Source organism: Ambystoma mexicanum, chromosome 2q (genome assembly GCF_040938575.1).
Source record: "Ambystoma mexicanum isolate Mex_15411 chromosome 2q, UKY_AmexF1_1, whole genome shotgun sequence".
NCBI lineage: Eukaryota > Metazoa > Chordata > Amphibia > Caudata > Ambystomatidae > Ambystoma > Ambystoma mexicanum.
Genome location: NC_090924.1, coordinates 559049239 through 559193417, shown reverse-complemented (window position 1 = coordinate 559193417; position 144179 = coordinate 559049239).

Genomic DNA, 144179 nt, shown 5'->3' with positions numbered 1-144179 from the left:
GATTTGCCCCCAGCTCAGAGCTGGGGGCAAATCTGGCAAGCCCATGATCTAGCGGACCCTTAAATGCAGCAGTAATAGCGCTACCAGCGCATTTAAGGATTACTGCTGGGTAAATAGTGCACAGGCCGAATGGGGGGCATGGATTCACAATGTTATAGCTTCTTAAAGCATCTATCAATGAAAAAAGTGCATAATAAGTATATATACCATCAAATATGCTTATAAAGTTCTGAGCTATAAATTGGTCCGTGTGTCTGTGTACAAAATGTACCATTTAGGTGAAAAGCAACAATCAATGGTCAAGTCTTGGAAACGTCAGCAGCTTCAAACAACATCCACGGGAAGGATCCCCAGGCACGAATGGCACTCTGTTGCACTACGTGTGTACGCGCAGCATGCTGGGTAAATAGTGCACAAGATGAATGGGGACGTGGCTTCACAACATTATAGCTTCTTAAAGCATTGTTTAGGTGAGAAGCAACAATCAATGTCCGAGTCCTTGAAATGTCAGCAGCTTCAAACAGCATCGATGGGCAGAGTCCTCAGGCACCCTGCTGGGTGAATAGTGCACGGCCTGCATGGGGGGCTACATTTTGGATCCCTTGCAATGTAAGCGGCTAAGCCCGATGGGCAATATGGGCAATATGAAGTGAGATAGAAAGGGGGGGTCAAAGATCACTAAAACATTATAGTTTGGCATAGATCAAGGAAGGTAGGTGTGAGAAAATATAGCAAAAAGGGATGGGAGGTTGGGAGAAGAGGCAGAAACAAAATGAAATTCGGTTTTCAAATGGTTAAGATGAAGAGAGTGAGTACGCATCCATGTCTAGATAGCGGAAAGACAAGAAGAGAGGTTCAAATCAAGTAAAGGCAGATAAGATAAAGAGAACATACATTGAGAATCATTAGCATTAAACTGACAGTGCAAGTTAAAATGTGCAATTTTTCAGAGATAAGTGTAGTACAAGAGTGAAGAGTAAAATGACCTACAGCAGAATCTTGAGGAATGCCATGCTGAAGATAATAGGAAGAAGAATATTGACTAGTCCAAGATACAGAATATGTCTGACTAGACAGCTAAGAAGAAAACCAGTAAAGATGAGGAACCAAAAGTCTCATAAAGGGTAATATAGACAGAATTATAGGGTAGTCCACTGTGTCAAAATCTACAGAATGATCTAAGACAATAAGTAGTTATAAGTAGTTATGAATGCTTAACATGATGAGAAGAAGGAAGAGAGTTATCAACATGAAGGTGGGCAGTTTAAGTGTAGTGAAAAGGTTGAAACCTGATTGAAAAGTATGAAGGAGAGCACTTGTGTAAAGAAAATACAAAAGTTGTGAATTAGTCACATATTCAGTTCATTGTGCCTCTCATCTGAACAATGTTTCATAATTATCTGTGGGTATATGTGTGGTAGTATTTGCAATTGCATTACACATTATGGACTAATGTTCTCATTACTTACTGATAATCTTCATTACACCTAGTCACACTCTTCCTCATCACATTCCCCAATCATTCTCCTAAAAGTTCTTCTATTTCCACCCACCAAAAGACTTTAGAAAGGGCAGACCTACCAACAATCCTGTTGTTTAATTCAAGAGAAATCAGAGTGATCCAATACACTCAGATGGGTGAGGAGGCTGTCAAGACTGTGATGGGGAAGCAAGTGACTAGGCGTTGCTCTCTTCCTTGTCCCATTTAAGATTACCAGTAAGTAATCAGTGATTTGCCACTATGTTCCCTCTTTCTTGTCCCATCAATTCTCCATTCCCTGAATGAGACGCCACTGCAGAGGGGGAGAAATATGCACAAATACCTACGTAAGCAGCAACAACAATACGACTGAATGTAGAGTATTTGCAAAGGGTCATTGAAAAGGGAATGACAATCAAGAAAGGGGGACGAAGAGCAGGGCTCCCAGCCTATTTAAGCTCATGGCAGAGGAGAAAGACCAGGAAGAGGTGCCTCATGTAAGGTTTAAAGGTCTGACAAGATAAAACAGAAATGTGGTCCTGTAGGGACCCAAGAAGAGAGAGACTTAAACCTAGAAGTGAAAGTTGCCCAAGGAATGTGTCCCTGGAATAGTAATCAGGGCCAAATTCCAATCAGGGAAACAAGAAGCCTTGAAGACTACCCATTGAACCCAGAAGGGTAGATGGGCCAGACCAATATTGAAACACCATGGGGAAACTGGGAAGCAGATAGGGAATCATAATTCAATAGTGAGATGTGGTGATACAAAATGCCAACAGAGCCAAGAGCATGACTTTACTGATGGGGGCCTTCTCCATCTTTGAAATGAAAGAGAAAGAGGGAACCTCAGGTACTCTGTTATGAAGATCCACAATCTAAATATTAAGTCTACTGCAGGTTCCATTGTGACCTAGGGTCCCTCTCAGAATAGCCTGAGAAGGGAACCTGTGGACAGAAAGAGGGGTATTGGACAGTTGTAACAACAAAGGAGGAACCAAAATGATTGAAATTACATCCACCCCTTTCATACTACATGAGAGAGAGTGCTGTCCTCTAAAAAACAAATGATGACATTTTGGGAGTACGACTGCTGGTAGACAGATTTCCTTCATAAGTATGAACTAGGACAAGGAAGTGGTGGTAAACCTTTAATACTAATGGAAAAGTCATAATTGGAGCCTTTTTTCCTTTGTTTTGGTATGATTTTCTGCACACCATAGGTCGCATAGGATTTACTGGCTCATTTTGTGACAGGACAACATGTAGGTGTTTCTCTTAATCAATTCAGATATCCTTTTGTCTCAGCCATGCAAAGTGGTGCTCACCTGTTGATTGCTATGGCAGATGTATGGTCCACTAATGGGGATCTCATATGCAGATGCAATTATTAATTATAAATATAGAAATACTATATAGGTAGAGCTTAGAGACCTTCAATTCAAAGGGGAGACTGTGTCTATCCTCAAGGATATGCACGACTGAATAGAAAACTATAAGAGTGAATTAGAACAAAAGCATCTAGTGAAGTTTAAACATGACTCTAATGACTGTTTAAAGGAAGATGTTTTTGCATGAATAGAGAAGTTAAAACCAGAAGTAAACAAAAAGGCAGTGGTTCATCCAGTATATCCAGTTTAGATGCTGAGATTGACCTCGAAGTAAGTCATCTCATACACAAACAAACACACATTGGCCTTATAAATCAAAAATATATTCCCTCAACATCATCTCAGGGAACACTTGGTACTCTGGCTCCTACAGCTTTGCCCTTTATCTCTTTAGACAAAAGAAGCACAGGCAGAGAACACGTAAGGGGCATAGAAAGCTGGTACTACTCAAGAGTTTGGATCTCAGTGCAACAGTTATTATATGACAGACCACTCAATTCAAGTGAAGTGTACACATTTAAAAGAGGAGACCATTTTGTTCCTATGCTAAGTACTACATTATATGACACAAAGATAGATCTTTTTCAACTTATTAGCAAACTTGAGTTATGCATGGTTTTGCAGAGAACCCCCTGGATACTGAGATATCTTCATCTCAGGAAGATAAAGACTATATAGAATTTAAACCAACCAGTAAATGGATATCACATTTCAGTGTTCCTTTGACTGACATTTTCTAAAAAGCAGTTTTGAAAGACCTCACTATTATTGTCTATAAAAAAACGAACTATAGTAATCTATAGTAATCTTAATTCATGTTTTTTTATTAAATCCTTATATAGTGACTGGAAAATTGATAATGTGTTTGGGAACTGGAAAGGCACCACAGAGTCTTTACATGATTATATGAACTGCATCAATGACCTAAATCCCAAAATGCAATAATTCAAAAGAGAAATAGGTATATCAGGGATACATTTCTTGGGCACTGAAGTTACTCTCATGTTAGGGGACTTAAAAACTAACATTTTTAGGGAAACAACCGATAAGAACAATTCTGTGTTACAATTGAGTTTTCACCTACCTGGCCTAATAAAGAATTTACCATACAGCCAACTGCTAAGGGTCAAAATAAGTATTATTGACATGACTCAATGTGCATAAGAATTTGACTGTATGATAAAGACATGTATTGCACATGGTTATTCAAGGGAATAATTGTGATTCCGTGGATAAAGCGCTAAACCGTGTACAAAAATAAATAATTAATACTAAAAAGGCATGTCAACAACCATCATTGGTTCATGTATCAATTCACACAGAGCACGAAGATCAGAAACATTGACACATTCTCACATGTGACTCTAGGTTGGAGAGATTGTTTTATGATATGACTATTTTCTCGTACAAATGCAGTAAGAATTTTAGAGATTGTTTAATCCACACTGAAAAGATTAGTAGCCCCAGTATTACACAAACTAACTAACAGAAAAGGTACATTTCCTTGCATGCATCGCACTAATTGCAATAATGTATTAAAGGCAACATAGTGTTTTATCCCAGATCTGGTGCACTGATTCTTCTGAGAAATGATGGGACCTGTGCTACAGGAATTATGATCTACTCAGTTGACGTGCTTGTGGCATATACCACATGGGACGATCTAGTCATACAGCAGCAAATGTGGAGATGGAATAAACACAAATCTAATATATGCACAAACAATCCCAATTCCACAATTCCCTGACATTTTAATGATCAGAATCATCAAATATCCCAAAATTCAGATTTTGGAAGCAGCAATGACCAGAGAACATGGAGGCATACGACACATATAATAACTTCGACTGACGGGGAGCCTTATGAATTGACAGATTAGACGCTGTATATAAATCACACGTGTCAGTTCCTATGTATTCATCTTTTGTTCAACACAGAATATTTCCCATTTCTTGATCTAGACACTTATTCATTTTTGATCAGTTCAAAACCAAGGTATACAATCAATTTTCAGCTTAATATACTCCCCCCACTCATAAAAATTATTCATCACTTAATTCAAAATTCGAGACTGTTTTGATTGAATTGTTGTGTTATCAGCTGGTGTATAGGATTATCTTGCATTTTATATAATAAAAAAACAATGTTCTGTTCTGATGATTTAGTTTGAAATTAAGTAGCTCCCAACTCAAGTCAATTACTAATATTTGACATCAAGTTGGAAAGACCTACAATGATTCCCCAAAAGCCGTTGTCTAATTTACTAAGCCAAGATAGTTTGCATTATTTTCTGTTTCTATCCCATACAATATTCCTGGCACAAGGGTTAGTGTATATACTTTCCCAAGACCCAACCTGCAGTATCCAGAGTGATTTGAACAAAATGTTTAATTGCTCCTATCTTACTACTTGTCTTGATCATACAGTGCTCTCTTTTTTGCTAGTTAACATGACCCTAAATATATATATATATGAGTCAACTATTTTTAAGATCCAAGTTAAATGATATCATTGTCCTTTCTCAAAACACATGGGGCATCTTTCTGACCCCGCCGGTCCGGAAACAAGTGTGCAGGTAAGCTTTCCGGCACATTTGTTTCCAGACAGGCCTATAAAAAGGTCTGCCTTCCGGAGCCGCTGTGCCGGACAGGTCTGACCCTGCCAGGCACAGCGCCCACGGTGGGCAGATCGTCAAGGAAGCACCAGCACTGTTAACAACGGTGCCGTTGAATCATGTCCACATTCCCATAGAGTCCTATTGGACTCTATGGGAATGGGGAACAACATTTTACCGACGCTTGACTTTCCAGGGAAGTCACCGGGAAGTCAGGTGCCGGTAAATATTTACAGGTCCGGCAGCAACCCACTGGTAGTACCGGCACGTTTACTGCCAGACCCGTAGTAAGGCACATGGTCTTAATTTTTATGATCTTTATACTCAGATGATTAGATTTAGAATAGTGAGACACAGCACTCAAGGCCTGCTGAAGGCCTATGGTTGTATGATAAAATGTTCTCAGCGTATCCCATTCACAGATATATTTGTTCTCAATTTTGGGTGGAAATATGCAAACCTTTTGCAAAGCAGAGGGCATGTCAGCAATGTACAAGTTGAAAAGAAGCAGCACCAGTACACAGCCTTGTTTCAGACCTACATTGGTGTTTATTGGCTGTGACATGCTACCCATGCTGTCTAGTCTGATTTAAACGAGTGCCTTTGTATACAAAGTAATTATATCATATTCAATAGTTCTAGTGGTATTTGCCTTTTAGCATTTTATTCCAAAGATTGTCTCTATTAATGCTATCAAAAGCTGTACTGGAATTGATGTATGCAACATAGAGGGTGCGATTCAAACCATTTTCCATTTTCAGCTTTGGTGGAAATTAAGTTTAGTAACAAAATGTTATGAGCTGTAAAACAACATGTGATAACACACCTCGAAAGTATTCAAGCAATATAATTCCTTTAATAGTATTGCCACAAATACTTTAATAGACACATCGAATAAGGCTAAGAGATGGTAATTAGAAGGATTATCCATACAACCCTTTTTGTGTACTGGAATTAGAATGGAACTTTTCTAAGAAGAAGACACCTTATTTTGATTCAACAATTTGCATGTAAAGCTTGTGAAATAAATATGACCAAAAGGATTTGTTTCGTCGATTAACAGCATTGGGCTGTCAAACGATTTGGTCTTGAACAGTGACCAGAACCACGACTGCGATGAGGACTGTGGTGAGGAAAACTATAGGATGATCATCTGGACTACTAATATAACTAGAACTTTCACCAGAAATGGGAAAGAGACTAGGACTGCCAGTGTGAGGAGGACTGTTAAGAAGATGACAAGGACTGTCACAAGGACTAGGACTGTGACTAGGAAGAGGAATGTGATGAGTGCTAGGACTAGGACTGTGATAAAGACTCAGACTAGGACTGAGAAGGACTAAAATGAGGCAAAGCACTGTGCAAATGACCAGGACTGTGGTGCGAACTGTGATGATGACTAGGACTGCAAAGAGAACTAGGAGTTTGGCAAAAGATAGGAATGACACAAGGACTAGGACTATGATTAGGACTAGGACTGTGATGAGCCCTATTAGTGACTAGGACTGTGACAAGGACAATGATTATGATGAGGACTAGGACTGAGGCAAGAACTATGACTGTGTTAATGTACAGATATTAATGTGGAATAGGAATGCAGCAAGGACAAAGACAAAAGCTACACATTAAAAGTCTTAGTGAGAAGGATCTTGGATCCCATGTCTCAGTTGCAGTAGGCCTTAGCCAGCTACCTGGCCATCCCAAATAGGTCCTTGGAATGGTTAGGGAGAGGAGGAAAGCTCTGGTAGCGGACTTTTGATTATGCTAAACTCCCAATCAGTTTCCAACGAATTCTTCTTTAAGCAGTGTCAAAATATGAATCCACTAAGAGGCGGGTGTCCGCCTTTATATAGCCAAAATGCAATAGTGAATTGGTCCACAGCAAGTGTGTTGTAGCTGCTGTAACAAATATTATTTGCCTGCTCTTGTCATACCCAGCATGTCTTTTCTGCGGGTAGTGGGCTGGGAGACTGGAAGTTTGGGAATCCTAGCAAAAGCCAAGATGGTGAGACCCCTCTGATGACTGAAGATCTATCATGGGCTATTCTAATTCTGCCCCTACCTCTGCTTGCCTACTTCAAAAGGTCTCTGGTAATCAGCACCCTGGTGAGAGATGGCCATTACAATGACATTGCTGTCTCTGAAGCACCAGTTCCCAGGAAATACCCCCCAAAAAGGAGTTCCTGTTCCTGGCACACCCAGCTCAGGCAGTTCAATACACACCACAGCCTGCCATGAATAGGTTACTGTCCACCAAGTGGACAATAAAATGATAGCAGATACTCAATCTCAGATCATGTGAAAACTAGACATGGCTTATATATAGTTTTTAAGAACTGCTGCTAGACATCTGAGTTACACATTTATAAGGTTTTGAAACAGAGGTGTACTCACTTAAAAAAGCCATTTAATTTTTTACGACTTTGATTTGAAAATGTTGTCATGCCCCCCCCCCCAGAAAAAGAGCATTTGATGGCATGATATTTAAAAATACAATTCACAATACAATAACTAATACATCATATTAAACTACTTCTAATGATATCATACTATGCAGAGAGTGAGTAAAATACAAGCAACTCTAAAACCAGCTAAAACCTTTTGCCTCAGTACATACTGCATATTTGACGCCAGCCTTTTGCAAAAATGTGCAAATAGTGCAAAGAAAAGTGCCTCCTGAATATGTTAGCAGCATCATGAGCATACAAAGACCACAATAAAGTGCATACAGAATTGCATAAGTACGTATCTAAGGTCGGGCATAATGATCGCGTCAATAATGAATGTTACAAGATCATTTTATCGCAGTTTACAATAACAATGTTCTAGATCTCAAATCGCCATGCATGATGGATATAACTTGCAACAAAGAACACTACATTTATGTCGCTACTATGCCTAAAAAGCAAGAGGGCATTTTTTGTTCGACGCATGCCGGTGGTTACATATTGTCTTTAGGTACCTGCACCTGGCCACATGGTAACCCAGACAAAAGAACAAAAAATGCCTTATAAATTTCCTAGCTGAACCACATACTAAACATAAGTCATTACATGCAGGCTCCCATTTTAGAGTAGGATACACCCGATTCAGCTGGTAAAACCTGTTCCTCAGCTATAAGGTGTGAGGGGGTTTAACCAGGTCTAAGTATTTTTCAAACCCCAGGGCCAGTTTGCCGGACTGGTATGTAACTCCCTTAGACAGCCCATTGCAAGCTTTAACCAGTTCAGCCTCAGTTATCACCCGTGAGGTTGCCTTGACTTTGCCTGCATCTCCCAAAGTAATTCCTTGAGGATTATACCACAGATCTTCCAGGTTCATTACCAACAAAGATTTTTTGACATGCATTAACCATGTTAAAGATCTGCCGCCCTCAGAATTAAGTATGTTTGTTAGTGCCTTGCGGTATAAGTTCCGGAGTTGACCATACTCTAATCCAGGGATCCCCAACGTGTAGCTCGGGAGCAACATGTTGCTCGCGGCACCCTAAATTGTTGCTCGCCAGTTGCTCTGGGCCATTGTGTGGAGGCCTAGAAGGAGGTGCTGAATGGATGAGACCTCAGTAGCACTGTAGTCAGTACAGAGTCCCGGACTGTGCAAGAAATTTGGCCAATTAGCCGCTGTGTTTCCAGCTGGCTTATTTTTATACATGCAAGATTTGTGTTTGGTGCCACCATGCACATAAGTTTACAGTAGATGTCCTTACTAGTTATGGTAGTCTCATTGCTAAAACCCTGTCATCTCCAGTTACTTTGTCCAGCTGATGAATGTATTAATGAGTACATTATTTGAACCATGTTTGTGTCATGGAGAAAATTGGCCTATTCCGTTCCTTGGTACAGCTAGTATGAGCATAGTGGACAAGGAGGTGGTATGCATACCCAACTTTCCTTTATTAAATAATGTGCATGCACACTTTCTGTACAAGTGAGGTTTGTGTTTGATGCCACCATATTTATCGACAACATTCATTTTGGTGTCACCTGTATTTATATTACATAGTGTCCTAGTGGAAAAATGGTAATCGTTTGATACTGTGCCCATCTGGCACATGGTTAATGGGCAGATATGGTAAATGTATTCCCACATTTTTCATAATTAATTTTCCCTGTATTCCAATCCAATTAAGTTATTGTTAACTTAAGGCAATTTTTTGTGCCATTTTGAAACTATAAATCTGACCAGCAGTGTACACACCCCTCATTAAATCATGGTTCAGTTTTCTTTTTGAGATTCTACATTCTGCATCGAACCATGGTGCATCCCTTTCTATAACCTGGAGCTCCTGAACTTGGGGGCATGTTTTGCCAATAGCTCTGTCCTGGATAGTTTCTCCTAAAGACTCAAACAAACGCACGCTTTCCTTTGTGGCCTCTGAACTGTTCAACAGTTTTAAGAGAATATCTTTATTTCTTGTGAATTAGTAATTCCTTCCAATGCCTCCTTTTCGAGCGTAGGCATCGCCAACCAGCCGCTCTGGCTGTCAGATATCTTCTTCGTGGTGCCTACCCTGGCCATTGGAAAATGAACTCCAGAGGATTGTGTTTACTCTTTGTTCAATAAGAAATGCAACATTTCATAACATTCCTGAAGAAAAACAACATCCACAATACAGTCATCAATGACTGTGGAACAGTATTGCTGCTCTTGTATGCTTAGGAATGCACCATTTGCCATTAAAGATCCCATAATTTCCTAGGCAGAATCTCAGTAGACCTGAAAAATCAGTGCCCCGTTTGTGGCCCTTTTTACTGTCCATAAATTTGCACTAATATTTTGCTCAGGAACCTGAAACCCCTGGTAATGTTTACTTACTCCTACTCTATTTTTGAACAGTTGGACTGGTCCTATATGTCTAAAAATGTACTACTGACCACTCAATCTCCTCAACATTTCTTGTAAATCAGTAAACGTCAAATGAAGTTAAAGGCCTTCCACATTTCCTTGACTAGAATAACACGTGGTCTAGATAACTATTAAGTACTGCAAATTAAATGTTCGATACACAGTTTTAACTTTGTTACATTTCTAATTTGTGTTGCAAACAATTTGTCCGCCAACTGTGCGCCGATATGTTCTGTCGAAAAATTGATGTTGCTCACCATTTAATTTGATATGCCAATTTTGCTCATTGCACACAAAAGGTTGGGGACCCCTGCTCTAATCCAATAGAGTACCAGTCCAAGGATGACATCACTCTGAATTTGCCTTAAGCCCAGCTCAAGATAGACTGGGCTAACCAGGCATGTTGATAGTAACCCAAGTAGCCTTTTCACAATAGCTCTTTCTGCCAGCCCCAATTTGTGGCTAGTTGAATTACCCCAAATCTCTGCCCCATATACGGTTGTGCTGGATTTGAGCAGTTGGAATGTCCAACTACCTTGGTTATTGAACCTTATCCCTAGAGAATCGTAACGTCGCACTTGTTCAAAGGAGCATCTATTGATGTTTAAATTGAGGTTCATATATTTTTAAATTTTGAGCAGAAAACCAATATTTTTGTTTTCTCTGTGTTAATATCAAGATGTAACTCTGAGCATTTCTCAACAAAGGCATCAAGAGTGATCGCCAATCCCCTCGCAGATGTAGATACACAGCATCATCTGCGAAAAGGAGATTTGGAACTGCCTCGTGGTCTAGCTTTGGTTGGTCCAGATATTTCGGTCTCACATTTTGATTTAATTCATCATTGTATAACAGAAACAGTAGAGGGGTGAGGACACACCCTTGCCTCACCCCAATAGTCACCTCAAATGGTTATGATATGATATTTTATTTGTATTGCGCTCGTACACAAGGGTTTCTGTTTCCTCCTCCAGACCTCAGCGCACTGATACATTGTTATTGGAGTAAAGTACTGTTATAATACGTAGAATATCCACTGGTACACCCCTCTTTATCAAAATCGACCACAGCAGCCCCTGGAGGCGCTCATAGATCACTCTGGTGAATACTTTACCCACTCCATCCAATATGGAGATTGGCCTATAATTTCCTGCATCCTCCCTCCCCCCTTTTTTATTAATGGGATTATTGTTACATTTTGTCAAGATTTAGGTACCTTGTTGATTTTAGGAATTGTATTAAACAAATTCCATAGCGCCGGTGTCCATTTGGTTGGTTCATCCTTAGCTAAGTCAATCGGTACAAGGTCCGGTCCTGGTGCTTTTTCCCCCACTTCTGTGAGAAAATGGCATTATGGACTTCCCTTATTTGTAATTGAATTCAATCTGGGGTGTTTGCCTATTCCAGTCCTGCATTACGGTACCCTAGATACCTAATCACACTTCATGTCCGTAGAGTTTCTGGAAGTGTTGTCTCCAGGTACTAGGGTTTATGTTAATGGCTATGTCATTATCAAGCCCTTCTTTGTTACCACTGACTAATTTCCAAAAATTGGAAACATCCCCGGACTGTGAGGCTTCTTGCTTTTTGTTCCATTCTTGGCAAACATAATTTTATTTTTTAGTCTTTATCAGGGATTTGTACTTTGCCCTCAGGGACCTCAACTCTGTTCTGGCTGGGGCCTGCAATTCTTTTAAACAATTCATGATATCAAGTGCTTTGCTATCTGACAGTCCTCCTCAAACCAGGTGTTATGATTTAGTCAGGTTGTCATATACAGACTGCATTTCTCCGTTGCTAAAATCCGTTGATAAGAGCCACTCCAGATCAGGCAGGATCGACTCATAAATATTGGTTTTAATGACTCTAGGTCATGATCAAGCCATTTGATTCTCTGTTTAGATTGCCCTTGGGTTTCGATGGAATAACTGGGAGTGCTTTGACAATTACTCTCATATTTGCCCAAATAAGTCAGCTTTAGGGACAGAGGCTTTTGATCACGTCCTTTTTTTCCTAGAACCTCAAATTCCCTTGCACTAGTCCACAGCCACTTCTGTTTGTTGGAACTTCGGGTTCCAGCAGCTGTGTTCAGGAATGCATGTGTCCTTTAAACATGCCCTGCTGCCACTGTGGACAGCTGCTGAGAATGTAAGTAGACGGTCAGAGCAAGGTACATGTGTGCATTATGCTTTTTGGCATGGAGCATTATAAAAGTGGGCAAAGATTCAAATATTTCATTTTTAGAAACAGAATTACCCATATCATTGTCTAACATTTTGTCATAGTGCTTAAAGGTAGCCATATTGAGGATATGACTACCTGGAGTGTTTTGAGCTATGTTTAAATATGGTAGATGTAGGAAAGCTGTAGATTAGTGGTGTTTTGGCTTGTGTTGTGTTAGAGTGCTGAAAGGAAAAATAACCAGGAATTTGTCTTCCTTACCACATTTTTAGCTGGCTTTGCTCTCTGTTTTTTTCTGCATTGAATGATGATTATCTTTACCAGCACCTTCCATTTTAGATTCTTGTTTTCCACATGTTGTATTTTATATTTACACCATCCTATATTTACTGTGAGAAGTGCCTGCTTTTAGTCATATGGTAAACATCTGATAACAATGCTACATCTTGTAAAATTATTATTCCTGTTAGGGGTTACAAAAGAAAAACCTTTCCCCAATTGCCAATTAAATCCAATATAAAAGGACAACATTTAACAAAATTCAACATCGTAGTTAACTTACACAATAATTATAAATTCAATACTATTAAAACCATTCTTAGAGAACAATCCATTTGGAAGGTATTTCAATTAAATTAATTAAATTGCTTTTGTATATTGCACTTCATACCAGAGTCCGGCCTCTAAGAGAGATACTGGGTACTGACCTTGTGCTGTTCTGTCTGTCTTGTTTCCAAGCAAAACATGCGTTGCACCTGAGCTATCGTGGTATCTGGTCATTGCATCAAATCCATAGCATTGACAGACTAATTCATCTAAAAAATAGCATCGAAAGAAAATGCATCGAATGCATGTTTTTGGAAGGTTAAGGGTTTATTTTTATTTGAATGGGTTTTAAAGAGTAAAAAAAAGGTGGGATGGACGACCATTAAAAAAAAATACATACAAAAATGCATTTGAGGCACTTTTTTTCAATGCACTTTTTTTTAGATGGATTGGTCTGTCGATGCTATGGATGTTGATGGAATGAATAGGAACCAGCTAGAGTCCCAGCCTGGGCTATATAGAAGAAGTGAAAATCTATTACCCAAATCTAAAATACTATCCCAAAACCCCAATACTGCTAAAATTAGCAATAGCTGCTTGCCAGTCATCCCATTACTAAAGAAATACTTTTTTTTAACTAGTGTTAGGAAGGCATGGTATCAAAGTAAGACAGTCACAAGTGATCACAGTTCAAGAGTGTTTATTAAAGTGTAAAATGGGTGAGATAAACACATAATCTAAACCTAAATCTAAGATGGGAGCAAGCTATGATCACCAAATCATAATAACACAATCATAGTGGAGTCTAGTTAAATAAACAGGGCCTATACTAAGTAAACCTATTGCAAATCCTTACCGCTATGCTACAAAATAGTGTTGGATAATGTTCACTAGAAAAGAAAGAAGTGCTCACAAAATGATTAAGTCAGGATGTTATGGCTGGGGTCTCCATTCCCACGTTTTTAGCACGGGACAAGGTGGGACTATTGAGCACAGCACACTCCTGGGCTTCTATGACATGAGGTACAGTTCCTTTTCTCAATATCAGGGCCTTCTGTGCCCAACTCTCTTTCATGCAAAGTCTCTTGCTTCAGAGGGCCTGATATGCCATTAACAACAAAACAACAGTTCCCTCTGCTAATTCTCATGTCGGGTGATTACTCTTCACCCTTGGATCCCCCTCAGCCAGGCTCTGATCCTTCTTTCAACGTTAGCCTCCCTCAGTCAGGCTCAGACCAACCACTCACTGTAAATATCCCATAATCAGGGTTTTCACTTGTCGTCACAATGTTCACAGGTGTATTACTGCTCAGCCTAATTCGCAGGCATCTCTCAGCCGGGTCCACATTGGCCCAAATAATAGTTCAATTAGCGTTACCACATTGCGGGGTTCACTTATCTTAGCTGTCTTCTGACATTCCTCCATCAAGTTCACATATGCATTTTAATATAGTTCAAAAGAAAGTCATTCTAGACCCCTTAGCTTCTTCCCTTACCAAAGTTTGGGTCCCCGCCCCAGCAAAGGTTCCCCTTAAGCCCCCAATCAGGCTTTCCCTAAAGCCTCCAGGTAGGCTTCACACATTCTCTCACCACAATGTTCTCAGATGTGTTACTGTTTACCCTAATTTGCAGGCATCCCTCAGTCTATTTCACGTTTGCCTCCACTACGTGCCAAAGAGTTTTGACTGTGCAAGGGGTTGACTTCACCCTCGTATGACCACTTTGGCACCTCATGCCGGCCTCCCCTACGGCCTCTTGGTACTTGTAGTTTCTCCAACAACCAAAGACTTTTGACTATGCACGGGATTCAATATAACCCACTGCAGGACCACTTCAATTTCCTAGGTCAACACATTCTCCTGGTTCAGGACCAGGGCACCAGTCAGGCTCCTTCAAATGAGTGCAGACACGGCATTGGGACCACTGTACCTCTGATATCAATTTTGCTTACAAAAGACCTTTGTACTTTAGTCTTCTTTCTTCATACAATGTTTCTCTTCGCAACCTAAAGCCCAACACATTCCGGTCTATTATCACCTATTTCCAACTCAACGGCTATGCCAAACTCTGTTGGCGTCTCCTGCCCCTAGAGTCAAGGACGGTACCAGGATGGCAACCTCTTCTCCCCATCCTGGCTATCAGTGCGGGAGGGTCCCATGTAGAGCTGACATCCTTCGCACCATTTGCCAGCTGTGATTCCCGGTCTTACGTTTCCCTTTTCAGAGGCTTTTCAGAGGCTCAGCACGTCTGGGTTTAAAAGGGCAAGAGCCTTGTGCTCCACCTTTTATCCCTATGGGGAAGCGGAAGGGAATTCAGGTGTGTGTTGTTATCGGCAATTGCCTGACTCTGCCTGACCCTTTTGTTGGGAGATGTTAGGTATAAGGCTCTGGTATTAGTCTGTTGTCTTTCATGGTAATCTGTCTGTGTGAAAGTGTCAAGAAAGGGGGGATTGAGTTTCTAGATATCCTACGTGGTAGGATGGGTAAAAGGTGTCATAAGATAGGGGGTACCACATTTCATCCTTCAGTGTCCCACTTCCTCTCCCCCAAGACCCCTCATCCACGTGATCCACCCGCACTAGTCCACCCACAGGAACTGGATCCAATAGCGATGGTGGTGTCCTGGTCACCTTGATGACAGATCCCTGGGAATTTGTGAGTGAGACACCTTCAGTTTTCTCACACTAGACATGATCAGGTGTTTCAATGTCTCTAAATGTTTAAGTGATTTAAACAATCTACAGGTCCTGAAGCTTAAAGACATTTTCTTCTTGCACCCATTCCCAGATTAATGGACATGCAGTTGAATCCAAACAACATGTATTGCTGTCTTAAGGTAATGTTGGAAAATGAATATACTTATGGCTACTCAATACCAGGAAGAACACTTTTATAAATTCTGAGGCCAACACATATGATTCAAGATAAAGCACATTTCCCATCCAATCAAATCAATAAACTTGTATTTTTGCTTCTTTCATCAACAACAATTTAGGCAAAACCCAATCTGATTTCATATCTAGTTCTCCCAATGGATGCTCTTTCCTAAACATATTGAGGACTTTGTTATTACGTAATTAGCTCAATAACAAAAGAATGCCCAATAAACTATTGTCATTTGCATTCATAGGGCCTAATTCACATATAATGGGAAACCCCATTGGAAAACGCTGGGTGAATTAGGCAATAAGTTCAAATCGAGGACCAGCTTTCACACTTTTATTCAAGAGAAGGTTATTTATTTATTTTTCACTTTTGTAAAGCACACTAAGTCCTCAGGCATCAAAGCGTTGATTACAGACATTAATTAGTTTAACATATTTCTTAATGGTATTATGGTCTTACAAGGGTCATGTTAGGTGAATGCGAGGTGTCCGGCTGTTTGGGTTTCTTCAGAAAAGTGTAGTGTTTTGAGCTGCTTACAGAAGGCCCAATTGGAGTGTTCCAGTCTCAAGGCTGGTGGTAATTCATTCCAAATATTGACTGCGATTGTCGGGAAACTGGCCCCGCCTGATCTTTTCAGTCAAAATCTGGGGATGATGAGGCGATTCGTGTGGGACGATCGCATGAGCCTGGTGGCAGGGTTTTGGTGAATTTGGCCACAAGATATCGGGTAGCAGAGTTTGAGATGCATTTATGGGTTATGGCTAATGTTCTGAAGTGGATACACTCTCGGATTGGCAGTCAATGTGCATCTATTCTACCTTGGGAGATATATTCTTTTTTTGCTATGTTTAGAGCGGGTCTTAGAGCATTGTTTTGTATAATTTGAAGTTTGTTTATGTTACCATTAGAGGTGCCTGCAAAGAGGGTGCTGCAGTAATCCAGCCTTAAGCCTATCAGGGCTCTTGCAATAGTGAGACAACTGTTTGTATAGAGGAACGATCTGCAGTCATAAACACATTTTGTAGTGTAAGCCACTGAAGAGGCAATGGCGTTGACTTGCCTGGCGAGGCAGAGGGTAGAGTCAAGATACACCCCAAGGGTTTTGACGTTGCTGGAGACGTGGATGGCGATACCGTCAATGTTGAAGGATTTGTATGCTGGGTCTAGTTTGTTTAGAGGGGTTTGAGAGCCAATCAAGAGCAGCTCGGTTTTCACATTGTTGAGGCATAGCATGTGAGTCGCCATCCAAGCTTGGATACTTTGGTACACTGAAGTCATTGCATCAGCGTCACTGGGGTACTCCCCTGTTATGGGAATGAGTAACTGAGTATCATCACCATAGTTTGTGTCAGAGATTCCTTGCGCATTGAGTAGATCAAATAGTGGTTTGGTAAAAATGTTATATAATGTGGGGGACATGTATGAACCTTGGGGACGTTGTAAGTAAGAGGGGTAGGAGAAGCAGAGGCAGAGGGGAAAAGACTCATAGATCCTGTGGAGCTGAAGGAGGATATGCAGCCTCAGGGGAGAAATGGGCTGACAAGTGGAGATGCTGGCTGAGTATTTGGTGATCTGCCAAATCAAAGGCGGCTGAGAGATCTAGCAGAAAGAGGAGGGCTAGTTTACAAGCATCTTTGGATTCGTTGAGTTTGAGGGTTTTTTAGATTGAGAAGGGCTGCTTTAGTGCTGTGGCCTGGTCTCAAGCCGGATTGGCGCAGGCCTAGAAGGTTGTAGTATTCAAGTTGCTGTTGGATTTGCAGATATGCTGCTCTGTCCAGTTTTTTTTAGCAGGAAAGGAACCGTAGCAATGGGATAATAATTGGTGGGGATGTCTGTGTCTAGCATGGGCTTTTTTAGAAGCGGTAGTACCCAGGCATCTTTTAGATTAGTTACCACAATGCCTGACCCAAAGGATGCATTGATCAGCGAGGATATAAATGGTGCTAAGGCTTCGGCACAGTCTTTGATGATTGGGGTGGAGCAGATTTCCCCTTGATGGCTTGAGACCCTTCAGGATTGCGATGACATCGCTGTTGCAGACAGGCTTGAATTTAAAGAGAGGGCCATTGGGCCCCTTGATTTTCTGGATTTCGGCTTGCTGATGTTAATGTATGTTGGTAATTTAATTTAATTTTGCACAATCTTTTCTTGGAGCATGGCTATTTTGCTCACTATTGAGTGTTGTATGATAATGAACTAGGTGATATCTTTGGTGCAGTTAGAGTTGGGTGGGAATAGGGATTCTAGTTCTCAGTATGGAGAAGAGCTCACATGTACTGGGTCTGGGTATATGGAAGGTGACAATATTGTGGTGACCAAGGGCATGGTGCGTTGGATAGGATTGTGATAGCACAGTTCAGTTCGGCAAGGCAGTCTAGGATCTGGCCTTTGTTATGAGTGGGAGTTGTAAGGCGTTGTGTGAAACGTGGGATCGCAAGTGCCTTGGCTAAGGCACAGGCATTGGCATCCGTGTGATCATTAAATCCTAGATTTAAACAGCCAAGTATTATGATTTTAGACATGGGCTTAGCGTTAACAGAGAGGATAGGTGCAATGTCATCCTCGAAGGAGTGAGAGGAGCCTTGGGGCCAGTAGATCGCTGTGGCTGCATGCAATAACATGAGTTTGATAGTTAATATTTCTCCTGAGAGAAGGTTTGGGTGTTAACTTCTCTAATAATAAGGTAGTCTTTGGCTATGATGTCAACTCGCTCCCCTCTTCCATCGGGTCTATCTCTACGGAAGATGGAGTAGTGTTGGGGCAACGCTAACGAGAGAGCTGGACCTGAGGCTGCATGCAGCCAGCAGCCAAGTTTCAGATATGGCCAGGACATCTAGGTCGTTGGCAGTGAGCAGATTTGCAATGTTGAGAGCATGGGCAGCCACAGATCTTGCATTCATTAGTGCTTGTCATATGCTGTGAGAATCTGGGATTTGATTTACAGGTTGTGGATCAGTGTTGTTGGTCTCCATTTGGTAGGGGGTGTGTCAATCTGGAAAAGTGAATACCCTTCATTTGAATGACAGACGTAACTTGATGGCCGAAGGCCAACCATCTTATGCACCGAATTATAGAAATACAGACTGCTATGCTTGACCAACAAGCGGCCATTTTAAACGTAGCAAGAATCGCCATTTTGCTTGTTAACCATTGCTCATTGCTTTCTGTCTAAAACTGCTTTGCAGCTTGCAATTCTTGTGAATTCTGCTTACTCTGCTCAACTGTTAACATTGTTGTCTGAATATGAAAGGGACTGAGGAGTTCGTTGAAACTCCTCATGAGTAGCCCAGAAAGGAATGCCCACGCTCCCTCTCTGTAGCCTTGAGGGAGAGCTACAGGGCATTTAATCATTTCACAGCTGCCAGCCAGTCTCGTACTGTGGTAGAATATGTTAGAATAAAGCACCTAAAGGCTTGAATTATGCTCTTCTTACGGCCCCCCTTCGCAAAACCCTTTAGAACGTGTCGGCTCCCAGGGCACGAATAGTACCTCATAGATAGCAAAGCTTGGAATGTGACTCTTCCCCCGTGTGCAGCTTGCTTCCAAGAACAGAACCACCATTTTCTGTTCAACAACTAGAAGATGCCTCTGCACTTTCTAATTGTACATTGTTACTAGAATAGACATCGAAAGTGTCATAATTGTCATACCCATCAGAAATGTCCATCGTCATCCCGAGTTCAAAGAAACTTAATAAAGGGGGGTGTTAAATATGACATAGCTGATTGTATGATATGCATTTTGTATATATGTAACTGATGTATGTAATTCGCTCTCTTGCGTCCCTCGAGGTCTAGGAAACACACGTCGCGGGGCGTGAGACCACAGTTGGCCAATTGGGACTATTTTTGCTTGCAATAAACCCTAGCATTGGGAATTTGAACCTCGTGTCTGGCGCATCCTTTCGTGTATGGTTATTGCCTTGTTTTCATATCACGAGGGACCCCTAGGGGCCCCTTTGAAGATGGCACCCAAATAGGGACCCTCCCCCACTTGCCCCATCGTATAAGTTATAACGGAGTAAAGGCGGAAGAACAGCGAGGATGGGACGATCGAGCCGGGATCAAGAGGTGTACGGTGCGCCCTGTAGAAGTGAGGAGAGATTCCTTCTCAGATCTGCACACATCTGATCCCTGATCGACGTACCGGGCCAGAGGGCAAAGGAGGCGAGGGTCCCGAAACGAGGCAGAGGCCAGAGAAGCGCAGACACGATGTTGGGAGAGGTTGCATCAGGACAGGCGACTTGTTTTATCAGGTGAGTCATTCCCCGATTCAAATGAAAACCTGATTGTTGTGTTGATTTTGCAAATTCTAACGTCCAGGTAAAGGTTAGTTAACCAAAGGGGAAGGTTAAAACAACATGCCTGGAGTACTGTCCACTTTAGCAGGGCTTTTCCGCTGCGGTAGACAGTCCTTGGAATATGGCCAAAGTGCACCGCCTGGGGGAACGCCGGCTTATGACATGTATGCAAAATATGGTGTGGGTGCGACAATATTTTGTTAAATTTGGCATAGGCAAACTAGAAAGCAACACGACCATCAGTGGCCGATTAATGGTAGCTTTGAGATTGTGAGGATAGATAACCTGGAAAGGGTGTTGATAAGGAAAAAAGCGCGACCCACAGCTTTTGAGACTATCAAAGATTGGAGGAGGGAAGCACTGCTCCGACTTAGGAGTAGAGAGAAGCATGCGCGTAGGCACAAATCGAAGCTTGAGGTAGCAGAAGAAAAGGAGGAGGAGGAGTGGACCGCAAGTCTAAGACGGGAAGGGAGATGTGAGCAAAATGAACATAGAAGGAATATACCCGCAGCAGGAACTACACATAGCAGACGAATTAATGGAACATTTGCTAACTAATACGGGTCGAGGCCCAAAACCAGAATCGAAACCAAACACGCCAGTAGTAATTGCGCAGGCAAAACCAGTAGCTCTCATATCCCCTCCCAAAGCCCAAGCACTTCCCCTCACGCAAGCATTAACCCACGCCCCAACCACAGCTCGAACCCTCCCACAAGCGCAGACCGCAGACGAACAATTTCCCAGCACCCAGGAAGGCCCTTCACAGATGCCACTTATGTCACTTGTCCCATCTGCACCTCCCGCTCTAGAAACAGATTCAGCACCATCCGCCCCTCCCGAAGTCGAAATTGAGACCAGGGAGGCGAGGGGTGGGGCTGAAGGAACAGGACTTGGACGGGTAACTCGCAGCGCGATCAGCAAAGAAAGAAAGATTGAATTACAGCAAGAGGCAGAAATGTACATAGAAGGAAATTATGGGACGGCAGCATTGGCCTCATTGTATGGGTACCGAAAAAGCAACGAGAGACAGGTAGTGTTGGAATGCATGGGGAAATTTTTGGTGGGAGAATGGAAAAAGTTACTTGAGAAATTACCGCCACAACGATTGTTAGATTTGAACCAATTAGCATGTTGTAGAATAAAAGATGAAGAAGTAAAGGAACATGTGAATGGACTTTTTGATCTTAAAAATGAGTTGGATAATGAGTATGCTGAAATGTTTGCTGCACCTGGATACAGGGGTTGGGATATTAGAAGAGATGGGAGAGGGACGGTAGAACCATACATACAGCGGAGACATTCAATGTCATCTGTACAGAGGGGCGACAAGCTGAAAGTATGTATACGAGAAGCGATAAAGTGGGTGATGAATCCTAGTATCCCAACAATGGTCATACATGACATATTTGACGAATATTCCATTCCAATGAAAAGGAAGGCACTGCAATCGATGCCTGAACATTTGATAGAGAAGGATATAAAAAATAATAAGGCCAGCCCACCTGAGATACTAGCGGTATACAAGAGAGCATTCGAGCGAAGTACCAGAGAAACGGGCCTATCACTGGACTTAGGAATACTATTGAACCTAAGAGAAGGGGGAGGGATCGTGAGTGGGGCATTTCCAATGAGAGAGGTTCCGCCCACGTTTATACCAAAAGTAGAGGTCCCTGCGACGGGAACAGTAGGGGTGCAGGTAACACCAGCCCACTTCACCGCCCAGTATGTGCATGTCCCCTTTTCCAGGCAAAAGGTGAATACTATAAAACAAACGATTCCCGATATAAGAAAGAATCCAGCAGGTTTCTACAAGGAAGTAGAGTTAACCCTGAGATCAGCAGTGCTTACTATGAGCGATATAGATTTGATTTTCCCAGTCATTTTGCCAGCAGATATATGGAAACAGATAAGGATGGTAGATGACGTGGGGGCTTTTGGCGCCACATGGGCGGAGTTACTATTGGAGGACAAAAAATAGAAAAGTAGGGGAAAATCCGGGAACCTGCATGGCAGATCTACCAGAACGGATAATGCAGAGATTGAGGGAAATAATTCCAGAAAAAAGAATTCAGTGGGACAAATTAACTACATGTGTACAGGGCAAGGATGAGCCAGTAACAGATTATTTCAATAGATTTGAAGGAGTATTCACAGACTTCAGTGGGCAGGATGTGAGCACAGAGTCGGGGAAAAGGCTATTTGTTGATAAATATGTGAGGGGACTAATATTACCAATAGGTGGACCGAAGTCTTGCAGGGTGTGCCAGGCCTGGTGGTAGGTATGGGGAACTCAGGTGAAGTGTGGGTTCCTTGTGGTTTGGGTAGGCTAAGTTTGTTTTGAGCCAGGTGGTGAGGTGTGGCATAGTTGTGACATTGTTATGAGTCTGCCATGCAGCAGTGGGCCTGGAAGAGTTAATTGCCTCGGATGAGCTTTGCAACGTTAAGGGTAGTTGGATGGTGGAATGTGCCATGCTATTTGTGAAGGCGGGTTTGGACAGGAGTGAGCTACTGCCACCAGTGCTGCTGGGCTCAGACAAGTTGTGGGCGAGGCGCAGTGTAGTAGTGTGAATGTGTTGCTTTGTGAGGGGTTTATTTTGCAGTCGCTTGAAATGCGAGAGAGCAGGAGGAACAGGCAGGCAGCTGCGCTTGTGAGATTGTGTGTCTGCCGGAGTGGAATTGTTTTACGGTAACTGGGTCGGTACATGGGCAGGGTAAATTGTTGCATTTGAGCCAAGACGGAATGCAGTAAGTCGGTGCAGAAAGGCAGAGGCGCCTGTTGGTGCCAATACATGGGGTGGTCAGCATGTTTAGGGGGTGTGGCTGCTTATGGCTGGCAGACATTTTTCCTTGGGATTGGGATAGGAGGCGGCTAGTAGATTAGAGCATTGACCTGTAGAGCAGGAATGTTTACATTCAAGGTGCTTGCCAACCCGATGGGCCTGAATGGGCAGTGGATGTATTGGGGCGTGGCTTCGGGACGTGCCTTGATGTTACTGCCTGGAGACAGTAGCACAAGGTGATTGCTGTTTGTGGGTGGGGTTTTGTTTTGAGGAGGGGGCTTTTTCAGCAGGGTGGGATGCAAGGTTACTATCTGTTTTGTAGCTAGTTTTGGAAGGACCGGAGTATGCATAAATCATTTCCCTTCCTTTTTGGGTTGTGTGAGCTGGTGTGCCGATGCCATTGTCAGAACCAAATGAGCATGGCTGTGTTTTTGCGAGGCAAATGTTACGCCTTCAGGCAGAAAGGGGTCAGAGAGGGCATTACTAGGAGGGATGGGCAGTACAATCTCACATACTGTTCTGGTTTAGGTACACACATGCCGGTTGTATAGTAGAATACATCTGGCTTACCTTGGATGTATTTAATGCTGCTACGGGTGGGGGTCTTCATTTGCATCGGCCATTAGGGCAAGCAGCAGAGAGATGCAGAGAGCAATGAAGGGCTTTTGTCTCAGCCTTCGGTGCCGGCCGGCTTCGCCAATATCTATTTTGATTATCTGACTAAGGATAGAATATGGAAATCTAAAAGCAGATGGCCACTATTTTCCTCTAACTGAGCCAATCAGCTCAAAGACAGTCCCAGACTGCATTCCAAGCCATAAAGTAAGGCAGGAACACTTTTGGACCTCTAGACCTTAATGAGGAGTTTTTTGTGACAATGCAAAAAGCTACTTCCAACCCCAATTTTAGCAATTTTCTTTTTCACATAAGTTTAAAAAACACATCCCTCTAATAATATACATCCCTAAATAGTAAACATGTTCCACTAAGTCAACGACAATAGCCTCCAGCTTTCAATAAAGTTCCAAAAGGGTTCATGCTGCAGAAAAGTACATAATTTTTGTTTTTCTCATATTTATCTATAGAGTTAGCTTTCCAGACGGTTTTGAGTCTCCACTGAAGACCAACATCCCATGGCTGCTTTGATGTCAGTGGTGCATAGACTGAAAAGTAAAGCTGTTAACATCCTGCCTTGCTTTAGGCTCCTATTTGTTTTTATCAAGTCTGATTGTTGCCCTTCTTTAATTAGGCTCACCCTCACTAGAGTCTTCTGATGGAATAAAATTATAATATTTGATAACCATTGGTCAACATACCAGCACAAACAACTATATAGGCAACTTTCAAGATATCAATGCTGTTTTTGCAAGCAGGTTATGACAGATTACATTATTAATATTAGACATATTTCTCCTGAAGCCCAAATACTAAATGAACTTCGCCGTCACCCAAGTCTCTCAAAAGTACAGATGCAAATACCTTACTATTTGTAGCCAGTAGTGCAATTCCGTGATATTTACAAAGGCCTTGCCAGTACTCTTTTTTTTATAAATGGGAAATATAATGGTATCTATCCAGTATGTAGGTAAGATCCGATTTTTGTTTCAATTCTGTAAATAGGTAATTCAGGAATATAACCCATAAGCAGTGGCGGCTGGTGAATTTTTTAAGTGGAGGGGCGTAAATGTTTTCCACTAATGGGAGTGACCGAGTGTAGCGAGGAAGCCTGAAGCAACCAATGGATTGCTTGTGGAGACAGAGGTGGGGGTTCTCCCCTCTCACCCAGGGAACATATTAAAAAGAAATGGATTTAAATGGTGTAACTTACAGCAAACTTCTTGTGAAAAATTGTGTATAAAGCAACTCTGTGTGCAATTTTGGGGCCGATTCATGAAATTAATGTGCGCTGAAATTTTCAGCGCAAGCGTGCGAAAGCATGCAAAAGCACGCGATTCGCAGTGCCAGTGCGAAAATCGCAGTGAAACCCATGCACAGCGATTTATGGAAGTCCGTGCGCGTGTAAATCCCAGGATGTGCGCCAAAATTCTGCATGGCGCACGCTGGCGCACACGTCTCCAAACAGCGTGCGCTACGCGCACAGTGAAATCGCACATAGCGCGGCGCACACAACAAAAGTAGGAGGAACAGAGTGTGTGACACTCAGAATGGGGAACAACGTGTGAAAATGCGGGCGTCACGGGGGAAGTACAGGAGGCAAATGCGTGGAACGCCCACACGCACATTCAAAACACGTATTCATGGATTCGAACGGGGCTAACGCGTGCGCCAAAAAAGACGCGCTAATCCAGGAACACGTATGCCAGCAGGAAGCAGGCGTACGTGGACCCGCGCAGCATAAATGTGCACGCAAACAACAAACAAGCTCAGACGCCAGGATGAACATACCGTTCCTAGCAGCAGTGGTCGTGGGATACCGCAGGAGGAGGAGGAGGAGGATAGTCAGGCCCAGACTTTTCACACCCAGAACCAGCCTTTTTGGGATGCCTGATGACCAGGTGTATGGGAGGTACAGGTTTCCACCTCACATAATACTCAACCTGGTCAGTGAGTGGGAGGATGACCTCACATCACCCACCCTGTGCTCCCAAGCACTCAGCCCCCTGGAGAAGGTCCTCAATGTACTGCACTTCTTGGCCACTGGATCATTTCAGCGGACAAATGCTATAGTGGGGGGGGTGTCACAGGCCACACAGTCACGCTGCCTACACCAGGTCTAGGCCATCATGACTGCACGCCCATCCATCCGCAGGCACATATACCTGCCCAGAACACCTGCAGAAAGGCAGGCTGCCGTTCAGGATTTCTACCGGGTGGCACAATTCCCCAAAGTCTTAGGTGCCATTGATTGCACCCATGTGGCTCTACATCCCCCTAGGGCATCAGAGCATATCTATAGAAACCGCAATCACTGGCATTCCATCAACGTCCAGGTAGTATGTGATGCCAAGGGAATCATCTCCTCAGTACATGCGAACTATCCAGGGTCCACCCACGACAGTTTTATTTACAGAATGTCAACCCTAAACTGGGACCTAGAAGCTGGGCAGCATGGCGATACATGGCTGCTCGGTGAGTATAAATGCCACAGCACATGCATGCATGTCAGATACTGAGTAATGTCACAACCCCACTAATGATACCCATCACCACCTCCCCAGGGGACAGTGCCTACCCTCTGAGCACCCACATGATGACGCCAATTCGGAACCCCATCACGCCACCCGAGGTAAGATACAACACAGCCCACATTGCAACCCGGGACATAGTGGAGCGCACATTCGGAGTGCTGAAGTCACGCTTTCGCTCCCTTGACCATTCTGGCGGGCAGCTGTTATACGCTCCCCCAGTAGTGTGCAGGATCATAGTGGCCGCATGTGTCCTACACAACATTGCAACACGCCGGGGCCTGCCCATGGACATGGTGGTGCCCGCACATCCCCAACCACATGCACGCCCACTGCACATGGGAGGGAAAAGGGCACGGGGTGAGGCAGCCCGTACGCAGCTGGTGGCTAATTACTTCACCGAAAATCACACCCCTGTGGAGTGCACAGAGCCCTGGCACATACCATCTTACAATCAATGATGATGACATAGGGACAGTCAACTGTCACAACCATACTAGCCTGAGATTGGTCACCTGGAAGTGTTACATTGTGTGCATCCCTACCTACACAAACACCACCAATGCTGTGTCATCAAAAGACACACTTCTATGCTGCTAAATTCATTACCCCCTTGCAAAATACAACATGACAACAGTGCCATGTCACCCAACCCCTCCCCAGCACCGCCACCCAACACACCATGGCATGTCATGCTATGTGAGAGCAAACAAAGCAATCCCCAAAACATGACACAAGTGTCACAAAGTACAGTGTCCCTAATGGAAACTGGCCACACATAAAATGCTCCCAGTAATGTAGAACTAACAACACACATGACCAAATACTTACAACAATACAATGAAGCTACACAACCTCAAACATAGCATAAACATGACAGTACTAAGTTAAAGTAGTGGTAGTCTTACAACCTGATTATGCCAGCACATCGAACACTTCCAACTGTACAGTGTTGCTGCCACCTGAATGTGTAAGTGCACTGCTTAGAACATGAACTCCATCTCCAAAGTAGATGGCCTTGTGAAGACATGAGGAATGAATCTGCAAATTAGGAGGAAGACATGGATGCACAAGCACATATCAATACACCATGCAGTGTACAATACAACAACAATATCCACTAGGAATGTATACACAGTATTGACTAGAGACTGCCCACGCAGCTCATGGGAGTCCAACGTCACTGTGTAAGTCACTGTCACTTGGGCACACCCTTAGCAAGCCCATGGAAATGGGAAGCAGGAGGGGTGTGTGTCTCACGAACCCAAGCATCTAACCCAAACTCAGGACAAGCCTGCATGTGCCCAGCCGGAATACAGTGGATGCCCACGGGAGCCACATAAGCCAACACACTGTAAAAAAAAATCAAAAATCAAAAATCAAAAATCAAAAATGACCATGTGGGGGCCAGGGGGGGGCACCCAGGAGGTCAGAGGACAGGGTGCGCACCAACAGCCACCTGTGTGGATGTTGGGAAAAAAAAACACCTCCATGGGCTCATGGCCTGCACAGCTATGCCAATGTGGGAGAACTGCTGCTGTCGCTCTCATCACCCTCTGCTGCTGCCACAGGAGGTGGTAATGCTATGGGAGGCAGCCCATGCAAAGCCCTGGTATGGTCCTCCATGGCAGCAAGCATGCAGGTGTGGAAGGTCTCGTTCTGGTGGATTATAGTGCGGAGATCCCCATGCACCACCTGACGTGATGCCCGTATCTCCTCCCGAGTTGCCTGCATCTCAGCTGAGAGCGAACGTGTGAGCCGCTCCAGCTGCTGTTCTGTCCTCAAGTTAGTGGAAGCCTCAAGGTCAACAAGAGTCTCCCTGAGGTGATGGAGTTCTACCCTCAGGGCTTCCCTGTGGCTGTGGGACTCTATTGATATCGATTGGCGTAGAGTTTCCACTGCCGCCCGTCTGTCCCTGTTGGATGCCAACATGTCCTCCCTGTGTGATTAGCAAATAGAGTCTGTTGCCTGCTGTAGTTGCTCCATCTGCCTTTCAGGGGTGACAATGGAAGTGGCCACCCTCTCCATTGCTTGAGCCATCATCTCAACTGATTCTGCCTGTTGGGTTGCCAAACCGAACATGGATTGTTCCCATGCGGTATTGCCTGGTGGCGTATGGCCACCGCGTCAGAGGGCACCACACCTGTTTGGGGCAAGGCGATCTGCGCCTTGCTGTACCGGCACTGCCCGAGGCTGCAGGACTGCATTCCCCCTCTAATTTGCTGGCCCAGGAACAGGATCAGATGTTGTGGAGTGTGTAGGATTATTTAGCGTGTTTTTGGAGTGCAGCGCCACTACATTGGATCAATATATAGCGTGTTTTTGGAGTGCAGCACCACTGCATCGGATCAATGTATTGCTATAATGCGGTACAGCAAGCGATGTGTTGCCGGTGTAACATATGGATATGTAAATGAAGACAGGCTACTCAGTCAAAAACACATCATTTTTTTTCACATTTAAAAACGCACCATTTTTTTTTCTCACCTGAAATGCCTCTGCTGCAGGAGACACATTAGAGGATTAATGAACTAATATAATTAACAGTACTAACATGATTCTAACTTATTAATATCATAATGTGCTCTCCAAGTGCAAAATGAGGCAGGCTGAAACTCATTTTAAATGAACATTCAGAATTTTTTTTTTCCTTTCGCTTTCTCTGTGCTTTTCACAGTCCTTGCTAAGGAAACAAAACTCGAATAAGCAGGAAATTAGTGGATACAGTTTCTTACTGAAAAGTGAGCTATTGTTTGAAGAAGGAGGGTATGACATGATAGACTTTTATTGGATGCACGTCAGGTTAGGGGCTGTAACAGAAGTCTCTTGGTGCATCTCGGGGAGGAAGAAAGGCAGTGGACATTTTGCACAGCTTCGGTGAGGACTTGGCGGGAGTTGCTGTGGGGTTGCCTGATTGAGGGGCGTCGTTCCAGTGCACTGCTGACCTTCACAGGCTGGAGATTCCAGTCAATTAGCACCGGCTTGAGGACCAAAGAGTGCAGATTGGAACTGCATGTCCTCGCCGGGTGCTCTAAAAGGAAGCCCTGAGCCATGTTTACAAAAAGCGACCAGCCCAGAGAGTTCGCGCGCTGAACAGATACAATTTGCTGGTAATTATCTTACACAAAGGGAGAGTGCGGTGTGTGAATGAAATCTATTTCAGTCAGGCAGCGTAGCGATAGCTGCATTCTAATGTTGCCATTTAGAAATGCAAGTCAACTGATGTACTGTTCTTTTTATTGTTACAAATAATCTAATGAAATGCCATGATTTTTGCAATTGTTTCTCTTATGTTTATTCTAGAAAAGACTGCCTCGCAAAACTGGTAATGTATGATTTTTTTAATGAAACTGATGTAAATCACAATCTGTGTAAAGGCTTCTATTTGCTTCTGTTTTTCTCTGGTGCAGTTAGCCCATCTCACCTGATAAAATGGGAGGTTATTAGGTAATATATGCCAAGCATCCCATGTGGAAAAAGTTATGTTATGAGTAATTATAAATAGCTGTGTGCGTGGTTCCACTCAGTGTATATGTGTGTGTGACTTCTGAGTGGAACACAATCTGATAGTCTGCTGGACATACATGAGTCAGCAGAGAGTGAGGCCTCTGGAAATAGTTTCACTAATGTAAATAAATTAGTGATTATACCACATGTTATTGTGAATACTTTATGGAAGCATAGCTCACTGGTGTAGATATATCCGTGATAACAGCCATAAGTGGCACTCCATATGAAAATGTGGTATTGTTGAATAATGTAGAAGCCTGAGGCCTCTAGAGATCACAAGAACAGTCTAAACAAAAGAAAGGGGTTTTGTATGTTGGGGCCACAGATAAAATTAGGCTCTTCACTATACCACAATAAAATGCATACCAACTAAATGTATCTGTGTACTGAAATAATGCATAGCCACGATACCACAATAATACCAAACCCAATCTGAATGCACGGAGTGATTATTGCTAAATTACTTTATTTTTGGTGGTAAGAAAATACCGCTAGGCCCCAAATCTACACAAAATACCCTACATATTTATGGTGCGTTGCAGGCAGGGAAAGTGATCGTAGAGCTCCTACTGGGCGTGGCAAGTGTGTCTCACACCGCCATCTGTACATTAAAGGGAACCCATTTCATAATAGCAGTGTGTCACTAAAAACGAATTTCAGAATGCCGCAAAAGGAAACTACATTCTCAGACCTAGTGCAATATTTAGAGGCAAAGTTATGTGCACATGGAACGTGGTCATCGAATAGTACCTCAGAATGGCATGACCGCATTCACGGTGAGGTGCAGAAAGAAAAACTAGACAATATTTTTGCAGAAGGCAGCATAATTCAGGTCTGCCTTCTAAGGTTATTAAATAGAAAGACTGTTTGATAAGCTATGCACCAAAATCTGGTTTATTTTGAATAGGACCCTGCAAATGCAAGAAAATGACACCCAGCTAATTAACAGGTTAAAGACTGACTTAGTTGGGGCAAGTAAAAAAGAGGAAATATTAAGAGCAGAATTGGATGTATGCCAACAAGGCATGCAGTTAAAATGCAGAGATTTTGATGTTCAATTGTCCAAAAGCAAGAGACAGTTTGAGGACAGTGAACACATTAGACAAGATAAAGATGAGGTTGTGTCAGAGATGCAGATTTTACAAAAAGAACATAAAGGAATAAAGGATTTAATGAGTGCCAAATGCAAATGTGCGACATGCAGGAGGTAATTAATAAAATGAGTGATGAAAACAAAACAATTTGCAAAATGAAGCAAACAGGCTCCTTAAAAGGTGCAAGAACTTAGAACAGCAAATGTGCATTCCCATGTCCCAAGAGAGGCGGCAGGGTACCACATTCAATGGAGTTGAGGTGAATTCTATTTCTACCCAAAATGCTAGTGCACCAGTGACTGGGCCGGTGACTGAACTTGGTAGCAGTGCCCTTGGGGGATTTGATACTCCCATTGGGGGCCGCCACCAATCCCATACACTTGGAACCAGGGTTGAGTCACCAAGTAGTGCAATTCCATGCATTGCAACAAGTAGCCCCATAAAGATAATGAAATCCATTAAAGCCCTGATCAAACCATTTAAAAAAGGAGGGGAATGCTGCATAGAGGATCACTTAGAAGCGGTTCATGACATTTCTAAAGCCCTCCAGGTACCTAAGGAACAGTACAGGCAATATTTTCATTTAACTTTAGATGCCCCGACGGCCAGTATTATAAGAGGATTGAATGAACAGCAGAATATGACATGGGCGGAGATCGAAAAAGAGATTAGGCATCATTTTTCTCCTTTCCAGTCATTGCAGGAGGCAAAGAAAGTCGCTTACACAATCACTGCTGGGCCTAATATATCCCCTCACCAGTTTTTACAAGACTTAAAAAGAGCATTTTCACGCTTTGATGTATCTTTTGACCCCAATTCCAATGAGTTTAAAAATGCCTACTTCTATGGGCTGCAGAAAGACATCTTATCCCAATTGGTCCGTGAATTTGGCAATGACAAGTCCCTGGAATGGATTATACACCAAAGCACAAAACTATATGAGGTACTCTATTGTCAGGGTAGAGAAAGTGATGAAATGAAAGATACTAGGCCTAAATCTAAAGAACCCTCAGCAACAGTGATGGAAATCAGGTCAACCAAATTGTCCCTTGAGTCTGCTCAAAATCCAAGTAATAATTATTTGGCACCTGAACAGATGTTCCAATCACATGATCCTAGTAATAGGGAGAGCTACATCAGCCCCAGGTACTTATCTCCTATCGACCTGATATGTCAGGCATGAACAATAACCAGAGACAAAATCAGGATCAAATAAATGATGGTCCTTATCAAACATTGGGGACACAAAGCAGATTTGATCCCAATACCATGATATATGGTAATCAGGATAGACCCTGATATGTGGATCAATTTGCTGATAATGGGAATCAACATAGGGGCCAGTACCCATAACCTGAGAGACAAGACATGAGGCAGAACATGAACTACACTTCACGTCAGTATAATGATTCCCCACCAGGGCACTACAACCACCCTGCTCCCCTCCGCAAATGAATCAAGAGTTCAGGAACCATCCCAATAGAAATCATTCTCCTGAGAGGTATCAGAATAGATCCAATCAGGGAGAAAACAACCAATATCGATCTAGGCCACAGAGAGAGGATTCTAGAGAGATGGGAAGATTCCAGTGCCTCGGGGCCCAAGTGGAAATGTTGGCTGAGCAAATAGGAAAGCTCTGTACAACACAAAAACAGTCATCAAAGGAGGGGGCAGAAGGCCATAGCAATGATCGTGGGGTTTCTGAAAAGTGACTAAGTACTTATGATACCTGCAGCGCCAAAAAGACAGTTTGCTCTGATGCAATTTTGCATAATGACTCTGAGATGCCTAATGATTTAAAAGTGAAAATACCAGTACATGAACATGTAACAGAAAATGCAAATACTTCTAAAAGAGAGGTACGGTTTAACCTAGAACTAAATCAAACATTGGTGATATGTACAAATGAAATAGGAAAACCTGAAAATCCAAAAGAACAAAGAGAGAGGTTTAAGAAACATGACTCATGCATGGGGAATACCAGTGAACCGGGAGTAAGTGGCAATGCTATAACTCCTTCCCTGGGCAATCCAAGCAATGACCAAACACAGGCAGGAAAAAGAAATGCTCAAAAGGAGGGTACAGGTCAATCACCTGAAGAATTATTTGAACCACATATTTTTGAAGAGGTTAAAAGGGCTGGTATCATACTGAATAATCACAAATGCACAGAATTAGACAATGACAAATTGCCAGGTGATGTTGTTACACATGTTCAGTTGGAGGGTTGTAGTGTGACCTCTGATGATACCTGGATGGATGGGCGAACGGTGGCCACACTCCAAAAAAACTCTGAACTTGGGGAAATGAATAAAGTCTCTCAAACAAGAATGAGCAAAAAGGAGGGAAAAATGTCTATCCATTTACCATTTACCAATGTGCTTAGCCAAAAGTGAAGAAGGCCTGGGAAAGGTGAGCCCCGAAATCAGTAAGAATTCACACTTCTTATGTGTGTTAGAGGAAGTTGAAGACGGGTATTATGCTCCCATCACTGTAGAAGAAAAATGCCAAACATTTGCAATGATTGACACTGGCGCACTGGCCACAATTATGTCTAAAGAACTGGTAAAGAGTATCAATGAAGGGAGATCCCCGCAGAATCAGATCACAGTGAAGGAAAATCAAGGTCCAGTGCATAATTTTAACAGGGAGGAGGTGCCTATTATAGGCGTCACCTAGGTTGACATAAAGATAGGTAAATACAGAATGAAACAGGAGGTATTGGTCACATCCATTTGTGATATTCCATTTCTGATGAGAACAGATTGCCTGAAACGATTATCTCCGCTCATAGATGGGGTGAATGGAGCACTGTGGTCCTTAACTAAAAAACCATGGAGACCTAAGAAACTAAAATCACAAAACAGCAATATAAATGAATGTCACACCATTGCAAAAACAAATGATGCAGTGGAGGTGTATCGCCAGAATAGTTGCTTACCTAGCGTCACTGTTATATTAATGTGTCAATACAAAATGCAGAGTGAAAATGAAAAATTACCTGTACAAATATACTTAGACCCAAGGAAAGAATGGCAAACTGCCATAGATGAGCACACCTTACGTTTTTATTTAAAAGAGAAGACATGCAAACAGAATACTGCTCCTAGGGCAGGTTCAGAAAAACACATTACCAGTCTTGCTGAAATACACATGGAAGATGAACAACCATGGGTTCATGTTGGGATAAATGACTATTCTAAAACAATAAAAGCCACTTTAGCGCTTGAACAGGAAAGGAGCTTCACTAATGAGAAATTGTTGCAAAAAATAATGGAAAGAGAGGAGATCCCGAAATGTAGGATTAAAAACCAGTATTTCTCTGGTTTGGACGGTCCAGACTTTGAAACCGAATTGCAGGTAGATGCATGCTGAAAATTAGCATTGGACAAAAAACAATTTACCATAATGTTTGGATAGTGTGTTGAACACAAAATGACTTTTACATGGGCAATGACATCATGCACAGAATGTGTATGGTGCTACATTTCCTTAATCAAAATATATGGTCACGCATAGGTGGGCCGGCACCTGAATTTGAAGACAAAAGAAGGGCTTATCATTGCGCACAGCTGGTCCCTTATGCAATTGAACTACAAATGAGGAAAGATACTGCTATCCCTGCATTCACAAAGCAGTTTGCAATAACGCTGAAATGGAAAAATGGACAGTAGATGAAAGATTCTGATGCATTTGTGTGTCTGAATAAATCCATAAAACAGCAAGGCCTGGATTATGAATACATTCCATTGGAGATGTGGGTGAAGGGTCTGTAAAAATTATGGTAAATAATAAAGGTTGTCAGAATATTCATTTAGAGGAAAACTCCCCAGTGGGAATGGCCATACAAAAATCACATTACACAGCAGATCTAAATAACATGGTGATTGGAAATATCCCTGAAAAGTATGTAGATGCCAAGGGTGAGTTGCCAGAATATCCGGACTCACAGCCCAAAGGAATGTTTAAAATTAATTCTTTGTACCCTTATGATTCAAACGAGACAGTGTGCTGTCATCAAGAGGATTACATAACATTTAACTTAAATGAAAATGAAACAGAAAATCAGCCCACTGAACAGGGAGCTGATATGTCAAAACATTTAAAAGTGGCAGCTTTACAAAGAGACACAGCCACACAATTAGAGGAAAGCACCAAGATTCCCATGCCAGAACATTTTCCAGAATTCTCCAAAATGGTAGAGGAGCAGATTTTGTTAGCGGATGCATGTGACAACGAGGAGGATAGAAATGAATCGAGGAAGATATTTATGGAGTTTAAAGATGTATTTGCAAAAGATGCTTATGATTGCGGGCTAACTAATTTACATGTGGCCACACTCCAGGAAGGGTGTAGCAGAAGCCCAGTATTTGTGCGTCAGTATAGACTACCGCTGGCATGTTTAGAATCATTGGCAGAGAATATTAAAAATTTGGAGTCACAGGGAATCATCTGGCCCATTCATAGCACATCCAATACACCTATTTTAGGTGTGTTAAAACCAAACAGTCAATGGCGATTGTGTGCAGATTTGATAGAGTTAAATAAAAGAGTGCCAGTATCCAGATGGCCCTTGCCATTCATTGATCAGGGATTAGCTCAGGTACATGGTTCAAAAGTGTTCACCACATTAGATCTCACCTCTGGATATTGGTGTGTGCCATTGGCAGAGGAGATACAGAATTTATTTTCCTTTTCATTTGATAAGACTCAATACGCATGGGTTAGAACTCCATTCGGGTACATCAATAGTAGGAGTGAATTTGGCATATTTCTGAGGAAGGCTATGCCTGATGCAGCAGAAAGAGGAACCATAATTTATGTGGATGATGTCCTGATAAAAAATGATAGCTTGAAAAGCCATTTTGATGAAATAAGACATGTTCTTGGCCAATTGCAAAAAGCATGCGCCAAAGTATCTGTACAAAAAGCACAATGGTGCAAGAAAAAGGTGAATTTTCTAGGCCACGAAGTGACTGAACATGGGCTAAATCCACAAAAGAAGAAAAAAGAGGCCATACAGAAACTAAAAGATCCTAAAAAATGTGAAAGGGGTAAAAAGTTTATTAGGAATGACAGGCTATAACAGAAAGTTTATGCTGAAATCACTCAACCATTGACTAAACTACTAAAACTGAATAATAATAACAATTTGTCATTTATATAGCGCTACGAACCCTCAGGTATCTGAGCACTGCTTATTATTACCCACGGTGTGTGGCGCTCATTTATCGACCTCGGAAGGTTGAAAGGCTGAGTTTGGCCCCGCTGGGATTCAAACCTGCGTTAGCAGACTCTGCACTGATGTCAAAGCGAGGGGTTCTACTCGCTGTGCCACTTAACCGAATACACCCTGGAAATGGGAAAAAGAGCAGTCTGAGGCAGTGCTAAAGTAAAGGAATGTCTTGTAAAGGCACCATGTTTAGCATACCCCATCGAGGATAGGGATTTCTTTATAGAAATAGGTTTCTCTGAACATTGTATGTCAGCAGTGTTATCACAAAAACATGCTTTGAATCACAAAACCATTGCATATGCAAGCAAGGCATTTTCCCAGTTGAAATTAAATTCAATGAATGTGAAAAGGCCCTATTAACTACTGTGTGGGCGCTACAACATTTCCGCCCCATTGTTCAGGGAGAAAAGGTGATTATTGAGACAAATCAACAACCTTTACAAGTTTTAGAGAGTAAAAGAATTAGGTCAGGTAATTTAGCGCAATCCAGAATCACTTCATGGACGCTGGCATTACAGGGTTTTCCTGTAGAAGTGAGATATGGCCAAAATGAAAAAAGCCCAATTGCTCAAGGTTTAGCAGATTTACATGATTGTGCAGCTGAACCAGTATCAAATAAAATATAAGTGGAACCTAATTTGCAGGAAGTTGAACAATCACCACACAAAGCTTTTGATGAAAAAACATGCAAGGACTTGCCAACTGTATATGTTGATGGTTGTGCCTTTCACATTGAAAATGACAGTGATAAACAATTGAGAATTGGTGCTAGGAGCAGTCAGGTAGCAGAATTGGCAGCCATTTATAAAGCAGGTGTTACTGCAGTTGATAATAAATTCAGTGAAATTGCCCTGGTGACTGATTCTGATTACACACGAAATAGCTTTGTGGAATATTTACCTTGCTGGAAAGCGAGAGGCATGATTACATACAACAAAAAGCCACTTAAACATGGAAAAATGATACAAGCCATAGACAAATTGGTGTCAGAAAATGATTTAACAATATACTGGAGGAAAATTTGTGGGCATTTAAAAACTCCAGGAGAGGATAAGGAGGGAAATGATAAGGCAGCTCACCTGGCTAAAATTGGGGCTGTGATGGGAGAATTGCTACCTCTTGAACATTTACTGGGTGAAATACAAATTTATGCAGTAACACGTTCTAAAGCACCAAAGGAGACAGATCAACCAGTGGTACAGTGGAGTTATGATACAACAGACCAAGATCTGATTGAGATTTTGGGAATCTATTATAATCATTTGATAGATCCTGAACAAAACCCTTTAACAGAAAATTATTGTATGGGAAAAGAAGAGTTGAGGGTGCTATTAAAGAATAAGAAAATGAATAAGACTACAAGATGGACTCATGATTAGAGAGTCCATAACAGGACAGATACAGTGGGTACCCCTTTCATTCAGAGGGTTAATGCTACACCATGCACATGCTGCTATAACTGCAGGCCACAGAGGCTCACAGAAAACAATGGAAATACTAAAAAAGTATGCTTATTGGCCACATATGTCCCAAGATATATACTAGAGGATGTTTAGTATGTGCCCAATTTAAACCTGCTTCACCAATGCATAGAACTCCTTTAATGAAAAGAGGCCTAACTCTTCCATGGTCAGATTTGCAAATAGACTATGTAGGGCCTGTAAAGAGGTCGAGCAGGGGGAACCGTTATATTTTAAGTGTGGTGTGTTTGATGTCGAAGATTGTAGTGCTCAATCAGCAGCCACATTGCTGGCGAATCATGTGTTTTCAAGGTTTGGGTTGCCACAAAGAATAGAATCAGACAGAGGAAGTCATTTTACAAGTGCTCTAATGAGTAAGGTATGACAAATACTGGGTGTGAAGAGAAAGCTACATATCGCATATCGGGCGGCTTCTTCGGGTGGAATTGAACGCACCAATAGGTCTGTTGTGGACATTTTAAAGAAATTTGTGGCAGAACCAGGTTCCAGCTGGGATTTACGCTTACCTTTGGTTTTGATGGCAATCAGATCAACTCCTGCCAAAGCAACAGGTATTAGCCCTCATGAAGTTTTAACATGTAGGAAAATGGTGTTACCACAACACCTGCTATACAGGACACATGAGCAAACACTTGTGAGCGCATCCACAGTTCATGAATACATTGATGAACTGAGGAAGCATTTACAAATGCATTTGCTTTTGTACAGAAAAATTTAGAAAGAGCTGCTGACAGTGCAAAGTCATATTATAATAAAAAGACGTCAGTAAAGGAATATTGTGTGGGCGATCAGGTGTATAAATTTCATTTTGGAAAAGGAAAACATAAAAATTCCAAATTTCTATCAGCCTGGCAGGGGCCATTTCGAATTATAGATAAGGTCTCTCCTGTGGTCTATAAAATTTTGAAGACTGAAGGTGAAACAGCAACAGAACAGCTTGTTCATGTGAATCAAATTAAACCATGTCACCCCAGACATGAGATTAAACAACTTGAGCATGTAGAAACAGATAAAGTCCCTTAAACATAAAAAGTAGAGTAAATGGGTCTAGTCAGAAAGTAGTGGCAGAGAAGTTAAATAAAGATGGCTGATTATAATAATGGCACATAAACACTGTAATATATGTAAATATATATATTAAAACAAAATGTATGGAGTTGGTGTGCAAAATGAAAATGTATTATATATTGAATGTTGTTTTATGTAAGTTTCTTTTCTCTAACCTTTGCTTGATTTCAGAAGGTGAGAGAAAAGGGTGAAGTTATTATTGTGCTATGTACTTAATTTGTTTATTTTCTATTTGATTTAGAATATTAACGTACATTTAATTGCTATTTCCGGGATTGGAGGCCACGGGAGACAATGACGTCCTGGAGCCCATGTGAACGGATTCCGGAGAAGCCCCGGAACGTGGCGAAGACCAAGGCTGCAAAAGCGATCAGCATTGAAGATGACGCTGACAATATGAATAATTATGTTGATATTCGGAGGGAACTTCAAAAATTCAGAAGCACAGGTTGTCATTGAACCTGGACCAGCATCTGGTATTGCGGTAGAAGATGCACCAGGATTCATCATGAGTGATAGAAGAATGATTTTCCAGAACATTTATATACCATTGAATCCTCATATTTTGATAAAAAAACATTTTAACAACACTGGAATTAAAGCTGAGCAGACTAAAGAGTGGCTGGAAATAAGAAAAGAGGAGGCTAAGCAGTCAATAAGAGATATATTGATGCAATTGGAGAAAACATTTGTGAATTCAGCAGACATTAAGAAGAGGAGAGGAAAAAGAGGAGCAGTGATGCTTGCGATCTCATTGGTAATGTCTATAGTTGGAGCCATAATAGGTACCACGATATCAACAGCCAATGCCATTTCAGTAGGGACGCTGAGTACTAAAGCACAACAACTGAGTGTTGACCTAGAAATAATACAAAAAACATTAGATGGGATTAGAGGGGGATTGGATGAACACGTAAGGTTCATAAATGAAACTGCGATCATATTGAATGAACAAGCGGATGTGATGCAACGGGCAACTAAGCTGATTATTAAGCATGACAGAACACTTAGTGAGATTCTGAATATAATGAGTCGTGTTGATAGACTATTAACGAATTATATGAGAGAAGTTCAAACTGCAATTTCACAATTGATTCAAGGACATATACCATTGTACTTTGTTTCACAGGATATTATTAATCAAATGATAGAAAGGTTGACTAGGAGGGAGATTGATGTGGTACAGGTAAAAATTGCATTTGAAATGGGTAATGCAATGCCATTATATGTGGACTTGGAAAGGTTGGAAATTGGATTCTTACTATGCATCCCATATGTAGCTCCTGAACTTATTTATCAAACCAAGTGGGTACACAATGTGGGGTTTTGGCAAGAGGACAGATTTATTAAGATTAAGACTCCAGAAGTGGTGGCATTTCAGTCATGGGAGCCTGACGTTTACTTGATACCAAACTTGGAAACGTGTGTCATATTTAAAGAACAAAATTATATGTGCCCAGGTAAACCGTTTGTTCCTGATGCTACAGACGCTGTTTGTGGTTTGAAATCTGACCCAAGTATATCAGAAGGATGTGAAGTAATCATTAGCAATATGGGGAGTGAAGAATTGGCACAGGCTAAGATGGTCAAAGGTAAATGGTTGATCAGCACCTGTTTAAAAAACCTGACAGTAGTACACTTAAATCATGGAACATATGTGGTTAAATAGGTGAAATATAATGTCTTTTACTTACAGGTTCCAAAGGATACAATTGTGTTGATTGGAGGGTTAACATTATTTCATGTTACGAATGACATTTGAGAAAGCCAAGTAGAAAATATTGAATTTTTTCAAAGGGATGCATTTCCAATAGACCCGGACCTAGAATTCTTATTGAATCATAAAGAGAAACACGTAGTGAAAATGAATCTAAGAAAGAACAACATTACGGTTAGTAACCTGGGTATAATAGAAGTGGAAAGATTTAATTGGGGAACCTGGGGGGAACGCTCTATAGTGGGTTTAGCTGTCCTGCTGCTAATAATGGGAGGATGGTTGATTGTTTTATCAGGAAAAATGAAGATGTTACTCATGATAGTGGCTACAACGGGGAGAGAAAGATATCCCAACACGCATACATTTTAAAAAGAAGAAAGGGAGCAAGTTGGATTTCTTCCAATTGTGGCTTGGACCATGGCCAAAATTCTCAGAAAAAGGAGGGGATATGTAGGATTATTTAGCGTGTTTTTGGAGTGCAGCACCACTACATGTGATCAATTTATAGCGTGTTTTTGGAGTGCAGCACCACTGCATGGGATCAATGTATTGCTATAATGCGGAACAGCAAGCCATGTGTTGCCAGTGTAACATATGGATATGTAAATGAAGACAGGCTACTCAGTCAAAAACACATCATTTTTTTTCACATTTAAAAATGCACCATTTTTTTTTCTCGGCTGAAATGCGTCTGTTGAAGGAGACACATTAGAGAATTAATGAACTAATATAATTAACAGTACTAACATGATTCTAACTTATTAATATCATAATGTATTCTCCAAGTGCAAAATGAGGCAGGCTGAAACACATTTTAAACGGACATTCAGAATTTTCTTTTCCTTTCGCTTTCTCTGTGCTTTTCACGGTCCTTGCTAAGGAAACAAAACTCGAATAAGCAGGAAATTAGTGGATGCAGTTTCTTACTGAAAAGTGAGCTATTGTTTGAAGAAGGAGGGTATGACATGATAGACTTTTATTGGATGCACGTCACATTAGGGGCTGTAACAGAGGTCTCTTCGTGCATCTCGGGGAGGAAGAAAGGCAGTGGACATTTTGCACAGCTTCGGTGAGGACTTGGTGGGAGTTGCTGTGGGGTTGCCTCATTGAGGGGCGTCATTCCATTGCACTGCTGACCTTCACAGGCTGGAGATTCCAGTCAATTAGCACCGGCTTGAGGACCAAAGAGTGCAGATTGGAACTGCATGTCCTCGCCGAGTGCTCTAAAAGGAAGCCTGAGCCATTTTTAAGAAAGCGACCAGCCCCGAGAGTTTGCGTGCTGAACAGCTACAATTAGCTGGTAATTATCTTACACAAAGGGAGAGTGCGGTGTGTGAATGAAATCTATTTCAGTCAGGCAGCGTAGCGATAGCTGCATTCTAATGTTGCCATTCAGAAATGCAAGTCAACTGATGCACTGTTCTTTTTATTGTTGCAAAGAATCTAATGAAATGCCATGTATTTTGCAATTGTTTTTCTTATGTTTATTCTAGAAAAGACTGCCTTGCAAAACTGCAAATGTATGATTTTTTAAATGAAACTGATGTAAATCACAATCTGTGTAAAGGCTTCTATTTGATTCTGTTTTTCTCTGGTGCAGTCAGCCCATACCACCTGATAAAAGGGGAGGTTATTAGGTAATATATGCCAAGCATCCCATGTGGAAAAAGTTATGTTATGAGTAATTATAAATAGCTGTGTGCGTGGTTCCACTCAGTGTATATGTGTGTGTGACTTCTGCATGGAACACAATCTGATAGTCTGCTGGACGTACATGAGTCAGCAGAGAGAGAGGCCTCTGGAAATAGTTTCACTAATGTAAATAAATTAGTGATTATACCACATGTTATTGTGAATACTTTATGGAAGCATAGCTCACTGGTGTAGATAAATCAGTGATAACAGCCATAAGTGGCACTCCATATGAAAAGGTGGTGTTATTGAATAATGTAGAAGCCTGAGGCCTCTAGAGATCACAAGAACAGTCTAAACAAAAGAAAGGGGTTTTGTATGTTGGGGCCACAAATAAAACAAAGAAATTATGCTCATCGCTATACCACAACAAAATGCATACCAACTAAATGTATCTGTGTACTGAAATAATGAATAGCCACGATACCACTACAATACCAAACCCAATCTGAATGCAAGGAGTGATTATTGCTAAATTACTTTATTTTTGGTGGTAGGAAAATACTGCTAGGCCCCAAATCTACACAAAATACCCTACAAGTGTGACCCTGCATCCGTAACTGCCAAAGACGGACTTACCAACACTGACATCCCCATAGAGGGTTTTACCCCTGGTGCAGGTGGGTTGGACAAAACAGAATCCCTGCCAGAAACACTTACCTGCGACGGCACATAGGTCTCATCATCCGAATCAGCACCTGAATAGAGGTCTGGGGAGGTGCACCCAGAGGCACCCCTGGACAGAATGGTCTGCAGCAAGATTGGGTTCTCACCCACCACCACACCACGTGCCGGTTGTGCCTGAGATCCCTCCTGGGTCTGCACCATCTCCTCAAACTCAACAGCATCAAGTGCGTCATCCCCTGCAAAAACATGAAAGACAAAAAATGGAAACAGGCATTAGCACCATAGCACCCAAATAAGCCTGACAAGCTACAGAACCAGTACATGATTTACACATGTCCCACACGACCCTCCCATGCATGCACTGTCACTGAGTTGGAAGGGGAGGCCAAAGGTAGACACTGATGACACCAAGATGGAAGAGCAACACATTTGCTGCATGCTGGGTAGCACTGCATCACAGATTGGCCTGTGAGTGGCATGTCCAATACACATACATGACACATGCCATCACACAGATGGCATGTACCATAGCCATGGTACATTCCACAAGTACATCTATATGTCAGTGAATGAATACTGTCAGCCATCCATGTGAGATGGACATGATAAGATGAAAAATGCTACATAGTGTGACAAAATAGGCATGTGCCTCACACTGCTACACATCCAGTGTACACAATTACAGTGATTGCAGGCCGATGTACACATCAATGGTTGTGCACTTCAACATGACAGGAAACAACTATCATGTTCCACATTCAAACAGTCCCCAAAAATGATGTGATCAGGCCAATACTCAATCAGCCTGAATGGTCAAATCATTCACCTAACAAGGTAACACATGTGGGCCAATGTGGGGTTCATCAATGACAGAAGCATGTCACAAATGTGACAATAGGGCTGAGGAATGCGTAGCAAAAGTGGGAGAATTGAAACAATCAGCCTGAACAAACACTGAAAAATACAAACAATGCTGTTGCAAGATGCCACTTCAAGGGCAACTGCCATAATGTTCCGCTAAATTACTACTGTGGGCAGAAGGGATACTGCACACCAAAATCCAAGGCCACTGAATGTTTTGGATGAAGCACATGACCCATACCACTCAGGCACACACACCCTGACCTGGCACTCAATCAGAACCCGTCACCCAAACAACATACACATGCATTACACACACATGCATGGGCACTCACCGGACAATGCATCACAATCAGGTAGTTCTCCCACACCTTGGATCTGTTCCTCTGTGACGAAGGCCCCAGCAACAGACTCATGTTCAATGAGTTTGTTGTCCTCTTGTGGAGACCCACTGCCAGTCACCAGAGTAGCAGCATGATTTGAGGCCAGCTTGTTCTTTGCTCTGCGTTTCAGGTCATTCCACCGCTTGTAGCAATCATCAGCTGTGTGGCCTCACAAATCCAAGGGCACTTATGCGGTCGGCAATGATCTGCCAGTGTGCCTTACGTTGACCAGTTGTGGTCTTGGACCTTGCAGTCACCAGCATTACGTAGCTATGTGCTGACACATAGGATACAAGTGCATCAAATTCCGGATCATTAAAGCAAGGCTTCCTTGAGGTACCGGAGTGTGTAGCCATGTCTGGGGTCTCAGCCTGTCGTGCCAGAGCACCCTCTTCCTCTTCTTTAAAGGTGGAGCAGAGCCAGAGTGGCTTACGCCGCTCTGGTCAGTAGGGGCAGAATCACTGGTGGACTGGGTAGTAGGAGTGTGGGAATGCACAATGACCATAGGTCTTGATGCAGGCATTGGTTGCAGGGTCATGTTGGCAGGGGGAACGTCAGTTTGACGGACCTGTACTGAGACTGTCCTGGCTAGGAGAGTCAGAGCTGGGGCGGATGGAGCTGCAGCTGCCCCTGCAGCCTCCCCACACTGCATGACATAGCTGCCCCAGATCCACGTGGCTTGGTGACAACAACTTGCACCGCAACACGTGGCCTAGACTTGCTGACCTGGAAGTCAGCCAGGGAGTCATCCTGTGCCAGGTCAGGTGCCACAATGGGCTAGTGCAAAAGGGGCTAAGCTGGGATGGTGTCAGCCACGTTTCCCTCAACCATGGGGGGGGGATGGGTGTCCCTGATTGTTCCTCCACACATGGGGGTTTAGGGGCACCCTGCAAATCACGGCCACGTCCCCTACCGCGCCCACCAAGCCCACCTTTTGAAGGTCGGCCACCTTTGCCTCCCTTACCGCTTGGTCGCCTCCCAACCATGGCACTGATGCTGTTGTGCGTATGGGAGTTGCAGTAAACTATTGTCCTGGGCAATTGGGGGTCAAAGGGGTAGGATACCAGATGGAATTCATACCCTAGTGCTCTAACAAGGCTGTCTGTGACCCCTGGGGGAAGATGACGGGTCACGCAACGCACAGGCAGCCCAAAATCAAAAATTAACGTGCACGCAACCCCTCGTAGACCACGTGCGTGATATACACACAGCCTACAATGACCTCTGAAGGGGAACGCGACACACGGGGCAAGCACAGTTGCTAAGTACGTGCGGAACTCACCGTCTGCCTGGAAAAAGAACGTGAAAAATACGCGCATGTGCGCGTTGGCAACACCCCTGCCAAAAGAAGAATTGTACGCTGTCTGAGGAGACAGGACAAAAGGAGAAGTGAACTCTGTTTGAGGAAACAGGCCCAACAAAAATTCAGAAAAGAGCTGTCAGAGGTAACAAGGAGTACGAACTAGAAACGCTGTGAAATAATCACGTGTGAACCGACAAGAAGTACAGATTTCACCCACTCGCTCTCCACGAAAAGCACGTACAAGGAAATGGCATCCTACACGTAGCTTTTAAACCGACCCACACGTACACATCAGATACGCATGTACGCGGACGCTTTCCTCCAATTACTCGCGATGACACTCAGACGTGCAGTTTTTCCACGTGTGCTCTGTCATCACGTGCTATGAGGGAAACGCCCGCGCGCGTAATGTAACTTACACATTTACGTGCTAAGGGCCTTTGGTCCAATGGAATCACGTGTGTGTGCTGACACACTTACGTGCTAAAGCCCTTTTCCTCGAATTACACGCTGACGCGCAATTTTTTCCACATGCCAAATCACTCCGTATCAAGCTGGCCACGTAAAAACACACGGAAGACCACGCTCCTGCCCAGAAGGCCGAATTACTGCCCCCCAGAGCCCCAAGCACGCTCCCACCTGCCATCTGCTGCTGCCTGACTGCCTGCTACCCACGTGCCCTGCCATTTGCTGCCTGCACGTCAGCCAGGGGTGTAGTTGCTGTGACCACCCCTGTGACCACCCCTGCTGGAACCGAAGACTCCCGACTGGGATTCCATTGCTCCACAGCCCAGCCCCAGGACCCTGTTGCCCTGGTTGTCCTCTGCCATCCTTGCCCTGACTTCTTCATCATAACGCACCCACGCAAAACCCCCATAACTCGTGAATGCCTTTCTAATCACATCCATGTACTTCAACAATGCCACACATCTCTCTGGGAATTTCTCACAATCAACACTTGCATAGATAATAAAAGCCAATGTCCAATTCTCGATCATCACCGGAACCCTTAGACGCGAGGCCAACTCCCTCTCCTCCTCCTTAGAACCCTCCTTGGCTCTCACCTCCCTATGTAGAAGCTTCAACACGTCCACAAAGTCCCCTCGCCATATCTTATCCTTTGTTGATGTTATCAAATGTGCTCCCAACGGTTTTGTATGACCATGTATGGCAGCTTTTTCTCCTTTCCCTTTCCCTCTGTATCCTTCTCTTTTGAAACCTGTACCTTGGGTTCCAAGGGCTCAATCGCCCTGTCTGTCTGCACTTCCACTGAAGAAACCTTCTTCTCCACAACCAAGGCCCCCATAGCATGCAAGCCAATCTCTCTCCTCACCCCTTGAACCCCTGCCCCTTCCCTCCTTGCCCCCAACCTTGTGTCCCCCCTCCGCCATACCGCTGACCATTCCCCTTCCCACTCACCTCTTTCTGCCCTGCCATCACCCGTCTGCAGCCTGGGCTCCACTACAACGCTCCTCATCTCCTTCCTTACTGGGCTCCTGCTGCAGGGACAAAACATGTCAACATTCTCACCCAGCCAGTTTCCACCCGACCTCTTGCCCCCAAACCCTTTGCTCCTGCCTTTCCCCTTCCCACCCTAAACCCCTTCTTGCCCTATCCCTCCTCCTTACAACAGTGTACCCTTAATCCTCCCACTGCCCCATATATTCTTCCACCCCTTCATCATCCCCCATGTAATACCATGGCTGTTGCGAGCACCTGCTCGGGCTGGGCAGATACTCATCCTGTGAGCACGGGGCGTCCGCCCCACCACTCCTACGGTGTCTTCTCAGCGGGGCCATGTAAACCGCCACCTGGTCCTCTTCTCTCGGGCGAGGGGTCCTCTCCTCCACCCTTTGGTCCTCCGTGCTAGGGGCCATAATGCACCCTCTAGTCTGTCCTTGTAACTCCTGCTGAGGGGCCGTTCTTAAACCCTCTCCCAACTCAGCCTCTGGAACAGCGGGGGCCACACTATGCCCACCATCCGAAATCCTCCTAGCCGGGGAGGCCATTCCACACCTCTCCCTTTCCTCACTAATCGAGAAGAACCGCTCTCTCCTCCCACCTCCACTTTTGTGCAGGTATTTTCCTCCCATACCCCTCCGCCCTGTCACTACTCTCTGCACCCTGGCATCCCCAACCTCACCCGCAACCTGCCCTACACCTCTTTGCACCCTCCTACAATCCACTTCCTCCACCGCGTTCTTATCCCCAAGCACCCCTTCTCAACCATTCCCCTACCTCTCCTATTCTCTTGGACCCTCTCCTGGGCATCTCCCTCCTGCTCCTCCTGCCCCCTGTCTCCCAAACCTCTCCTCTACCTGCAGCAGGTGTGCATGCCACCACTGCCGCCAGAGCCCCATCTGCTGCTGCTCTCCGCTGTGGTCTCCCCCCAACATCCTCCTTCTCACCTGCGACCTCCCCCACCGCCCCTTCAAGCTGTGCTCTGTTGCCCTGCTGATAATTGCCAAGGCTTCCCTCAATGCCTGTGCATCAATCAACCCCTTCTCCTTTGCCCCCTGCCCCACCATCCTGCTGCGGCAGCTTTTCTTCAAGCTTGCACCCACCCCGTCACACCACTTAACAGCAAGCCCCCAAGCCAACTGCTCCCTTTGAGTGTTGGCCGCCCAGGGGGAAAGAAGTTTCTTTATCTGAAGCCCAGTAAAATCCCCTGAGTAAGCCCACTAAAACTAGACCTCAACAACAGCCCCCACCCTGTTACTGAATGACAGCAACTTGCTGCCCACTTAATTATTATCTGATTATCTCTATCTGTTTTTATTTAAATCCTATGAACAACCTTTTTTTAATTTCTTTTTTAATGTATTTAATATTCCCCTCAACTGCCCTAAAAAAAAAAACACGCTAAATGCCTCTTATTGCGGGAGGCAATAACGCACCAAGAAGGGAGGGCCAAGCCGTGGTACTTCCCTTCACTAAAACACGTGTGCGGCCCTTTAAGGGCTCTGCACTGCCACCTTCAGCCCTACGTACTCCTATACAGCCATCACACAGAGGTCCCTCCTTCCTCCCTCAACGCTCTCCCAAACCGCCCAAATGTCCCCTACTGGGACACCTACCCTCTGCTTTGACCCTGCAATGCGGGGCCGCCCAGCCAACGGGACCGACAGCGCCATGCTGCCAAATAAAACCTAGGGCTGCCTAACTCCCCGCAAGGACGCCACACTACATGAGCACCAAACCCTGATGGGACTGCCTCTATCCCTTCTGAGCCGCGACGCAGCCTGTTGGGTGTTCTGACCCACGTTTGGACTATTATGCTACAACATTTGGTGCTGTGGGCTTAGGAAATCGAAGATGGCCGAAAAAGCCCACATGTGCGCCAGAATCTATGAAAACCGTGCAGTTTGTGCGCACACCAAAATGGTCGCCTGACTTGACACCCCCCGGTGCGGGTGTGCTGGGTCAGAAGAGCCATGAGTGAAATGGGGTGCCAAAGAGAAAAACAGCAGTGCCTGTTCGCTAGAAAGCACTTTAAAAATCACCCTTTGTTTCTCTGAAGGCAAGCTCAGAATGCCCATTTCAAACATTGCAGAATATCCAACAATCTCACTGAACACCAGCAGACATTTGACAGAATAAAGTCTTGTGGGCATACAAAATCTGGAAAGAGGATGAGCCTAAAATAATGTTCATAGCAAAACTGGCTGAGCTGTGGATTTCAGCAGTTTAAGTAAATCTGGACTGAAAGACACTAAAAATCTAAATGTTTAAAAGAAATGAGTGACCTACTTTTGAGTGTCACATAGGTTGCAATTGTTTAAATGTCATAGTTTTAAACTTAGAATCAGCATTCTAGCTGCATGTGTAAAAATTGGAAGTTTGATTTGGACAGGAAAACTGGCAGCCAAAGAGACATTTAGCTGAGGCCTGGCTTAAAAAGAGAGGGAATTTTTCCCACCAGCTACCCCCGACAGGAGTTGAGACTTGCACAACAGCTGTGTTCCCAGGCCTACCTGCCTTTTGCTGTTCCCACCAAAAGGGATATGACACTTCTCTGATTGAATTACCTGGGCGCTTCAGGAAATTGAACAAAGCCCTGTCCTGACTCAGGCAAATGTTTTATTGGGGGGGTCGTAAAAGTGGCTTCCTCCTGGAAGGAAAGGGGAGGAGCACTGCCTGTGAGAGCAAGCTAGCTTGGCAGAACTGGAAAAAACAGAATTTCAACCTTGTGCTGGGGGGAAACCACACCCCTTTGGGGCCAGAACATAAATCTAAAAAGATGGATCATTCATAGAGCGGACTTGTGAAAATTTTATAAGTGATATCATTATTCTTGTGATTTTTCTGTGCACATTTGAAGACGTGTTAGGACCCGGTGGTATGTTCAGGGGGGGTTTTAGCGGAAAAGAGGATATTACTCAAAATGTATGTATGTTAAAAATCTGACACTCCACCACCTAATGCCCACATGCTTTGCGAACATTTGTGTAAATGCGGGGACAAATCCAATATTGGTAACCCGACCAAAAAGTGAAATATGTTGCCTTATTTGAACCCAAGCTCCTAGAAACGACAGAATTGGAACAGGGGCTACCATCAGTAAATGCATGATGTGTGTATGCAATGCCAAACAACTGTCTATCGGGGAAGTATGTATTTGGATCAGATATAGATTGTGTGTAAAGTTGACAGGGGTGGGTTCTCTGTATCATAAACCGACCTCATCATGATGACACTTCATTTCATTCCCCCAATCAAGGGGAAGAGGAGGAAGTGGCCAATGACAAGTGGAGAGGGGTATGGCCTAGAAAGCTAGCCTCTCCACCCACTTTCAAAACACATAAAAGCAGACAGTCAGGACAGATAGAGACATTCTATTCCATCTGCTGCGGGACGCTCTGCCGGGAAAATCCATACTTTACCTCCATCAACCTCCAGAGAGCCAAAACAGAGACTTCAATCTATCCACCTTCAGAGACCAAGACTTTACTTCAGAATTTGTAGCAGAGAGGTCAACTACAAGCTAAATCCCTCTTTAGCAGGCCTCAAATCATTGCAACTATTCACAGCCAGGCGAGCTGTTTGAATTCTTTGCAAGAACTCTTGCCATTTGCCAGAAAGCAGTGTTGTATGCAGAGAGAGACCAGCTGAACCGGAGACCGCTGTATCCGGACCAACAGACCTGATCAGATCCATAGTGACCCAGACCGCTGTTAGCAGAACCAGAGAGCTGACCCAGATCACTGTGAAGTGCCGAGACCAGACCGGAGTCCAGTCCAAAACCTGACCAGATCCGTGGCGAGGCCTATTTCTAAATATATTGTGAGTACCTAGCAGAACTGTGCATAACCAATCTCTTAGTTAAAATAATATAATTCAATCTATTTTAATCTAACCAGAACTGCCTCCTAATTGTCACGTGTCATTTGCAAAGCTGTCACCTGTCATTTTCTATCTGCAAGCTGTAACCTGTTGCTTTGAACTTTTAAAATTTCAAATCCGAAAAACTACCTTTATTTAATCGTCCGTATCTCTGGAACCGTTTGGGCTAGGAACTTGGTTTAACTTTCCTCTGAAAGCTTAGAATCTCAGCCTTCCAACATACCACGATTTGCGATTTTGTTATAAATCCAGCCACGTGTAACCATCAGCAGTCATCTCTTTCCTTGCTAAAAAATCATTTGCCTCTTAAGAACCATCCCTGAATCATTGCTAGAGTGAGCCTGGACTAATATTAACTAGATACCACTCACCCTGAACCTCCTGAAGGGAATTAAAAGCATTTTCAGCATATTTCTCACTGCATTGTCACCATATTCCAAGCACTTGGGTCTGTGTTTCAAAACTCCTATTGTTGTATAAGCTGCTGAGGGGGAATTGAACTGAATTCTATTTGATTGCATTCCTAAGAACTGAGTCCCATTCTATTCATCTCCTTGCATTGCATTAAGGGGGGGGGGGGGTGAATTGTCTTTTGCTGAAATCCTATCAAGTTATTTTCTGTACTGCATTTCATTCCACATTGCATCCATTTGAAACCATAAAAGTATTGTTGCTATTGTATCCATCCTATAACCACTCATCATTGATTATAAAGAAGTGTGCTAGTGCCAGACTATCCATTATTGATTACTGCTCAGATTAAGTGTGATATTCAATTATTAATTTATTATAAAGTGTGATATATATATATATATATATATATATATATATATATATATATTATTTAAATTCTCAAATAAACCTTTTAACTTGCAAAACAGAACTACTTCTTGGCTCATTGGGGTCAGGGGGATTCCAAGAGAGGGGTGTTATATAGGGGTAGTCATCCAGAACTCATGAACTGGACATAAATATATATCAATAAGGGTTTCCATTCAGTATCCCAGACTAGGCATTGACTTAGCTGTAGTATTGAATTGAATCCTCTTACAAATTGGGGGCTCGAGCCGGACGTTTGGGTTAGATCTATCACTTGTGCAGATTAATACAGCGTGCCAGCTGACCAGATACACATATCCGGTCGGATCACAACGCTGTGTTACGCTGTGAAGCACTCCTCAAAGGAACGCTCTAAGGAAAAGGTCTGTTTTGCAAAAATAAAATACAAACTTCTGTAAGTCAGGACAGAGACCAATCTCTAGAATGACGACCTTAGTAGACATGAAAATAGCCAGAGAGCACTTCTTACATAAGTTATTTGTGAGAGGTGAGTGAACTCACCAGGACCGCATGGTCTAGTTGCAGGCCATCACGCAACAGGTCACTGAAACAGGGTCAGATACATGGAGAGATCAGGGTCCCTTACATGTGGCCCTGAGTGAACTATACATGGCTCCTAAAGATAAGGATGAACAAGACAAGATGGTTAGGATAGCGGCATACCTGTACCTATATATGGGAGACATGCAGGATAAATGTACTGAAAGCCAAGATCTGGCGAATAAGCGACAGATGGCGTTAGAGAAGGTCCAATCTGACCTGGTCCCTTCTGAGCAGAGGCTGCAGGGGAGCCAGGAGTCAGAAAATGATAGTAGGCAGTATATCATTAAAATAAAAGAGGACATGGATATACTGCAGCAGGAAAAGACAGACCAGGATACCAGAATTCTGGCTTTGCAGAAGGAACGCCAAGACAGTTTGGACTCCCTACTGCAGAGCCAGAAAAAGCTGGAGCAACAGATCAATTTCAACAGGGCATGCACAGAGCAGGTAGCCACCTTGCAAATCCAACTAGACAGAGAGAAAGAGGAGAGCAATAAACTGATCCTGAAAGACCTGGATACCCAGGCAGAGTTTGATCAGGAGCGCCAGAAAGCTGGTGCCTTCCAAAGGCAAAGGGACGACCTGGCGTCACAAATTCAAGCTCTTGGTCAGGAAAGGGACACCTTAGGCAAGGAAGTCTGCCACTTAAAAAGGAAAATGGAAGAAAATCACCTGGTCCTCCTGGGACTGGGTGACCTACAAAAAGAACACCAGAACTTGTTAGAGCACACCAGGAGGGTGGAGGAGGCTCTGGCAAGAAAGGAGCAGGCCAATAGGGACACAGCTCAGGAGGTAACCCTCCTGCAGCAGAGACTGGGCCAGTACTCCAGGACCAATCAGGAGGCACAGAGAGAAAATAAGGCTCTCTGTCAGCACAATGATAGGCTCCAACAACAGGTAGCGATGCAGGAGCGACTGATAGAGTCTAGTAAGGCCTTAACTGAGGAACTAAAAGTGCAGGCTCTTGCATTGCAACAGGGAGCAGAGGCGGATAGAGACCAGGTACGCTGGGAAAGGGAAACTCCTGAGCATAACCTCAGGAGCCCTAGTACCAGAGGCCTTTATCTCTCTCAGTCCCTGGACTCTGCCACCCCCATGTCTCCTGGCGCACATGAGCACCGGGCCACAGGGATGGCAGATTACTATCCAGCCAGAAGCATGGGGCTCATAGGCCAGTACCACCCAGGTATGGAGGGGCGGGCATCTGGGTATGGGCACCCAAGCACAGTGCAATTTAGTGGGAAACCCCAGGAGAGTAGGCCCATTAAGGGCATCCTGAAAACCTCTGCCCAGTTAGGTCAGTGGGGGGGGTACCCATCAAATCCTGGCAGCGAGGAGGGATCTGAAGACTCCTCTGAGCGGTAAAGGACACAGGAGACCAGGTCCCCACATTCTGCCAGCCACTCCCAGGCTCACAGAATCCGGGAAAACCTGGAAGATCAGACAGGAACCTCTGGGAGCAGTGCCTCTGAGACAGAGAATGAATGGACCAGGGTTACCCGAACCAAAAAGGCCAAAAAGGGCCTTGCTTAAGGACCCATTGAAACAGATTAAGGCAATCAGGAGTGTCATCACGCCTTATCATAAGAACACCAAGTACTCTGTTTCGGAACACTTGGAGCTCTACGAGCAAATGATGGAGACTTTCCATTTGAAGGACAGTCAAAGCTGTATTCAATATGTAAAGTGGACCTTCTCACCAGAATACTCCAGTTTCTTTGCGGGGCTGGAGGACCAAAATCATTTAAGATGGTCCACCTATAAGGCGGACATCTTGAAACATTTTTCTGTTCACAGAAATCCTCAAGAGGTTCGCAAGGCAGCCTACAATTTGCAATGTGGGGAGGATCAGGCCCCACAAGAATTCGTGCAAGAACTGAAACGTGCCTTTGCGCAGACCACCAGAAGGGTGCGCACAGACAGCAGAGAATTTGTCAATACATTTTTCCATGCCTTGCCCAAATATATAATGACCCAGCTTGTGAGAGATTTTCAAGAGAAAAAGATCTTTAGACTGGGTCATTGAACAGGCTACCCGGATCTATGAGGTGCAGAAGCCCATAGAAAATAAAAGCAATACCCAGAAAAATCCCAAAACCAACAGCACCCCTGCTGCTGCCAAGGTGGCAGAGGTAAAGGTCACCCCCATTTTGGATTTGGAGATGGGGGGGCCTAAAAACCTACCTGCACCTAATAATTCACAGCCCAGAAGGCCCTTGGGCCAGTCACAGACAGGGAGTCGAGGCGGTAGTCCCACAAATGGGGTCCCCCGCTCCCCTGACTATGTAAGTCCCCGCTATAAGGGAAACCGACCAATCCTGGGTTATGTTTGGACTCCTCCAGCCCAAGGGGGGGATCCGGCCAAGCACCTAACCCAGGGAACTTCCCTCCCAACTTCCCACAGGAGGGCAGAAATTCTGCAAATCCTGGGCAGAACTTTTTCCCCAGGTATCCACCCAATTTCCAGCCCCAAAATCATCCATCCTTCTTTCCCCAATTCCCTGAGCCCAGACAACCTAATCCGGGAGAGGGGAGGCCAAGGGTGGAGGGGTACCAAAATCTTCCCAACCAGGGGTACTACCAGAGAAGGGATAGCTACCCTTCCCGGGATCAGGGGAGAAAATAGAGCCCCGTATCAGCCTGAGCGGGTTTCTCAGTTAGAGCGCCAGGTCCAAAATATGGCACGGGATCTGGGCCACATACTGAGGGCTCAACAGAACCCTCAGATAAGTGTGCCACCGCAGAATGCCCCAAACTCTGGACCTGGTGCTCCAGAACAATGACGGGGGCAGCACCCCGATAAAACACCAGTTCCCAGGGAGGAGGCACAAGGGGAAGGGGGGTGTAAAGCCTTGGAGGAAGCTTCCTTCCCAACTTGTAAACAGCCCCTCGAAAACCAGGAACCGGAAACAAAATCTCCAGCCCCTGAAAGCCTGCCTCCCAAGGAGCAGAGGGGGGGTAGGAGAAACAAAAAACAAAGGACCCAAACAGACCCACTTTGTGGAGGAAGTACGGGTCTTCCAATTTGAGGGAGAGGGATCCTCAGAAGATCCTGGGAAAAGGATCTTCTCCTTCAGAGATGGGGGAACTCCTCCCAAAGAAAAATGGGTCCCAAGGGATGTCAATTCAGACTGGGGAGATATGGAAACTGAGCTACCGCCGCCCATCATCTCATCCCAGAACCCACAATACTGAAATCCCCTGGTTCCAACCCGTCCTGATGACTGCCTCCAAAAAGGGCGGGCGGCCCAGAACCGGAACCAGGCGAACCCACAATGGCTCTGATCTCCAGTTGCCAACTTTTTCTTTCAGATTCCCAAGGTCCTCCACAGAATTCTGCCTAAATCTCTTCGCTAGCAATGTCCAAAACCAGAAAGTTAGCCCACCAGTTGTCCAAAAATGTGCATTATCTGTGCCCCCTTGAGGAGAAGGATGGAAGATACTATGCCCCGGTACAAGTACAGGGTCAGGGTACAATTTTGGCACTGGTGGACACTGGATCCCAAGCTACCCTTCTGTCCAAAAGGGCCTTTGAGGAACTAAACGCAGGAAGGGGGGAGAATTACCGAATTCCTCTCACCTCTCTTCCTGGACAACTGCAGAACTTTGATGGGAAGGAAATTCCCGTTGAGGGGACTGCAGACTTGGACATTAAAATTGGGCGACACAAGTTGAAACACCCGGTCATAGTAGTGATTCCAGAGGGCACCCCTTGTTTACTAGGGAATGACCTCCTGAGAAGGTTGTCACCTCTAATAGATTGTGTAAACAAGGTCCTCTGGACCCAGACTAGCCGACCAATAAAATTAAAACAGAGTGTCAACCATGTTAGTTTAAAGGGCACCTGCCACATGGTTGAACAAAAATCTGACCAAGTAGAATTTCACTTCCAGAACAACCAGATTCCAGACGTGACAGTAATAGCAGTAGGACAACAAACTGGTGATGGGGGGTCCTCTCTATTTCTGAAAATCAACCTTCCTTCCAGTTTAAGGTGGTATTCCACACTGGAAGGAAACACCCTGTAATTCTTTACTAATCCACAATCAGAAACTCTCACTCCTGTAGTCCAGAGGTGAAATCAGCTCAGAGCCTGGCTGATATTCAGCAGATTGGAGAGCAGTTGTTCATCCCTGTTCAGTTAAATGATGGGAAGGACTCTGTTCTCTCTTGAGTGTGTGTGAACAACGGTAAGAGCTTTATCAGCGAAGCCATGTTCCGCCAACTCCCAAAAGATCCAGCCATTCCACATTCAAACTGATAGACAAATGGGAAATGGTCCTGGAAGCACCTAATTCCAAACAGTTCCTGCCAAGCAGGTGTATGCTCAAAATCTACATTGGCAACAAGAGCATAGTCCATAATTGTTGGGTCGTGCGAGACGTCACTCCCGCTTTTTACTTAGGCAGTGACATTCTCAATCGCTTTGCCATTAGTTTGGACCTAATAAACTTCAAAGCTTGGTCCCAATTAGCGGATAATCCCATGGGCTTTGATGATCCAGAAAAAGCATTTAGGTCAGCTCAATTGCTACCTTATGCAGTTGAAATTCAGATCAAAGAGGAAGTCACCATCCCAGAAAGGACCCGACAATTCTCCCTGGAAGTGAAAGCTAAAAGAGGACAACATTTGAAAAACCCTAATGCTTACATACATCTAAACGCTTCTCTCCAACAGCAAGGGTTGGGGGTAAACCCAACTCCATTAGTCAACATAGAACATGACACCATTCTAATAGAGGTGGATAACAGCGACTTAAAGAGCATTACTCTAGCCGCAGGCACCATTATTGGAATGGCGGTTGATGACCAACATTTTTCCATCGATTTAGGAAATGAACTGTTAGGACCAATCCCCAAGGACTGTTTTGACAGTGACAGTGATGACAATACAACACCAGACAGGATTTTTACCCGGCATGGGGGGAACTTCCTGGTGTACACTTCCTGCCCCTATGGTAAGGAAGATGTGACTTGTGACTTCAGGAGGGATGAGGTGATTTTCCAGGTCCATGAGGGTTGCCTTTCCCACCTGAGGCCTCCAGTCCAAATCAGCACTCTGACCAGGAACTTCTCCACCCAGCTGGAGGAGGCCGCTGAGATAGCCAAACCAGAAGTCTTTCCAGGCTTCAGGCAGATGGTGGAAGAGAGAGTCAACCTAGCTGATGCCTGTGTGACTCTGGAACAGAAGCAACAGTTGAAACAAGTCTTCTTGGATTTCCAAGATCTCTTTGCGGTAGACGCATATGACTGTGGTCGCACCGAAATCCACACAACAACAATTCCCACGGACCCTGGCATGACTCCAGTGTTTGTGAAGCAATATCGCTTGCCTCTCGCATCCATGGAGTCCCTTACTGAAATAATTAAGAACCTTGAGTCCAGGGGAATAATCCGTCCAGTCCACAGCACCTTCAATAATCCGGTGCTGGGAATATTAAAGCCAAAAGGCCAGTGGAGACTCTGCGCTGACCTTAGGGAGCTCAACAAACGGGTTCATACTTCCCAATGGCCTCTTCCCTACATTGACCAAGGGCTGGCCCAGATTCAGGGGTCACAGGTATTCACTGCAATAGGCCTGACCAATGGATACTGGACCGTGCCTGTCAGCAGGGAGGACCAATACAAACTGGCTTTTACCTTTGGGGGCCAGCAGTACACATGGACCCGGACTCCCTTTGGATACCTTAACTCCGGTAATGAGTTCAATATTTTCCTACATAAGGCCATGCCCAACCTGGGTGCGAGGGGTAACCTGGCTTATGTAGATGATGTCCTCATCAAAAGTTCATCTGTGGAGGAACACATAGCGGAGATCCGTTATGTTCTGACACAGTTGAGGGCCGCTGGATCAAAACTTTCCTTTCAGAAAGCACAGTGGTGTCGAACCCGTGTTAATTTCTTGGGGCATGAGATTACTCCTCAGGGTCTCTGTCCCCAGGAAAAGAAAGTGGAAGCCCTCCAAAAACTGAAAGACCCCACAACTCTGCGGGAACTAAGGAGCCTCCTTGGACTGACTAATTACAGCAGAAAGTTCATTGAGGGCTACGCAGAGATCACCCGACCCCTGATTCATCTCTTGAAGGGCGGGGTCAAGTGGGAATGGGGTCCAGAACAATCCGAGGCAGTAAGGCAGCTCAAAAGAAGCCTCTCACAAACGCCTTGCCTAGCTTACCCTGTCAGAAACAAGAAGTTCTTCCTGGAGACAGGGTTCTCTAATACGTGCTTGACGGCAGTATTATACCAAAAGCATGACAAGGTCAATAAAGTAATCTCCTATGCGAGCAAAACTTTATCCTCTGTGGAGGAAAAATTCAACAATTGTGAGAAGGCACTCCTGGCAACGGTGTGGGCATTGAAGAATTACCGCCCGTTCATCCAGGGGGAACACATCATAGTGGAGACTCCACACCAGCCTCTGCAATATCTCCAAAGTGACAGAATCCGGGCCGGAAATGTGAGTAATTCCTGAATTACTTCCTGGATTCTGTCAATGCAAGGCTTTCCTGTGGAGGTCAGATATGGCCAAAACAAGAAGACTGACTTGCATGATTGTGCAAGAGAAAACTGTTTCGAGGACGAAAGTCTAAAAATCAAGGACAACATGGAGGCATACCTTAATTCCCCCTACAAAGTCTTTGAAGAAGACAAGTGTGAGGGAATGCCCACTGTGTATGTGGATGGATGCTCTTACCATGTTAACAACAACGGGGAAAAATAACTGGTGGCCGGCGTAGGGAATGCATGGGTGAAGGAGTTCCCAGAACCCTCTGCTGGGTACAAAATTGGTCCCCGAAGTAGTCAGGTGGCAGAGTTGATGGCTGTGCATCAAGCCATCCTCACCGCTGTCCAACATCAACTCCACGAACTGGTCATAATCACAGAATCGGATTATGTCCGGAACGGGTTCGTGGAGCACCTGGTTAATTGGAAAACCAGAGGCATGTTATGTGCTAATAACAAACCCTTGAAACATGGGAAGTTGATCCAAAACATTGATGAGCTGGTCACCTTGAATGGGATGACCATCTATTGGAAAAAGATCAAAGGTCATTCCAAAGTAGAGGGACCAGACAAAAATGGGAATGACTTAGCTGATCAGCTGGCCAAAACCGGGGCCATCCAAGGGGATCTAATAGAAATAGAGTCCCTGTTGGGGGAAATCCAGGTCACTGCTATCACTAGGTCCCAGACAAATGCTCACAGTGATCTTTCAACTGCCCAATGGAGCAAGGAGACCCCTGATGCTGATTTGATTACAGCTCAGAAGGGGGATCCAATTATTGGTAAGTTTTACCAACTCCTTGAGGACCCTGAGAACTTTCCCCTGATGGATACCGATTACATCGGGAAAGAGGACCTAAGAGTGTTGATGAAATGTCCAAAAATGTTCCGGATCCAAGACGGTTTGCTGGTAAGGAAATCCAAAGCTGGCCACGATCAGTGGGTGGTTCCTACCTTATTCCGAAGCCTGATGTTAAATCACGCCCATGATGCGGCCACCGCCGGTCATAGGGGGTTTCACACAACACTGGAGATCTTAAGAGAGGTTGCCTACTGGCCACACATGGGCCAGGACCTCAACCAATATTTGAAGGGTTGTCTTGTGTGTGCACAATTTCAGCCAACATCCCTCACACACCGGGCGCCTCTCCAAAAGAGGGGAATGACACTCCCATGGTCAGATTTACAAATCGTCTTTGTAGGCCCCGTGATTCGCTCCGCTAAAGGAAACAAGTACACGTTGACCGTTACATGCTTGTTTACCAAGTGGGTGGAATGTCTCCCAGCCCCAAATTGCAAGGCAGAAACAGCAGCTGCCCTGATGATTAACCACATCTTTTCCCGTTTCGGTCTACCTCAAAGAATTGAGTCAGACAGGGGTAGCCACTTCACCAGTGAAGTAATGACAAAGATGTGGGAGATACTTGGGGTTAAAAGGAAGCTACACATTGCTTACAGGCCAGCTTCTTCTGGAGCAGTGGAGAGATACAACCGAACCATTGTGAGCATATTAAAGAAGTTTGTGGCAGATTCTGGGCCAAGTTGGGATATCCGATTACCTCTGGTCCTAATGGCCATCAGATCTACCCCTTCATCTGCAACCAAAATGTCACCATTTGAGTTGATGACTGGATGCAAGATGGTGCTTCTGCAGCATTTGCTCTACAGGACCCAAGAGCAGACACTAATAAATGCTTCCACAACTCATGAGTATGTGGAGAATTTAAGGAAACACCTTCAACATGCTTTTGCCTATGCTCAGCTGAATCTAGAAAGATCAGCTGAGAGTATGAAGACCCACTATGACCTGAAAACTTCCAGGAAGGAATATCAGGTGGGGACCGGGTCTATTTATACAATTTCCAAAGGAACCAGGCCAAACAGCGAAAATGTTTGCCTACATGGAAGGGGCCGTTTGAGATTATAGACAAGATCTCCCCTGTGGCCTACAAGATCCGCATCCCGAAAGGCGGTTTGGCAGAGGGGGAAGACAAGTGGGTCCATATAAACCAGTTGAAGTGCTGCCATCCCAGGCACACTTTGCAGCAACTGGAGGAGTCCGCGGTAATCCCAGAGGGTACCGCTCCAGAGTAATCAATTCCAACCCTAAAAGGTCCTACATATAGCCTATCAAAATCTGTGTTTCTCAAGTTTATGTGTTCCTGTCTCTTAATTTAAAAAAAAAAGTGCATGTTCATATCTGTTGAGTTCTAAAATATATATGCCACCCCATTATATCAATGGTGGGGGAGAAATGTCCATGTATAGGTATTGCCGCTCTTCCTTTGTCGTCCTAGGAGAAAGAAAACCTGGAGACTGGCCAAGGAGGACGATCCGGAGACCGGGAGCAGAGACGCAAGGGGCCCAGTGTACCGCCCAATACCTCCATCAGGAGCGGCGAGGAGAACCGACTGATCCACCCCTGATGGAGGAAAGGATGCTGAACTTTGTCATCTGCGGAATTGGAAGAAGATGATGCGGACCTCCCAGCACGTGGGTCAACATCCTTAGCAGCCGACATCCCCTCGACTCAATCCAAGTGCAGTCGAGCGGGGGGGTTTGTTGGGTGTTCTGACCCACGTTTGGACTATTATGCTACAACATTTGGTGCTGTGGGCTTAGGAAATCCAAGATGGCCGAAAAAGCCCACATGTTCGCCAGAATCTATGAAAACCGCGCAGTTTGTGCGCACACCAAAATGGTCACCTGACTTGCCACCCCCCGGTGCGGGTGTGCTGGGTCAGAAGAGCCATGAGTGAAATGGGGTGCCAAAGAGAAAAACAGCAGTGCCTGTTCGCTAGAAAGCACTTTAAAAATCACCCTTTGTTTCTCTGAAGGCAAGCTCAGAATGCCCATTTCAAACATTGCAGAATATCCAACAATCTCACTGAACACCAGCAGACATTTGACAGAATAAAGTCTTGTGGGCATACAAAATCTGGAAAGAGGATGAGCCTAAAATAATGTTCATAGCAAAACTGGCTGAGCTGTGGATTTCAGCAGTTTAAGTAAATTTGGACTGAAAGACACTAAAAATGTAAATGTTTAAAAGAAATCAGTGACCTACTTTTGAGTGTCACATAGGTTGCAATTGTTTAAATGTCATAGTTTTAAACTTAGAATCAGCATTCTAGCTGCATGCGTAAAAATTGGAAGTTTGATTTGGAGAGGAAAACTGGCAGCCAAAGAGACATTTAGCTGAGGCCTGGCTCAAAAAGAGAGGGAATTTTGCCCACCAGCTACCCCCGACAGGAGTTGAGACTTGCACAACAGCTGTGTTCCCAGGCCTACCTGCCTTTTGCTGTTCCCACCAAAAGGGATATGACACTTCTCTTATTGAATTACCTGGGCTCTGCAGGAAATTGAACAAAGCCCTATCCTGACTCAGGCAAATGTTTTATTGGGGGGGTCGTAAAAGTGGCTTCCTCCTGGAAGGAAAGGGGAGGAGCACTGCCTGTGAGAGCAAGCTGGCTTGGCAGAACTGGAAAAACCAGAAATTCAACTTTTTGCTGGGGGGAAACCACACCCCTTTGGGGCCAGAACATAAATCTAAAAATATGGATCATTCATAGAGCGGACTTGTGAAAATTGTATAAGTGATATCATTATTCTTGTGATTTTTCTGTGCACATTTGAAGACGCGTTAGGACCCGGTAGTATGTTCAGGGGGGTTTTTAGCGGAAAAGAGGATATTACTCAAAATGTATGTATGTTAAAAATCTGACACTCCACCACCTAATGCCCACATGCTTTGCGAACATGTGTGTAAATGCGGGGACAAATCCAATATTGGTAACCCGACCAGCACTTTAAAAATCACCCTTTGTTTCTCTGAAGGCAAGCTCAGAATGCCCATTTCAAACATTGCAGAATATCCAACAATCTCACTGAACACCAGCAGACATTTGACAGAATAAAGTCTTGTGGGCATACAAAATCTGGAAAGAGGATGAGCCTAAAATAATGTTCATAGCAAAACTGGCTGAGCTGTGGGTTTCAGCAGTTTAAGTAAATTTGGACTGAAAGACACTAAAAATCTAAATGTTTAAAAGAAATGAGTGACCTACTTTTGAGTGTCACATAGGTTGCAATTGTTTAAATGTCATAGTTTTAAACTTAGAATCAGCATTCTAGCTGCATGCGTAAAAATTGGAAGTTTGATTTGGAGAGGAAAACTGGCAGCCAAAGAGACATTTAACTGAGGCCTGGCTTAAAAAGAGAGGGAATTTTGACCGCCAGCTACCCCCGACAGGAGTTGAGACTTGCACAACAGCTGTGTTCCCAGGTCTAGCTGCCTTTTGCTGTTCCCACCAAAAGGGATATGACACTTCTCTGATTGAATTACCTGGGCTCTGCAGGAAATTGAACAAAGCCCTGTCCTGACTCAGGCAAATGTTTTATTGGGGGGGGGGGGGGTCGTAAAAGTGGCTTCCTCCTGGAAGGAAAGGGGAGGAGCACTGCCTGTGAGAGCAAGCTGGCTTAGCATAACTGGAAAAAACAGAAATTCAACCTTGTGCTGGGGGGAAACCACATTTGTGTAAATGCGGGACAAATCCAATATTGGTAACCTGACCAAAAAGTGAAATATGTTGCCATGTTTTAACCCAAGCTCTTAGAAACGACAGAATTGGAACAGGGGCTACCATCAGTAAATGCATGATGTGTGTATGCAATGCCAAACAACTGTCTATCGGGGAAGTATGTATTTGGATCAGATATAGATTGTGTGTAAAGTTGACAGGGGTGGGTTCTCTGTATCATAAACAGACCTCATCATGATGACACTTCATTTCATTCCCCCAATCAAGGGGAAGAGGAGGAAGTGGCCAATGACAAGTGGAGAGGGGTAGGGCCTAGAAAGCTAGCCTCTCCACCCACTTTCAAAACACATAAAAGCAGACAGTCAGGACAGATACATTCTATTCCATCTGCTGCGGGACGCTCTGCCGGGAAAATCCATACTTTACCTCCATCAACCTCAGAGAGCCAACACAGAGACTTCAATCTATCCACCTTCAGAGACCAAGACTTTACTTCAGAATTTGTAGCAGAGAGGTCAACTACAAGCTAAATCCCTCTTTAGCAGGCCTCAAAGCATTGCAACTATTCACAGCCAGGCGAGCTGTTTGAATTCTTTGCAAGAACTCTTGCCATTTGCCAGAAAGCAGTGTTGTATCCAGAGAGAGACCAGCTGAACCAGAGACCGCTGTATCCGGACCCACAGACCTGATCAGATCCATAGTGACCCAGATCGCTGTTAGCAGAACCAGAGAGCTGACCCAGATCACTGTGAAGTGCCGAGACCAGACCGGAGTCCAGTCCAAAACCTGACCAGATCCGTGGCGAGGCCTATTTCTAAATATATTGTGAGTACCTAGCAGAACTGTGCAGAACCAATCTCTTAGTTAAAATAATATAATTCAATCTATTTTAATCTAACCAGAACTGCCTCCTGTCACCTGTCATTTGCAAAGCTGTCACCTGTCATTTTCTATCTGCAAGCTGTAACCTGTCGCTTTGAACTTTTAGAATTTCAAATCGGAAAAACTACCTTTATTTAATCGTCCGTATCTCTGGAACCATTTGGGCTAGGAACTTGGTTTAACTTTCCTCTGAAAGCTTAGAATCTCAGCTTTTCAAGAAGCTTAGAACCGAATTTTACAGCGATTTGCGATTTGGGTAAAAATCCAGCCACGTGTAACCATCAGCAGTCATCTCTTTCCTTGCTAAAAATGTGTTTGCCTCTTAAGAACATCTCTGAATCATTGCTAGAGTGAGCCTGGACTAATATTAACTAGATACCACTCACCCTGAACCTCCTGAAGGGAATTAAAAGTATTTGCAGCATATTTCTCACTGCATTGTCACCATATTCAAAGCACTTGGGTCTGTGTTTCAAAACTCCTATTGTTGTATAAGCTGCTGAGGGGGAATTGAACTGAATTCTATTTGATTGCATTCCTAAGAACTGAGTCCCATTCTATTCATCTCCTTACATTGCATTAGGGGGGGGGGGTGAATTGTCTTTTGCTGAAATCCTATCAAGTTATTTTCTGTACTGCATTTCATTCCACATTGCATCCATTTGAAACCATAAAAGTATTGTTGCTATCGTATCCATCCTATAACCACTCATCATTGATTATAAAGAAGTGTGCTAGTGCCAGACTATCCATTATTGATTACAGATTAAGTGTGATATTCAATTATTAATTTATTATAAAGTGTGATATATATATATATATATATATATATATGTAGTCATCCAGAACTCATGAACTGGACATAAAGATATATCAATAAGGGTTTCCATTCAGTATCCCAGACTAGGCATTGACTTAGCTGTAGTATTGAATTGAATCCTCTTACAAGCCAGAACACCCGCAAAGGCCGGTAAGTGTTGGGTGTGCTTTATTTACAGCACACCCGACAATATAGTAATATCCAAAAAATTAAATGCCCTTCTAGTAAATATGCCTACTCGCCCCCAGACTATAGCCAACTAACGAACCTTACTCTAACAAACAGGGAAGGCACAAGAGCAGGCGACCTGGACAAAAGCAGCACGGCCTCAACCGTCGCCTGCTCTTGAACCTTCCCCATTCCCTTAAATACCCTCTGGGGACACTCTATGTTCAGGCCAGCTTGCTGGCTTGTCCTGCGCCCAAAACGACCCCGGAGAGAAACGCTTTGCGCTCCCCCCAGGTTCCTCTTCTGGCTCAGATTCTCAGCTCGTATGGTTACTTTCTTTCACTTCACAGCACTTCGCAGACCGACCCCGCCATGTCATGCTTCTGCTCCACATTCACTGCACGCTGCCTACAGACACGCCCATCTGTAATTAAAAACATTTCATTGGCTGCCAAACAGCCAATACAATTTATCAATGACTATTTGACTGACACACTCACAAAATACCTGCCACTCGCCTAATTGTAACAGCCTTGTGTGATGTACGCTATCTGTGCGAAGATTGGGAGGTGCTGTGCAGAAAACAAAAGAAGCTTGCATGACATCGGACACGCCCCATGCTCGCTTCACACTCAAGATACTTCCAGCCACCCAGTGCAACCCAGCAAACTTATTTATTTTTAATTAAACTTTCCTGAAACGTGTGCTGTGCTGAGTGACTGCATAACAGAGACCAGTGCAGTCAGACTAGACTAACGCACCACACCGCAATCGCCCCCATTGCCCCTGTAAATAGCTGCCACTCAAGTCAGGTGATCCCATCGTCATGCCATTTCTTTAAAACCACTCCAATTGCGCTGTTGGATTCAACAGATTCTGAAATTAACAGCTTCTGTGACTCTGGTTGCTGTAGTACCGTTGCAGTAGCAAAGGCCCTTTTTAAGTCTAGAAATGCCAGTTTGGTAGCATCATCCCAAAAGTCGCATTGTCTGTTTCAGGACAGATGAAAGAAAACGTATACAGCCGTCATTTGCACATTTCCTGGCTCTGTTTTTGCTCAGTCCATTTTGAAAATGGGCTGGGGTGAGCAAACAGAGCCTGGAAACGCACACATGATGGCTGAAGAGCACACAGCCCAGATTAATTCACCGAAGCCCCCAGTTTCCCTCTGCAATGCTAGGGGCTCAGGAAGGCCTGGTCAGACTCAGGGCTGAGAAAGGCCAGGCCTCGAGATCTGGCAGCGAGGCATCTGATGGAACCCTGCAAGAGCCAGCCCAGCATTCAAGACCAGCACTGGGGACAGAGCCAAGGCAGGAAAGAAAGGTAAACGTAACTTTGCAGCCCGGGCTGTCCGACATCTTCATCTGGCAGTTATCACTGGTGCAACAGCAGCCTGCTCCGACTGCTGTTCAGCGCAACCCACGTTCAGGAAAATGATTGAAAGTTCCTGCTCGTGGGTGGTGCCCAGACCGTGCCCACACACAGTGACATCACCTGACCCTCTTAATTTCCCTGCCCAATGTTCTATTTCTTGCACAAAGGGTGGAGTCTGGGTATGTGAAGAAAAGGATGCCTGGCAACGTTTTTTTTTAATGCCCCCAAGTATCCCTTACAGTTGTGCTTTTTCTTCTTTTAGTGCTGGCCCGGGGCTTCCTACACTGAGCATGTGCAGCAGGGATGCATCAGTGGAGTGATCCCTGCCGCACATTTAGTGCAGCCCCCACCATGTCCATGAGTGATAGGATTTTGCTGTTACTCCTGGGCATGGTGGGGGGTGTCATTGACGGGGCAATTCCCCTCCCGCCCCCATGGGCAAGTCACGCCTGGCCATAAGTGGGCTGATTGTGATGTATAAGGTTCCAGAGGCCATCCCAGCCTGTAGCAATACATTTCTGCAGTTTTTTTATTATGTTCTATTTGTCACTCTTAGAGAAATTACTGTCCCAAATATAATACTAGTGAAAACAAGTGTGTTCCTCTAAAGGGAGCTGATTCCAAAAGGCTTGAATTATAAATTGCATCCATTATTTGTTCCCAGTAGGATTTAAGACTGTCTGCTCAGATTTAGCAATGGTCTCAGCTTCAGAAATTCCTTGTTATTGTTCCTATGTAGTGCTATCCTATCGGGATGCACTGCCATTGAGTGTAAATACCGTTTTTCTTTGATATCGTCAACCAATGATTATATCCTTGCTTGTTCTCTTCTCAACTAATATTTATGAGTGTTGTAAGGGAGGCATGGCAGCACAAGTATAAGAGTGACACAAGAGATACAATTTGTAAAATCTTTATTCAATTTTCGGGGTTTATAGCCATATAGCTATGATGGAAGTAGTCTCTACCATCAAATAATAAAGAAAACAGTCCTAATCAGTCTCTGTCAAATCAAAGATGTCCTATACTAACAAAACCTAATGCCTTTCCTATCTATTATACAAACAGTGTGTAACAGGGAATATATATGCAAAGGAAAATCGTTGTTAGAACATAAAGAATCAATGTGGCTGAGTCAGCTCTCCTTCCCACGTTGGACAGTTCGGAGTACGGGAGTCCCTGTAAACAGAATGACACACTCTGGCTTAGGTTCTCAAAACAAAGGCAGTTCAAAACGTGGATTGAGGTCCACTTGACCTTCCACGTTAAAGTCACTTATTCCAGCTTTCAAAAGATCTTTCACAGTTCAACAAAAAGTTCACGCATTTCTCCCTCGGGTGGGCTCGGACGTCTAAAAGCAAAACTTTACGTAGATTTCCCTCGATCGGGCTCGGACCTTTCAACCAAAAAGTACCTAATTCAACATAGATTCCCTTCCCCTAACTTATCACACGTCCGGTCTCCCTCAGTTGGGCTCGGACCTTTCATGGATGTCAAAGACTTTCGATTGTGCAAGTCTTTTACTATAGACCTCCACAGGACCACTTTGACTTTCTCTTCTGCTCACTCTCTTGTGTTATTTGCCCCAGTGTCTCTTGGTCTGGGTAGTTTAGAATCATAAGCAGAAATGTTCAACATTCACCTTTGCACTTTCCCTTTTGCCGGGGTTAATCTTGACCATTACCCATTTTAGAGTTCAATCACTTTGTCTCTGTAAAACAGAACATTTCACCTTTCACTGAGATTTTCGAGTGGGCTACTTCCTTTCACATGGCCTCTCCGCTACTCTGTATCACTGACTTCACAGATTTGGGTAATTTAAAGTTCTCCACATCTCATCCACACGCGTGTAGCCTTCTATTGTGAGATATAATGTGGTAACAGTATTCTTTCCATGACACACACTGGCCTTTCATGTCGCTTGCCAACTCACTGGCTGTGTGCATGATAGGGAGAATTATCATAAATGTGCTTATTCCCTTCACTTTAGAGACCCCCAGCAACTTTGCCGGATTTTGAGGACTTGTTTTATTACCTGGAGAGCGTGTGAGCCTTTTTTCCCACTATCTCATGTATTTTGATGTGTGCTTTACTCTTGTGTTCTTTGATTATGGAGTTTCAGATAACTCAATAGGCATCATTTTTTCATTGTTGTGTCACACAGCACCTTTAGAATGTCCTTTGGACTTCCCAAGGTTTAAATACCAGGGAATGTAAAGTTAAATTGACTTTACTAGTCTTTTTAAATTCATAGACCCAGCACACACTGTCTGCCTATAGAGTGCTGGATGGGGTTACTTAGTATCCCCTATGTCTAAACACTCTTGTAGCTGTCAAAAGTCACTCTTTCCTATTGAAATGGCTTCTGGCAGTGGTTTTATAATGAACTACCATGATTTTTCCCGACTGCGAACACCGGTAGCTAAAAATTGGGGCTGCCATGTTTTTCAATATGGCGCCCAAGACCTCTCTGTAAAATCAGACTCCCGTCATCTTTTTTCACTGTTTCTTTGCGGAAAGGTCCTTCTGGTGTTTAACTCTGCGCGCTAAACCAGGTTTGGTCCCTTTGTTTGTGAGCCTTTGGCGGGCTTCAGGACTGAAGTCCACCCTTGATGTCTGAGTGTCTGGGGTGAAAGTGAGGGAGGTGCCTGAAACTCCCTGTGCTTGGTCTCCTGGGAGACCCAAATGCACTCTGATGTGAGTGGCTGGCTGACTGTCCGGCAAGGACAGCCACCCTCCTGGGCGAGTGTCAGCTAGGCAGGAATGAATGGGAGAAAACTGTTTAAAAGGTGAGTCTCCAGGACTGGAAGGCAGAGTCGACCACTGGAATGAAAGAACCGAAGACGAGCTGGAAGAGGACGGCTGCTGCAACCACTGGACCGTTGGTTTGCCTGCTGAAGCCTTGCTGCAAATCCGAATTACCAGAACTCCATTCGACAGAGAAGCTCCTTCAAGAACGGCTTCTTCCTTTGAGTTGGTTGGACCAATCAACTCGTAAGACACCTGCATTCCATTCTCAATGCTGGTTATGGTTTAACCAGGGAGAGGGAAACCAGTTTGTGTCTTGAAGCAACGGCTACTTGAACTGAAGTGACTCCTTTTTGTTTGCTCCGACGATGATCCCGTGCAGTGCAGGAGTCCCCCGACATGCTCCCTCTTGTCCCCACGACTGAGGCTCAGGAACAGTGAGATCTGCAGAAACTGCCAAGAGCCAACGTCATCAGCTGCATCTTTTTGCTTCACATTAAAGTACTGTGCCATCTGGTTGAGAGATCTTAATTCTCGCGGTGAATGTTTGTGAAACTTTCCCAACTTGCAGGTCTAATCAGCTTGTGACCAAGCATATCATTCTTTTTCGTCTAAACTACTTCTGAGAACTTTTACAAAAACTTCTCCATTTGTTACCAGAACTGATCTGCCGTAATGAAGAAACCTAGACTATTGATTTTGGCCTGGCCTATTGAATTGAACTGACCCTCCTGGTACACTGAAGTTTTGCATTGCCTAACACAAGTGTTTTCTAATCCATTGTACAAACCTATGTCTTTTTATTCCTATTGAAAGTAATTGAAGTGCCATTTGGCTCCTTTTTCAGGGAGCTCAAACTGTCCCTACAACTTAAGAGTTTGTTACTGTAGTGTATTGGTGTTTAATATTAAGTTGATTTCTACTAATGAATGTTTTCTAAATGATTGTGTAAATAAATGTATAAGTATTTTTTACCAAGAAACCTTGAGTGTAAGTGTCTACTTGAACCACTGTGATTGTGATACTTTTGTGTAACCTCATCTACTGCTCACATTCCCTCTTGAGATAAGCCTGGCTGCTCAGCTCGCTACCAAAAAGTGTGTGGTACAGGCTTATACCAAAGGTTGGTTTTTGCTTACACCTGTAGTCCTAATTGTGTGTGGTGGTCCCAGAGGGTGCTGCATGCAATTCTGCCTCCTAACAGTGCATTCCTTTCTTGTCTTTGTGGTTTTAATTCACAAGTCAAGGTTAATACTACAGGGTTGGCCTTGCCTCCCCAACGCTGTCAGTCATTCACATGGGAGGGTCACTGGCACCCTTGAAACACAGTCTTCTCGTCGGGGATTTGGCCTTCTCTGCGCATTTTGTCACAGCTCTTCAGAGGCAACGACCTACTGCCGGCATCTCCTGGGTTTCTCTACCCTTTGCTTTCATCCCTCTGTCAGTCGCTCTTTTCCACTAGGTTAGCCTTCGCCTCAGAAGTTATGCTCTTTATCGTGTTCCACCTTGCTCAGAGTGTGTCTCTATGTTCCGCCTTTTATCCATTGTAGAGAGCTAATGGGTATCAGATGCATGTAATTAAAGTCAAGTGGCTGGCTTTGCCTGACCCGATTCGCTGGACATGTCCAATGTGAGGTTCAGGTGTGAGTTTGTCTTTTCCCAGAGTGCACTGTCTGTGTCAAAGTATACATGTAGGGAAAGGGGGGGTGGTTGAAGTCTCAAGATATCCTTCCTGGTAGGATGGGCATGTGTAAGGGAAAGGGGGGGAATACCTGGTGTCGGGGGGAAATTCTGCCGGGGTCGGCCGGGCCGTCCGCAGACCTCCGGGCAGGGAGGCCCCAACTCCTCCCGTATATCCCAAAAGAGATAGAGTATGAGACACACGCAAGAAGCAAGGTGACTCTGCTGTTTATTAGACAAAAACGGCAGGGATGGGTCAAGGATTGTACGCGTCCGTCCTGACACACACACTATCGTGGGGCGCGCAGGCCCTTTTTACCTTAGTATGACGCGCTACTTGCGTCACATTGGAAAGTTAGCAAAAAACCTATCGCCACTCTTAATTGGTTGCTCGAGTGGTAGGGTTAGTATAGCATACGTATAGAGAACAATGTTAGTGGTCAAGGTGTAGTCAGGTGATATATCTGGGTTGTCCCTACAATTAGATACATGAGAATTGTTACATGAAGACCCCTGATGATTGGTTAATGTTAATGGCGTCAGTGATAAGAGCCCCATGTTCTGATTGGTGCGCTCGCTAGCCTCCCAGTCTGGGACCATCGCTGTTCCCAGCTCTCGGTGCACCTGTCATTTGCAACAATGTTTCACTATGAGTACGTGCAGACAATGTGAGGACTTATTCATAAGCTGGAAGGCCGACTACTCCCACTGTTGCAGATGTCCATTGAGCCTTTTAATTGTATCTGCCTGTGTCTTGTAACGAGGGATCCAGACGCCTTTTCTGGCCTTGGAATCCTGTCAGGTTCGGCTTGGTCACGTGAGGTGGGACCGTGTTTGAGGCAGAATTCTGTACAATTAATATTGTTTTTCCACTGTGTGCCTGGTTTAATTTGCAGGTGTGACTTTGACGTTGGTGTCCGGCGTGCGAGGTTGCAACATCGTGCCCTTGATTGTCCGCTTTCGGAATGTGGGTTTGCAACATTGCGACCTTGGCTGTCTGCTTTTGCCGGGCTCATTCTGCAGGATCAGCAACCTGACTCTTGTTCTTTTAACGTCCATGGAAGCTCTTGCTTGCGGCCTACTTAGGCCTGGTGTATAGGTGGAACCGTTTGATGCACAGGCGCTTTAGGTTATAGTATCATATTCTCTTATCCCCAGTATCGTGTCTTCGTTATATTTCTCATTATGGCACCTGGTTTTAGGAGAAGCGTAAGCAAGCTCTTTAGATGGGTTCATGATGCGTCTTGCGTTTCTGCATTTTGGGAGCCTATGTGGAAAATAATAAAGATGCACGTCCGTGAGTATGTCTGTCGCCTACGTCATAGCACTGAGTATATTCTTCATGTAGATTGGTGCGGGAGTGTCCGGTGTGTATATTTGCACAGGTGTGCTGACCGTTGGCTAGGTCGTCATGGCATCTCTAACGACGTGTAGGTTTTAGTCTAGTTGATCCGCGCCGCAGGTGTCGGCATGGACAGGGCGGGCGGCTGGGCAGGCAGATGGACAAATCCGTATGTTCCTGTACCAGGGTATTTGGTCGTCTGGTAGATGGGCAAACTCTTCTCGTGGTGGGTGCCTGGGCCGTGATCCTTTAGGCCAGGCGCGAGAGGGGAAGGACGGGAGCCTGGTCTTCCATTCTCCCACTTCAGTCCCCCCTCTGGTCGACTTGTCGACCACAAACATATCCTTTTCGTTATCCCCTCTTACTCTCCATATCTTAGTTATTCCTCCTAAATGTCCATAGTGGTTCACATGATCTTCAAATGACCAATACATATATTCACAGGTTCCTCCAGGAGTACAGTATACCCATTTCCCTATGTAACTCCTGGGGTTTCTTGGGTTCTCGATCTTCACAGATGGTGGGTCCAGGTGGTTGGTGATGATCTGGTTGCGCAACTTCTCTCTCTCTTGTATGATTGTGCCTGTGTGTTGGCCGTCATCTGCTGGCATCAAGGGGTGCATACCGACCATTTCAAGCAATTCGTCAGTGGTGCGTGCCTTCCGGGCCTTCCAAAATCTTATTATGATCAGTGTAGCTCCAGCCAAAATAGTACAACCAACTATAATTTTCAGTCCATCTGACAGCCAAGATGGCATCCATGACCATAATATTGAAAACCAGCTCTCATCCTTTTTCACACCTTTACTTTCATCCATCATTTTGGAGTGCATCTGGGCCAATTGTGAAACTGCTTCTGTCAGTGTACCGTTGTCAGCATCGTTGGCAGGAATGAACGTGCAGCATGATTGTCCTATCTTTGCGCAGACTCCTCCTTCCATGGCTGTGAGGAGGTCCAATACATATCTGTTCTGAAGTGCTACCATCCTTATAGCTCGCAGCTCCTCTTTTATTGCGTTAAATCCATTTACTGTAGAATTGATGGTCATCATTAGTTCCCATCAAGTTATCTGGAGCCATTTTGCGTTTGCGTAAGCCTGCAGTCCCGGATGTATTATTGAGGAGAAGAACATTGCTGCTGTGCTGAATAGTCTGTGTTGTGGCGGAATTGAAGTGAGTGCCGTTTCCGACCTTCCCCATAGGTAATTTCCTGTCAGAGGTTCTCCTTGTCTTTTCCTTCTATTTAGGACAGTATTATTGCTGTTGTTCCTGTTCCCTGGCTCCTCCTGAGGTGGTGCAGATCTCTTCTTCCTCTTGTCCCCTTCATCCATTTTGGGAAAGTTCGCCACATTCACATGCTTCTGGGGTACCACTAGTGATGGTACATTGAGGTGCACCATCTTGCATACACCATTCCACAGAGGGGGCAGTGTGTGGTATGCCTTTTCTCCACTGGCCCAGTAATGGTCCATTATCACTGCTGTTCCTGCTCCCCCCTGAGGTAACTCCATCACGCTTGCACAGTTGGTGTTGTATCCTACATCCACCTCTCCTTTATGTTGGTAGCATACCTTAGGCGCAGTCAGCGGCAGTATTGTTATTGGGTCTTCATCCGTCTCTATCCACGTGAGCATGGGCACGTACTTGATCCAAGTTGTCCAACATCTGTGGTTGTGTGCATCGATAGTTGAAATAGTTTCTTTTGTTACCATGTTGCTGCCAATCACTCCTATCTCCCATTTGTTGTCCAAGTACACCTTCCCCGTTATCGTCACCAGTGGCCTCTCCCAACATCCTGGTTTACCAGGAACTTCAGTGGCGTACCAATCACATGGTAAATACTGCAGTGTTACTTTCTTTGTTTCCCCTTTTTCAGGACCACTTGTTATGTATCTGAATGCTTCAGCATGTAACCTGCTCTTGTGGTAACTCAAATAAGTCTTGAGGAAATTGTTTTCATATGGGTATGAGTCTCGTGTTTTCCACACCAGATGCACCACTGTCCCTTGAAATCTTCCTTTCGTTTGGAACAGTGCCAAGTATATTATGCATCGTGCTGTCTTTTCATCTATTTCTGTGGCAACGAATGTTCGAGAAGCGCTCATGGCGTATGGTATTAATGAGCAAACGTAGCAGCTGTCTTCTGTTGTCTGCTTACCGATGCGGGTCATGTGTTGGTACCATATGTTGTTCGAGATGTGTGCTGAATCTTGTATATAATTGTCAATACCTTTATTATCTGAGTATGTGCTGCGTTTAACTCTATTTTGCTTGTGTGCGATTTTACTAGTATCACCTGACGCAATACCTGTTGCAGCTGGGGATGGGGGTGTATTAGGTTTGGGTACAGCAATAAGATTTATAGCATAGCTGTACTGCCATACAGAGGCAGCCAAGAACCCGGTGATCATCAAAATCCCTATTATTTTTATTACACATGCTAATTTCACCGGCATTTTGCTCTTACCTTGCTGCAGTCCGGCAGCGTATTCTTGCAACGTTAAAGTTGCCCGCCTGAAAATTCTCAATATGCTGGTTATTAAATGTTAGTTGTTGTTTTTTAAGCTCTCCCTATCAAATAGTCATTCAGTGCCCAGGCGAAGAGCTGTTCCCACGCTAATCTAAGCGATCTATCTCTTAGGACAGGCAGGTATGGGTGGAGGTGGGGCATTGAATATTCTATGGCCAAGAGGAATGCTGTGTAGTAGACACGTACCCTTCTTCTTTTCAGGTACGTTGGCCTTTTTATTTCATATACAAATTGGTGTGACAATTCTTCTGGGTAGTTATCGTCTGAGGGTACCATCTACTCCTGGGCAGTGAATTTGTTAGTTATCTATTTACTTAGCAGTACAATAATACGCAGCTCCTGCATGTGCGAGAGAAAAGAAAAAAGAGCATTCACGTGTTTACATGTGTACGTGTGCAAGACAATGTCCTTCAGTTCAGTCATTACTGCAGTGGGGGTAGGGGTCAATGGGCAGGGGGTTTGGGGCTCAACTGGCGGAAGTATCTTTACTCTTTGAGCGTATGACCATGGGGTGGGCAGTATGGGGATCACCCCTTTATTCTTCAGTTATTGTCTTTGGGGAATCTGGGGAGTGACAGGGTATGGGAACACTTAGGCCGTTAGCTGTGGTAGAACTCTCTTCCTCCGTTGGTGATGTTGTTGTTGTTCTCCCAATGGATCTGTCGGTGGCGCTGGGGCGGGTCTGGAGTTTGTAGATCTTTACATCGTGTAGGTGGTTCCAGGCACGCTTGTCCTGTAGCTTTACTGCTCTCGTTGATACCTCTTCTACCAGATGGGGGCCAGTGAATCGTGGACTGTTCCACTTCCTGTTGAAATTACGAAGTAGTACGTGCTCATCTTTAGCAACTTTACACAGTCTTTCCTTTTCCAATTCTTTATCCACGTCTTCTTGTTGATTGCTGTTAGACCCGCCCCGCGTGTGCTTGAGCTGTTGAGACACAAACACTACACTAGTAATCAAAGAAGACACATATTGGTACATTTCATCACCAAGAACACTCGCAGTACTCTCGTGGTCGGTAAATGCTCTTGATGTTGGCGTTAGGGGAAGGTGCATTTGACGTCCGGTAACCACCTCGTGAGGGGTGAGGTGGTGGTCGGACCCTGGTCTATTCCTTAGCTCAAATAGGGCTAATGGAAGGCAATATAACCAACTCTTCTTTGTTGTTTGCTGTATCTTTGCAATTGCCTCCTTTAATAGGCCATTCAGGCGTTCACATACACCGTTGGCCTGTGGGTGGTATGCACATGCAAATTTATGCTTGATGTTCAGCAAGGATGTGATGTGCTGGAACATTTCGTTTGCGAAATGTGGGCCATTGTCTGACCTTAACACCTCACACACTCCCCACCTGGGGAAGACCTCCCTCACTAGGAATTTAGCTGCTCTAAATGCATCTGGGTGTGAACAGGGCCCTGCTTCAATCCACCTCGAGAATGGGCATACTACTACAATCATATACCTATTTCCTTGACATATGTTGATCATATCAACATAGTCAATATGGAGATGCCGGAAAGGTCCCTCTGGCCGGGGTATAGTACCTCTTATCACCTTTAGAGTATGGCCGGCCGTAAACTGTTGACATGTGAGACAATTGCTGATAAAATTTGACACATGAGAATTTAACTCGGGGCAAAACCAGTCTTCCCTAATTCGTGCTGCAATTACTTCCTTGCCTGTGTGGGCTGGATAATGTAGTTGGCTCAGGGCGGTGTTCAAAAGTGCCAATGGTATTACAACCTTTCCAGTGTCACCCTGGCGCCATAGTGCATCGGTTGGTGACATTGTGCATCCTCTTTTTACCCATATTTCTTTTTCGGCCATTGGTGCAGCCGCTTGTTGCTCCATAATCTGTGTGGCTGGGAGATGGGTGTACCCTTCTCTTATCAACATCTCCTTAGCCATTCCTCTCCCTCTCCCTCTCTGTGACTCTGGGGGGGTTCCATATCTCACCAAAGTATGCAGCATACTTCGCATGTGCGTCTGCTGCTGCATTCCCTTTCGAGATGTGGTCTTCACCATTGGTGTGTGCGGTGCATTTTACTAAAGCTAATTCTTGGGGGTTATTTATTACTTCAATTAGTTCAGACAATAAGAGGGCATGTTGCACTGGAGTGCCATCAGCTCTCCTAAACCCTCTTCTTCTCCATTTCGACAGCCCTGAGTGGACAGTGGATGTAACATATGCGCTGTCGGAGTATATGGTCACTCGTTTGTCAAAGATTTCCTTCAACGCCAAGATCAGTGCAACTAATTCCGCTGCTTGAGCGGAGTAATGCTGTGGTAATTGTACACATTTCATGGCCACACACACCGGTACCTCCATCATTTTTACCACTGCTGCCCCAGTCCTCCTTATACCATCCCTTTGATTGATAGTTGATGACCCATCAATAAACAGGAGCTCACCTCCCTCTAGTGCGTTTTCTTCAACCTTTCTAGTACATGAGTACATTTCAGTTATTTGCGTACAGTCGTGGGCATAATCTCCCTCCTCAATTACTTCTGCTAGGAACCTTGCAGGGTTGACCGTGCTACATCTAACAATTGATAGTTCAGCTCTGGATAAAATGATCTCATAACCTGATGCTCTTTGCGTGGTTAGGGTGGACTTAGGTTTATTCAATATCGCAAATAGTGCATGTTCCACAAACAGTGTAGTTGGGCACCCCATGGTGATTGCTGATGCTTTCTCTACCGCAAAAGCAGCTGCGGCGAGACCTTGTTCGCAAGGGAAGTGACCTAACATCACAGGATCTAAGTGGCCGCTGTAAAATGCTACTGGTTTGTAGCCCATGCTTGTTTTTTGAGCCAACACTGCTTTCATTACTGCTGAGTCGCAATGTGAAAATATAAAAAATTGTCGCTCATAGTCTGGAGATGCCAGTACCGGAGCAGTTGATATCGCATCTTTTAATTCATCAAAAGCCTCTTTCATTTCCATCGTCCACCCCAGCTTTTTCTCCCCTTTATTAGCTTCCTTTAACGCCTCAAGCAGGGGTCCAATGTACGAACTGTAATCAAATACCCATGCTCTACAGTAGTTGCACAGCCCCAGGAACTGCTGCAGTTCCCTCATTGTTTGTGGCATTGGAGTGTTTGAAATGGCCTGTGCTCTTTGTGGTGCAAGCTTTCTTCCATGTTGGGATATAAGATGACCAATGTAAAGTACCTGTTCTTGACAGTACTGTATCTTTTCCATGTCTACCTTGTAACCTTTTTCAGCCAATATTGTCAACATCTTTAAGGAGTCCTCTCTGCATGTTCTTTCGTTCGTACTGCAAATTATTATGTCATCCACATACTGCAACACTGTGCTTTCCACTTCAATGTTACCCAAATCCATCTGTTGTGGGATGTTTTTACCCATGCATCCAAGCCCTACCTCAAAACTGTGCAGTACTGGCATTGAAAACATCATGATGGCCAGAGCTTCCCAGAAAATGCACAGGGAAATGCATGAAGAATAGGCTGCCACTCATTTTTGCCGATGTTATGGGCACAGAAGGGCACTGCCTAAAACCACCATTGGACTACCCACACAGTAGTCTGAAACCATTGGGAATGGCAATGCTGATTGCCAAAAGCAACCTAGAATTGTGGGGAATTCATTTTCTTAAATCCCAACAAGGAGTGCAGTACCAGTACTCACCACTATCAGAAAGCCGGCATTTTAAAACCACCAGATTTTGTTTAAAACTGAATAAATGAACCCAAGGCAAGCCAAAGAAAGACTTACTGAGAGGCGGATACAATCTAAAGTTATATTCTGAAGTGACTTGAAGGTTTATAACAAGACTGGCTGAGCTGTGGATTTCAGCAGTTTAAGTAAATTTGGACTGAAAGACACTAAAAACCTAAATGTTTAAAATAAATGAGTGACCTACTTTTGAGTGTCACATAGGTTGCAATTGTTTAGATGTCATAGTTTTAAACTTAGAATCAGCATCCTAGCTGCATATGTAAAAAATTGTCTTGACTTAAACTGGGGAACAAAAGTGACATTAGCTGGGGCCTGGCTAAAGGAACTGAATTCTGCCCACCAGCTACCCCCGACAGGAGTTGAGACTTGCACAACAGCTGTGTTCCCAGGCCTATCTGCCTTTTGCTGCTCCCACCAAAAGGGATATGACACTTCCCTGATTGAATTACCTGGGCTCTGCAGGAAATTGAACAAAGCCCTGTCCTGACTCAGGCAAATGTTTTATTATGGGGGCCGTAAAAAGTGGCTTCCTCCTGGAAGTAAAGGGGAGGAGCACTGCCTGTGAGAGCAAGCTGGTTTGGCAGAACTGGAAAAACCAGAAATTCAACCTTGTGCTGGGGGGAAACCACACCCCTGTAGCCAGAATATGTTTTAGAAAAAGATGAATAACTCATAGAGCGGACTTGTGAAAATTATTTAAATGATACCATAATTCTTGTGATTTTTCTGCCCACATTTTAAGAGGTTTTTAGAACCGGTGGCATGATCTGGGGGCAAACTAGCAGTTAAGAGGGTATTACTTAAAATGTATGCATGTTAAAAATCTGACACTTCATCAATTAATGTCCATACTCCTTGCGCACATTTGTGTAAATTTGGGGTAATGTCCGATATTACGAAACCAGTTAAAAAGGGCAAATGTTGCCATTTCTGAATGCAAGCTCCCAGGAAGAGCAGATTTTGAACAGGGGATACCTCCTGTGATATGTGATGGGTGCATGTAATTTTAAACAAATGTGTACCTGTGCAAATATGTCTTTTGGATCAAATATAGATTGTGTGTAAAGTTGACAGGGGTGGGTTCTCTGTATCATAAACAGACCTCATCATGATGACACTTCATTTCATTCCCCCAATCAAGTGGAAGAGGATGAAGTGGCCAATGAAAAGTGGAGAGGGGTAGAGAATAGTGATGCTGCCCACACACCCATTTTCAAAACACATAAAAGCAGACAGACAGACAGGACAGATAGGGACCTTCAAATCCATTTGCTGCTTTCTAGAGAAAGCTGTGCAGAAAGATCCAGACTTCAAATCCATCAATCTCCAGAATCCAGAGAGAGAGAGAGCTGACCCAGATCACTGTGAAGTGCAGAGACCAGACCAGAGTCCAGTCTAAAACCTGACCAGATCCGTGGCGAGGCCCATTTATTTCAAAAATATCTTGTGAGTACCTAGAAGACTGTGCAGAACCAATCTCTTAGTTAAAATAATATAATTCAATCTATTTTAATCTAAGTAGAACTGCCTCCTAACTGTCACCTGTCATTTGCAAAGCTGTCACCTGTCATTTCCAGTTGCTAGCTGTCATTTCTCATTTTGAACTTTAAAATTTAAAATCCGAAAAACTACCTTTATTTAATCATTCATAACTCCGTAACCGTTTGTGCTAGAGACTTGCAGTAACTTTCCTCTGAAAGCTGGGAATTGTGGCTTTTCTACGAACCTAGAACCGCATTCCTACCCCCGATATGCCGCAATCGCGAAAAACGCACTCGCGAATTTGCCGCGATTTGCAAATTTCTCAACGTGTGAAAACAGCAGTTTTCTTGCTTTCAGTTGCCAAAAATTCATTTAACCTGCTAGTTACTCCTAGATCCTTGCTAAAGTGAGCCTGGACTAATATTAACTTGATACCACTCACCCTGAACCTCTAGAGGGAATTAAAAGCATTTTAGCATATTTTTCACTTCATTGCCAGCACATATAAAAGCATTTTGGGCCTGTGTTTCCAACTTCTGTAGTGTAAGCTTGCTGGGGTGAACTGAATTACAGTTGATTGCATTTCTGAGAACTGTGTGCTTTCCTTCCATTTCCTTGCATTGCATAAAGGGGGAGGGGATTGCCAGAGAAAAGTGATTACATTGTTTGGTTGAACGCATATTGAGTATTTTCTATACTGCATTTTCATTCCACCTTGCATCCATTTGAAACCATAAAGTATTGTTGCTATCTTATCCATCCTATAACCACTCATCATTGATTATAAAGAAGTGTGCTAGTGCCAGACTATCCATTATTGATTACTGCTCAGATTCAGTGTGATTTTCAATTATTAAATTATTATAAAGTGCGATATATATATATCTATTGTTTAAATTATCAAATAAACCTTTTAACTTGCAAAACAGAACTACTTCTTGGCTCAGTGGGGTCAAGGTTATGCAAAGAGAGGGGTGTTATATAGGGGTAGTCATCCAGAACGAATGAACTGGACATAAAGATATATCAATAAGGGTTTCCATACAGTATCCCAGACTAGGCATTGACTTAGCTGTAGTGTTGAATTGAATCCTCTTACAAATTGGGGGCTCGTGCCGGACGTTTGGATTAGATCTATCACTTGTGCAGATTAATACAGCGTGCCAGCTGACCAGATACACATATCCGGTCGGAGCACACGCTGTGTTACACTGTAAAGCACTCCTCAAAGGAACGCTCTAAGGAAAAGGTCTGTTTTGCAAAAATATAATATAAACTTCTGTAAGTCAGGAAGGAACTCAAATTTCAGAATGACGACCTTGGTAGATATGAAAATAGCCAGAGAGCACTTCTTACATAAGTTATTTGTGGGAGGTGAGTGGACTCATCAGGACCAGACGGTCTGGTTGCAAGCAATCGCACCCCAGATCACGGAAACAGGGTCAGATATATGGAGAGATCAGGGTCCCCTACATGTGGCCCTGATTGAACTATATTTGGCCCCGAATGCTAAAGATGAACAAGACAAGATGGTTAGGATAGCGGCATATCTGTACCTATATATGGGAGACATGCAGGATAAATGTACTGAAAGCCAAGATCTGGCGAATAAGCGACAGATGGCGTTAGCGAAGGTCCAATCTGACCTGGTCTCTTCTGAGCAGAGGCTGCAGGGGAGCCAGGAGTCAGAAAATGAGAGTAGACAGCACACCATTAAAATAAAGAGGGATATGGACATACTGCAACAGGAAAAGGCTGACCAGGATACCAGATTTCTGGCCCTGCAGAAGGAGTACCAAGAAGGTTTGGACTCCCTACTGCAGAGGCAGAAAAAGCTGGAGCAACAGTTAGACTTCAATAGGGCATGTGCTGAGCAGGTAGTCACCCTGCAAAGCCACCTAGATAGGGAGAAGGCAGAGAGCAATAAACTGATTTTGAAAGACCTGGATAGCCAGGCAGAGTTTGACCAGGAGCGCCAGAAAGCTGGTGCCTTCCAAAGGCAAAGGGACGACCTGGCGGCACAGATACAGGCTCTTAGTCAGGAAAGGGATACCTTAGGCCAGGAAGTCTGCCACTTAAAAAGGAAAATGGAAGAAAATCACCTGGCCCTCCAGGGACTGGGTGACCTCCAAAAAGAACACCAGAACTTGTTAGAGCACACCAATAGGCCAATAGGGATACAGCTCAGGAGGTAACCCTCCTGCAGCAAAGACTGGCCCAGTGCTCCAGGACCAATCAGGAAACGCAGAGAGAGAATGAGGCTCTCTGCCAGCACAATGATAGGCTCCAACAACAGGTAGCGATGCAAGGGAGACTGATAGAGTCTAGTAAAGCCTTAACTGAGGAACTGAAGGCACAGGCTCTTGCATTGCAACAGGGAGCAGGGGCGAATAGAGATGTGGTTCGCTGGGAAAGAGAAACTCCTGAGCATAACCCCAGGAGCCCTAGTACCAGAAGCCTTTATTTCTCTCAGTCCCTGGACTCTGCCACCCCCATGTCCCCTGGCGCACATCCGCACAGGGCCACAGGGATGGCAGATTACTATCCAGCCAGAAGCATGGGGCTCATAGGCCAGTACCACCCAGGAATGGAGGGGCGGGCATCCGGGTATGGGCACCCAAGCACAGTGCAATTTGATGGGGAACCCCAGGTGAGTAGGTCCATTAAGGGCATCCTGAAAACCTCTGCCCAGTTAGGTCAGTGGGGGGGTACCCATCAAATCCTGTCAGCAAGGAGGGATCTGAAGACTCCTCTGAGCGGTACAGGACACAGGAGACCAGGTCCCCATATTCTGCCAGCCATTCCCAGGCTCGCAGAATCCGGGAAAACCTGGAAGAAAAGACAGGAACCTCTGGGAGCAGTGCCTCTGAGTCAGAAGATGAATGGACCAGGGTTACCCGAACCAAAAAGGCCAATAAGGCAAAAAGGGCCTTGATTAAGGACCCATTGAAACAGATTAAGGCAATCAGGAGTGTCATCACGCCTTATCAAAAGAACGCCAAGTACTCTGTTTGGGAACACTTGGAGGTCTATGAGCAAATGATGGAGACTTTTCATTTGAAGGACAGCCAAAGCTGTATCCAATATGTAAAGTGGACATTCTCCCCAGAGTACTCCAGTTTCTTTGCAGGGCTGGAGGACCAAAATCATTCCAGGTGGTCCACCTATAGGGCGGCCATATTAAAACATTTTTCTGTTCACAGAAATCCCCAAGAGGCTCGCAAGGCAGCCTACAATTTGCAGTGTGGGGAGGATCAGGCCCCACAAGAGTTTGTGCAAGAACTGAAACGTGCTTTTGCACAGACCACAAGAAGGGTGCGCACGGATAGCAGAGAATTTATTAATACGTTTTTCCATGCCTTGCCCAAATACATAATGACCCAGCTTGTGAGGGATTTTCACGAGAAAAGATCTTTATACTGGGTCATTGAACAGGCGACCCGGATCTATGAGGTGCAGAAGCCAATAGAAAATAAAAATAATGCGCCCAAAAACCCGAAAGCCAACAACACCCCTGCTGCTGCCAAGGTGGCAGAGGTAAAGGTCACCCCCGTTTTGGATTTGGAGATGGGGGGGCCTAAAAACCTACCTGCACCTAATAATGCTAGGCCCAGAAGGTCCTCGGGCCAGTCACAGACAGGGAGCCAGGGAGGCAGCCCCACAAATGGGGTCCCTCGCTCTCCTGATTATGTAAGCCCCCGTTACAAGGGAAACAGACCCATCCTGGGTTATGTGTGGACTCCTCCAGCCCAAGGAGGGGGATCCAGCCAAGCACCTAACCCAGGGAACTTCTCTCCTAACTTCCCATTGGAGGGCAGAAATTCTCCAAACCCTGGGCAGAACTTTTTCCACAGGTATCCACCCAATTTCCAACCCCAAAATCATCCATCCTTCTTTCCCCAATTCCCTGAGCCCAGACAACCTAATCCGGGAGAGGGGAGGCCAAGGGTGGAGGGGTTTCCAAATCTTCACAACCAGGGGTACTACCAAAGAAGGGATAGCTACCCTTCCCGGTATCAGCCCAGGGGAGAAAACAGGGCCCCGTATCAGCCTGAGCAGGTTTCCCAGTTAGAGCGCCAGGTTCAAAACATGGCGCGGGATCTGGGTCACATACTGAGGGCTCAGCAGAACCCTCAGATCGGCATGCCGGCGCAGAACGCACCCAACTCTGGACCTGGTGCCCCAGAACAATGATGGGGGCAGCACCCCGATAACTCACCGGTTCCCAGGGAGGAGGCACAAAGGGAAGGGGGGTGTAAAGCCTGGGAGGAAGCTTCCTTCCTCACTTGTAAACAGCCCCTGGAAACCCAGGAACCGGAAACAAGATCTCTTGCCCCTGAAAGTCTGCCTCCTAAGGAGCAGAGGGGGGGTAGGAGAAACAAAAGACCCAAACAGACTCAGTTTGAGGAGGAGGTACAGATCTTCCAATTTGAGGGAGAGGGATCCTCAGAGGATCCTGGGAAAAGGATCTTCTCCTTCAGAGAGGGGGGAACTCCTCCCAAAGAAAAATGGGTCCCTAGGGATGCAAATCCAGACTGGGGAGAGGTGGAGACTGAGCTACCGCCGCCCACCATCTCATCCCAGAACCAACAGCAAGAAAATCCCCTGGTTCAAACCCATCCTGATGACTGCCTCCAAAAAGGGGGGGGGGCGGCCCGGAACCGGAGCCAGGGGAACCCACAATGGCTCTGATCTCCAGTTGACAATTTTTTCTTTCAGATTCCCAAGGCTCTCAATAGAATCCTGCCCAAATCTCTTCGCTAGCGATGTCCAAAACCAGAAAGTTAGCCCACCAGTTGTCCAAAAATGTGCATTATCTGTGCCCCCTTGAGGAGAAGGAGGGAAGATACTATGCCCCGGTACAAGTACAGGGGCAGGGTACAATTTTAGCACTGGTGGACACGGGATCTCAAGCTACCCTTCTGTCCAGAAGGGCCTTTGATGAACTGAATGCAGGAAGGGGAGGGAATTACCAAATTCCTCTCACCTCACTTCCTGGACAACTCCAGAACTTTGACGGGAAGGAAATTCCCGTCGAGGGGACGGCAGATTTGGACATTAAAATTGGGCGACACACGTTGAAACACCCGGTCATAGTTGTGACTCCAGAGGGCACCCCTTGTTTACTAGGGAATGACCTCCTGAGAAGGTTGTCACCGCTAATAGATTGCGTAAACAAGGTCCTCTGGACCCAGACTAGCCGACCAATAAAATTAAAACAGAATGTCAACCATGTTAGTTTAAACGGCACATGCCACATGGTTGAACAAAAATCTGACCAAGTAGAATTTCACTTCCAGAACAACCAAATTCCAGACGTGACAGTAATAGCAGTAGGACAACAGACTGGTGATGGGGGGTCCTCTCTATTTCTGAAAATCAACCTTCCTTCCAGTTTAAGGTGGTATTCCACACTGGAAGGAAACACCCTGAAATTCTTTACTAATCCACAATCAGAAACTCCCACTACTATAGTCCAGAAAGATGTGAAATCAGCTCAGAGCCTGGCTGATATTCAGCAAATTGGAGAGCAGTTGTTCATCCCTGTCCAATTAAATGATGGGAAGGACTCTGTTCTCGCTCGAGTGTGTGTGAACAACGGTAAGAGCTTCATCAGCGAAGCCATGTTCCGCCAACCCCAAAAGATCCAGCCATTCCTACATTCAAACGGATAGACAAATGGGAAATGGACCTGGAAGCACCTAATTCCAAACATCTCCTGCCAAGCAGGTGTATGCTCAAAATCTCCATTGGCAACAAGAGCATAGTCCATAATTGTTGGGTCGTGCGAGACGTCACTGCCGCCTTTTACTTAGGCAGTGACATTCTCAATCGCTTTGCCATTAGTTTGGACCTAATAAACTTCAAAGCTTGGTCCCGATTAGCGGATAATCCCATGGGCTTTGATGATCCGGAAAAAGCATTTAGGTCAGCTCAATTGCTACCTTATGCAGTTGAAATTCAGATTAAAGAGGAAGTCACCATCCCAGAAAGGACCCGACAATTCTCCCTGGAAGTGAAAGTTAAAAGAGGACAATATTTGCAAAACCCTGATGCTTACATACATCTAAATGCTTCTCTCCAACAGCAAGGGTTGGGGGTAAACCCAACTCCATTAGTCGACATAGAACATGACACCATTCTAATAGAGGTGGATAACAGCGACTTAAAGAGTATTACTCTAGCCGCAGGCACCATTATTGGAATGGCGGTTGATGACCGACATTTTTCCATAGATTTAGGTAATGAACTGTTAGGGCCAATCCCCAAGGACTGCTTTGACAGTGACAGTGATGACAATACAACACCAGACAGGATTTTTACCCGGCATGGGGGGAACTTCCTGGTGTACACTTCCTGCCCCTATGGTAAGGAAGATGTGACTTGTGACTTCAGGAGGGATGAGGTGATTTTCCAGGTCCATGAGGGCTGCCTTTCCCACCTGAAGCCTCCAGTCCAAATCAGCACTCTGACCAGGGACTTCTCCACCCAGCTGGAGGAGGCCGCTGAGATAGCCAAACCAGAAGTCTTTCCTGGCTTCAGGCAGATGGTAGAAGAGAGAGTCAGCCTAGCTGATGCCTGTGTGACTCTGGAACAAAAGCAAAAGTTGAAACAAGTATTCTTGGATTTCCAAGATCTCTTTGCGGTAGACTCATATGACTGTGGTCGCACTGATATCCACACAACAACAATCCCCACGGACCCTGGCATGACTCCTGTGTTTGTGAAGCAATATCGCTTGCCTCTCGCATCAATGGAGTCCCTTACTGAAATAATTAAGAACCTTGAGTCCCGGGGAATAATCCGTCCAGTCCACAGCACCTTCTATAATCCGGTGCTGGGAATATTGAAGCCAAACGGCCAGTGGAGACTCTGCGCCGACCTCAGGGAGCTCAACAAACGGGTCCATATTTCCCGATGGCCTCTGCCCTACATTGACCAAGGGCTGGCCCAGATCCAGGGGTCACAGGTATTCACTGCAATAGACCTGACCAATGGATACTGGACCGTGCCGGTCAGTAGGGAGGACCAATACAAGCTGGCTTTTACCTTTGGGGGCCAGCAGTATACATGGACCCGGACTCCCTTCGGATACCTTAACTCCGGTAATGAGTTCAATATTTTCCTACATAAGGCCATGCCCGACCTGGGTGCGAGGGGTAACCTGGCTTATGTAGATGATGTCCTCATCAAAAGTTCATCTGTGGAGGAACACATAGCGGAGATCCGTTATGTTCTGACCCAGTTGAGGGCCGCCGGAGCAAAAATTTCCTTTCAGAAAGCACAGTGGTGTAGAACTCGTGTTAATTTCTTGGGGCATGAGATTACTCCTCAGGGTCTCTGTCCCCAGGAAAAGAAGGTGGAAGCACTCCAAAAACTGAAAGACCCCACAACTCTGCGGGAACTAAGGAGCCTCCTTGGACTGACTAATTACAGCAGAAAGTTCATTGAGGGCTACGCAGAGATCACCAGACCCCTGATTCATCTCCTGAAGGGGGGGGTCAAGTGGGAATGGGGTCCAGAACAAGCCGAGGCAGTAAGACAACTCAAAAGAAGCCTCTCACAAGCGCCCTGCCTAGCTTACCTTGTCAGAAACAAGGAGTTCTTCCTGGAGACGGGGTTCTCTAATACGTGCTTGACGGCAGTATTATACCAAAAGCATGACAAGGTCAATAAAGTAATCTCCTATGCGAGCAAAACTTTATCCTCTGTGGAGGAAAAATTCAACGATTGTGAGAAGGCACTCCTGGCAACGGTGTGGGCATTGAAGAATTACCGCCCGTTTATCCAGGGGGAACACATCATAGTGGAGACTCCACACCAGCCTCTGCAATATCTCCAAAGTGATTCAATCCGGGCCGGAAATGTGAGTAATTCCCGAATTACTTCCTGGATTCTGTCAATGCAAGGCTTTCCTGTGGAGGTCAGATATGGCCAAAACAAGAAGAGTCCCCTCGCGCAAGGTCTGGCTGACTTGCATGATTGTGCCAGAGAAAACTGTCTCAAGGACGAAAGTCTAAAAATCAAGGACAACATGGAGGCATACCTTAATTCCCCACACAAAGTATTTGAAGAGGACAAGTGTGAGGGAATGCCCACTTTCTATGTGGATGGATGCTCTTACCATGTTGACAACGACGGGGAGAAAGAACTGGTGGCCGGCGTAGGGAATGCATGGGTGAATGAGTCCCCAGAACCCTCCGCTGGATACAAAATTGGTCCCCGAAGTAGTCAGGTGGCAGAATTGATGGCTGGGCATCAGGCCATCCTCACTGCTGTCCAGCATCAACTCCGCGAACTGGTCATAATCACAGATTCGGATTATGTACGGAACGCGTTCGTGGAGCACCTGGTTAATTGGAAAACCAGAGGCATGTTATGTGCTAATAACAAACCCTTGAAACATGGGAAGTTGATCCAAAACATTGATGATCTGGTCACCTCAAATGAGATGACCATCTATTGGAAAAAGATCAAGGGTCATTCCAAAGTAGAGGGACCAGACAAAACTGGAAATGACTTAGCTGATCAGCTGGCCAAAACCGGGGCCATCCAAGGGGATCTAATTGAGATTGAGTCCCTGTTGGGGGAAATCCAGGTCACTGCTATCACTAGGTCCCAGACAAATGCTCACAATGATATTTCAATTGCACAATGGAGCAAGGAGACCCCTGATGCTGATTTGATTACCGCTCAGAAGGGGGATCCAATAATTGGTAAATTTTACCAGCACATTGAGGACCCTGAGAACTTTCCCCTGACGGATACCGATTATATTGGGAAAGAGGACCTAAGAGTGTTGAAGAAATGTCCAAAAATGTTCCAGATCCAAGACGGTTTGCTGGTAAGGAAATCTAAAGCATGCCACGATCAGTGGGTGGTTCCTACCTCATTCCGAAGCCTGATGTTAAGTCACGCCCATGATGCGGCCACCGCCGGTCATAGGGGGTTTCACACAACATTGGAAATCTTAAGAGAGGTTGCATACTGGCCACACATGGGGCAGGACCTCGAACAATACTTGAAGGGGTGTCTTGTGTGTGCACAATTTCAGCCAACATCCCTCACGCACCGTGCGCCTCTCCAAAAGAGGGGGATGACACTGCCATGGTCAGATTTACAAATCGACTTTGTAGGCCCCGTGATTCGCTCTGCTAGGGGGAATAAGTACATGTTGACAGTGACATGCTTGTTTACCAAGTGGGTGGAATGCTTCCCAGCCCCAAATTGCAAGGCAGAAACTGCAGCTGCCCTGATGATTAACCACATCTTTTCCCGTTTCGGTCTACCTCAAAGGATTGAGTCAGACAGGGGTAGCCACTTCACCAGTGAAGTAAAGACAAAGATGTGGGAGATACTGGGGGTCAAAAGGAAGTTGCATATTGCTTACCGGCCAGCTTCTTCTGGGGCAGTAGAGAGATATAACCGAACCATTGTGAGCATATTAAAGAAGTTTGTGGCAGATTCTGGGCCAAGTTGGGACATCTGATTACCTCTGGTCCTAATGGCCATCAGATCTACCCCTTCATCTGCAACTAAAATGTCACCATTTGAGTTGATGACTGGGCGCAAGATGGTGCTTCCTCAGCATTTGCTCTACAGGACCCAAGAGCAGACACTGATAAATGCCTCCACAACTCATGAGTATGTGGAGAATTTAAGGAAACACCTTCAACATGCTTTTGCTTATGCTCAGCGGAATCTAGAAAGATCAGCTGATAGCATGAAGACCCACTATGACCTGACAACTTCCAGGAAGGAATATCAGGTGGGGGACCGGGTCTATCTATACAATTTCCAAAGGAACCAGGCCAAACAGCGAAAATTTTTGTCTATTTTTGTCTATCTGCCTTTTGCTTCTCCCACCAAAAGGGATATGACACTTCCCTGATTGAATTACCTGGGCTCTGCAGGAAATTGATATTGATATAGGGGTAGTCATCCAGAACGCATGAACTGGACATAAAGATATATCAATAAGGGTTTCCATTCAGTATCCAGACTAGGCATTGACTTAGCTGTAGTGTTGAATTGAATCCTCTTACACTGTATTACTCTATTGAAAATTGAGGGTGATTCGCAATACCCTTGTGGCAATCTGGTGTGCTTCCACTTTGTGTTTCTGTAAGTGAAGCTCGTCAGATCTTGTGAGTCTGGGTGCAACGGTATTGAGAAAAAAGCATTTTTAAGGTAGATCACTGTAAATCGTGATGCTTCTGCTGGAATGCCACACAATATTGTGGCCGGGTTTGCTGCTACGGGATATTCTGCTTCTACTATGTTGTTCAAGGGCCTGAGATCCTGTATGAAGGGCCAAGACCCCCCTTTAGCCTTGCGCACTGGGTATACAGCCGTGTTACATGGTGATTCTGAGGGGAACAATATGCCATTATTTATAAGGGCCGTTATGGTTTCATATATACCCTCATCTGCCTCTTTTGATAGTGGGTACTGTTTCACTCTGGGGAGTATTGCACCTTTTTTCAATTTTATCCTTACTCCCCCTATACTTTTTATGCACCCCACGTCATAGGGGCTAGTAGTCCACAATGATTTGGGTACCTTTGACATATCCTCCTTAAAGAAGGGGACTGGGGTGCATGCGGGTGCCTCAAGTGCCATTGCAATTTTCTGTGCTACTTGTTTGTAAGCCACTCTTAGCCATATTTCCACACTCATCATAAACACCATTTCACCTTCCTCCTTTTCTTCTGAGAACAGCTCCTCATCTGACACCTGGGTGAGCCTACATCCTTCTGCTAATGCTATCACTGCACTCCATGCTCTTCCTTCTCTGTCTTGGGCATGTACAGCAATGTAATCAGCTGTTGCAATAATGCTCTCAATGTCCATTAAAACCACCTTTCCTTCTGGTTCATTAACAGGTGTTTCTGGTCTGAACAGATAGGGTGCTGGCCTCCTCCATATTTTCCCTTCTATCCCTGGCATCTATGCAAATGCCATATCTGTTCCATACTGGAACCCTAATCGCTGTCTGTCCGCAGTATGCTTGCATAATCTGTCGTGCTGTGAGCATGTTAATCCCCGGAGTAGAGCAAATTATGCCGTCCTCAGTAAAGGAGATCGTCATATTCAACCTGTTCATTATGTCTCTCCCCAGTATATTTACTGGTGAGGCACTATAATATAGAAGTGGAACTGACAGGTCATAATTTCCAATAGACAAGGGAATGTTATCAGTAAAGGGAACCAACCCTCTAGCCCCAGAGAATCCTTGGGTGTTCATGGCTTCGCCTGACATCTTAAATTTACCTTCCCTTATGGAAGACCGGGTCGCCCCGGTGTCAACAAGGAATGATAATTTTTTGTCACCTATTGTTACCTCTATGCGTGGTTCCTCCGCACTATTAGGTGTTACTGACAGGATGGGACACACCAAGGCCGTCTGTGGGCTGTCCTATTGAGGGTACAACGATTGGCCATTTCCTGTGTAAGGGTTGTGTCCCAAGACCGTCACCCTACCCAGTTGTGTTTGTTGTGCTTGGGGTTGTTGTGTTACCGCTACCTGTTGTTGTGGCAGTGAATATGTTTGTGGCTGTTGTTGTGTTATTAGTTGTTGTTGTTCATTTTCCTGTTGCAACGTCTGCTGTTGCTGTATGCCCTGCTGTTCCTGTGAGGGCCTTCGTTGTCCCTGTTCACTCCATGATGGTGTTCCTGGTCTAACTCTACATGTGCGTGACATGTGCCCTAATAGTCCACAACTCCAACACACCGGTGGTTCCCTACTCTGCCATGGGAAGCTCCCTGTGTTGTCATGGTATACTGGTTGCCCTGTGGGGTAAGAATTTCTAAGTCCTCCCACCTGCTGTTGGGTGTTATATCCGTATCCTCTCCCTCTCATAATTCCTCCTCTCCCCCTGTTATAATTATGATACCCAGCTCCTGGCATTGGGTGTCCACCTCCCATGTTGGTCGTGTATGGTTGGAGTGGTGGCGCCTGTTGTGTTATAGTCTGTGAAGGTGGTATTTGGGAGGAATCTTGTGCAGCCACTACTTGTGTGGGGCTTTGGGTCATTGTTGTAGGCGTAGTTATTAGTGCCCCTTTCATTGTGTATTTAGTAAGCTTTTTCTGTACTAGTTTAGCCTCTTCCGTTTTCCTGTCCTCTTCCTTTTGTTTCATTTTTCCTTGCCATGTCCTGCAATGATGCACTATAGTCAGTTGTAGTTCTGGCCATGGTTTTGCTTCCATTCCCACTACTTTCTTTAGTTGTTTCTGAACTCCTTCTGGGAGCCCTTGTACTAGCATATGATAAAATATTGCTGGTGTTTTATCCCATTGTTCTCTAGTTTCCATGTGCCACTTCTCTAGGATTTCCTGGATATAATCAACAGGATCTTCGTTCTCACGCATCTTGAGGGAGGTAATTGCTCCTATGTCTGATGTGCCTGAGTACTGTACCCTCAGCGCCTGCCATAGTGCATGTCTGCAGTTTGAGAATGGTGCCCCATCATGCGATGTGTTTGTTATTGTTACCCCAGGGAATCCCGCTCTCTTCCAAATGTCATCCGCTGTATCCCCTAATATCGATATTAGAAGGCCCTTTACATCTCCTACTGCCAGTTTCTGTCCTGCGGTGTGTTTTTCCATTTCATATATCCACTTACCCGCACCTCCACTTAATGATGGGAGCCTGCATTTTATATTTTCTTTATCTGTATGCTTCCAAGGGACATACTGTGGTCTAACCCCTCCTCTCTCCAGAAGTGGCATTAAGTTATGTCTCGTTGTACCCTTTGTGTTCCATAATATCGAGTCCTCACACCCTTCCTCCTCTTCCCTTTCTTCTACATCGTCAATTTCGTCCGTATTTCCCCTGCTCGTAACTCTTTCTTCTCCATCTTTTCCCCTTCTTCCATCATTTCCTGTATTTAATGTGGGCATGTGTATTCGTCTTTCCTGCCTGCGTCTAGGGAGGTCTCTAAGCCGACATGCATAGGGTGTCAGTTCGTCTGTGAAGGGCGCGAGTTTTATTGTGCGTAACGAACGTGAGGTGGTTGAGCATGTAGGGTGCGATGGGGGAGGGCGTGATGGGGATGGGGACGGTGCGGCCTCATGTGTCTGTCTTTCCGCTATCCCTTGCTTTCCCTCCTCACTTCTCCCCAGCTCATCCTTTCTCCTACGGATCCATGGTGAGTCTGTGTTGGTCGGGGTGATCTATAGTTTATCTAAGCTTTCCCTTTCACTGTTTCTTCCTTCCTTCTCCACTCCTTCTTCTTCCTCACTACAAAAGTCAGTCATAAACGGTACCCCCCACTCGGTCTTTTTCCCCTTGATTGTTACTGTTTGTAAGTCTATTAGGTCCAGTTCTCCTTTTTCTCCTTTATCAACCGCTCCCCTTTGTGCTGATGTTGTAGCTACTTCTGTGTTTCTATATACATCCCCCCATGCTTCACTCTCCCTTCTCCTATCTTCTCTTTCTCCTTCATTTCTCTCCTCCATCCCCTACTATTTTCCTCCCTTTTCCTTTTTAATTCCTCCATCACTTCACTACTCATCTGTTCCAATATTCTTTCATCCTCTTTCTTCCTTTCCCATTTCACCCTTTCTCTTTCTACTATACTCTGTATCACCCTCCCTTCTTCATATTTCTTATTCGTTTCTGATAGTAATCTCCTCTTCCACATTGCCATTTCTTTTTCTTTTTCTTCTTCTTCCCTTTTCTTTTCTCGCAGCACTACTCTTGATACCCTTTCTGCTGCTGCTTTTACCTTTTCAGCTTCTCTCCTTTGCTCCTCCTTTCGTTCCCTTATTTTTTCTAATTCGTTCTTACCTTCTTTCCTTTTCCTCGCTCTCTCTCTCTCCTCCCTCTCGAGCTGCTTGATCAATTCATTCTGCTCATCCCTAACTTTGCTAGTGTTTCCTCCAAAATCTCTTCCTTTTGCCGTAACAGCTCTTCCCCCCTCATTTCACTCTCCCTGGTATTATCCTCGTCTGTTTTCTTTACTACCTCCTTCTCTTCTCCTGTTAATGAACCTCGTAATTTTAATAATATCTGTGCAGCTACCCACTCATCATTTCCTATTTCCACAGTTTGTTCTTCTCCAGTTCTCCCCTCCCCTGCTGGCATCTTCCTATGAGCCATATATGGTGGAGGGCTGTATGCCGGGTTCGAGTATCCCTCAGCCGCCCTTAACTGTCCTCTTTCTATTTCTCCTAATTCTCTTAAAGGGTACAACCCCCCTCCCTCTGTTTTCACTCCCTTCGCTAGGGGTATATCGTTGCTCGGTTCCTTTTTTATTTCATCTGATGTATTATTCTTTTCTCCTCCCTCTCCTCCGTTCCCCGTGTTCTTTGGGTCTTCACTCCCCTTTTTCCCATCCTCTCCTTCCTCCTTAATCTCTTTTTCTTTCGGTATTTCCCCCACAGTGAACATTCCATTTGGTCCTGGTCGGGACCCTTGGAACATCCTCCATAAGTTAAACACCTCCACGTGGTTTGCCAACTTCTTCCCTTTGTATGTATTGTGCAGATGGTTTAATAGTGAATGTTGGGCATATGGATCGAAGCTACCATTAGGCGGCCACGGTGTTATCATTTTGTTATCCGTCCCCTGGGTCCATTCTATGCTATACTTAATCAGTTTCTCCCTATGGGGTGGCAGTGTTGTACATATGTGTTGTAGTGGGGTAGTGAGGGTGTTCCCCCACACTCCCGATCCTGTCCCGTATGACATAGTAGGGCTCCACTTGTTACCCTTCCCCTATCTGGTAGTGGTTATCTCACTAGCAGTTTACAATATACAGCCTTATATTGTTACCTGGCCCCGTAAGTTTGGGGACTTGCGATAGTCCGCTAAGGAAAATTACAAAAATATAGTATTTTACATTTGTATATTTTCTTCTGTCTTTCTTTCTTTATACGACACCCTTACGGCCCCCTGCGGCCGAGGCGCACGTAGCCCCCTGCGGCTGCGTACCCCTTATGACGTTCTTATACAGTCATCCTATTTTCATGTGCTCCTCCTCCTTCTTCTACACTTGCCGTGGCCGGCGTTCTCCGTGCGCAGCCACGTCCCCCGTTTCGCCTTTCCTCGATCAACTCATTTACCGTTTATCTCTGTTTCCACTCCCTTACCACAGTTCTCTTCCCCGCCACTCTCAAAAAGGAAGATGCCTTGTGCTCGCGATATCGTATGAAAGCCCTACTGGTGACGTCACCGATCTCTTCGAGCTACTGGTAAGTTCTTCATATATTCTTTAAGTTCAAAATACACTTGCAATCTACCCCCGTTAACCTTACAGCTGTCTTCCTGTCACTCCTGGAACAAGGTAATCAAATCAATAATATAATCGGACTGCGCACGCTGCGTCGCCTCGCGTGTGATACGCCCCTCGACAGGAGGGCTTAACCAGCCAATTATCTTCCGTATTGGGCAACTAACTAGCTACCGTTAACAGGGAAACGTCAGCTACCTATCGAGTTCCTTGCTCGAACAATAGGGATCCTCATCTACTCATTGATCAATAAATGCCAAATCGTAGGAAACCACACACACCTACCCTTACATGTAGTCGCGACCGAGGCCAATCAGTTTCTACGAGCGGCCGCACGTGATGTTTACGTGCTCCGCCCCCCCCTCGCGTAACGTAGCCGACTGCTCTCGCACTTGTTCGGTTACCATTCATTCCATAGCCAACACTAAATTGTCAAACCTTCGCCGCGCACCTGTGCAACACCTCCCACCTCCCATATTTAATTCCTCCCCCCTCCCTCACAATCTCACATTGCTTGTTGTGCGTGGCATGCTCACCAAGTTCTCTTGATGCGGGGCTGCTCGACTGCGTGCACCCCTCCAAGTGGCTCGCCACCTCCCCTCGTCTGGACCACGTCTGGACACTCGCCAACCGCGGGCGGGATACTTCTCAACCGGCTCCCGAGGGCCAATATCCGGATTGCGCTGTCCGGTCTTCTCGCAGCTCCGCGATGGTCCTGTAGTCCTCAGAAGGGGCAACGGCAGAGGGGGCTGCGCCGCCGGGCCTCCTCGCAACGGGAATACCTGGAAAAAGTAAAAATAAAAAGCGGATCTTAAACAGATCTCAGCAGTGCCTCCAACTTGTCGGGGGGAAATTCTGCCGGGGTCGGACGGGCCGTCCGCAGACCTCCGGGCAGGGAGGCCCCAACTCCTCCCGTATATCCCAAAAGAGATAGAGTATGAGACACACGCAAGAAGCAAGGTGACTCTGCTGTTTATTAGACAAAAAAGGCAGGGATGGGTCAAGGATCGTACGCGTCCGTCCTGACACACACACTATCGTGGGGCGCGCAGGCCCTTTTTACCTTAGTATGACGCGCTACTTGCGTCACATTGGAAAGTTAGCAAAAAACCTATTGCCACTCTTAATTGGTTGCTCGAGTGGTAGGGTTAGTATAGCATACATATAGAGAACAATGTTAGTGGTCAAGGTGTAGTCAGGTGATATATCTGGGTTGTCCCTACAATTAGATACATGAGAATTGTTACATGAAGACCCCTGATGATTGGTTAATGTTAATGGCGTCAGTGATAAGAGCCCCATGTTCTGATTGGTGCGCTCGCGAGCCTCCCAGTCTGGGACCATCGCTGTTCCCAGCTCTCGGTGCACCTGTCATTTGCAACAATGTTTCACTATGAGTACGTGCAGACAATGTGAGGACTTATTCATAAGCTGGAAGGCCGACTACTCCCACTGTCGCAGATGTCCATTGAGCCTTTTAATTGTATCTGCCTGTGTCTTGTAACGAGGGATCCAGATGCCTTTTCTGGCCTTGGCATCCTGTCAGGTTCGGCTTGGTCACGTGAGGTGGGACCGTGTTTGAGGCAGAATTCTGGACAATTAATATTGTTTTTCCACTGTGTGTCTGGTTTAATTTGCAGGTGTGACTTTGACGTTGGTGTGCGGCGTGCGAGGTTGCAACATCGTGCCCTTGATTGTCCGCTTTCGGAATGTGGGTTTGCAACATTGCGACCTTGGCTGTCTGCTTTCGCCGGGCTCATTCTGCAGGATCAGCAACCTGACTCTTGTTCTTTTAACGTCCATGGAAGCTCTTGCTTGCGGCCTACTTAGGCCTGGTGTATAGGTGGAACCGTTTGATGCACAGGCGCTTTAGGTTATAGTATCATATTGTCTTATCCCCAGTATCGTGTCTTCGTTATATTTCTCATTATGGCACCTGGTTTTAGGAGAAGCGTAAGCAAGCTCTTTAGATGGGTTCATGATGCGTCTTGCGTTTCTGCATTTTGGGAGCCTATGTGGAAAATAATAAAGATGCACGTCCGTGAGTATGTCTGTCGCCTACGTCATAGCACTGAGTATATTCTTCGTGTAGATTGGTGCGAGAGTGTCCGGTGTGTACATTTGCACAGGTGTGCTGACCGTTGGCTAGGTCGTCATGGCATCTCTAACGATGTGTAGGTTTTAGTCTAGTTGATCCGCGCCGCAGGTGTCGGCATGGACAGGGCGGGCGGCTGGGCAGGCAGATGGACACATCCGTATGTTCCTATACCAGGGTATTTGGTCGACTGGTAGATGGGCAAACTCTTCTCGTGGCGGGTGCCTGGGCCGTGATCCTTTAGGCCAGGCGCGAGAGGGGAAGGACGGGAGCCTGGTCTTCCATTCTCCCACTTCACTGGTCTCACCATTGGTTTCCTCACCCCTACTCCCTGAAGACATCTCTGCCCAGGTTATAACCCTGTACTGGCCCACCCCAAGGAACTGGATCCAGAAGCGATGGCTGTGTCCTGGCCACCTGGGTGACAAGTCCCTGAGGACTAACGGGTGAGACACCCTTTGATTTCTCAGAGCGGCTGTATGTGTGCATCATCAAGTGGAATCATTCTGTTCTCCTAAATGGCAGTGTTCATCCTAGGGATTACTAGCCACAAGCCCAATCAGCCCTCTTACCCTGGAGGTGACATTGTTTACATTGGCATCTACTACCATTATTGGACCAATGGCCACATCATTAAGATCACTCACCAATAAATTAATTCTTTGCATATTTATATTTGACCAATTAAGCACATTTTTTGCAGAATTCGGCATACAGGCGAGAGTTTAATTGACACTAGCCTCCTCAGATAAAATACTGAAATTATCTACTAATTCTAATCCCGCAAGTGTAATTCAAATATAATTTAAAATTGATCCAGCACCATGACAGTATCTTATGAATTCACCCAGTATATCATCTGGGAAACGCCACTTATTCATGTCCAAACCCCAATCTGCAAGCGTATCAGTCCAGACACTGTCTGAAGTGGAGATCATCAGTCTGAAATCTATAATGAGAAGATTACCAAGCTGTTCAATCTCACCTGGGAGTCAGATCAATGGCAACATTCCATGCCACTCACTAAACTGACCAGCAGCTCTCCAAACGCAATGTCAGCAGGTGGATTGTAAACATTTGTGAAAAGAAATTCTGTCCATTCATCCATACATTGATGTTCACGTTGGGCACTAGCAAATAGGGTCAAGAGCCGGGATCTTGTATTTACATATCATTAAAGAATGTCTTGCAGCCAATAACAATCCTCTTTTTGGATGATCTAAGCTCATATCCATACCTTGTTGTATTAGTCTGGCTCACATCTGCTACTTTTCTATCCAGATCCATCCTTATAACACAATATACCTTTAACCCCCAGCAAACATCTCAAACCCAACTTTCTTGTCCATGTGGCATGTGGCTCTCATAATTATCGCTTTCTTGTCTTTACCGTCACTGTGTACAGAAGTATTTATACATGGTATAATACAAGTTGAACCCAGAAACCAATAGAGATCCACAAGAGTGCATTACACGGATACAAACAATTTGCATCTAAAAGTGGATCTTGGCACAAGAAATAATGGCATGATGGGAAATTCTACTATTGATACATTCTGCAAAGTAATGGCACATAAACGAGAAATAAAATGAAACACGTCAACGATTCTGCTTCTGTTCAACTGATAGAAAGCAGAATCCTGAAAAAATGGCCTCCATCATCAGAGCTGTTGGTGTAACTATTCAAAGCAACTCCTCGAAGTGATGTATCTCATGTTAAAGTGCACCATCTCAAAGACCCTAACTGGTCTCAAACATGTTTCACATAATAAAATCTTGAACACCACCAAAGTTGATAGAGCCAAGGGGAATATATGCCAGCCATCCCTATTATGCACTATGATGCTTCCAAGAGACCGAACCCGAGGACAAAGGACCTTTTGACATTATTTCCCTCCTGTAGTTTCAATTCAGGGCTTGGTTTACATAGTGCTCTTCATCTATATTTTTCTTGTTATTATGAATTTCCATCAGGCTATACAGTGACTGGGTTTTATACTTGTTACAACTACACTTGTTTCTCTTTTTACGCTTAACCTAAAGAACAGTAGATGATGTGCCAATGACATCTAAACCATCCCCATTAATGACCAAACTTAAATCAGATGCTCTGCTGATTGGCTTTTTCCCTTTGTTTACCCTTCCATAAGATCACTTTTGCTTAGGTCTATTCGCAGTAATCGAATATTAGTATTTTCTTAATTAGAGTTAGGTTTAGAAATATTGGTTAATGACACCTACAATAAGAATAAAGGGGCACAGATTCCTGAAATTCATTATTTCCAAGTGACCTTCCTGTTGGAATCAAATTGTCACTCATGACTTACGCGTTCATCTCCACAGGAAGATGTGATATTTCAGACAGAAAAGTATGAGAGACTTTTAGCAATGGGGACACCTTACAAACAGACAACAATGATTCCAAGCAGACGCCATGGGTTTCCACCTCAAACAACACATTCTGAGGAACAGCAAGTTCAGATCATAAATGTCCATTCTACTATGACTCACAATTGGTGTGGAAGACATTTTATTTGGAGAAGAAACATCTACATCTGTTAATTTAAAAGACTTAGCTGAGGCAGCAATTTATTTTTCAAAATGTGCCAGTGATTTTTTCCCAGGATACAGGATCAGTGGCTGCAGCAGCCTGTGTTGTCACAATACACGGAATATCGCTTTTTGCGCAATGGATATCATGGTTCAGTCGCCTATTTATTTATTTATTTGTATTCATGTTTATGGTTTCCAAGAAACATTTAAACAATATTATAATAATATGATTAAAATAAATATTTATATTATAATATGTTTAAAATAAATATGCGAAACATTGATTTACAAAAAAGAACAAATAATAAAACCTTAGCAACCGTAGTTAAATATAACACAAGATCACTTATGTAAAAACATTATTGCAAACTATGATTATGTTCCCATGAACCCTGAACTCATTTCTTTCTAGTTGTTTTGGTTTATCTTTGAGCAATGAGTCAATGAGTCAATGCGAAGCCATACATGATAAACAGCATTCATTACAATGGTCGAACTGCCTGAAATAATATAAGACCAAAATTGGTCAGTGCATATGTGTTCTATATCACGTATCATATTAATATAACCTGCCAGGTTTACTGTGTTTAATTTATTGCATTGCGTATTCAGATGAAGGGGCGATTCGACCTCAAGTTGACAAAATCAGAAGTATGTTAAAACGTAACCTCATGAGAAAACTTCGAACCTGGCAATCTTTAAGTTTAACTCTACATGAAAAAGGAGGAGTAAAGGCAAATCCCTGCTTGAAGTATTGCCTGTATAGCCTCTTGGTGGCGAGATGTTCCAAATTATGAATGCCTTCTGATTTGAATGCCCTTTCAATAATCGCCTTCTTAGCAAGACCACTATTGGTATGTTCTTCTAGATGCCAGTTAATCTCGTCAAAAAACGTTCCAAAAGATTCTATAAGTTTGCCTATAATACTAATTGTTTTATGTTTTTTTTGACCAAGCCAGCATAGAGGCGTAATATGCAATTTTCATTGCCTTTGTCTATTCTCATTTTTAAATATAGTTTGCTTCTTTACATTTTCCAAAGCGTGTATAATGAGATAAAACCAAGTTCGCTTCTAATGGCCTCTATTGGCACTGATCTAGGTAAATCAAGAGTAGGTCTCCATAATTTGGCTTCCAGTTTGTATAGCCAGCTTATTTGTCCTTCTGGGTAACTTTGGAGGCCATAAAAAAGGGATGATACTGACTTTGAGTAGTTCTTCAAATGAACATCCACCATTAGTCAAAGTCATCTCGTTGAATCAAGTTCATACAACACTTTAGGAATGTAAGGGATATTTAGCACACGGGGGCATAGCCACGACAGCCAAAACTTGACCCCTTTGGCCCAAATGTCATTCCACTGGCTGCCATCCTCAAGCGGGCCCCCCTTCCCACCCAATGTTCTCACATCTATCTTGCCATCATGGTGCATATTCACAATCAAAAACAGACAACAGTCTGACATTGCTGCAGATGTTTTATTAGGCTGGAGGTAATTTACAAGTGTTCTAGTTTGGCCACACAGCTTGAGGGTTCTATGGTGAGCTGACACCCATGCATTTGCTGTGCCCTCCGCCAGGCAGACACTGCCCTCTTCTTAATTAGTAGCTGTACTGTCCCCAGCAAAGCGTGCCTGGACCGGCCTCTTCTTGCTCATGGTTGCCCAAAACTGGATGTCACTCTCCCCTCCTAGTGTGACTATATTTTCCACTGGCCCAGTATGCATGTTACTAATTTCCACTGGCCCAGTATGCATTTTACTAATTTCCAGGTTGTCATCAGTAGCCCAGGTATCAGAACTCTACAATTAGACTGATTTTTTCATTTTCATTGGGCGTATTTCTCCTCTTCACTCTTGGCCTCGATCACTCAACTCCTCCTTCTTGGAGACTTCACCATCCACCTGGATGCCTCCTGTCCTCCCTCTTGACTCTTTCGCAACCTCTGTGACTCTCTCTCATTCACTATTCTCCACTCTGGCCCGACTCACTCTGCAGGGCACACTCTGGATGTTCTGATCTCCTCAGACCTTCCCCTTTCTGTCCCTCACACCACTCCTCTCTCCTGGAGTGATCACTTTCTCCCTTTCTCCAATCTCACCCTCTCTAACCCACAGGCCAAACCATTTCCATCACTGCCATCTACCTTCCCAGTCATTCGACCCATGAAGCGCGTATCAGTTGAGGCTTTTGCTGCCACTTTCTCACCCTCTCCTCCCCCTTTGGCTGACTCTCACCCTGACACAGCCTTCTCCACGCTCCACTCTGCTACATCTGATACTATTGATATCCTTGCCCCTGTCATGAGAATCCGCCTGAATCCGAAAGCCAAGTGAAACTCCTGGTACGACTCAGACCTCATCACCATTAAACACAAGTGCAGGGTGGCCAAGAGGAAATGGCATGCTTCATGTACATCCTCTGACAAACTGGCCTGCCGTCTGCCCCAGGCAATACCAGCTCTCTGTCCTCACCAAGAAGAGAGCCCATGTCCAAGCCCGCTTCTCTGCGACATCTAACAACTCTGCTGAACTCTTTAAAATCTGCAAGGAACTGGCCAATCCTGCCACAGTCTCTACCTCTCCTGTACCTTCCCAGGCCCTCTGCACGGCACTGGCTTCTCACTTCATCTCTAAAATTCAGGACATCCTGTCCTCACTGTCCTCCTCTCCCTCCCTCTACTCCCTGCTCTTCCTCTGTTCCTTCTGCAGCCACCTCTCCTCCCTCCTTCTCTGGCCTTCTCCTGTCCTCCGCCGACCAGGTTTCTAGACAAGTCCGATCTATGAAAGTCTCGTCAAAACAGGTTCACCCCTGTTCCCCCAAAACCATCAAGGACCACATTGTCTCTCTCGCTCCTGCCCTGGCTGACTTCTGCAACGACTCCTTCGCCAGTGGAGTCTTCCCATCCCCCTGAAGCACTCCCTTGTGCACCCTCTTCTTAAGAAACCCTCTGCCGACCCCTCCTGCCTGGTTAACTATCGCCCAATCTCCATCACCCCCTTCCTGGGCAAGCTCCTGGAGAAACTGGCCATCTCCCAGCTTGATTGCCACACTGAATCTGTTGGTTATCTTCATGACCATCAGTCTGTCCTCAGAGCTTCCAGAAGCACGGAAACTGCTCTCCTGAACATCTGTGAAGACCTGCTCTCCAACCTTGACTCTAACACCCCCTGTGTCCTTATCTTGCTTGATCTCTCTTCTGCCTTTGACACTGTCAACCATGCCATCCTGCTCAATCGTCTTCATGATAACCTGGGTATCACCGGTCAGGCCCTGGCATGGCTGACTTCTGTCCTCTCTGACCGACCCTCCCAGGTCCAACTTGGGTCCTTCCTCTCCACTATCTTTTTCTCTACTTGTGGTGTCCCGCAGGGGTCTAACCTCTCTCCCTGGCTGTTCAACCAATACCTGCCACTCCTTGCCCACTGCATTGCCACACTCTGCCCCAACCTTCGGTGCTATGCGGATGACACTCAGCTCATTTTCAGGCTACCTTCGGCCACCTCTTCTCCTTCCCTCATCTCTGACTAGACAGTCAGACAGACGTCTGCAATCCAAGAGTGGTGTGCCGCCAAATGACCTCTGCCTTAATGCCAGTAAGACTGATATTCTCCTCATCGGCACACACGCTCCCTCCTTTCCTGTCACTCTCTGGCCAGCCTCTCTTGGCCCTCTTCCTGCTCCCACCTGCAAGGCTAAAAACCTTGGGGTCATCTTCGACTCCACACTCTCCTTCTCTCCTCACATCTCTGACATCTCTAAGAGGTCACACTACCAGCTGCACCTCCGCAGAAGTATTCTTCCTTTCCTCTCCTTGCCCCAGAAGCTCACTGTCTCCAGAACGCTGGTTCCATCTGGCTGGACTACTGCAACAGCCTCTTTCTAGATCTGCCTGCTTCTAATCTCCGCCCTCTGCAACTCATCCAGAACAGGACTGCAAGACTAGTCCTTAGCCTCAAGCCCAGGGATTGTATCTCTCCAGGACTGAAATCTCTGCACTGGCTCCCAGTGGCTGTGAGGATTAAGTTCAAAACCCTCTGCATTGTCCACCAGGCCTTCTGGGGCACGGGGCCTCAATACCTTCAGCTCTCCCTTCCTAAATATCTTCCTTCTCGAGCTCTTCGCTCATCAACCTCCAACTCCCTCAGGGTCATTCGCTTCTCCAAGAAATGAGTTGGTGGTAGATTTCTTTCTTCAGCTGGGGCCTCCCTCTGGAACAGCCTCCCTGCGAACTTTAAATTTGAGGTGAACCATCTCTTGTTCCCGAAGCACCTCAAATCCTTTTTCTTTGCTTCTGCTTTTTCTCCTCCCCTACCCTGCTGAACTCATGGCTGTAACCTGAACTGCACTGGTAACCTGGACACCCTCTGATCACGGGCCCAGGTCCTCCCCCGCCAGTCTCACACACCTGCACTGCCTGCCTGGCAACCCCCACACTTGCAGACTGTTTCTGTATCCCTGCAGTCCCCCGACCAGCACTTGACATCTGATGTCTGCACTGCACTTGCCACTTGCTGGCCGTTACCTTACTTATTGCTATTATCTATTCCCATGTACTACACTGTCCCTCCCGCCCCATCCCATGTACTTGCGCGATCTGAATAACACCTGGCCCAGTAGGATCATTGTCTGTCCTCCCTTTGTTCCCCCTCCCTTGCCTTGTCGCGCCTTGAAACACTTGTGTATAAGAGCGTTATAAATGCCATATCATACCACATCATACCACTGCCAATAAAGGCAACGGTTTCACAATATCGAAAGAGCCTTCATTGGCTCACAGTTGATCAGTGAATCTTGTTTAAGGTTTTTTGTTTGGTTTGTAAGTGCATTCATGGCCTTGCAGCAGCCTATTTGATTGCACAAATTAAAACCTATTGCCCAAACTGATCTTTCCGCTCTGTAGACCAGTGCCTTCTGACAGTTCCATCTGTTAAAATGAAAATGTGGGTTGGCAAATGTTTCTTCTTTTGGGCCTTGGTTCCTTCCGTTGAACCCTCAACAGACAACGTCCATGTCCACTTGTCAAACTACTAAAATTCACCTTTTTATGTAACTGTCAAGCAACTAACCAAAGTATGAAGTGATGACTCAATGTGTTTTATGATAAATCAGGATTTAACATTGCGCGCTTAGATGCAGTTTCTGCTTGGACCCTACGGAGTATGCCCTCTATAAATGCCTCATTCCCCCCACATATCTTAAATTCCTTCTACTTCCTGGACCTTAACCTTCTTTGTGAACCCATTAACTTGCTTTCCCGATTGCCGAAATCTACAATCTTCTTTGTTTTCTGTCCCTGTAAGCCTCTTGCCCATTCATTTGTTTCCTGAGGTACCTGTGTACCTTGCCCCTCCCTCGTTTGTACCCCATGTATCTCAACAACCCAATAAACAGTCAATTGTTGTTTTCCCAGATGTCCTGCCTCTTACACAATACCTTATTGCCCCGTGTCTTCTGACCTCTTCTCCTTCTACTTTGTTTTCCCAGGTCTCTTGAACTCTTACACAATGTACTTAATTCCCAGTTCTTGTGGCCTCTTAACACATCACTTGGCTTCCCAGGTCTCCTTACCTCTTACCTCTGTTGCTTGGGGTCCCAGGTCTCAGAACCTTTACACAATTACATACTTCCCCGGGTTTTGTGCCCTTTTTCAATGTGCTTGCCCTGCAGACCTTTGCCCAGAATAACATGTTGCTCTTATGTTCTAGCAATGTCTTCCTCCCTTCAATGATGAAGTCATTCCCCACTAGGTGGATCACATGTATGTCCAGTGCCTCATATGTTCACACAATTTCCCTCTACTTCCCTAACAGCTCCCCCAGTGCATACCCCTTTCCTAAAGTAATACATTTCTGTACGTGTAGGCACAATTTATACCTCCAATCTCCTTTATCTGTTCAACACACTGCTCTTGCAATGAAAGAATGCCCCATAACCAAACCGAAAGGATCGTTGTTATGTCAAGTCCATTGTCTCTACATTCAGAGCTTACATGTTTTCCCCAGCCATCCCATGTGAAGTTTGCAATTTAAACGTATGCCATTTATCAAGCCAATTCTATGATTTTCCCTGGTGAGCAGCGACCAGAATTCTTCTTTACAAAATGCCCCTCTGCAATTCAGACCCCTTTACTTTGTCTTCTCGTTAATCCCTTGGCCAAAGATTCTTGTAGTGGTAATCCCCACTTTGCCTTTGGGTATGATGTCGGTCAAGTGTCCTCGCTTACTCGCCCTGAATTCCATCTACCCTCATCCCCCAAACCTTTGCCGTGCGCTCTCATTGCATTCCCTATTCTCAATGTGTGAGAGGTATACTTCCCTTTCAATACTTCACTGTGTCTATCAACTTCTCCAATATTCTCCTTACCTGGAATTAAGGCATTAGTGTCCCATCACAGTGATGGAAGATTTAGCCTTGGACTCCAGGCTTTTATTCAATGTATGCTTTGGTTGGTTCTACTGGACAACATCTGCTGCTCCCCACCTTGTGTAGTGTCAATTCATTCCCACAACCTGCTTGGTCTTTCTTTGACCTCCTTATCTTCAAACTAATCATGTTTACTCAAGCTGAGATTCCACCCACAACAGCGCCCTTTCCTAAGATTGATCTTTCACCTGGCCTGACCTCACGTATCCTTAAAGTGGCAAAAAGGTCAGCATGAGTCTAAATAAGGTCTCCTCAAATGAGGAGCTGCATATGCCACCCAGTTTGTCAATTCACAATTTTAAAGCCCCAAATGATATATGCACCTGTTGTCTTTGTTAATTATGCTTCACTTGTCCAACTGGCGTACGGATGCCCTTACCTAAAAAACGTTTGCCAAGTTGTCCACCCCATCCAGCTGCGACTGGAATCCTATTGCAGCCAAAGGTCCTTTCCCCAAGTCCTTTGTCTTCCCATTGTGTTTCACCAATAATATTCATTTTGTCTTCTGCAGTTCATTGTCTTGGTTGAGACCAGGGAAGCGTCTCCTCTAGATTTAACAGCAACTCCAGTTCATTAATTATCCTGGGTGCTCAGCGCAGGCTTTTGGTTTTATTCCCAGTTTGTTTGAATAATATTAAGCCGTTGAGCCTGCTCTCGAGCGAGTGATCCTCCAAGTCCCTGGTCGCCTCCTTAAACTGCTGGACGCATCTCCTGTATCTTTTTCTTGTGCTCCTCGATAATGTCTATTCTGTCAATTGGTTTATTCTTTTTCGATGTGAGGGACATTTAGCACAAGGTACATCTCAATCTGATTTGTTGTAAATATTCAGCAATCTATAAAACATAAGAGGCCCCTTAAATGTTCATACTAAAACAAAACACCCCAGTGGTTTGGTGTTATGGTTTGGAGTTAGCACACAATCACATCTAGTATGATCATGTGCTTAGTTTTACAGTGCACATGCAATATTTACACAATTACACACAATTACTCCACAATTTCTAGAGAGCTGGAAAGTGGTCTGTCCAGGGTGGAAGAATGGGGGAGAGATCTCCTGTTGTCAACCTATGCAGATACAGACCGATATAGTCTTCCGTTGGGCATAGTCAGTGTGCTTTTTGCCAGGATGTATGGGATCTATTCTTCATGGATTTAAGTACGGTCCCTAGTCCATTCTAGAGCAATGATGGATTCTCTTCACACTACATGCCTGCATGGAGCCATTACGAGGCTCAAGTGATGTTTCCCAAAGTGGTTTGGAATCAGATTGCCCAGATATCTCTTAGCAACCGAACTAAGCCTGCAGAGCTCTTCATATAAAGTATGTGTCACCATTAGTGTTCATGTCAAACCACACGATTCTTTTATTAAACAACCATCACGTACAGAGCATGAAAGAGACAATAGGAGAGTGCATCACAAATTATGGCCTGTCTGCTTATATTTTAAGGCTCTCTTTCAGGGAAAGATAATTTTGTTGTCTAGGAAATAACTATTTGTATTTATCGAATGTCTGCTGTGCACACTGTAAATGCAACCTCAAGTTTCACGGTAGCTCCCTCACACAAGGTAGACTCTCTGGGAGCTCAGCTCTTGTCAATTAGTCTTTGAAGCACTGGGGGAGAGAGTACTACTGTGCTCTGGTACACCATGTCTAGTGGCCTGTTCCCTCATGAGCCTTAGTGGGGCAGGCCCTTCTTCGACCAGTCTCTCCTTGCCCCTTACCAACACTTGCCCTTGGGCACCCTTCACTTACTAGCTTACTGAGTCTGATCCACCTCTTCTACTTCGTACTAGTTGATCCCTCCCCCTGACTGAGAATGTGCCCTCCTGAACCACTTTTAGCACTTGCCCAGCCCCTTGGGCCCCTCCTTCTGGCACTTCTCCCCCTTCTCTTCTCCCTGCACTTCCTGTTTATCGCACTTGCACAATCCGGATGTCACAAGGCATAGTAGGACAGTTATTGCTATTCTGATTCCCTTGTACCCCTCACTCTTGTCTTGCGGCGCCTGAAAACACTTTTTGATTTATAGGCGCCATACACATGCTCAATAAAATAAATAAATAAATACAAATCCTCTTCTTATTTACTAAGGGGTACCAGAGCAGAATAAGTGTATGCGGTCCTAATTTGCCCACTCCCAGTCCTGTCCTGCACAGTGGGGAATGTAGCACATTTAAAGCAATACGATTCTGAAGTTGGCCGTGGACAAGGACTGGGCTTCTTACTGCACTTAGCACAACAGTTATTCACGTGTTTAGTAGATGCAAATCGACAACATTTTCTGATTGTATACTTTGGTTTATAAATAAACCTTGTAAAAATGGAAAACTGAGGAAAATCATATACATACAAATATGTCTCATTATACTATATTTCAACCACCATTATTAAAAAGAAACAAAAGAATATACCCAAAATAATCCGTTCAAAATCATTCCTTTACTAACAACTAGCCCTTATTGTATTCCTACAAGTACTGGAACACGAGAGGTCATTCCCATCTGTTTGATCAACCTGCTCCTGAATTGGCATCCTTTCAAATTATATGTCTTCAGGAGACATGGTTGAGTGATGCACCATGCTATGATGGATTTTTAACCTTTTGGGCTGATCACATTGATCAAAACTGACATGGATTGATCCTTGGTGTTGTCAGTGAATTTAAATCCCTGGATCCAGTACACCATCTTAAAGGTACAAGGCAAAATAGATCTTGGGAATATAAACTCGAACATAAAGTCACCAGATCGATGATTAGCTATTTTTAACATCTATTGGAATCTGGCCACAATCAATGATGATAATTTCATGGATGCTGTCTTTCTGACTATAGATGAACTAGTAGACAAATATCAAAATTTAGAACTTATTGTTTGTGGGGATCTGAATATGCAACAAAGGACAACATAAGGGCCAAAGCGACATTTTCGTCTTGGAAATATTCGTATTTGAAATAATAACATACATCCCAATTGTGCATGTGAGTAAGAGTTATTCAGGAACGCAGATGCAAATATGGATCACTTCAAACTGCATCTCTTGTTTTGTTTCTGTGGAATAGCACAGAAGAGACTGACGAAACATCTTCCAGCGTGTACTGCCTCATATACACGTATTAATACTGCTAGAGAGCATTCACGTTGAATGCTAGCTAGGCTAAGCCCCGCGGAGCACCATATGACAACAGTCGTTTTGTGTGACAGGCATTCGCCTCGTTCACAACACTGCCATCTGCCATCAAAGTACATCTAAAAACCTTTAATGCAAACAACTGTCAATCCCTCCTGATAGTCGACTCAACAGAAGCCTGTGAATACGTCTTTTGATGCTTGGAAAAAGCAGCCCTTGCTCGAGTTCAGATCCAGAATATTATCACAGATGAGAAGACAGGTGTTATCTGTTGTACTGGCTAAGAGACAGGGAAGAGCTTAAATCGATACTGCCTTGCGCAAATTGCTGCAGTTTCTATTAGCCACAATCCCTGACAAAATGTGATATTTGGTGGGGAAAAAACACAATGTTCTCCTTGTCTGGGGTTCTGGGTAATAAATTCTGGGCCGCTTCGTGCAAGTCAGTCCTCTGTGCATTCCCACGGCTGTCCCCTTTTTGGAAATGCCTGGGGTTCTCTGTTTTCCTTGCTGGCTTTAACACCCTAGGCAAAAATCTGTAGGGGACACCTGTGGGAACGTGGGAAGGTAAGCCATGTGTTGTTGGCGGTGTGTTTTGGTGGGTGAACTGAGTGAAATGTGCAGAAATTGTGTTTTTTTCACCACATTTCAGACTTTGCCAGGCTTTCTGGGTAATACATTCTGGGACGATTTGCACAAGCCAGACCGCTGCAGATTCCCATGGGTGTCCTCTTTTCAGAAATGCATGGGGTTCCCTGTTTTCCTTGGTGCCTTGGATACACTAGGCCCATATATTTATGGTGCGCCCTTCCACGAAATTCATCAAATTCTGCTGTCGGAAAAGACTTGGGGTTAGCTGCAGTTTTGGCTCTCCCCTTTGCCCCCAGGTAGGTGCACCCACACATGTGAGGTATTGTTTTCATCGGGACACGTGGGAACGTGGGAAGGTAGGCCATGTGTTGTTGGCGGCGTGTTTCGGTGGGTGAGCTGAGTGAAATGTGAGGAAATTGGGTTTTTTTTGCTACATTTCGGACTTTGCCGGGCTTTCTGGGTAATACATTCTGGGACGATTTACACAAGTTAGACCTCTGCAGATTCCCACGATTGTCCTCTTTTCAGAAATGCATGGGGTTCCCTGTCTTCCTTTGTGGCTTGGACACTCTAGGCCCTTTTCTGTATGGTGCACCCTTCCACGAAATTCATCATATTCTGCTGTCAGAAAAGACTTGGGGTTAGCTGCGTTTTTGTCTCTCCCCTTTGCCCCCAGGTAGGTGCACACACACATGCAAGGTAATGTTTTCATCGGGACACGTGTGGGAACGCAGGAAGGTAGGCCATGTGTTGTGCCGGCGTGTTTCGGTGGGTGAACCGAGTGAAATGTGCCGAAATTGGCTTTTTTTGCCACATTTCAGACTTTTCCAGGCTTTCTGGGTAAAAAACACTAGGCCGATTTGCACAAGTCAGACCTCTGTGGATTTCCAGGGGTGTCCTCTTTTCGTAAATGCATGGTGTTCCCTGTTTTCCTTGGTGGCCTGGACACACTAGGCCCATATCTGTATGGTGCGCCCTTCTGAAAAAATCGTGAAATTCAGCTGTCGGAAAAAACTTGGGGTTAGCCGCATTTTTGGCTCTTGCCTTTGCCCCCAGGTGTTGCACCCACACATGTGAGGTACCATTTTCGTGGGGACATCTGTGGGAATGCGGGAAGGTAGGCCATGTGTTGTTGGCTGTGTGTTTTGGTGGGTGAGCCAAATGAAATGTGCGGAAATTGGGTTTTTTTTGCCACATTTTGGACTTTGCTGGGTTTTCTGGGTAATACATTCTGGGCTGATTTGCGCAAGTCAGATCTCTCCCGATTCCCACGGGTGTTCTCTTTTTGTAAATGCATGGGGTTACCTGTTTTCCTTGGTGGCTCGGACACCCTAGGCCTATATCTGTATGGTGCGCCCTTCTGAAAAAATCATGAAATTCAGCTGTCGGAAAAGACTTGGGTTTAGCTGCGTTTTTGGCTCTCTCCTTTGCCCCCAGGTAGGTGCACCCACACATGTGAGGTACTGTTTTCATCGGGACATGTGTGGGAATGCAGTAATGGCCGAGATATCTCATGTAACAAAAATGTTACAAGGCATTGAATGGTGACATACCGAAATGACCAAAAAAGGCCTTGGCAATGGGGGGAAATCCCATGGCACTTAAAGGGTTAAAGGGAAACAGGGGTTCCATACACTGCAAAGCACCGTGCATATGCATATCTTATAGCCTGTTTTAAAATGGGAACAACAACCACATTAATTAACAAGGGGTTAGAATAAAATGACCTAAACTCAACAGATCCAAGGAGTTCTTTACATTAGTAATCCACAGAATGTTTAACATATTCTCAAGTCATAGGGCCTCATTACACGGATGGCGGACGGATGGCGGAGAACCATGGCGCTATTAGCGCCATGGTTCATGCCGGTAAAATATCGGCACCGCCTTGGCGGAAAGGGGAATTACCGCCCCATTCCAAGGTTGGCGGGGCGGTAATTCCCCCTTCCACCGTTGCCCTTCCCCATTCCCATTTTTGCCCCATAGGGCAGAATGGGAATGGGGAAGGCGCTAATTACGGTACCGCAAATTGCGGTACCGTAATTAGCTCCCTGGGTCCCTTTGCGGGTTGGTTTTTAACGTCTGCAAAAAGCAGGCGTTAAGTCCCCCAACCCGCAAAGGGACCTCGTAGTAAGGCGGTAAGGATTTACCGGTACTGGTATTTTACCGGTACCGGTAAATCCTTACCGCCATCCGTGTAATGAGGCCCATAGTATATCATGTAGGATTACCTTATTCAACTGCATACTATTACTGGCACAAATCCTGAACTATAGGCAAGCAGGATCAAACTGCAGGATCACAGCAGTCAGAGTCATCTGAGTTTCCCAATATACTAATTCATCAGCTGTTGATAAAGCAACTCCCAGTAGACTTTTCAGGAATCTCTTTTTGAGTAACGATAACACCTTAAGGTTATATAGACCCCAATCTCCTGCTCCATATCGACCAAAATACCTAAGGTTTTGGCCTCATATAGTTTAATAACTGGGGGAACTAAATGACCACCATATGCAAAAAAAGAAAAAGTAGCATTTGTTTTGATTTGATTGTTTTATCCTACTGGCTACCGAGTCAAGTTGTGAATGCCACAAAGAACTGGCAGCAAATTTAACACACAGACATTTAAAGCTATTTCCTGTCTTTGAAGCTTCAAACTCGACATAGAAAGTCAAGCTCGGTCTGCTTTCGTTCTACTCTAGATCAAAACCCTAAGATTTACTCTTGTTGACAACCATGCTTTTGGCAGGCATAAAAACCACATATTTTGATAACAGTTTTTGCAAAACCATTTCAGTCATTCATAAAAGGACAACTTCATTTGAATATGGTAAACATTGGATGAATTGTTGGCTAATATGTTGTATATCTAAGGTGACTTCTAATAAAGTGGCATCCAATTAATGCAAATATATGTTGAATAGTAAGGACGAAATCACACAAGTTTACTTAGGACTTGCTTTATGCGACCATTAGGCACACGATCCCTATTGTGACCAAAGCTAACAAAGGCTTGCATGCGTTTGTATAATTGACCCAGAATACTTAATAAATCATTGTCTATACCAGCTCCAGCATATGGGATCATGGCAGTGTTCTATCCACCTTATCAAATGCCATAGAAATGTCCATGAAGGCCAAGAATAGTTTTCCTTTTTTGACTCTATAATATGCATCTATCAAAAGTGAGAGATTAAGACATTGCTCCAGAATGCAAAGAACATTCTTCAAGACTGTAAAATATGTGAGAAAACAGTTATATCATAACGTACTGACCTATCAATGATTTTGCTCTAAGCAAATGTTCAAACATTGTCATAAATATCCTACTGGGCCTGTCCTAGATGAGTGTTAGGTAAAATACTCCAGAATGGCTAATTTCCCTTACCTACTGAGTCCCTCAGCAGCTTTGCTGGATTTCTAGGATTTATTTTTTTCACCTGGTAAGAGTGTTAGCCTTTTTTCCAACTCTTAGATGTGTTTTGCTGTGTGTGTTTAACATTTTCTTGTGTTCACAGACTGCGGAGCCTCACCTCCATAGACATTATTGTTTAACTGTGTGTTACACAGCACTATCAGTTCAGTGACACAGGGTTGTCTTTTTGGCTTCTCAACTTCAACTCCATTTTCTGGGACTGCCTACTGTCTCCCAGAACATGTAAAGTTGCCATTGACTTTATTCGTCTCTTTTAAAACTCACAGACCCATTACAAACTATCTTAAAAAGAGTTCTGGAAAGTGTTAATACTTATCCCTTTTTGTCTGTTTCTCTTGGAGCATTGTTTTGTTCCCTTTTCATTAAGACTTGGGTGGTGGCAGTGGTAACTACACTATTTTTCCCACCGCGGTTATCTTAAATAACCCTGCTATCTTTGTAGCCTCAAACTTACACCCGCTAGACCATATACGTTTTTATATGGTTCTGGCTGGGTTTAGTTGCCATTTCTGTTTGTAAAAGTCTTTCTCGTGTTTTATGCTGCACGGCAAACCAGGTTTGGTTCCTTTGTTCACCGTCCTTTCACTGGCTTCTGCACAGAAGACCTGCTTAGGTGCCTGTATGTCTGGAGGGGACAGGATGTGAGGGAGGGGTTTAGGACTCCCTGCACAGGGTCTCCTTGTAGACCCATGTCGCACTCTGATCTGATTGGTTGTGATCTGATTGCTGTGTGATTGACAGCCAGGCTGTGTGAATGGGGGAAAACTGCATAAAAAGCAGGTCTCTGGGGCTGGAAAGTCAGAGTCGCCACTGGAACGAGGGAACCGAAGAGGAGCTGACAGAAGAAGACCCCTACCACAAGTGAACCTCCCGGTAAAGCCCTGCTGCAGGTCCGGATCTTCACCCTCCAACGACAGTGAAGATCTTCTCCCCTTGAGCTGGTGGGAAGAACCAGTTTACCAAACTGATCGTCAGGCCTCCCTCCTCTGGTCGAATTTGCTGTACAGAGCTACAGTGAACCAGATAGCCAGGATGAACGGACCCTGCTTGCGTTTTAAGGACACACCATTTATTTGTTGCTTTGCTCTGCTGCTGGCTTCTTCCCTGGGCAGTGCAGGACCCTCCTACTTCATGTCAGTCCAACAGTCACTTCAGGAACCGTGATCCTGCAGGACCTGCCAGGAACGTCCGCCTCAGCTAATGCCTTCTTCTCCATTTAAGGTACTGTTCAAATCCGGTTGTTCGTTTCGTCCAGCCGCGGTGAAGGTGTGTGAAACCTTTTGCCAATCCAAGGGCTTGTCCTTCTCCATTCTTTAAACTAACTTTTCGTCTGACCAACTTCGTTCTGAACTCTTGTCAAAGACTTAACCGCAAACTACCCTGAACTGTGTGATCTTGAGCAAAGACTTTGGTCCAATGACTTTGGGCCAGGCCCCTTGAATCTGATTTCCTCACTGTAGTTCCTTTTTCTAGATTGCCCTACTTACTAACTTGTTGGTGCTTCTCAATTCTTGTCTAACCTTGTCTTTCCCTCCCTTTTAAATTGCTGGAGTGCCATTTTGCTCACACTTAATTTTGAGCCTAACTTGTCCATACTCTATTGGGTGTGGTGTAGTGTGTTAAGAGTGTGCTTTTTCAACTGCTTTACTTTAGTGAAATGTTTTACAACTGATGTGTAAATAAATGTATATTCTTTTACTCAGAAACCTTGAGTCAGTGTTTATTTGAATCATAGTAATTGCTGTCCATTGAGATAAGTCTGGCTGCTCAGCCATCGCTACAACTTTACTGTGTAGTACAGGCTTGTACCAAAGGTGAATTTGTACTGTCACTTGTAGTCCTAATTGTGTGTGGTGTTCCCAAAGAGTACTACATATAATTCTGCCTAACAACAAGCACAGTGCATTTTAAAGCACATCCCATTTGTGAATACAGGAAACACTTGAAAATCTGCAAAAGCATCCCCAGATTAGTGCAAATGTGCAAAAATGGCTTAAAAGGGGCATTTGGATGTATGACCCTGTGATGTGCAATTTCAGATACTTTGTGAATTGCGGTCATCTTTTTGCAGTGCAAGTGATTAAATGCGCAGCCACATCTCATTACTTGTGCCAAAGACGTTTCGAGAATCTGCCTGAGATAGAGATAGAAAGAGAGAGAGAGGGAGTGTGCGTGAGAGAGAGAAAGGCAGACATGCTGAGAGACAGAGAAATAGTCAGTGCTAATTCAGCATAATATACAGCAGAAACACCCACTTTCTTTAATTGTTTCCGAAATGCCATGTTATACGTGTTGGTACATTGCAAAAGCAAAAAGCCTTTCTTCCATATTTTGCTGCATACAACTCGGAATGCGGATGGCAAGACAATAGGAATACATTTAGAGCAAAGAATTCAAAGGAGCTCATTTGAAAGAAACACGTAATTACCCGGAAGGCAAAGCTTACGGTTTCACTTACGTGCAAGCATGTCTCCTCTGGGCAATGTTCATCATTTGCACTGCAGAGTGCAAATAAGAAGTGTAAAGAGCAGAAACAAATAGCGTAAATGCTGCCTGTCATGTACGCATGGCAGGCAGCATTTACAATGATCTCCTATTGAATCTGCCAGCATGAAAATCTTATGCTGGTGTAAAACCAATTTGTTTTTGAATGTGGAGGGCCAACATCAGGTGGAAATGTAACTACTGTTCTGCACCTGCACTCTGCCTTAAAGAACAATTTGGCCTCATTGCAAGTACAGCTGGGCAGTAAAAAAAAGATGGATGGAAATCCGTCACCCCACTGCCAAAAATCTGCAAAATCAGAAGAAAATGGTAATTTCCGCTGAAATCCCCATGGAGTCCTATCAAATCTAAGAAATGAGGATGTACACCATCTACCACCCCTTGTAATACCATGGTAAATATGCAGGACAAGTGGCAGTAACAGTAAATCCATTTGGCAGTATTTCTGCAGATTTACTGCCACAAACTGCCAATCTTGTAACGAGGCCCAATGAAAATCCCCTGTAGCTTAAATGGAGGCATTAAAACAGGTGTAACACCATAATGCCACTCTTTAGCACCCCTCCCCATCCTTTACACTATGGGAACTTGGAAAATTAGCCTTATAATGTTTTGCAAAAAATGTTTTGGATGTTCGAGTCACGATTCATCTAATCAGATTACTCTACAGGACATGCACTTGACACAGAATGGGATAGCAGCTCTTCAGCCATTAAACAGATATCTTATAATAAATATGGACAGTGGTGCCCACCCTCATTGCGCCAGAGCCCACCCTGCTGTTCTGGCCACTCCTCAGCTGTGTTCACAGCTGTTCCTGACCACTGATGAAGGTACATAGTTGCTTGTTTTATCAACAAAAACATTTTAGACTTTCTTGTTGAAGTGCAGATGTTATTAAAGTTGTATGCAAAAATCAGCTGAATGCCTGAGTTGGGCAGGTTCTAAATGTGTTACATGCCAGATGTGAAGTAATCAACAAGGATTGGCTTTGAGGCTCACATCATCTTTCCTTCTGGTACTTGTTGTCCTATATTTATGAGCTGTACAGGATTGCCAAATGGCACATTCTAACAATACCCAGAATACAAAACATGATTTGATTTGAGAGCTATGTTTCAGCATTTTTTCATGAAACAAGAGTGTGAATGAAATAGTTGTGGAAGATGTTTTGTCTGCATTACTAATACTACACTACAGCAGAAGAGAAAACATGTCCACATGCATAGGATTTGTGTAGCACAAACCTAGATACTAAGTAAAGCATCACTGTTCAAAAAGGGGGAACAGTGCAGACAGTCAACACAGGGGAGAATCGGGGAGATGGATGCCAATTAATAAGGTTCATCTCAAGGAGTCTGTTTCACATACCTGTAAATCCTGAGATGTGTTAGTGGATCCTGCATGCATGTGTTCTGCTTTTCATCCTTACATGGTCTTTAAAATGAGTACCTTTTATTTCCGTATTAGTAAAATTAAAAATATACAATATAGTGAATGTATCCTCTCAAATCAGGTCACATGAACATGATAAAGTAAACACTCCAATTAAATGTATAGAAACATCTCACTTAGTTTATGGGGAGCACTGCTTAGCACCACATGCACATGCACATGGTACAGGGCTAACCGCTAGTAAAATTCCTCATAACCAATCAATGCGGAGAAGAACAATACGGCTATCACCTGTGTTGGGGGTGTCCATGGCAGGTAACGTAAATCGCTGCCAGGCCGAGCCTAGACAGGCATGATCAAAGAGAGAGCCTCAGTGAATGCTGTGGGGTGAGTGCTATTTGCACTCCCAGGTGAGAATAGTTTTTTTTCATGCGAGAACTAGGCCCTACGCATATTGCATGAACCCAATCTCCCGTGAAAACAAAAAAAACAAGATGGCCACCACAAAAGTAATTAGAAAAGGGACATAGGGGTAATTCCGAGTTGGGCGGTAGCCATGATGCTATTAGCACCATGGCTACCTCCCAAACCGGTTCCGGGTCCGGTCTGGTTCAATGGGGACTTACCACGTCATTCCGACCCTGGAGTACCCGATAAGTCCCTATTCAACCAACCATTCCCCATTCCCATTTGAACCCCTATAGGGCTCAATGGGAATGGGGAAGGTGCTAATAACGGGCCTGCGAATAGCGGGCCCTTTATTAGCGCCCTGGTCCCTTAGCGGGACCCATAAAGGACGTGTGGTCAGACCACACGTCCTTTACGGTTCCCGCGAAGGGACCTCGGAATTGGGCGGTAAGGGATTACCGGCACCGGTTTCCTTACCGGTGCCCGGTATCCCTTACCGCCCAAGTCGTAATGACCCCCACAGCCCCTTTTCTATTTTCATTGCGGGCACTGAGGGCAGGTGGGAGCGCCAGGACTGGTGCACAAAGCTCTGGTCCAGCAGGTCTGTGGGATGGGAGGGAAGGGAATGGGGAAAGGGTGTGGGATGTCTGAGAGGAGTAAGAGGAGGATGGGAGCATGGGGAGGTGACAGAGAGATTTTCCCTATTGCCTCCCCAAAATCAGGATGGTGCCACCCAGAAAGTACCTCAGGTGGCTGGAAAATTCAGGAGTCACACTGTGTTTTTTCCCCCCCATTTCCAGACACCTCATTGGCTGAGCATCCTTCCCGGGGTGCAAATATCTCAATTATCACAATGTAACCTGCTCATCTTATTAATGTATTGGACAACTTAGTGAATTAGGGAAGATATACAAATGAGATGTTTGAATTTATATACATTGTAGTTTGATTAACAATCATTGCCATATATCTGATAGAAGCATATTTTAAGAGAATTTTGAACAAGGAATCAGTTCTCTCTGTGCTTACTTTTCAGTTTCTTCAGTTGCCTCCTAACATTACTACGAAATGCTAAGAAGGCAATACCTGGGCTAACACAGAGTAATCTTGTTCAGGTTGTTACCGTTACAAGGTATGAACTGCAATAGATTTAATTTGCGGCCAGTATCAAAATTCTGTGAGCATTCACTTTCTTTTCTAAGCAACAGATGGAAGCTGGCAGCAGGAACACTTAAAATTCTCCTTAATCCTAAAAAAAACTGCCTTGACGTCAAGATGTTTCTGAGAATGTGGCGCTGCTCTTTCATCTCGCGAGCACAGAGTCAATTATACATGAACTGTCATTCCCAGAGCTTGACACTTAGAACAGTGTTTTCCTTTAAAAGAGCTAACTCTCTTGGAGGATCCGCCGGCAAAGCGTTAGAAATGGATAATGAGTACCACTGGGAAAAAAGATGAGGTGGACAGAGAAGCTGTGATCCAGGCCCTTATGCCCGATGGGCAACCTGACATGAACAATGATTATTGGAATTCCAGTTAAATAAAGCATGCGATATAGGTACCAAATACAATATGAATGAGCAGGTTAACCACTCAACAAATGTTCCCTATGTGCATATCTAGTAAAATATTATCTAGGAAATGTGTGAACATTTAACTTCTTCCACAGCAAACGTCCCACTTTGCCCTATCACGTTTAAATAGCACCTGGCAAATCTTGGCAAATCTATGTGGCTAACACTACACCACCCCCCATTTTAGTTTGCCTCATTACAAAGGCTGGGTGAATGTCCTCCCAGGCTTGCTGGAGGCTCCAACTGATAGGACCCTCAGTATTTGGTGTTCCCACAGGATACCACGGAACTCATTAGCAGCCACTAATGACCCTTGATCCAGTCAGATTGTCCAGGCTGACAGGGTTCCGTTTGGTGGGTTAATCGGATTCACTGAAACTTCCAGTGAGATTCAGTGTGCTCGGGTTGGAAGCGAGAGGGTGAAAAGGACCCATGATGGTCACTTTCGCTGTTTGGGTTTTGTGAGGCTTTAGCCTAATTAGCATTTGGGACAAGACTACAACATTTGTTTTAGTGGTGGTTTGATAGATTTTGCAGGGCTGTTTTGAACTTCTTTGCAAGTGCATTATATTTGAGTGCATGTTGATCTCCATATGCCTACATTTTTCTGATTGTGTGTTTTTTAGCCTCATTTGTATTCTTTCCTTTTTACCCTTAAGTTCCATCATCATTTTCCCCTTTAGGTCTCCCCCAAAACGTTTAAAATGCACCATTCTCTTTTCTATTTCATTTTTATTAAAAACGTGTTTTAATTAGTTTTACAACCTATCACTAATAACATTCCCTTCCTCCCTTGTCCTCCCCCCGCGCCCCTCACCAGGATCATCTCTAGGTTGTGCGTTCTGTCCGAGGTTTCTCACACTGTGTCAGTTAAACATGTCCAGAATTCTTATTTTGTGTGGGCACCACTGCTCCATGTAGTCACTCTGGAGGTATTCAAGGGCTGCTCCCCAGTCGTCCCGGAATCTTTGGTGTGCGCCTTGCAGGTTGTATGTTATTCTCTCTAGGGATATATGTGTCCAGACCCTCCTTATCCAGTCGAGGGCTTGGGGTGGGTTTTTTTGTTTCCATTTTTGGGCTATTTCAAGCCAGGCGCCAATCAGTAGGCCCATAAAGTTTCATTTCTGCGTTTTGGTGATTTGTTTATCTTTGGGATCCCATAGTCCACATAACCATATTTCCTCCCCTAAGTTTTGCGTTGTTGGGAACATGTGTTTCATATGTGATTGTATCACCCTCCAATATTGCTGTAGGTTTGGGCATTCCCACCAAACATGTCGCCAATCATCTCCCCCCCCGCATTCCCTCCAGCATTTGTTTGGGAAGTTTAGAGCAAACTGGTGGAGTCTCTCAGGTGTATAGTGCCATTGCAGGAGGATTTTCATTCACATTTCTTTTGTCTGTATTGCCTTGGTTAGTTTTGGTATCATCCCCCATATGTACTGCCAATGTCCTCTGGGGATTGTTTTATGAAGGGTCTTTTCCCATCGTTTGATATATGTCCATTTTACTTTTTCCCCCACTGTGTTTATATATCTATAAGTGCTTGACACACATTTATTTTCCCTGTGTTCGTCATTATGTATTGCTGAAATGGGGTTAACTCTCTCAGTGCAGCTTCAACCATTCTGGGCGTTTTTAACCAGTGGGTTAATTGGTCATATTTGTATTTGTCGTTGAGGTTCAGATTTAAGAGGAGCTTTGTTTCCTCAAACGTTCTTATTTTTTGTTCTTGGTACATGTCCCTGACCATTTTGCATCCGGCGTCTTCCCGCTTCTGGAATGCGTTCTTCTCCATTCCCGGAGGGAATTCGGGATTTTTGAATAGGGGCATGTAGGGAGCGGGGTATTTGGTCAGTGTTCCTTTCAGCGTGGCCTAGTCCCAGATTTCTAACGTAGCCTTCATTATTTCACTGATTTGTGTGTTATCGTGCCTGTATTTTTTCCCTATCCTTAGCATGTGTCTGGTGGGTGTTGTGGCCACAGCTCTATCCTGTGCCGCCCATATTTTCTGGGAATTGTCTGGTATCCATTCCCTCAGAACCCATAACTGTGCTGCTTCATAATATTTCTTAAAGTGCAGGAGCGCGCATCCTCCTTCATTTCTTGGGGCAGTGAGTACAGCTGATGAGACTCTTGGTGTTTTCCCCTGCCACACATAAGCATTGGTGATTTTCGTTAGGGTTTTGAAGAAGGATGGAGGGATCCTCACTGGAATGGCTTGGAATAAGTATAGTAGCTTTGGCAATGTGGTCATTTTGATGGCTGTGATCCTCCCCCACCAAGATATCGTCAGAGGGTTCCATCTGGCTAGGTATCGCTTTATGTTTTGAAGAATCTTGGGGTAATTTTGTGTATATAGGTCTTGGATTTTCCCTGTCAGGGTAATTCCTAGGCATTTGACCCCTATGTTTGCTACTTTCAAGTCCAGGTCTGCTTCTGTTTTGTGTATTTGCGTTGTGTCTCCCGCCAGGATTAGAACTTCTGATTTTTGTTTATTGATTTTTAGCCCTGACACCGAGCCAAATATTTCTATCTCCTGGATGAGAGTTGGGAGGGATGCCTCTGGTTCTCCAAGAGTTACCAGCATATTGTCCACGTAGGCTGCAATTTTTTGGGTATGTCCTGCCATTTCTATGCCTCTTATCAGTTGGTCATCCCTTATTTTTGCTAGTAGCGTTTCCAAAAATATAGCGTATAGTAGAGGTGACAGCGGACACCCTTGTTTCTTGCCCCTCCCGATTGTGATTTTGTTGGAGAGGGATCTGTTCACGGCCACCCTGATGTTAGGGGTGTTATAGTTTGCCTTCACCATCTTTATGAAGTTGTCTCCTATTCCCATTTTCTTCAGGGTGAGAAAGAGAAACGACCATTCGACACGGTCAAACGCTTTCTCTGCGTTTAAGGCCAGTATTATTACCGGTTTCTGTGTTATGCCTGTTTTCTCTACTAGGTGGGCTACTCTTCTGATCATTGTCATGTGTTTGTCTTTCTGGGACAAACCCAGACTGGTCTTAATGAATCAATTTTGGGAGTACTTGCTTTAGCCTGGTCGCCAACATTTTTGTATACAATTTAGCGTCTAGGTTTATGAGGGCTATCAGACGATATGAGCTCGAGTCTTGTGGGTCTTTACCCTGTTTATGGATCACCAGCATTTTTGCCTCATTCATGGTTTGGGTGACATTTCCTTTTTCCTTGAAGGAATTGAATAGGGCTGTCAGGACCGGGGTGAGTAGTTCTCTGTAGGTTTTATAGATTAGTGCGGTGTAGCCGTCTGGGCCTGGAGCCTTGTTTCTGGGAAGTTCCCTGATTGCTATTTGTACTTCCTCCTGTGTTATATCATTCTCCAATATTAGTCTCTCAGCGCCCGTTAGTGTCGGGAGTTTTACCCTGTTTAGGTACTGTTTTTGTGTGTTCTCATCTGGTAGGTCCGATGTATATAGGCGCCCATAAAATTGTTCAAATATTCACGCTATGCCTGCTGTTTGTGTTTTCCTATGCCCTTTCTCATCCTCCAGCGCCTTCACTGTCGGGTCCCGCCCCTTCCCTTTAAGCTGTCTGGCTAAAAGCGTATCCACTTTATTGGACTTTATGTAGTACCAGTGTTTTATTTTTAACAGATGTTGTTCTGCTTTTTTGGTACGTAGGGAGTCTAGTTGGCCCTGGATGTGTCTTAATGCTCTTTGTAGTTTTATCGTGGGTTTCTGCATAATTTCGGCTTGGACTTTGGCTATATTTGCTTCTAACTCTTTTTCCCATTGATTGTTCTCTTTATCTCTTTGGGATTTAAGCGCAATTAACTGGCCTCTCGTGACTGCTTTCAAGGCTTCCCACCGGGTTTCAGTAGAAATCTTGGGTAGATTGTTAAGCTCTAAGTATTCTTCGATATGTTCCTGAAGGATGTTCCCTAATAGTGGGTCTCTAATTATTTTTTCTGGGATCCGCCAGTTCCATAGGCCCAGGATCTTAGGGAGAAGTGCGATCTCTGCCCATAGGGGGGCGTGATCAGATAATGAAATGGATCCAGTTTCTACCTTTCGAATTTTCCCCAGAATGCATGTAGAGACCTAGAGATAGACTTTCCTTGACATTGTACCATAGATGTGTGAGAAGTTAGTGAAGCCTTGCTGGTTAGTGTTTGTATGTACCCAAGCATCTTCCAGCGCCAGATTGTTCATTTTTTGTTTTAATGCTTTCAAAGGTGTTCCCTGACCCTGTTGTCTGGGTCCTGACCTATCTTGCTTGGGATCCCAGGCAATATTCAGCCCCCCCCCCCAATATGATGTCCCCCTTGGCGAATCTTTCTAGTTTGTTAAGGGTTTCTTTAAGAAAACTCTCCTGTCCCATATTTGGAGCATATATAGAAGCAAGTGTGAAGTGGTATCCCTCTATTTTAATGTTAAGGAAGAGGTATCTCCCCTGTTTATCCGCCTCTGTGTGAATTGTCTGCATATTGAAGGAGTCCCTCGCTGCTATCAAGACCCCTGCTTTCTTTTCGGGATTGTTGGTCTGTGATATCTTATTATACCCTCTCAGCCTGAATCTATTTTTGTCCTGTCCTTTAATGTGCTTTTCCTGTAGCATGATAATGTCATATTTTCCTTGCGATAGAAACTGTTCAACTTTCTTCCTTTTAACTGGAGAGTTTAACCCACGAACATTATATGTTAGTACTTTCATTCCCATGATGTCTTGGGGGCTTGTTTTGCTACCGTTATACATCGTTGCGTTCCCTTCTGATCCTGGTCCTTCCCGGTCCCCGTACCGTTCCCCAACTGTGTTGTCCCCAACATGTCCCTTCCCCTCTCCCCCCCTTGTCCCGCCCAAATCCCCTGAGGTGGGGTCTGGTTCCTATGTCCGCTCAGGCATTGCGCCGTCTGCACCATGCCCACTCTGACTCAGGGATAACTTGTAGGGTATACTAAAACCCTCTAGATTCCAAGTGATGTTCCCACATCCCTCCTTCCCCTCCCCCGCAACTGTGGCTATGATACTGTGGCTGCTATCTTTCCTTCGTTGTCATTTAATTGAGTCAGAGAGACTCCCGCTCTCGGGTCTACTGTGTTATTTGCATATTTGGTTTCTTCATCCGTTTTTCCTTCCTTCTTCTGTAGGGCTTCCATTCTTATGTCGTTTCGTTTCCATTCCCATTCTGTTCTGTTTTGGGCGAGCCTTCCCTTTGTTCTTCCTTGACTAGGTCCTTCTGGATCCTGTAATTCCAGTATTTGTTTCCCTTCATCGCAGGACGTGACCCTCCTTTGTTTCCCTTCCCACATGAATAGGAGTCCAAATGGGAATGTCCATTTATATCTGATCTGCTGTGACGCTCTTTTACCACTGGACCCATTTTGTGACGTTTTTGCAGTGTGGTTTGCGCCAGGTCTTGGTATAGTTGGATGTCTCTGCCATTCATTCTGATATGATCCATTGTTCTGGCTCTCTGCAGGATCTGTTCCTTTTGGGGGTACGATGAGAGTGCAACCAGGACATCTCGGGGTCTCGCTCCTGTTTCTCCTGTCCTCTTAGGGCCGACCCGATGCACCCTATCTATTGCTACATCCTCTTCGTCTTTTGCATCAAGGATGTCCTTGAATACTTGCTGGGCTGCTTCTTTCAGTTCACTGACTTGTATTGTCTCCACCATATTCTTGAATCTGATGTTTGATCTTCTAGATATGTTCTCTAAGTCCTTGCATTGTAGTTTGAGGTTGTGGGTCCGAGTCAGCAGTTGCTCCTTGACCACTGCGTATTGTTGTGCATCTTCGTCGAGGTTTTGTATTATTTTTTCCAGAGTGTCGGTCCTTTCCCCAAGGTTTGATATTTCTGTTTTGAGTTCTTGTACTACTGTTCTCATGTCCGTTTTCATTGACTCAAATTGGGATTGCATTGTTGTGATGAACTGGGATTGAAATTCCCCAAACCAGCTTTTCAAATCTTCCCTTAAAGCCATGTCGTCGGGTTCAATTCCTGCTCCCTCTTTGTTTATATGTGCCTCTTGATTTTTCTTCCTTGTGGAAGATGAGGGGGTCGCTCCCTCAGTACCCCACAGTTGTGATAGACTCTGATCCTGCTTCTTCTGGGGTGCTTAAGGGGTAGCTTGCGCGAGTTTCCCCCTGGATTTGGACATAGATGCAGGCAAGTTTTTCCCCCACATAAGGCTATGTCTCAGTAAGTCCTCCCTTGATTACACTGTGAATCCTTGTGGGCTTGTTGTTTGTTTTCGGGGTTCATTGCCTCCCCCTTACTCTGTTCTCCTAGGGTAGCTGGTTTTCCTATAGTATGGGGCTCTGTGTGTCTTAACAGCATATGTGTGGGGTTACCAGGTGGTTCAGCTTGTTATTCTTTCCTGCTGCTTTTAGTACCTGTTGCACTATGCGTTCAGCTCATTATAGGAGCATACAGATTTTGGCCCTCATTACGACCCTGGCGGATTTTTTCCGCCATCGACGGACTTTCCGGCCATGGCGCAAAGTCCCTTTACGCCATGGCGGATGGCGGACTTACCGCCCCATTCCGAGGTCGGCGGGGCGGTAAGTCCCCATTGTCCCATTTACCCTTCCCCATTCCCATTTCGGCCCCATAGGGCTCAATGGGAGTGGGGAAGGAGTTAATTACGCCACCGTAAAATACGGTGGCGTAATTAACACCAAGGTCCCAGAGCGCCATGGTTTTTTCCGCCCGCAAAAAGCGGGCGGAAAAATGACCATGGCGCTCTGGGAACTCGTAGTTGGCGGTAAGGGGTCGGCGCAGCTAACGCTGGCGCAGACCCCTTAGCGCCAGGGTCGTAATGAGGGCCTTTGTTTTTTAACTGGGATGTGACGGCTCCTCTCAGCACTATCTGGGAGTCCCGGATTCTTTATTTTAAGTAGGCCGCCCTCCTGTTCCTTGGGGGGAGCCCTCATGGGGGGGTTCAGCACCGACCCCCGGCCCCTAGAGTCTTGTGTGTTGGGGGGATTAAGTTTGCTGGGCCGTACGTAAGCCGGCTCTCGAGATATGTCCTACTTTTGACCCCCTCCCCCTCAATACTGGCCTCTGCAGTGGTGTACCTTTTTCCCTCTGTCTGGGACCGTCCATCTGCAGGGCTGCTCCTGTCATTTTCTGCCCCCTACGTTGTTCTTGAGTGGCTCCAGTTTGGGTAGGTGTCCCTCTCAGGCTCTGCTCTCCGTCCGCGCTGTAAGTCCGCTGCAGTCTTCTGGTGGATGTCGGGACCCCGGCGGGCCGGGCCTCTCGTCGATGCTGCACTCCGCCGGTGTCCAGTGAAGGGCCTACAGGCCGCAGCAGGGAGCGTTATGGGAGGCTCCCACGCTCCCGCGTTCTCATTTGCCCTCAATCTGGTTCCGTCCTCCAGTGGATGTCGGGAACCCGGTGGGCCGGCCCGCTCGCCGATGCCGCACTCCGCTGGTGTCTCTTGAAGGGCGTGCAGGCCGCTGCTGGGAGCGTTATGGGAATCTCCCGCGTCCTCGATTGCCCTCTGTCCGGTGCCGTCCGCTGCTGGCTCTTTCTCCTCCACTCTTCTTCCGATGCTATGGCGGTCCGGTTCCCGATTACTGCCATTTTTCTTTTTCTTTTTTCCCCGCCCGCGGACTGGTGCTAGCTGCTTCGGTGGAGACGGGCGACACTTCCCGCCACTCCTTGTCTGCCCGGTCTGAGGTAGTGGCAGCAACTCTTCTCCCCCTCGCTGTGTCCGGCACCTGGCTGTTGCTTCCGCTGCTCCAAGGCTAGGAAGTGGTGCGGAAGCTCCCTGTTCCGCTTTTGCCGTTTGGTGCAACTGCACCGGCTATCTGATGAGCTTTATTATTGCGGCCTGGAGGGGAGAGGACGGAGCTGCTCTCAGGCACGTCCTCTCCGCGTCCCCGCCATTTTGGAATCCTCTTTTGTATTTCTAATCCCCTTTCACTATGTGTTTGTGCAACCAGGCTTTTTGTGACTTCTTCTACGTGCTTCCCATCCCTTTCCTTTCACCTCCAAAAGTAAAACAAAACCATAGAAAAACAAATTACTTTTGTATTCCTGCTCGCTTGTGAAAACAAAAAGCTTGCCAATTGCTTTGTGAACCAGGGAATCTTTCCTGTTTTAGTCACAATTCATTGGAGCTAATTTTCTAAGAAGCCGTAGCATCCATGGATGGCATAATGGTCTTGCCTAAGACCTTTACGCCATGCATTTGCATCACAGATTATTGTCGCCCATTTGTATGGCAGAGAAGTGGCAGAACGCAATTTGTGTTTCTGCTGCCTCCCTACCTCTCCGCCATACAACATACAAATGCTCTAGCATTTGCATGGGCATGAATTTTCCTTCTGGGGCATATGCTGGGGATCTTTATGGGGTATGCCGACTTTATACTAACAAATGAGCCCCTCTGTGTCTGAGAATATTATTTCAATACATTTGTTTGCACTATTTGATATTTTGACTTTATCGTTATTGTTAATTGTGCTAATCATTCCTAAAAAGAAAGTGATTGAAATCATGAAATTGAGTATATTTATATGAGGAAGGGGAGCGTTACGTCTCATGAAGGGAATGGTGTGCCTCTTATGGGTATTGGCCCTGTGCGCACCAGATGCCCACATCCAGAGCAGGTGCTCCCTCAGGCGGCAGAGTCATTTGGTGATGGCTCTGGAAGTGAAAGGGCGCAGGACAAATCAAGGGTTTGCCACTGTGTCTGATGTATGGACCATTCATTTGATTCTGATCCAATTTCGCTCACTTCGAGCCAATGGGCCTCATTACAAGGTTGGAGGTAGCCTTGCCGGTAAGAGTGGCAAGGATACCTCCATACCGGCATGAAAGTCTGGCACCTGAGAATGGCTCCACCGGACCTGGTAATTGCCCTTTTGAGGGTGCTGGTACTGGTAGATACCCTTTCCAATTTCAGCCCCGTAGGGCTCAATGGGAATGGGGATGACTGTAGCACCAGCACCGTTCATAACGGTGCCTGAGCTACAGGCATAGCTGTGCTCGCGGGTGCCTTTCATTCCGCCAGGGCAGACCTGGCAGAATGAAAGGCACCTGCGGCACTGCTCGGAGTTAGCCGGTCCGGATACAATGGTACCAGTAAGCTTACCGGTATCGTTTTGTCCGGACCGGCAACCTTGCCTTCATTCATACATCACATTCTCTAGTCGCCTCTGCATACAGTGTTGCAACTAAGTAGCATCTGTAACTCATTAGGACGATTTCAGCCACTTGGAGAGTAACTCTGGCAACATTTGGGGACTACCCTTCCAGCTTCAAGGATAGTATCTTCACCGTCCCTTTACTTATACTCTTGGCAAAGCACAGTCTGTCACCTATATGTGAAAAGTGTGGTGCCAGAGCATGTGCTCCTCTACAGTATCCTCTACTACTGTGGAGTTCTGCTACTCCCCCCGCCCCTCCCACCAATTGTGATCTGAGAATACAGGTCGAGTGTAACACCATGACTCATTATTCAGTCCCACCACGCCAGTCCACAAAGTGGCACACTAACAGAGCAACAGCAATAATACGATTAGGTGGTGTTGGTGGGGCTGGTAGTGGGAAAAGGGCACTGGTGTTGGCAGGAAATCCACAAGTGCATGTGTAACTGGAGAAGGCATGTAGGGATAATGGCTTCCTGTGCCTGTCTGTCTAGGACTGGTGATAGGCAAGTAAGTGTGTCCTGCTGTGAAGTCACTCCCTCATTACTATTTCCTCCACTGGAGGGTGCTGTGGAAGCGGGGTTACTGGAAGGTTGTTTGTGTGTTGTCTTTGATGGACCTGGGCTAATGTTGTGCTTTTCAAAAGCACATGTTCATTTGATTGTACGTTTCAAAAAGCACAATAAAGCAGTTAATGATTATGTAACATGTAAATGAACCAAAGGAAATGATTGCGGTCAAAACTCATGTTATGTGTTGTGGTTCTCTTATATATAGCATAGACTGCAGAAGGAAAACAATCTCAAGTGTGATGTTCTCGTTTCACAGGAAGAATAAATAATTGGCCAGGAATACTACTGGGTGTCCTATTGCGAGGGGGCTGTCTGTGCATTACTTTGGTTTCTAAATAGCAGGACTCGCTACACTCAATCACTAAGGCTAAGGAGCAACATAGGCAATATCTACCAGGATAACGGTAGGGAATGGGGGGCAAGGTGACTGGCTACTGGTGGTAAACGGACTGCAGTAGAGTCTCTGGGATTTAGAGTCCTGTGCACAGTCTCGCATCATATGGAACCGCCAATATGTGGAGCCCAACTTGCTCTCATTCATTCCACACCACACAGAAGGCTTGCAGTGTGCACATGTGAGATTCTGTTTCAATGTGCCTATAGTATGAAGAACTTCCACACTTCAGACTTTTTTATTGGAGCAAGAAGACATTGGGCCTCATTACGAAAGAGGTGGAAAGGCAACAATGTCACTGGTAGTGCTACCGGCGCCGTTGTTACCTCTCCGCCACATTACAAGTTCTGCTTGCCGGTGCCGGACTGCACGCATGGTCTTACCAGGCATGCAGACCGGCATCCGCGAGCAGAACTCTTGATTGCACCGGCACCGTTATTAATGGTGCCGGTGCAACCATGCTCACGACCCCCATTCTGCCCTAGGCAGCGGAATGGGGATCAGGAGGCCGGCCATACCGGCACCCGCGAATGGGCAATTACTGGCCGATTCATCTTGTAACGGGCTGGTAATGGCCCATTCGCAGGTGCCGGGGCCGGTAGCAGGTTTGGCGGTAGCCGTGCCCTTAATACCGCCAAACTCGTAATGAGGCCCATTACCTCATATGCTCTTCTGGCCTCACGTGTATTTTGGTTGTCCTCGACAACATAATAATCCTCAAACTCTTCATGACTGGGCGGGGACTGTTACAATAGACCATGCAAGAGAGGACAAGTGCACTGGTGAGCTTAACTTGTTAAGATATGTTTAGTTAAGGAATAGGAGAATTCCCTTCAAAATAAGCAGTTGTAAAATAGATGTCTTGGTGAGTTCTTGAATGTGTGGTATAAAGGACAAAAGGCGGTCCAGGATGATACCATGTTTTTTGACTGGGGCCATGGGTGCAGAAAGGAAACTACGGGTGACCACCCAGTGAAGAAAAGGGTGCCAGGAATGGGGCTGCCAAAATGAGTGAGCTATGTTTTTTGAGGCAACCAAGCAGAGCATGTTATCAATCAGACTGTCTTGAATCTTTAGCAGGCATTCCAAGACGTGGTGGTGAGTAAGCACAGATTACTGCAGATTGAAGGTGTTGTGAGCGTCTTCTACACAGGTTCAAACAATGTTAATTTATGGGGAAATGACAACAACCTGTGTTTTTTGTATAGACAATAAAAAGCCATGGGGATATAGTGAAGATTCCACTACCTTGGTTGATAGACCTTGAGAGGAAGGGACCTCACTGGACCTAAATATATTCGGGTTGGACAAGAAAAAGGAGATCAGATGGAGAGTGGAGCCAGAAATGCCAATGGGTCTTCTCCAATCAGTGGGAAGAAGTAAGTGGTACACAGTATTAAATGCTGCAGACATATGTAGGAGAATAGGGATAGTAGGCAAACTAGCATCTAATCATAGCACAGTCTATGTGCTTGCTGCTGCTCAGAAGCCATCTTGGTGATCATGCAATAGTCAGTCTTAGCACAACTCTGTAGTTGGCCAAAGGCTACATTTCAGGAATGTTGGAAAGAAAAGGGGGGAATGGTCACTAAATGATCGCACACTCAGTTACAGACACTAAAATGTGGTATGTATTACTTCCCTAGAAACATGTTTGATCTGGCACCTAAAATATGTGCAGTCTATTAATGCCACTTAATATTAACTCCTCCTTCCTACAAAGTATTCTAGTATTTGTTTCTGCAACTGCTTAGTAGTATTTGGCCGCCCACTTAAAGTTGGTGCTGTAGCTAACAGCCACTGAGTGTATTTTCATACATCAAAAGAATTCTAAAGTTTGTTAGTTGCAACTTTGAAATCAACAAATGTTTGGTCAGATCACTAAAAGATGGTGCTGTCAGTTATAGCCACTTAATTTGATCTGTTCCTGATCAACATTGTATAGGCATTTTCTCTTCAACTAGTATTTGGTCTGACCATAAAAGAGCACACAGTCACCTTCAGTCACGGTATGTACACTCCTCTTGCCTACCATAAAATATAAAATAAATTCTCTACAGTATGGCCGCTAAAGGACAACCATCTACCTGCATTACCACCATCTCTTCTCCAACTCCAAAGACATTGGCCACCATTACAAATGTGGCTCTATCAGGATTTGGGTGGTATCCCGGCAGTAAATATGGCGGGATACTGCCCAATGCAATTAGCATCACCGCAACTTGGTCTGGCACTATTAACGCAGATCACAAGTTGCGGTGGGGGGGGGTAAGTCACCATTTAGCCGTAGTCCTTTGGACTCATAGGGCATTTTTGTTGCAATTATTGCGGAGGTAATTGTGTCGTGGTAATTACACCAAAAATGGGAAGAAACTCAGCACATTCACCTCCAGCTCAGAACTGGAGGTGAATACTCTACGTGCCTCCCAAACTCGGGATTGGGCAGAGCAGTATTGCAGCATAATAGCATTACCGAAGCATTTTTACTGCTCCACCCAACTCCTAATGAGATCTTTTTCCTACACTAAGTCATGTATTACCTTTCAGTCCTCCCCAATCATAGCCAACACATTTAGCATAAGGACTGCAAGGACCACCCATGTCTCCACCAACTCCATCTGCTCCCTCATGGAAGTAGCAAGCCCTGCATCAGGGCTGTACTCCTCTTCACTTCCTGAGCCATTCCCAAGTGATTCTTCCTTAAGGTTGTGAGCATCTGGCACGTCCTAAGGCTGATAACATCCAGTGACAAACCATTTGCTTCTAAGACCTCCAAATGGCAATCAACATCCTTCGCAGGTGTAATGTTAACCTCCTCTTCCTCATCCAAATCTTTCCTGCTTAATGATTATAATGCCTTTCTTCCTAGGAAGGATAAGCATAATAGAGGATAACAACAAAGACAAGTGATGGATGGACTAAGACAAATGGAGGATTTAACCATGGTTCTCACCCATACAATGGAAGATGTCCAACCCAAGAAGGATTATCTGGTTCACAAACAAATAAGAACGTTTTTTTTCAGGTTTTTATAGCAAGCACTAGTACAAAAGAAAACATGTGTGTGGACACCTCTTGTGACCTGATGCTGCTACTGCTGCACTACGCCTTTAAGGAAATCTCAAATCCTTAATTATGAGTCCCAGGCATGGAGCGCCTGCATGGAGTCCGGAGCAGGGTCCGGTCACTCGCCAGTCAGCCAACAGAAGGAGACTCGCGAGTGACTATGGAGAAGAAAATGATTCCCTCATTAAAGAAATGTCTCTGGGAGCCGGCTAGTCGGGATGGGCTGGGGCTAAGAGGAGAAGCAGCTGACTCAACAAGCTCAAGAACTCTCAGAAGAGATGCCCCGGAAGGGGCAGGCTCTTCGTTGATGAGCTGCTACCTTCTGAAGCCACCTCGCATCATGGTCCTGCAAATCCTGCAAATATTTTCTGGAAAGCTGGTAGCGCCCCAAGGGGAAGTGTATTTTTGAAGGTTATATGAAATAAAGCACTCATCAATGTGCCACACTCTCAGACAACTTTCACATTTTCGGTAATACTTGTGGTCATCTCTGTGGCAACTGATTGCCAGGAAGAGCTTGCAACAGAGACAGAGGCTGGGAGACAGCCAATACCCTTAACCAGCTGGGAGGTGAATTGGGAGAACACAGGGAGCTTCCCTTCCCCACGCAAAGACAGTGAAAAAAATGGGGGGCCAGCGGCGGTAAACTGGGGTCAACCTTGTGTTATGACGACTGAATGCAGTGCCCGGTGGGGTGGGGAATGGCGGTGCACTGACCCTGATAAGGAGGTGGGGGGCCTTCCTGCTCCTGAGCTGCCAGCAGTTTCACTGACCAGTGGCTCAGGCATGGAAAAAGCTCTGGGTGTTCGGCCGGTGGCGGAGGTCCTTGCGGGGTCACGTGAAGAAGCAGCTGAGAAAAAGGGACTGGGCGCCACAAACAAAGCCCTTACCACAATGTTAGCAATAAATGCACAAGAGTCTGCGAGCTCTGAATTAGAAGATATGGCTGCTGTGGGGGCGGAAAGTCTGGTTATGGAGTCCCTACCTACTTCTACTACTATGTTCTCAGCTGTCGTCATCATTGGCTCCTTAACCACTATGCCAAAAGAGAATTAGACTGCCACAGTGTCAAAGAGGAAGGAGACTTGATGCAGAAGAACGAACTATGGGGCAGGGTGGATGGGGTTGCTTCCTTGAAATCGCCAACAGGAAGCAGCAGCCACCCGGTGACCGGGGAATCTCAGGAAACCCCAGTGGAAAACCTTGCTCACCCAAAGCGCCCTCCCTGGACCGGGAAAGTAGCATCAGATCCTTTGGGAAGGGGGATTACGCAAAGCATTGTGAACCCCAAAACATTTTCGAAGTCGATTTTGAACATAAGCAGAGCCAGGGGAAAGGGCTAGGAACATACTGATGGAGAAAACTTGGAGGGGCTTGAGGATTTTGATGATTGATGATATTCATTGAGAAACAGGGCCCCACTACCATTAGGTGAAGTAGTGAGCCCCTTCACAAAAAAGACCTCGGAAAGCATCAGTGACATTGCCTACGGTCATGATCTATCTGGAGACCAACGAGCCCGAGCACTCTGATAACAACAACACCCCTCCCCTGTAAGAGAAAAAGCAAGAAACAGGGGCCGAGGGGTCAAGGCCTGTACTAAAGAATCTACCCTGTCGGCTGCCGAGGGCCGATTACCAGCTACAGTCAACAGGCCAAGAAAAGTGGAAATTGCATTAGGCCAGTCGCAACCATTAAACAAGAGACAGACTCCCATGGTCAAGAAGACAACTAGATTAGAACCATGGGCAAAAAGAACGGCCATTCAAAATATGGAGCTGGAAGACAGTAGGCGTGAGGCTTTACAAGAGAACCCCGCCCATGAAAGTCTGGGTATAATGCTTCAGGAATGGCCAGTGATCACAAGGGAAATAAAGGGTGACTGGACACATTCACGTGCATCCTGCTTTGGGAAATCAAAGTGAACATCGGATAGAGGAAACAATGACCTACTATCGCAAAAGTCAGTGGTGACCATAGCAATGGCACCATTACAAAAATCCATGAAGCCTTGAATGACAAATGACACTTTGAAAGATCACACAACCCTTTTGGCAATGATATATTCTAAGCTGATTTTCATCGAGGGCTATGTGAAAGCAGGGGAACAGCAGAGCAGATTGCTACACATGCCCATTGTGAAAACGACAAAGCCAATTCCAGTGCATGTTCAAAACCAACTCCAACTTCTAACAGAACAGGCCAGGAAAAAAGAGACACAACCAACCTCGAGAAAGGAGCAGTGGTGAAAAACGAACTGGAAGATGCAATTCAAGTACAAAACCCCCTCCTAGTGCATGCTACAACAACGGCTGAAGTGACTACACCGGGTAGGAGGAGAAAAGAGGCATGGGGCCCACTGCAGCAGGAAGGCTCATATGTGCAACTTCATAGGAGTCATGTACGCCAAGCCCAGATAAGGGAGGGAAGTAAGGAGTTAGAGGCACCACGGTCAAATCATTTCCAAATGTTTGCCAAACCAAAAAGAGGCCTATATGAGCGTCCAAGGCCAATAATTACAGGAATAAAGTGACAAAAAAGCAAATCCACCGTAGTGGCAAAACAGCAGAAGAAAAAGAGAGACAAGGCAGTTTCACATAATCCTGATGCCTTGGCCTTGGACACCGCAGCAATTTATATTGAAGATCTTGACAATGACGTGACCAACGAGAAGCAGAGGCTTGCCCGGGTCGGTCTAAGTTTGGATCTACAAAAAAGAGGTGAGGAAGAGAGCATGTATATAATGAACATTTCCTCTTACTCTACAGATGAGGAAATGCAAGAGATGATCGAGGCCCATCTAGCACTCGCCTCTAAAAATAGGTTGAGACCTGAAGTCACTATACAAGCTCCCAGGAAGTACAGCCCTTTTCAAACGCTTGTTTAAAAAAGAGCACAAGTGCTAATGACTGAAGCCAAGGAGAGGCGATCTGATGACCGTACTGGAAGCATAGCAAGCCCAATAAAGTGGTGCAGAAGGAAACTGAATGGGCTGGAACTGAGTGGAGGATCAGGCAACAAGAGGACTGTCCGGGGTCAAGGGACCTAGGCACCCTGCGCCTGAAACCGGGCAGTTTCTTTAAACCATCCCCCCAAAATGAAATGTCAGGAGTAGGGGCAAAAATCTAAAGTCATAAGCAGAGTGGGGTCCCGTTGGAAAGACTCACTAAGAAACTCGGCTCGCTAAGACTCTTGGATAAAAGCCAAGAATGCATTCTAAACAGACACAATGACACAATGACATGAAACTCTGTCAATGCATAACCCAACTTCAGCAACTAGATCCGGATCCACATTCATAGTGGAGTTCCTGAATGAGAACCGGACGGACAAGGTTTAACTTCATCATCACCCACCCTACGTAGCCTGGGCTTCGATGTATCCAGTCTGAGTGAGCCAAGCTCGCAGGAGAGAGCAAGTGGAAATGGACAAGTAAACCAACTTAAGAGAGATGAAAGATCTTCCCAGGAAAGGTGGGCCCAAAGAAGTCCTGCTCTTACAAGATTGGCTGAAAGACCCCTAAAGGGTCCCGCCTTAGACAAAGCTAAAACAAAGAAAGAAAAGCTAACCCTGAGAATCGAAAGAAAGGGAGACAATCGGGGCCAAAGATGGGTGCTTCTGGAGGATACTAGGCCATGCAACCGGGCCATAAGCTCGCCACCGGACAGGTCACAGGCGCTTGGTTCTGCACTCAGTAAGGCACTCTGGTCTGCACGGCCTCCTGGACTGGATCTGACGGGTTGGTTCTGGGTTACAGCTCTGCTCTACTGGTTTGGATCTCTGGGTTCTGGCAAGGGTTCTTGGCCAGAAGCAGCAAAACAGCTCAGCCAGGCTGTTGGATGGGTTGGACCCCATGGAAGTTTGGGGTTAAAATCAGGTTGCAAGATTCTAAAGGCCAGCTGAGAAGGGTTCTGCTTTTTGGATTGGGCCTTTTGCTTCAGGGTTCTGGATTCTGGATATGGGTTCTTCCTGCAGAGCGCTTCACCAGTCGATGATTTGATGGGTGAATGTGTGTGTGTCTCTGTGCCCTCAACAGCCCCTATTTATGCATTTCTCAAGGGGGTGGGTAGGCTGGTTATACTATGTCCAACCCTCTAAGAAGCCGAGAGGTCAGAGAATTTCCTCGCCCCTGATTTGAGAAACAACCAGAGTGTCATGATGTGTCATAGTGACACTGTGTTTATGGTCCAGAGATAAAACCCTCCCCTCTGTTTCTGTACAGTATATCTTATTTTTCACAAAAAACATATTTATAATATCCCAAACTTGCTGATATTACATATTATATATATTACATACAGATTAATTATAAGGCACGTGTCTGTCAAAGTCTCATCTTCTGGAGAGCATTAGTTCACAAATGACAGTTTTTCACGCTTTTGGTCAGTTATTCAGTGTCAGTTCTGTACCAACTTTTTTACATACATGCACATACCATCTGGGCATATTCTTGTGAAGTTTCATATTTTTAAAATTATCACAACTGCGACAAAGTCCATATTTTGATAGTTCTGTCTCTGAATATCGCACAAATTCCAGATTAGTTTCTATTTGTGAGCAATTTTTTCATTTTAATGACCTCTAAATTCCCCATTTTTACCAGTTTGGCACAATTTTCTATAAGTCTTTTTCAAAAAGATATTTCCTGTGCTTTTTGAATACACAAAACGGTTTGTCTTCGCCTCCAAGGTCTTGGCTGGGCTAGAGAGCATTCCCAGGCCTCTTTGCCTTTGGCATCTGGTTTCAGCCTATACCCGAATTAGCATTTCCTTTCAGTCCAAGGGAGTCCTTTGTCTCCACTCAGAGCAACAAGCCAAAGTGCTCCTCCCTTTTCCTTTAACACCTGCCTGTCAGAGCCTCAGCAGAGCACAGGGGAAAAGGTTATTTTGTTTGGAAGAAGGTGTGGAATGTCTTTGCGCTCAGTGTGGCTGACTTTAACTTTTTAACGCAATGCTTAACATGGTCTTGTCCTAAAACACAAATTACATTTTTAACAAATATATCCACAAATCTCTTAATTCCAGCCTTTTTAAAATATAGTTTTGAATTGTATCCACCTCTATTGCTTTTGATAGGAGTTCTTTTCCATGCTTAGATCTTAATGTAGAAGTTTAAATGACAGGTTTAATTAATCACCAACTTCTGACACAGGCGAGTAGCGTTACTGCGCCCATTTTTTACATATTTCTTTCAAGCAAGCATCTTTAAAGGTGGATTTTCTTCTGATAAATATGTTTCTGCTGACATTGTGCTTAGGTGAATTATTTATATACTGTGATGTTTCACACCCAACAAGGATGTTGGATCTCTTGTGATGTTTGAGAACCAAGATTTTTGCACTTTCCACAGCAAAGGAAAAACAGATTTTTAAACAGCTCTGTGTTTCACTTGCAATGCAGGACTGCTTGTTTCAAATAGTTTCATTTTCCTCTGTGGGCAGCCAAAGGATACGTTTTGGCAGTGGTCTCCTGTGTTGCCACTGGCATAGTCAAAAGTGGATTGGCGGCCTATTTTTCAGGTTTTCATGCGCACTTCTGGGTAATTTTAGCACGCATAATGCTTTCCAGCGGCCATTCTGAGGTTTCTGATGCAAGCAGTGCACAGTAATGTTGCAGGGCATGGAATAGTGGGTTAAAACATCCCACAATGTGCATGACATTAAACACCTAGGCGAAGACATTTTTTGGTGGCAAAGTGTCAATACTTCCAATTTGAAGTTATTTATTGCAAGTATAATGTCTGGCTTATGCTTGAGAATTTGCTTAGGATATCGATTTAAGTCAGGGAAAGGGTTTTTTTTTTTACTGCTGCATACATGTTGTAATCCATGAGTAAGCAAACAATTAACGTGGTGAAATATAATTGACATAAGTATATGTTTTAAATATATCTCTTAACATTTTGTTTCTCTGTTTTTTATTATGCTAAGTGCATGATTTTAGTAGGAATGATGAATTAAGCTAGCAGTTTTTAGATATTTGTATTAGTTTTATACATATGGATTATAAATGTATTTAACTATGTTTATGATGAATATACCATGTGAAAAGTTTATTTATATACTAAAACACATTAATAATAAATAAATAAAGCAACATAACTCCTACAGAGAAAGAAAAAGTGGGCAAAGAACTCGGGACATCAAGATCCCTTACAATTTGGGTTCACAAAAGGACTTGGAACATCACAACCTATGTTCCTTTTAACACTTCTGTAAAACAAGGTGATAGATGCTAAGGAAACATGTTATCTGGCATTTGTCGATTTCCCAAAGGTTTTCGACAGCGTTAGTCGGCAATGGCTCTGGACAAAACTGAATAACTGGAATTGCCCCCCTTAACCTGAAAACTCAGAGGAAAGCTCTACACACTAATTAATCAAGTAGAATAAAGTTAAACGCAGAAGGATTACTGACGGACAAAATCAGAATGGAACGCAAAGTGAAACAGGGGTGCCCGCTTGCTCCATACATCTATAACTTATATATTTCAGACCTTCCTGCATTCATGAAAACTTGTTTCTATCTGTAACTTGTGGGACTGGAGCTCGCCCAACTCTTATATGCTGATGATTTGGTCCTGATGGATAGGACCCCAATATGTCTGCAGAGAAATTAAGAGGTCTGGAAGTCTACACCGAGTTGGATAACCTATCGATCAACAGGAGGAAAACAAAGGTGATGCAACTCCATAAATACAACAATGGGAAGCATACCTTTAGGTGGCACATTGCTGTAGAGAAACTAGAATGCGTCCCAGCATTTAAATATCTGGGTGTGACGATCTCGTCAAACCTGGCAGATAAAGACAACAGAATCGCATTGATAAGGAAAGTGGAAGCACTTTTGAATCAAGCTTTAATTCTGAGGATTCTGCGCCTTTTCTATCCAAACAGTAATAGACTTATAAAGCTAAGGTTGTGAAATAAGAAAACACCATCGGCATACTATGGGAAAAGGCCTGTAGAAATCTCCTAGTTAGAATGGTGTCCTCCCCAGAACAACTGCTGACGAATCCCGATAAAACAAAATGAAAGCTGTGGGAAAAAGACTGAATTGAGACTGGAGAAAAAGCACTTAAGTATAAACTCTATAAACAGCTCAGGCTACAGGAGAATCCATATGGACACCCACAGAGCTATCTAAGAAGATTTCCAGATCCTAAATATAGAGCCGAGCTGATGAGAATGAGATTTAATCTCCTACCAACCAGAGAGATTATGGCAGCTAGATCGAAAGTACACACAATTCCATTGGAATGCAGGTTCCGAGGGCCGACAGCAGAGCGAGAAACATTGCAGCACCTTGACACGATATGCAAGGCCCTTATGGAAATCAGATCAAAACATCTAGTTAAATTCATTAAGAATGTAGAACCACTATCAGCCAAGGAATGGTGGACAATGGCTCTAAGAGGGTAACAAATGGGCTTCACTATTGCGATGATTAACTTTATCAGAGAATGCTTAAATCTAAAAGACATTTGCTAAACTAAGAGGAGTGCTGCCACAAACTAAGTCTGCTAACCGTTTTGAACACTGTGTACCTTGAGGGGAGATTGACCCAAGAGATGAACATTTTAAAAAATTGAAAGGATGTATGAATCTGAGTAATTAATTAACTGGAAAGCTATGGAAAACTCGAAGGGAATTTTGCTCTACACTGTTGGAAATGGATTTTGTAAAACGATTTGTGAATAAACTAATATACTTAATATATAATAAACTAAGAAAAAAAAAAAAAAGAAACGTTTAAAAAAATTTTGGAGGTTAAAGGAAAGGGAAGGGAAACAAATGGAAGAAGACACAAAAGTCCTGGTATGATATAAACAGAACCTAAGGAAGTTAGTAATACAAATGGTGACACTGAATATAATATCCTGCTTATAAAGAAGTTCTGGACATTTACTCTGCAACCCATGTTTTGTCTCTCCACTAAATGATTTCTCACTTATTCACAGACACCGAATTCAATGGCCTCATTACGAGTTGGGCGCTAACCCCGGCAGTATTACCGCCGGGGCTATTAGCCCAACCGCCAAACCCTCTGGCGCTTTTAGCGCCGGATCATGGGTTTGGCGGAACCGTAAGTCCCCATTCCCCATTGGGCCCAATCTGGAATTTCCCATTCCCCATTGGACCCAATGGGAATGTTTGGCGCTATTACCGCTGGCGGTATTACAGCTGAAAATAGGCAAAATCACAGTGGATTTGCTCCCAGCTCAGAGCTGGGGGAAAATCCACCAAGCCTATGATTCGGTGGACCCTTAAATGCACCGGTAATAGCGTTACCGCCGCATTGTTTTTATTATTGGGGCATTTATTGAGTACAGCCATAGCTTTGAGAAGCAATGGGGTACTTTAGAAGTCATACAGGGAAGGACAGGGTGAGGAAGGCTGAGATACAAGGGAATAGAAAGCTAACAACGGGGGGGTAGGCAATTTGTCAGCAAGGGATCAACAAGTAATTAAAGGAGGAAATGGGAGCAAGCAGATCACACAGTCTCAGGGTAGGGGGGAGTGGAGGGTATGTGGATCTAGGGGTTAGGGAGGAGCCATTCCTTAAAGGGGATGGTCTTGTGCTCCTTACTAAAATATGTACATGAAGTGACAAGGCTTGTCTTGGCCAGGAGCCAGTTCCAGTGTCTGGGGCATAGACAGAGAAGGTTTGTCGTCTGTTTCTTTACTTCTTGCTCCGGCTAAGTTAAATTCTGCACATGGCCTTTCTTCTGGTGTGACATAAGCCTCCAGAGTTGCTGAGTTTCTCATTGAGGTAGTTTGGGGACTTCAGGGCAACAGCCTTATAGATGTTATAGCAGGATTTGAAATTAATACATGTCTGCAGCAAGAGCCAATGCATTCCAAGGAGGGTTGGGGTGAAGTGGTCAAATGTGCAGAGTGCATTGATGAGGCATGCTCCTGCATGTATGACGCAACTCAGGGGTTGCAGGGTAGTTGCCAGAAGGCCTTTCAGAAGGTCATTGCCACCATCCAGGTGGACAGGATCTGGGCTTGGACATCAGATCGGAAGTTGTTTTCTGGGATACGAGAAAGTTGGTACTAAGTTGTTTGTGTCTTTTTTGCTATGTGCTTCTTGAAGGAGAGGTGTCTTTCGTGGTCAGCTGGGTTGTGATGCCCTCTAGGTTCATAGCAGAGTGTCAGGTCTTAATCTCAGGGTGTTCAGTGTGGTTGGTCAGCAGTAGGAATGAAATATTTGAGGGGTTGAGCTTTAGGTAAGCAATGGATATCCAGCACTTGATCAATGTGAGGAGGATCTGGAGCCTGTGAATGTTTTAATTAGACAATATCTTGAGGTAGAGCTATGTGTCATCTGCATATTGGTTGATGAGAATGTTGTGTGATTCCAGGAATGTTCTGAGCGGTTCAATGTAAAGGTTGAAAATCACTGGGAAGAGGATGGATACTTGCCGAACTCGAAAGGTGATAGATAGAGTTGGTGATCTGGATGAATCAATTTTGATGACTTGGTGGTGGTTAGCAATGTGGGATTTGAACCAGCTGAGGACTATGTTGCCAATCCCCATGCAGCAATGTAGAAGATATGTGAATGTCTGGTTATCTACTGTGTCGAATGCTACTGAGAGATCAAGGAACGCCAGAAGGCAATTGAAGCTTGGAGAGTAGCAGAGTAGGAGAAGAGAAGGAGCCCAAAGAAGAGAAGGTTTGAGGCTACAGAAGGAGAAAGATGCGTTGAGAAAGAAACATCATGAGGAGGATATTGAAAGAGTAATTTTGACAAGGAGGTGGTGAGAGAGGAACAATTTGAGGAGTAGGTTGGAAAGAGGTATTGTGAGAAAAAGGGGATAAGATTAGATAATGTATTTATGTTCTTTCATTTCTAAAGCACACTAAGCGCAGAGGAATCAAGGCACTGTTACAAAAAACAAGTTGCACATACAGAGACATTGAGAGTTCAAGGATCAGGGCATAGTTTAGCATACTGCCTTTCCTCACCATCACCCAGAAGTTCAGTGTCTCCAGAGCTCTGCTTCTCTCTAGGCTGGACTACTGCAATAGCCTCTTTCTAAATCTGCCTGCCTCTACTCGCTGTCCTCTACAACACATCCAGAACATGACTGTGAGACATGTTCTTGGCCTGAAACCCAGGGATCAAATCTCTCCAGCACTGATATCTCTCCATTGGCTCCCAGTGGCAGCAAGGATCAAGTGAATATGCTCTGCATTGTCCACAAGACCTTCTGGGGCCTGGGTCCACAAAACCTCTAGCCCTCTCTTCTGAAATATCTTCCAACTCGAGCTCTTCACTCCACCACCTCCAACTCCTTGAGGGTCAGTTGCGTCTCCAAGCCACTAGTTGCACTCAGATCCCATTCTTCAGCTGGTGCCTCCCTCTGGAACAGCCTCCCTGCCTCTCTGAAACCATTTCTGGCTCAGGAAGCACCTCAAGACCTTCCTCTTTGCTTCTACCTTCTCTTGTCCTCTCCCCTGCTGATCTCTTGCTGATACTGTACTGGTCACCTGGCTACCCTCTGCATTTGGGCCCATGCCGTGCCAGGTGCACTCTCACACTGCCTCCTGGCATCCCCAGCACTTGTAGACTGTATCTGCAACCCTACAGTACCCTTACCAGCACTTATTGACACCTATTCTCTGCACTTTTAATACTCGCACTTGCCACCTGTTGACTGCACTGCTTTTTTGTGATCCTGTGTCTGGCACTTGCCGATCCTACCCTCTCCCGCCCCCTGGCACTTCTCCTGTCCCCTTTCCCCATCACTTGTGCGATCTCAATGTCACTAGGCCTAGCAAGATTGTTGTTTTTTGTCCTCCCTCTGTTTTCCCTCCCTTGCCTTGCCTCGCCGCGCCTTGAAATGCTTGTGTATAGGCGTGTTATAAATACCATATCATATGCAGTTATGCACATAGCCAAGTTTTTAGAGATCTCCTAAAAACCCAGTAAGAGTTTTCGGCTCTCAGGGCTGGGGGGAGAGAATTCCACTGCTTAGCCATAATGGTTGGAAAGCTTGCACTGCCAGCTTTGGATCATTTGTATTTCGGTTGCATCAATTTGTTGGTGTAGGCTGCTCTGCGGGGTCTGTTGGATTGGTCTTTGATAATTTTCTGGGTCAAGTAGGAGGAGCAGAGTTGGACAAACACCTGTGCGTAATATAGATTGTCTTGAAGATAATTCGTTCTCTGATCGGAAGCCAGTGAACATTTTTCTTGGTCGGACGAGATGTGCTCCCATCGAGGAATATTGACAGGCACTTGCATAGCGTTGTTCTGGATCACCTGTAACTTTTCAATGCTCCAGCTGGAAATGTCAGCAAATAGGGTGTTACAATTCACAAGCAATTATAAGGCAACTGTCCTTGGATAGCAAGGATCTGGCAGCATTGATCAATTTAGTAGTATGTGCTGATGAGGAGGTAATCACATTCACTTGACATGTGAGTGAAAGGGTAGCATTTAAGTAGACGCCCAGCATGTTTACTGATGAAAAGACAGGTATTTGGATGCCGTCAATTTTGAAGGAAGTATACTGGAGATTAAGATTCTTGATTGCAGCTGGCAACCCCTCTGTCTTTTTTGTCGTTCATACAGAGATGATAGATGGCCATCCAGACATGGATTGTGGCATAGATGTTGTTTAGTGAGGGAGTGTCTTCCAGATACTTGCCGGGTTGGGGAGGAGGATTTGTGTGTCATCTGCATAGTTGGTGTAGGATACGCCAATGGAGTCTAGATTAAAGAGGGGTCTAGTGAATATGCTGTACAGGGTTGGGGACACATGAGATCCTTGGGGGACCCTGTAGTGGATTAGGTCAGGTGGGGCACAGCTGTTCTTGGTAAAGACTCTCATGGATCTGCCCTCAGGGAAGGATGCCACCCACGTGGTGGCTTCCGGCGAGAAGTGTGCTAGAGGAAGTTGGAAAAAAGCTATTTGAGGATGAGGTCGTGAGAGACAAATATTTTATGAATGAGGATGGAAACAAATATTTTGTGGCAGATGATGAAAACACACATCTAATAGGAGGGGATTTGACAG